This window comes from Crotalus tigris, unplaced genomic scaffold (assembly GCF_016545835.1).
Source record: "Crotalus tigris isolate CLP2741 ecotype Arizona unplaced genomic scaffold, ASM1654583v1 scf7180000023636.1099087, whole genome shotgun sequence".
Lineage (NCBI taxonomy): Eukaryota > Metazoa > Chordata > Lepidosauria > Squamata > Viperidae > Crotalus > Crotalus tigris.
In genome coordinates, this window is record NW_024100093.1 from 417,137 (window position 1) to 561,315 (window position 144,179).

The following is a 144,179-nucleotide window of genomic DNA, read 5'->3' on the forward strand; positions in this document are numbered from 1 at the left end:
TATTGAACTATTGTTTTTTAACCTCTTATTGGCTTACATTTACATAAAATATTTACATAAAATGTTCAAACAAAAAAAAAGCAAAAATAGATATAGAGAACATTTTGATAGCCTTACTTCTGCCCTTCCTTCCCAAAGTATCACATTCTTCAAATTGTCTGTCCCTTAGCACCCTTAAAATGACATTTTTCTGTCTTTTTATAGCAGTTATGCAGTGATCCACTCTGATTTATAATATGTAGTTAGAATACTTGGTAATTTTCTGTTGCTCATTTTCAATGAGAATTAAAAAATAATTGCAGTGAAGTGGCTTTTCCTCACTTTTAGAAGCACAATATATTGAAATAACACTAGACAACCTATGACTATTAGATCATTGTTTCGGTTGTGTCATCATTTCAGAGATATGGTTACCTAAACAGTTCAACAGAATGATCACAGGCAGACGAAATAGCAATAGGAGTGGAAGAAATTTCTGATTTCCTGTTGGCTTCCCCACTGACTTTGCTTGTGTGAATCTTGAAGGGAGAGTGTCAATGGGAGAGCCAGCAGGAAAGTTCACAAGTTGTTTGGGTAAATATCACTTATCTATGAATCCTACCCTAGTCCCTCAGTGGTTGTGCTATGCTGGTCACTCATACACCCTTGTGCACTCTCCCTGACTTGCACTGACTTCACCCTCTCTGATCTTCACCATACTTTCAGGTATACCCTTGCACCTTTGTGTATCCTCCCTGATTCTCGCACAACCCTGTGAACTCTCCCCAACCCTCACTGCCTTATGCACACCTTCTTGTTCTCTCCCTCAGAAGCTACCACTTGTCTGCCTGCTACTTTTCCTGCTCGCTTCCTCACTGACTTTGGTTATGTGAAGCTGGCAGGGAGTTTCAGCAATCACAATCAAGTTTAGACTTCTTGCTGACTTCCCCATTGACTTGTGAGAAACCGTTAGTGAGCACTAGAAATGTTGATGGTGTGACCGCAGGAGTGAGGCTGAAGTGGTCAACTTCAATGCCATGGGAATGATTGATTCCAGATGTTGGATACATTTTGTAAATTAGCTCATGTTGGTTTAAAAATTGTTGCCCTATGAGGCACCATTTCTCCCAGTTGAAACTTAGAAATATACAAACCGATATAAGAGTTTTAGTAGTATATAGATTACCTGTACAATCTCATCCTTTGATGGGAAATCAAAATAAAATCTCCTTTGAGTCAAGCATAACTATTGATCATTACATGGATGCGTACTTTGGAAATGATAACGCATAATACATTTTTACTGCCTTCTGTTCCTCTTTTTTCTTCTTACTTACCATTCTAAGATTTTTTTAAACATATTTTCCCCTCAAAATATTCATTAATTCTAAAAATTAATTCTAAATCACTTAGCTTTTAGATTAATCAAGACTGATTTGATGCTGCCACCTAGCTGGGCGGGGTGGGAAAGCTACCCCTTTTTTCAAATGCACATGTTTCATAACAGAGTTGACAATTCTGTGTCCAGCCAATCAAGTATATTTAATCAATGTCAGATACTGCCCTGAGTCAGAGGGCAGAGAAAGTGCCTTAGGGAAAAAAGCACTCTATTATTTTATCTCCATTTCTGCTGCTGCTGCCGCCTCCTTTCTGTCCCCCTCCTCCCGCTCACAGTTCGTCTCCCCTCTGATTATGTATTTATTTTATCTAGCTGCCCATTACTTTGCATATGACTCTGGACTGTATATAGCAGGGCTTTTCAATCGGTGGTACACGTACCACTTGTGGTACATTAACAAGTGGCAGGTGGTACGCAGCCCTGCCTAGCCAAGTGTAGTGGGGGAGGGAAAGAGCCAGTGGAGGCAAGGACTTACTGTGAGAGAATCCTCTGGAGATGCAGAATGGCTGGGGCAAGGCAAAGGCCCCAGGCTCACTTCTTGCTCACCCTCCCCCATAAGAGGGGAGGAGGAGGGGGACAGAGACAGGAGAGGCTATAAAAGGAGGCAGTTTGAGTGGGAGAGGGAGAGGAAAAAAAGCAGCAGCCTTGGGAGAAGGCAGAGTCAGCTCTAGCTGCACTGAAGGGAAAGAAGAAGGAGGAGGAGGAGGGTGGGGGGAGAGGAGAGGAGATCAAGCAGGCTGGCCATGAGCTGATCTACAACTGCTGTGGCAGCCACCTGTGCTGGCAGCAGCAAACAGGTAAGAAATGCAGCGGGGGAGGGGTCAAGAGGAGTGAAAAAAGGCAGCAATGGCTGGAGGTGAGGCAGGGAGATGGAGAGTGGAAGGATTCTTATGTGCTTTTCTGACTTTGAAGTCCTGGGATTTGTGCAATGTGGGCTTTCTGTTCTTAAGGAGTGTTTGGCAATTTCTATTTGGCTGATGGCTCCTGTTAGCTTCTATTGCTCTGCTATTGTTAGCTGTAAATTCTGTTGCAAGGGATTTTGAAGTATTTTTCTCCTGAATGGATTTTGCCTGTAGCATTCCTTTACTTAAGAATGGAGCCATTTGGCAAGGCTGCCTTAGCCTGCAACCACTACTTACTACATTTTTGTTTCTTCCTTAAGTGCAGGCTGCTTAACTTTCCTTTCTAGCCAGTAGCTAATCCTTAAAGGGGAATGTGCCTTTTAAAGCTAGTTCACTCAGCAGCTTGTCTTTTCTGTCTCTGGAGGCTTTTCCTTGTTTGATGAATATATGGAAGAGAGAAAATATGGGGGGGGGGGTTTCAAATTCTTCCTTCAGAAGGAGATGGGAATGAGAAAGAGGGAGGGAGGGAAGTCCCGCCTTAGCACTTGGCCACCAGCAGCCCTGCCATTGACTTTGCTTTTCAAAAGGTTGCAAAAGGGGATCACATGACCCTGGAACACTGTGACCATCATAAATATGAATTAGTTGCCAAACATCCGAATATAAACCACATGACCCTGGGCATGCTGCAATGGTCGTAAATGTGAAAAATGGTCATAAGTCATTTCAGTGCAATTGCAACTTTCAACAGATTTTTTTTTTTTTTGGTCATCAAGTTTTTGACACCATGCTAGGTGGTACTCGAATATTGCCATATCCTAAAAGTGGTACAATTGGTGAAAAGGTTGAAAAGCCCTGGTATATAGGACCCAATTAAAAGAGAACCTAAACAATCAGCAGTATCTATCCATTAAAAATTACAACTAAAAAAGGGAGGGAAGAATACAATAGAAACATATACCAGCCATTTAATGGGCTCCCTGCTTCCACGGGATCCTGAGATCTGATGGCAAAACCACGTTTTGAAGGCTTTCTGTAAGGCCAACAAGGTTGGGGCTAACTTCATTTTGGAGGAAGGACGTTGCAAAGGGCAGATGCCATAGCAAAAGTGACTCTCCTTCTGGGCCCCGTGGAACAAAGCACTTTGGCCAATGAGACCCACAACATGCTCCTCCTGCCAGACCTGATTGGACAGGTGGATGTAACTGGGGTCCTTCATGCAGTCAGTCACCACTTCCTCCTCTGCCTGAACTTCTAGAACAGTGCTTCTCAATGTTTGTGTGACGGCGACCCCCGTCACACAAACGTTCTGCGCATGCACAGCGCGCATGTGTGGCACTGGCCCCATGCGTGATGCGCATGTGCGACACCCCCATGCGCGGCGCACATGCATGGCGCCGCCCCCATGCGCGATGCGCATGTGCGACGGCCCCCACATGCGGCACGCATGCGCGGCGTCGCCCCATGCGCGGCGTGCGTGCGCGGCGGCGGCCCCCATGCGCGGCGCACGTGCACGGCACCGCGAAAAATGGCGGATCGCCGCCTTTGGCGACTCCCGAAAAATGGTCAATCGACCCCAAATGGGGTCGCGACCCATAGGTTGAGAACCGCTGCTCTAGAATGTGCTCAGCCAACTGCAGCCAAGCTATTTTAAATATGGAGATCTAATGAGATCACTGGTGCAATTAAAGGAGCCCCCCCCTTTTTATTTTTCCGGTGTCTGTCCAAGGCATGATCTGCTTGAGCCCAGCTCAATTCTAGAACCTTTTTTTTAAAAAACAAAACAAGTTGTTTCTTAAAAGATGCAATAATATGTGATGGAACCCCAGCAGACTGAATCCCAGCAGAGAAGGAGAGACAGGGGATGTTATAAGTCCCCTCTCTTAAGGACGCTCATCGGGTTGGACCAAGAAGAAGGGACTTTTCCATGGTGGATCCCTCCCTGAGGACCATCATCCCTGCAGAAATACGATTGACCCCACCTTGACACTCTTTCAACAGGCCACGAAGATTTTACCAGCAGGCCTGGGGATCCCAGGATGATATGAAACCCATCAAGGGCTGGTTTGATTGTGGTCGCCACAGAGATAGGGATTTATTTGGTTTTGTGTTAGGGTTTTATTTCTGTAAACTGCCCAGAAATCACCATGAGTGAGTTGGGAAGCCATATAAATGTTCTAAGTAAGTAAGTAAGTACATAAGTAAGTAAGTAAGTAAGTAAAATAAACAAATAAAATAAATAAATAAGAAGAGGCAGCCATGATGGTATACTTCTGGAAGGCATTTGAGAGCCCACAAGTTTTGCAACTGTATCTTACTTCTCCTAACACTGTAATCCTGGGCCTATCCGAATCAAACTGACGGTAAGGAACCCAGCTGAGTTGCTATTCTCTTTGCTATAGAACAGCTTCATGCAATGGAGTGGATGGGATTTATTCCAAAATAAACTAGAATAGGATTGTACTGCAGGCAATGTATGTTGAAACGGCTAAACTGTACAGCAAATGTTTTTAGCAAACAGGAAAGCCATCAAGAAATGACACCCTGAACATTAAGTTGGTTCCTCTTATGTTAAATAAATGCAAATGTGTGCCTTTGAGTCAGTCTTGATTCCTGGTGATTGCACAGACAAGTCGGTGCAATTTTCTTGGCAGCATTTTCGAAACCAGTTTGCCCTTGTTTTTTTCCTAGGGTTGAGAGAGAATGACTGGCCCAAAGTCACCCATATGACTTTGCGCCTCAGGCCCAAGTAAACGCAGACTATTCCATTTCTAATCTAGCATCTTTAACCGCTACACCAAACTGGCTTTCAGCCCTTACTTTGCTTTGTGTTAATTAGAGGCCTAAATATAATATTAATACAACATTGCTGTGAGCCACACAACACAAAATGGAATAATTCACCTAAGTGCTTGCAATATGAATTTTACATTTAATAACTTCTATGAGGAATGTTAACGCATCTTGATGGAGTCGATGGGGGGGAAGAGAACCAAACCAATTTAAATTCTTTTTTTGGGTGTGAAACAGAAGATAGAAATATATTTTTTGACTTTTTGAATGACACTTCTTTTAGAGGAATTGTTGAATGAGTGTCTTAAAGGGAATAGCGAGTAATATGAAAACAGTAGGTTGAATTAGCCTTAACTAACCTACATTCCTCTGCTTGCAGCACAAGCCTAAACATGTGTTCTTGGAAATGTCTTTAACAGCAAGTCTTGAACAAAAGGCACGATCAGCTTAAGGTCTGGAGTGGAGCCATTAGAGAATAACACACCTGAAAACATATGAAATCCTGATGATCTGGGAAACCATGCCTTATAGTACAGGTAGTCCTTGATTTGCAACCATTCATTTAGTAACCATTCAGAGTTACAACAGCACTGAAAAAAGTGACGTAGGACCGTTTTTCACAGCACCCCCATGGTCATTTGATCAAACGTCCAATGCTTGGCAACTGGCACTTATGTATGGCGGTGGCAATGTTCCAGGGTTTGGTGTCCTTCTGACAAGCAAAGTCAATGTCACTTCATGACAGTCTTTCTAACTTAACAACTGCAGTGATTCATTTAGCAACTGTGATAAGAAAGATTGTAAAATGGGGCAAAATTCACTTAACTGTCTCGCTTGGCAATGGAAATTTTGGGCTCAATTGTGGCCGTAAGTCAAGGACTACCTGGAATTGGGGGAAATAGTATTAGGTATTAGATACTAAAACTGGGAGGGCATCTTAGAAGAATTTATGTGCTTTAATCCAGAAAATCTCTAAGTCTATAAAATACTAGGGTTTCTTCTAATGCTTCTTCACAAAGCACCTTCAGGATCGCTATCACTCATTCAGGCAAGCCCTATGTCAGTATTCTCAATTGCTTTCTGAGCAAGCAATCCATTTCCTTCATACAATGACATGCCCCAAAGATGCATTTGATTGTGGAATAGTAAGCTGCTTGCCACACTGCCTGCAAGTGGGCATAGTCAGGATAAAGAATTAGGTCCAGGGGGGGGGAAGGTAATTTCAATTTACCTTATTACAGTAATTATGTACCTTACATTAATTACATTAATATGATTGTGCCTGATATATTTAAAAAACATCTTCCTTGCAAAACATTCAAAATTGTACATTAGAAGCAACTTTACAACCGCAGTCCAAATCCTTATCTGAGGGAGCCAAACCAGGGATATCTGCAGGAGATCAAGAACATCAATTTGGCAGGTGTGATGGGGTGACTTATTCTTTTGAAGTCTGTGTCATACATGTTGCATATATGTAAAACTGGACTGGGGGTTGGTTACCTAATTATGCCCCCGTTTTGATGTTGACACTCACCAATCCAAAATACAGTCACCTGATTTGATTCTTTGCAAATGCACGACAGCGTTCAAAAGGCGACTCAACCACTTTCTTCCAGCCTGTAAGGGCAATTATCATTGTTGGAAAGTTTTGCATAGTATTTGGTTACTATAATTTCCATTTAGAACAATTGCTTCAGGCTGCTGGTTCTCTATCAGCAGAGGCCAGTTAAGGAAAGGGGGTCATAGTGTAAGCTGTAAATCATGGTAAGAGTCACTGTGCTCTTTGCCAAAATAGGATCTGAGCTGAAAAGGTACATTAATATCTCTTTATGCATAAGTAAATGAGAGGTCTCCCACAGGAACAAGGTGGAAAGGCCCTTATAAAAGGGAGAATTCACTTTATACACAGTTCAAACTTATTGGGCTTGTGTTCTCTCATTGGCCAGCATCATTTGAGTCATCCAGCATCTAGACAGTATGCCCAGCAACAATACATGTACCATATAACAGTTCATAGCAGCCCATAATATTCTTAGCGTGAACTTCTTAATGACCAATTGAATATTCAGGAGGCGTGTTTCCCACATTATAATGAGCTTTCGGGTTATTAAAATTGAGCTTTTGGGACACTTCCTCGTCTGTTGCTGGTCTGAACCAGGTTTTATCAGAATTTCACATTCTTGTTTGTTACTTCAAGAAACTAAGAACATTAAACAAAGGTGCTCCTTGTAACTGGGCCCCCTTGATATGCAAAGCCTTTCTTGCTCCCATCAATGGTCCTCAGTCCCCCCCCCCCACACTACTACAGAAAGCTGAGTTTCCAGGTATCCTTTCGAAAGCCTGAATGGCAGGTGCCTCTGCTTTCTTTGGGCTGGATTTTGTGCAAACGGCAATGGGATGTTTGAACTTTTGCCACGTCACTTTGCTTTGCTGGTTGCTCATGTCGAGTGTGACTCAGAGCTGAATTTAAATCCGTGGAATTTCTGTCATGATGCAAATGAAGGCCAACAGTACTTGAAAAAAGGCCTTGAACCATGGTAGGTGTATCAGCACAAAGATAAAAAGCAGACCGAGAAGGATTAGAATCCTTGGATAACTTGTGGCGAGTCAAACATCTTATTCATACATTTATTTTTCCAAGGGAATTATCCTTTCTCTTACTCTTCCGGCTGGGCTTTATTTCTGTCTTCAAAGGAAAATTGTAAAAGACAGTCCAAAATCAGCAAGGCATTTAGGTTCATCTAGTACAGGTAGTCCTTGACTTACGTCCACAATTGAGTCCAGAATTTATGTCGCTAAGGGAGAAATCTGTTAACTGGGTTTTGCCCCACTTTATGATTATTCTTGCCACATTTGTTAAGTGAATCACTGCAGTTATTAAACCTGGTTGTGAAGTGAATCTGGCTTCCCCATTGACTTTGCTTGTCAGAAGGTCGCAATAGATGATAGCGTGACTCCAGGGTACTGCAGCCGTCATACGTATGAACCAGTTGAATTTTGATCATGTGACCATGGGGGAACCATTATGACCAATGGTTGTAATGGTAACAGTGGTCATAATTCCCTTTTTTCAGTGCCGTTGTTACTTCAAACGATTACTAAATGAACTGTTATAAGTCGAGGACTACCTGTATAGACATAGGAAACATCTGGCCAATGGGCTACCTTAGATCTCTGCCTTGTGAAGGAATCTCTTTGTCTCCTCTCTTCTCTCCCAGCATATAAAACTGCTTGTGCTAAAATGGGGAAGCTCTACCCATCAGATGTAACAGCTTTTCTTGGCAAAGTTTTAAAATAATCTCATACATTTATTTCTTAGATTTTTATTCCACCTTTATAACTTTATAAGTAACCCAAGGCAACAGAGATACTCCCCCCCCCATACTCCTTCCTCCTCCTGTTTTCCTTGCAGCAAGAATCCTGTGAGGTAGGTTGGGCTGAGAGAGAGTGACTGGCCCAAAATCACTCACTTGGCTTTCATGCCTAAGGCGGGACTAGAACCAACAGTCTCTTGGTTTCTAGACCAGCTTCTTAACCACTATACCCAATGCACGGTCTACAATGCACAGAATGGTCTTCAATACACTGAAGTAGGCTGGAGGTCATGTTTGAAAAGATTCATTCCCTGCCCTAGTGTTGCAGCTTTGCTCTGAATACTTCTGTTTTTCAACAAAACAAGAGAGATTTCCACCAGGCAGTTGGAAAAATTTCTCTGTGTGTCACTGCTGAGTGAAGAGCAATGGCCTTGCCCTGCCATTCTTGATGCTCTGATACTACTTATCAACTTATCAAGGAGAGTTTCAAGTAGCCTCTTAAACGCTCTTTTGAAATCAAGTTTTAACTAGCAGGAGTAAATGTAAGAGGCTATGTATTTTAAAACTGGGTTCGTGTGTCTATGTTTGTATGCCCACAACTGTATCTGTGTGACTTCAGAAAGCGTGTAGCACAGCATGTGTTCCCTCACATGTAACCCAGCCAAGCCTGCCTAGAGCTGGGTCAGAGTAAGGTTAAAAATTGCTTTCCCTTCTCTGGAGTAATTTCATGCCAGTATTTGATTTACAGTCGTTGCATTAACCACTTCAGAATTTCTTTTATTGGGTATCTTTGTGGATTTAAATGATAAAGAAACTATTTTGATGTTGAATTTATTAACTGCCGCAAGGTTATTAATAGGTTTATATTGGAAGAAAGATTCTTTGCCTACTTTAGAAGAATGGGTATTTAAAGTATCTAGTTTTGCAGAGATGGCAAAAATTTCTGCCTATTTAAAGGATCATACACAAGAAAGATATATTACTGTATGGAGAAGATGGATAGATTATATTCAGAAAAAATATGGAACTAAAAAGTTTCACTTATTTTATGAATGAATATTATAGTAAATATTACAGAGAATTGTCTTATAGGCTATTGGAGTTAAAGGTTAAGTATGATATTTTTTTTTCCTTTTTTATTATTATTTTTTCTTTTTTCTTTTTCTTTTCTTTTTTCTTCTTATTATAAATTCTTTTAATTATTAACCCTGTATTCTGCTCTGGGAAGTGAAGGGAGAGGGGCTGGGGGTGGGAGGGAGGAAATGTGGGGGGGTAAGTGTAATATAGATAATGGTTGCTTATAGGGCTGCGGCCTGGGCACTCCCCTTATGCTGCGTTCATGGGTTTGATAGGGGTGAGAGGTGGGCAACTGTAGAGAGGAAGTAGGGTAGTGATAGGATAAGGGGAGGGGAAGAGAGTAGGATGGGAGGTGAGAAAGAGGAGGGAAGTAGGGAATGTTTTAAGAGAGGGTGGACGCGGCCTGAGGAGAGTGCGCAGGTCGTAATAATGTTTATTTTATCTTAAAATTGTATTGTATACTGTTTTTTTATAATGTTTATATGGAAAAAATAAAAAACTTTCATTAAAAAAAAAAGAATTTCTTTGAGTGGGAATGAGAAGGAGGACAGATATTACTCGACTTACAGCTGTAATGGAACCTGCCCATTACAGTAAGTCAGTGTTTCCCAAACTTGACAATTTTAAGGCATGTGGACTTCAACTCCCAGAATTCCACAGCCAGCGTTGCTGGCTGTGGAATTCTGGGAGTTGAAGTCCTCATGCCTTAAAATTGTCAAGTTTGGGGAACACTGCAGTAAGTCATGACAGTTGTAAAGGAGGGGGTCATGTGAGCAGACCCAGTTTTACGACTTTTTTTGTGGTAGTCATAAAGCAAACCTATCGTTCACTATGGGCTGCTTTTGCCAAAATCCAGAAGTAAATTCCTTTTTTTTGGTAAAAACATTGCAAATCAGGGACACATGACCTGTGGGAACCTGCAAGCGGCTGTAAATGCGGGCTGGTTGCTTAGCAACCAACATGAGGTCATGTGACTGGGGGGCAGCCATTGGAAGTCTGGAATCAGTTCATAAATTTCTTTGGGGGAATCCATTGTAACTTTCAAATATTTATACTAAAACAATAATCCTCTAAGTAATTGATCTGGTTTACACTCTGTTTACACAGAGTGCTTAACCATGATTTATTGTATTAATTAAAATTCAACTGGGATCAACTCAAGCTTCTATCAAAACAGGTAATCCTCAATTTACAACCATTCGTTAGTGACGTTCAAAGTTACAACAGTACTGAAAACGATGACTTATGACCATTTTTCACACTTAAGACCATTGCAGCATCCCCATGGTCATGTGATCAAAATTCGGACGCTTGGCAACTGGTTCATATTTATGACGGTTGTATTGTCCCGAGACCATGTGATCCTTTTGCCATCTTCTGACAAACAAAGTCAATGGGGAAGCCAGCTTCACTTAACAACCATGATAACCATGTTACCAACTTAACAACTTCAGTGATTCATTTAACATCTATGGCAAGAGAGGTAAAAAAAAAATGGGGCAAAATTCACTTAACAATTGTCTCGCTTAGCAACGGAAATTTGGGGGTCAATTGTGATAGTAAGTCAAGGACTAACTGTAATTGGGGGATATAGTATTAAATACTAGATTAGATTAGATTAGATTAGATTAGATTAGATAATCTTTATTGTCATTTTTTTCCTGTGGGCACATCGGCACACATTAAAAATGAAATTTAGTTGCTTGCTCTCAAAGTGTACACATACATAACACACATTTAAACATACTATATACAACATATGTATAGACCTACAGCCTTATATATAAGTAACATATAAATATTAATCACTCTCCATCTTGAATACATAATGGAAGGAGGAAGCTTTAGAGTTCACAAGGTTAATACTGTATGCAACAAAGCTGTGACTGAATCTGGATGTTCTGCTTTGGATACCACGGAGCATCCCCCCAGAAGGTAACAAGGAAAACAGGTTGTGAAGAGGGTGTGTAGCGTCCTAGACAATCTTGTGGACTCTGCTCAAGCTTATATGCTATGTTGTGGAGGGAAAGGGAGGGAACTGCCAATGATCTTTTCAGCCATCTTCACCACTCTCTGCACCACCTTCCTGTCTGAAGCAGTGAAGCTTCCAGACCAGACTGTGATGCTGTATGACAGGATGCTCTCGATTGTCCCTCTGTAGAAAGTGGTAAGGACAGGGGAAGGAAGATTTGCTTTTCTCATGCGACGTAGAAAATGCAGGCGCTGCTGTGCCCGCTTCACCTGTGTCTCACTGTTGAGCAACCAAGCCAGCCTGCTTGTTAACTGCACACCCAAGAATTTGATGCTGGTAACCATCTCCATAGGTAAATCATTAACGCACAGAGGAGTGTGGCTGTGCCTGCCTTTTCTGAAATCGACAATGATCCCTTTGGTTTTTCCAATGTTTAAAACTAGGCTGTTTTTCCTTACACCAGTTCACCAAACGCTCAACCTCCTTGCGGTAAGCACCCTCATTGTCGTCATGAATAAGGCCCACTACTAGATATTGGACGGGGTAAAGGGCATCTAGAAGAACATGATACAATTACTTACGTTTTCTCTACTCTCTGTCTATGAACATGAGGCATTCTTGGTCAAAAATGTTTGATACCATCTTCTACCACCTCTGATGATAGGATGTGAGACCTCACCAAAGTCAGTGCTGTTTTGTGTGAGACCAAGTACACTACAAATGTAGTTAGAGATAACTTAAGAAATGTGGACAAAGGTGTTATGGGATGCTTTGGCCCTATCATATTGTACTTCAAACTCACTCTCCATGTAACCTTAGCTGTGGCTTTTTTTTTTTGTTAAACCCAGCATAAATGAAACATAAATGGAGAGCCTACAATAAACCATTATCAGCAACTATTTGTTTCTGGAGCAGAAACTGTTAGCTGGGGTGAGCTGAGTAAGGGAATGCAAACAGCCTGAAAATATCAAATTTATAACCTCTCTGTATGGGCACAAGAGGTCACTAATGCTGTAAATTGAATTCATTGACCATAAAGAGAATAATTGCATTCTGGAGCCATGGAATTATTCAAAGCAAAGCGATAAACCTTCTTTTATAAGGTGCATGGTTTTGCACACACAAAATCACATCTGTATCAAAGGAAAGCATACAAACAGGAGGCAAATGCGTTTGCTATCATCACACACATTTGCATTGTTTTACTTTCCTTCTTTAAGAAGTGGTTATAGGCGGAAAGTTGTGTTCAGCTATGGAAGCCCAAAATTAGGAATCTGCCCTCCCACCTCTGTAACCCTGTCCATATAATTGCCTTTCCTTCTCCTGTCTTTTCACCCTGTCTCATCCCAGCTTAAATCTTAGTAGCTACTCCATGCACCTCAAGTGAGCTTGTGATTTTTAATCAAAATCATTGGTCTTCAGCTTTTTGATTCTAACAAAAGTTGGAAAAGATGCATCAAGCTCATGCAGTAGGTATGAAAATATGTAAGCCAAAATATTTTAATTTTCAGCAGTGCAATTGTGAACTTTGCTTTGCATGTAAACTTCAGAGAGTACACTAGTAGCAATTTACTGAGATGTTGCAATTATACAATATAATTGAACTGGATTTTTTCCGGTGTGTGCAGGTCTAAGCTGAAACTCTTCCTTTTGTAAACAAACTCACATTGCTAAATGGCTGGTTTTGAATTTAGAGAATAGGCTTTTTGGAAAGTTTATGAGCTGTTTTCTTCTGTCTTTCAGATTTAATGTGATTTATTGCAAACATTATATTGGTATATTTAGGCAAGTACAAAAACTCATTTATTTGTAGAATGTTAAAAGAAACTGTAGTTCATTAACCAAATGGCAGGCTCATTTCATTGTAAAGAATATGGCTTTCACTTTGGTTTATCTGTGCATTATGTTTTTAAAATATGGTTTATTGAATAAAACACAATTGGCTTGGTTACACAGCACTCTAAACCAAGCCTAGAGAAGCCACCTTATGGTTTAGCATGATGTATGAACCTTGTCGTACATAAAATATATGCATTTGCAAAAAGCAATTTAAAACATGTTCTGCCACTATAACCTTTAACAGCTTTTAATAATACTGCTACATGTTGTGTGTTAATTGCTCTTAGGGGCTGTGGTTACATTTTGAGAATGCCAAGTCAATAATACATTTACATTTTAATACTTTGTTGTTATAAAGCACCTTTGGTTGAATATAAGCAGAAACCATGATATGTTTCTCCTGCTATAGGCAAAAAAATCTTGTGAAGAAAGCACATAGTTGTCTTTGTTAAAATTCACATTCCAGATAGAAGGCAATATTCACAGTGAGGATTAAGTGATAAATCATCCCCATGCACTAAAACTTGCAATGTGTAACTTTTCTGTTTCTTAGCTCATTCTCTGGACCGACATTGTATGTTGCCTAGTCTTCTGTCTCCTGAAGCAGTGGTTGTCTGTCTTTTACCAATCAGGTTTTTTCACTAGTCTCCATCCTTTATGTCCCAAGCTGATTCTAATAATCTGCAGAAAGTGTTGCCTTGTGGATAGTATGACCATCATGACCTCTGTTCCCTAGAGGCGCTACTTATTTCTGATAGGAAAGGCCTACTTCATTTATAAACTTCATTTTTGCCTGATTCCCACTTTAGCCATATTGGGACTTTCTTGTGTGAATTTATTCAGCCCTTGCTTATTACTCATTATTATATGGTTTATAGCATAATACAATGGTTCTCAAGCTTTTGGTATCTTTCAAGGAAGTTTTCCAAATCCTCACATTTGTTCCCTAAATGTGTCTGCATTTGGTGCCTTTTTTCATTCCTTTTAATATTATTCATTGGGGAACTTTTACAGACCTCTCTGAAAACCCCTTAAAGACTGGGTATTAAACTTGTTCGCACCACATGACGTATCGCAATGTTTTTTGCCTTTGAGGAGCCAGGGTGGGCGTGGTCTGCATGTGATGCATCCGGCCCATGGGCTGCCAGTTTGACACCCCTGCCTTAAAGCCTCATTTTGCACTCTGGGTGTGTTGTCACCCCGATTAGAAACATCTAGCTAAGTAGACTGTGCAGTTTCCAACAATGATTTAATGAACAATGTCTAAACAAATCCTCTCTGAAACGTGACTGTATGACATTGTCAACTCCTGCATTGTCCAGAGTTCCTGAAACAGTGTGGTTCTAACATATGAAAATTATCATAGTAGAAAGAATCCTCTGATTTGGAACTGTTCCGCTACAATGGAATTGATCATGACATTGTAGTTTCTTTGAGTTGCATTAAGAGAATTGCATTTACAACACCCAGGGGGGGGGTTCTTTAATAAACAAATTTTTTAATTGGCGTGTTTAGAACTATGCACATGACAAAATAACCACAATCATGTTCATTCTACCAGTTTGTTTGGTTTGAAATGAACATTGCTAAGTAAGGGTCTTTAAACTCAAATTAGCGGGCCATGGTTACACAGCATTTGATTTTACTCCATCTATGTTCAGAACATTGGATTGGGTTTAATAAATTATTACTGCAATAGCACTTTAGCTCTGAAGTTTCAAAATGATCCATTTTCTCCAAATGCCATTTAAAAATATATCAAGCTGTTAGGAGTCATCTCAGGCAACACTTCATGTAAAGGACACAAAGAATGGCCTTGAAGGCCAGTGGCAAGATCTGTTACCAAGGCAATGATCCGATAAGTGCAGCTTCAGGCCATTCCCCAAACCTAACTTAACCTAAATACCTCAGACAGGCCCTCCTTAATTCACCTGAAGATAAAGTGAAGGAGGAGGGGATCACATTAAGGCTTTCAGGATTCTATTAAGAGAGCTATTCTAATAAAAGTGGTTTTACACCTATTTGGTATTGATTTATTAGTTTAGTCTACTTTACAGGGTGATTTGTAATTTGTATGCTGATGAAATATTTTTCTATATTATCTGAGTCAGGAAAGGTTATGCAAACCCTGGACTGGAATCTGAACATTGTAATGGATTGGAGGAACATCATAAACTGAGACTGGATCCCAGTAAGATAGAGAGAAAGGCAATTCCCTGGTGCAGGGATCTGGACGTTTCAGATGAAGTTTCATTTGAAGGAACAGATGCAAGACCAAAGATGTTCCTATATCCAACATTACTTATGGAAGTACAAACAGTTACTTTTTCTGCCTCTAGTTGGTTTTCCACCTGGAGATATGGTATAGCCAATGTAGTACAGCAGTTAAGGTATTTGCCTTTAAGGATTTCACATATCCAGTGAGAGATTATTCCATGAGGGCTTTCCCAAGACCAAAATCCTTCGATTCTTCTTCATTTCAGATAAAAGATATGGCATCACTTTATTTGTATCTGTTTACTTAAGTATTTAGCTCATTTCCTTTTCTGGTATAGTGCTGGATTTGAGTTGGAGGGGGTTAAAAAAATTTTTTTATTAAAATTGTCCAGTTCAGTTCAGTTGTATATTACTCTTCATTGTTCTCTCACCTTTAAGAGATTTTTTTTTCTGATATTAGAGGTATTTTGAATTAATAAAAATAAGTGAATTGTAAACCATAGTAGAAATTGTCCCTAAATTATTCTGAGCTTACCTCTTTCAGAGCCCTAGTGACGCAGTGATCAAAATGCAGTATTGCAGGCAAACTCTGCCCACAGCCTGGAATTCGATCCTGATGGGGCTCAAGTTTGACTCAGCATTCCATCTTTCCAAGGTTGGTAAAATGAGGTCCCAGATTGTTGGGGGCAATATGCAAGTAATGCTTCTTCATTGTAAACTGCCCAGAGAATGCTATAAAGTGCTATAGGGTGATATATAAGTCTAACTGCTATTGCTATTGTTATATAGAATCAACATTTCCAATTTTTCCTAAACAATTATTGCTTTGGATCTAAAACCTTTGTTTTTTTTAATATTGCTTAATATAAAGAGAATCATGTTTTGAGATGGGCAGCTATAGAAATCAAATAAAAAGTACAGTATTAATGTAATACTCTCCTTAATCGTTCAGAAAAAAGTCAGCATATAAAATACCTACTTATGAGGAACACAAATGTCATAATGATATAAACTGTTAATCATATACTAATACTAATAATAATAATAAAGTTGGAAAGCACCTTGGAGGTCATTGAGTCCAACCCCCCATAAATTTGATGAGTTCCCCATCTATCCCCTCGTCCAAATCATTGATGAAGATGTTGAAGAGCACCGGGCCCAGAACAGAGCCCTGGGGCACCCCACTACACACTTCCCTCCATGTAGATACGGTTCCATTGAGGACCACATGCTGAGTACAGCCGGTCAGCCAGCTACGAATCCATTTGGTAATGATGCTGTCTAACCCACATTTTTCTATCTTATCGAGTAGTAGGTTGTGATCTACTTTATCAAATGCCTTACTGAAGTCCAAGTAAATTATATCCACGACATTCCTCTGATCCACTAATTTTGTCACTTGGTCAAAGAATGCAATAAGGTTTGTCTGGCATGATCTGTTTTTGACAAACCCATGTTGGCTTTTAGTAGTGATTTTGTTTGCCTCTAGGTGTTCGCTGATTCGTTGTTTGATTATCTTTTCCAGAATCTTCCCAGGTATTGAGGTCAGGCTGATAGGTCTGTAATTTCCTGGATCCATTTTTTCCCCCTTTTTTGAAGATGGGAACTACATCAGCTCTTTTCCAGTCTGTAGTTCCCCAGTGCTCCAGGATCTTTGAAAAATATAGTTCAGTGGTTCCGAGATCACATCTGCCAGTTCCTTGAGAACCTTGGAGTGTAATCCATCTGGTCCTGGTGATTTGAACTCGTCTAGGCTGGACAGGTGCTCACTTACCATTTTGTTGTGTTTCTACTCTGTTTTTTATGGCACTATTTTTGATAGGTTGGTCTGTTTTTTCCCTTTGTGTAAAGACAAATGAAAAAAACGAGTTAAATAGTTCTGCTTTCTCCCTGTTGCTTGTCACCTTCTTGCCACTTTCACCCACTAATGGACCAATCATTTATTTAAGATTCCCTGATACTTTTCAATACATCTAATATAAGCAGAGAAAAGCGCCCTTCTTTACGTCAGAGCTTCTTTAGCATAGCAGTTATTATGCTTTGGAATGGAAGAGAAAACAAATAATCATGAAAGGGCTATTGCTTCCTTTAAATACAAATGATTGCCCCAAATCTGTAAACCTTCCTCAACTTATTATAGAAAGTTTTGTTTTTGTTTTTTTTAAATCTAAGCCAGGGTATCAATTAGCTCCATTTTCCTTTCACTGACAATGCTTGAAAAATGCAAATTCAATTGGAAACTGCCAAAATTCACTAAGCAGATGGTGATAAATTACATTGCTAACCTCCTCCTTGCTCCCAATAATGTAAAATGCATCACTGCTTCTTGTGAAAGAAGGATGTTTTGTTTTTAGTAAAGCAGAGGGCACCTGCAATAAAGCAACATAAACTTCACAGTTTCACATTGCTATCTTTCTGATGGCATCTACCCAAGGGTTTTTAAAGAACTCAGATGTCAAACTGTCCCATATTATGAAACCCAAACCGATTTTTCAAAATGAGATCTGGGGGGAAATTATAGGCTAGTAAATTTTACATTTTTCCAGGGAAATTGGCGGAAACAAACCAAGACAAATAAGCACATTAGAGGAACATGTCTTTTGAAAAAAATCAACAAGGATTCTGCAAAAGTAAATCATGCCATCCTGCTAGAGGTGTGTTTTTTTAAGAATCTAAAAGAAAATGGATTGAAGCAATCCTGCTAATACCATAAACCTGGACATTCGAACAACAACAACATGAAAAAAGCCCTAGATAAAGTTCAAAGTTTCTTGTGTAAAACTGAACACTTATGTCACGAGAAGACCTAGTCCTTTATGAATAACCATGCTGTAAGCACTTTCTGTTTAACTTTGGTTTAATCTGGTGCTGTGGCTGGCAATCATTTTTGTGGGGAAAAAACTTGTTTTGATCTTAGGTAGTTTTCTTGTCAGGTTGTTTCTCTTGTTTTTTTTTTTTAAATGAGGAGAATTTTATTTCTTAAAAAAATTCTGTATGTTTTGCACTGTACTCCCACCTAGAAAAGGTATTCATTCAATTGATCAGATACGAGCATTTATATTTATTTACATCAGGCCAGACTCCAGTCTCACTTTCATGAAAAAATACATTAGCAAGATTACATTCAATAACCTCTCTCTAACTCATGTCTCTAACATTGTACTTAGTAGTGTTCAAATGCTGTTTCCTTCCATCCCCCCACCCCAGACACTTCTATAATCACAGACTTTTCTTCTGGCTTTGATCTATTTAACTTCAGCAGCTCCTTGAAAATTCTGAAGATATTTGTGGCAAGAAAATCATGTTCATATTCCCCTCCAGGTTTCAGCTTCTGATCTGCAGCATTTTGGAAGCACAGCCATTATAATCGTGGTCGACCTCTCTGGCTTTTGCTGGCAGACATGTTACTTTTTGCAGGCAGAGGCACAGCAAATCCAGCTCAAGTTAATTCATGGCCTACAAAAGTCTCTAGTTATTTTATTAATAAGTTAAATTAACCTTAATAAGTGTTGAGGTTAGGCAAATTTCCACTTATTTTACAGGGTTATTGTCTTATCTACCTACAATTTATTTTTTACAATTTAGAAACCGCCAACTCCAGATGAGTCTGAGAAATGTAACAATGTTTAAGACTTGCTGGAGGGAGGATGCCTTAAAGGAGGTCTTGATTCTTGACAAGATTTGAGGGAGGCAAGGTTGAGGGGAGCAATCCCAAAACAATTTTCTTGGCAAGATTTTCAGAAGTGTTTTGCCCTTGTGTTCTTCCTAGGGCTGAGAGAGAACGACTGGACCAAGGCTACTAGATCAAAAATTACCAGGCTGGTCTCTATGTCTAAGGCAGGACTAGAACTCACGATCTCCTAGTTTCTAGACTGATGCCTTAACCATACCAAATGTACAATTTAAAAAAACCCCTCCAGATCATAAGCATCCAGAAGCAAACTAACTATAAAATGCTCTACAGGGGATCAACCATCACTTTGTCCCAATGCCTGGAAGATCGGCCAAATTTCCAGTGATTTTCAAATCCGTATCTGGGTGGCGAGTCATATGGAACTTAGGCAACAGAAATAGTGATCCAGAGAGTGCAAGATGGAATTACTATTTTTCCTGCATTTCCTGCCAAATTCATTACCAACATGTATTCCACAATTAGGGATATAAAAGAAATGCACTAAGTGATTTCTGTGGGAGCAGATTTGGGGGGATCCAGTGTAGTGTGGCCCAGACAGCACAGTTGAATTGAGTCTGCTAGGTCTATCCAATTAGCATCCTATTTGTGTATAAAAGATTTTACAAATAATAATAATAATAAAGTTGGAAGGGACCTTGGAGGTCATCTAGTCCAACCCCCTGCTCAGGCAGGAAACCCTAGACCATTTCAGACAAACGGCTGTCCAGTCTCTTCTTAAAAACTTCCAGTGTTGGTTTTCCTACAAAGAAGGACAATTGTTATTGCAACACTTTGCAATTTTCTGTTCAGAATAGGAACTCCTAAGCATAAAAAAGATTTCAAAATATTTAAGGCTTACATTTCGGCAGTATAGATTGACTCACCAATAGGGATACGAAACACTCTGGCTTTCTTAGCCCTTATACTTGCTTGCTTGATCAAGGCTAATCCTGCAACATATAATAAAACTGTTCGCTGAAGAAGCATTAAAATCCAGCACTGGGAAGGGGGTTGTGTGTGCCTGAATTAAATCCCTGAGCAAACCTCCTAATAAAACGTTGTCTTGGCTTGCAGTTCAGGAGGAATGTCTAAAAACAAATTGGAATGGGTAAGGAATGCCCCGAGCATTCCTCTTCCACCCAGCCTCATTGATTGATGGGAAAAGCAAGCACCAGTTGATCTCCTTAATACCTTGTGGGGTGGAATTTGTCAAGGGTAGGCGGGTGCTGTGAGGGCCGGATTCAGCCACCTCTAAGTCTGCTTCAGCATCAAAACCTCAGTATATGTCTTTTCTTACACATCAGCCTAAAATCTATTGCATTTTCCTAATTAAATGTTATCATTCACTTTGTAGGGGAAAATAATCTTTTAAATATTTCATTGGTTGACTACTGTAGTAATAGAAAAGTAGAATAAAATTTAATTGTTAAGGCATCAGTCTAGAAAGCAGGAGCCCATCAGTTCTGCTCCACTTTAGGCATGAAAGCTGGCTGGGTGACTCTGGGCCAATCACCAGCAGATGGTGAGTTCTAACCCCGCCTTAGGCATGAAAGTCGTCTTAGTGACTCTTGACCAGTCCTTCTCTCTCAACCCAACCTGCCTGACAGGGTGGTTGTGGAGGGGAAAATAGGAGGGAGAAGGAGTATTAGGTATGTTTGCCACTTTGACTTACTTATAAAGTAATGAAACTGGATTTAAAATATAAATAAATAAACGCTAAGCAAGCCTCTCCTTAATTTGGTGCAAACACAAAAATATCCTTCTTGAATAAAATGGCCTTCTGGTGATCAATCAAATAAAAGTTCTAATTGATTAATCTTCTAGTTAAATCATTGATGTTTTACTTGAGATTTCCAGGTATGATTCCCCAGCCTTATTCAAGAAATAAAGTTCATCAGACTTTGGCTACGAGAGAAATAATTATAGTGTGAATTTTGTCCATGTAGTTAACCCACGATGCTAATAAAACAGTGTCTGCATTAGTTTTCAGGACTTGGTCAAAAAGATAATCGAAGTATAATAAGTGTATTCTATGTGGCCTGTTCATGGCTGTGTACACACAAACCAGATGCTTTATAGCACTTGGCTGCAGCCATAAAATAGCCCACGCAATCTGCAGTCATGCAACAAAGCTGTTATCAGATAACCTTGTATATCTGGAAAAAGTGAAGAGAAAAGCCAGAAGGCAAAGATCACATCCAGTCTCAGCAAGAGGCACGAAAACAAACTCTTTTGTTTTCTCAAAGACAAAGGACTTTACTTGGATTTTCCGTGACCAAGAGGCTATCAACAATAACCAATGTTCAAGGGAAATAAACAATAACCATGAGAGTTAAGGAGTCATCCAGTAGTCTGGCAGGCAGTTTGAAAGACAAAAAAATCCTTAATTTTATGTTGTATTTCTTGAACTGGTATATTAGCTGATCTAGTAATTCTTGTCAATGTAGTCAAATGATTGTGGGATGCTGCAAACAGTTGTAAATGCATCTGTGTTGCTAAGCGCCCAAATTTTGGTCAAATGACTCAGAGAGACTACTTTCATTGGAACTTCGAGTTAGGGTGATAAGTCCCCTTTTTCAGGATGCTCATAATTTTGAACATTCACTATGTCAGCAGTCCCCGTGGGGGGAGGGGGAAGAGGGGAAACAGGCCACTCAAGTGGCAGGCCAGAGCGTCTGTGCAGCTCAACCTGTGCGAGTGGCAGGGTGGCACACATCCATGCGTGTTCAACTTGCACAAGCTGAGCTAGGTGCGTATGTGCATGTGTGCCAGGCCACCGCTCATGCAAGTTGAGCTGTGCACATGCGTGTGCTGGGCCGCCACTCGCGTGGCCTGGTTGTGAATAAGCCATGGCCCGGGGGTTGGACTATGTGATCATAAATCAAGAACTACCTGTAGGCTACAGTAACAGAAACTTGAAATGCCGACATTATACCTCCCTCTCTTATACCAGTAACGATATACAATTAGTCCTTGACTTACAACCACAACTGAGCCCCAAATTTCTGTTAATAAGCAAGACAGTTGTTAAGAGAGTTTTGTTGCTTTCTTGCCATAGTTGTTAAGTAAATCACTGTGGCTGTTAAGCTAGTAACACGGTTGTGAAGTGAATCTGGTTTCCCATTGACTTTGCTTGTGGAAAGGGTGCAAAAATTGGTCACATGACCCCGGGACACTGCATCTGTCCTGAGCATCCAAATTTTTATCACATGACCATGTGATAAAGCATCCAAATTTTTATCACATGACCATGGGGACACTGCAACAGCCCTAAGTGTGAAAAATGGTCATGAGCCACTTTTTTCAGTGCCATTGTAACTTCAAACGCTCATTAAATGAATTGTTATAAGTTGAGGGTTACATGTTTAACATGTTAGAATTTCTTTCTAAATTCTTTTCTTTTGGTAACTACTGCATTCTTTCCCAAAGATAATCTCTGGGGTTCTCTACAGTTGCATATTAAAGCAGAGTCACCAGAATCATATGACACCTACAATTAAATTTTTATTTTATTTATGTTTTTAGTGTGTTCTACCGGTCTGATTTTATGATGGAAAACACCGAGAGTCACTTGAAATTGTGGCAGTGTAAAAATGCAATCCATCCATCCATCAGGCAGCAGGCAGGCAGGCAGGCAAGCAAGCGCTTTCTGTAATTATCAGTCAGCATGGCCAGCTGTAGTAGTGAGAAAATGTCTTTAAGATGAAAAGGGATTAACTTCCCTTCAGGCCTGATAGCATCATTCAGCTCCATTAGATCTGAGATTAGAGAAGATCAAGGGTCAAACCTCCAGGTTTTACTCCCCACTGAGCAATTATGAATTCTGAGGCTTTCACAGAAATTGCTCTCAAATATTTGTATTTCTCTCTACAGTCTTTAGATGTTGAAAGTGCCAAGGCCAGGCATGGTAAGCTTTGCACTGACACGCAGCCGGTTCTCCGGCGTTGTCTAAGTTGGCTGCCCAGACAGAGCGGTAACTTTCCAGCAGTTTTCAATAAATACAGATGTTTATGGTATAATGGGAGGATTTTGGGAAGCTGGTATAACATTCTTGTGACTGAAGCACCCTCTTGAACTGTGCAAGTTGCAGCTTTGATGACTCAGCAGGGAGTTTCCTTAGCTATAGTCATGCCATAAACAGGTTTACCACTGTCTTGGGTGGGTGTGGCATTACAAAAGATTTTCTTGGCTTGGAACAGGGTGGAGAACTTGTAGTTGCAAGGAAAGCGGTTTTCTATATTTCTCTTGTTTGGTGCGAGAGAGACTTGCTGGAATGTTTTGCAAAAATACCTTCTACTTTTGAAGCACAAACATTGAATTACATCTGGGTGTCTTTTAACAATGCCTATTTCACCCCTGGTCATACCAAATGAGGATACAAATGGATTTTATTTGTAAGTTTATGGCTGTCCTCTATTTACCAGAAAACAATCTATATTTATTCCTGACTACCATAAAAGTAAGGAGGAGGAGGGAGGGATTGAAACTCTGGACAATGATGATCTTCCCTGTATCACCAACCCAAAATTGTCAATTCTCTTCCCAATACACGTCTCCTATTTGAGTGTCTCTATATGCATGTTTGCATATACACTTCCTAGAAGCCATATTTCAAACATCAGGAAGAGGAAGTAACACTTCCTCTTTCAGACTGAAATATAGATACCATAAAATAAGTTGTTCATTTATAAACGTGGCCCCTCCTGTACATAAATGATTCTGTTATGCACTAGTTAACGCTCTATATATGTTATATAGAGATACACGCCATTGCACACACACATAACTGTAGTTCCTTTGCTTCTTGTGAAAATAACTGACAAGGAAAACTGCAACCATAACAAAAAAACTCATCCGGATTCCTCTGCCTTTCTCTGACTGGAATTTCTCAGTCTATAATTGCTGCTAACTATGCAGAACATAGTGTAGAATAGTGTAACACTAAATATATGGATTGCACTCCTATTGTTTTATATGGGAAGCCCATTTATTCAGGGTGGCATATCCATCAGAATTGGGTGGCCAATAAATTTTAAACAGATAAATGTAGAGATCTTATTGTTTTGTGGGCTCATGTCATTTCCTAGATGTTTCTTTGCAACAGGCATATTTTCACATCAGAAGCATTTCAGAAAAACAAAACATTCTGCCATTCTTTTATTTACTATGTTTGTTTCAAGTAGATGTTCAGGTGAATCTCACAAGAGACAAGTGCTCCTTGGTACAATCCCTGCAAAATCTCTACATAGGTATTTGCAGCGTCGAGCAGGATCAGGCATTATTCCACTGATAAGAGGCATTATTTCAGTGGAATAAGCAATGCCCTGGGCACTCCACTGCCTTCCTTTAGAGGGGGAGGTTTTAGTGTCATTTTCATTATGAAGTTAGGCTGAAGCAAATAATATTCCTGTAATCGTGAAAAACGGTTGTAAGTCACTGTTTTCAGTGCCCTTGTAACTTTCAATGGTCGCTAAACAAACTGTTGTAAGTCGAAGACTACCTGTAAAGAGATTTCTGGGAAGACAGGTGTCAAGAACACAGAACGTTCATGCGTGTATCTATTTTTTCCTAAGAGAATTTCTGACTTGGAGGTTGAATGTAAAGCCTGACTCACTCAAGAAGCTGATATTTGGCCTTACACTCTACACACCATGGTTTCTGAAGCTAGCAGGCATATTCTTAACTTTCCCTGAGCCTGTGAGTCAGGAAAGATGCTGAATCAGATGAAAAGCAACTGGTTTTATTAACCTTTTATCCTTGCCTAAGGAGTTCTGACAATGGAATAATAAAACAGAGCTGTGTGTGCATGCAATTAAGTTATGCCTGCAAATACTTGTGCCTTGGTGAAAAATGTTTCTTAGGCAGCAATAAATTGGCAGAATGGTCTAATCTCGGAATATCAAGCATCTGTGGAAGCCAGTAGATACAACTGATATAAGGCATAAACAACTGGCTAACTATGCGACCAACCATAATAGCAGCATTATTAATACTCCTGGCGGGGAACTCCAAATCATTGTCATAAATCAAACAAATTCATTCACAGAATATCCTTATTCTCTCCTTCATAAAACAGTATAATTTGTGGGGAAGGGAATAACTTCTGCTCCCAAATCCCAGTACTTTAACTTATTTATCTATTTATTATGATCTATTAATATGTCTAGAGCCTTCTAGAAATCTAATGGACTCTAGGTACTTGCAGAACTTAGTGTAAACATATAATATAAAAACCAGTATTGCTTGAAATTAGGTAATTACTTAAAATAATAAAATGCAAACATTATTTTCCAAATATTCAAAACAGTGAACTAAAATTACTTAGTATGGTGACACTGGCTATATTTAAGAGCCCAAAGTTTTCTGGAAGTCATGATTTCACTTGCCAGGAGTATGGGACCCAAAATCAGCATAACACCATGTCCCCCAACTCCTAACCTTTGCAAAGGGTCCATAAGGTATTATGGTCTGCATCATCAAAAGCCACTGAAAGATCTAGGCCAGGGGTATCAAACTGCCGGCCGGTTGCATCATGCAGAAGCCGCGCCCACCCCAGCTCCGGCAATGCAAAAAAAGTCACGATACGCCGTGACACGTCACGTGACACGGCAAGTTTGATACCCGTGATCTAGGATAAAAAGGGTTACACCTTTGCATCTTCTTCCTTCTCATCACAAAACAGCTGTAATTTGACTTCTGCTTTTTTGCATTCTTTTTTTTTTTTTTTTCAAAGAAGGTAATGAAGCATTTTCACTTGGATTTCTTGGCATTTCATTTGTGGTTCTTTAACAGCTTTCCTACTCCTGTCCACTAAAATGATATGCTCTAATGGTATCCCAAATGAGGTAATTCAATCTGGTTTGGTTCTTGTTTTAGAAACAGAAAAGTCTCTTTTGGTATTTGAATCATTGTAAAATGAAAAACAATCTTTTAAATGAATATAAAATTTATTAGGGGAATTTTGAATATAATGCAATCCCATGGGACACTGGCCCAGAAGATCAACAAGGAAATGGCTGGCAGCATACCATTTATTAAAAGAACTCTGGCTCTTTTTATCAGAAACTTATATGACCATTTTTCTCCCATGTGTTTTTGAACTTCAGAGGAACTGTATCAATATTGGCATAGTACTGGATTAAATAAAATACTTTAATTACAAAATATTTTAATATAAATGTGTAAGTTGTTAATCAATATGTAAATTGTTAAAAGCTCTGAGGTATTGAAGACCCTGTTTTTAATGCCTCAGTGCAAAAATGCAACATGCCATTTTAAAAATTAAGATTTTTTTATGTTTCAATTAACTCATCAGTGGACTTTGTGATTACAATCTCTGCTATAACTCATCCATCTGCAAACAAGTGTAAGATTTACTCAGATTTGAATACCACTGAACTTTACACTCATATTCATGGACACAGGAACATATAAAAGCCTCAGGGGAGTTGAGATTATTATAGTAAAAACCAATCCTGTCCCACTTATGTTGCCAAAGCATCCAGCATTCTGGCTTATCTTCTATCCTTAGAAGACTCTATAGTCACCCACTTTAAATTAAAAGAATCATTTTCTAAAATACCTTATTTTTGCCAAGCCCAGTGATCATAAAATTGTGTCATTATAAAAGCAGAAAAAATTCTATGCTCGCAAGACCTTCTAAAATCAGGACTTTTTAAGAAGCCGATAGCAGCAATAGCATCACTAGTTCATTAAGACAGAGATCTTGGGTCATCCATTACAAGTGGCATACCTGTCTTATCACTATGGGGCTGTAGAAGATAAAACAACTCTGCCTTTCATTACATAAAATACATAAATAGGAAAAGGCAACGAGAATAATTAAATAAGTTGCACCATATCCAGATTTAATGAAACAATTGTGTAAGCCTAAGAATCTTGTTTGGAGATGAGTTGGAAGTTACTTCCTCTTTGCATGTGGATTTCTTTCCTAACTTCCTATTTTCTTAACACTAGTTTAGTAGTGATTTGTAAAATGACCAATTGTGCTTAACTTGTTTGAAACTTGAAAGCCATATTTTGAGGCATTAGAACAGACATGTCAAACTCGCAACGTCACGTGATGTCGTGCAATGTATCGAAGCTTTTTCACCATTGCTGGCAATGGGGTGGGTGTGGTTTCCCAATGACACGTCTGGCCCATGGGCCGGCAGTTTGATACCCCTGCATCAGAAATTATTAGTTCCCAAAGTGGCAACTATGGTTAGAGAACATCAGGAAATAGGGAATATACATGAAAGAAGAGATAAAATGGCAAGGCCATGACAATTTCCTGAGCACCCATCAGTATTTACATAAGATATTAAGGCACATTTTTAATGATTTATGGAAAAAGTCAAGGTGGCTTGATTTATAAGATAAAACTAATCCATAATTGGTGAGTTTGCATGTGATGTACATGTGGTTGCTACTGAAAATCTGAGCTAAGAGAGAATAATTCTGCATTTCCAATACAAAAAATAATATATTATGTACAATGTTACACATTACCTTTCGAGAAGGAAAAACTGAAAAGCAAATAGCCTGTGTGATGAGTAACAAATGAGGATTTATTATGAAAAAGGGAGAGATATTGTGAAATAAGTGGTCTTGTTATGATTGGAGTTCAAATATTTTCTTTGGCTTGTTACATCATTTTTTTTAATTTTTAAAATACGCAGTATCGAAATGAATTTGAGCAAATCTCAAATTTAATGTACAAATACATAAAAACCCAATTCCAAAACTTCCATCCAGCCAATGTTTTGGAATGGTTATTATATACATATATGGCAGTGCTCTGCAATATTACCGTTAAGCTTTATGAAAGCTGCCCATCAGTCTAATTTGTTAGATATTTATAACAATGAAGGGTTTTTAAAAGACCCCCTAGCCAAGTTTCACTTGTTTTTATACAAAAAATTCCCAAACTTTTGCATAATTCCTCGAAACTTATTTTCGTTTGGATGCAATGGGTGATATAAACCAGGATTGTAACTAAGCACCTGATTTCTCCTTCCATAATTATTATGGGTGATCTTGCTATTTCCTTCTGGCAAATGACCGCTGGCTTTGGTTGCGTTGCTCATTGGCTGAGCTGAGTTTTCCATTTTGCAGAATGGTTCAAAGCGACTGTAAACCCGCCTTTCACTGAAGCGAGGCCTTATTAGCTCCTCGTGAGGCTTTGGGCTGGGCAGGTGAGAACTTGGGCCACCCATCCTTTGCGGAGGGATTGCTGGAGAAGCAGGCACGGCTACTCGTTCACGAATTGCATTTGCATGCAACTCTCTGACATCTTGGTACTGAATTTGTTCTGTGTTAAATCTGGGGGCAGATGGGTCGCCAGGAGGCACTTCTAACAGGATGCTTTCCAAGGGTTTCCCAGTAGGACCCCTTTTAGCATTTTCATCAGATGGCGCTTTCGGAGGTTTGGGAGACTTTGGGGCCTTGGGAGATTTGGGAGGCTTAGGAGGCTTGGGAGATTTAGGCCTGATGGCAATATCTTCTTTACTCTTATGTAGGCTTCCTTGTGAATTGGAGGAGGAGGTTCTTTTTCTTCTTGGAGAACAATCCGTCTTTGTTTCAGAGGTTTTGGGCTTTTGATTTTCGTCACATTCTGATGTCAAAGTGTCAGAACTGCTACACATTCTATAAAAAGCAGGACTTTTGTTTTTGGACAAATTTTCCTTCTTTTCTGGTGTAAGATTCAACAAAGATCTTAGTTTCTGTGATCCCTTTTTCAGGAAATTTGGGGAATTCTTGTTTTCTTTCTTTGATGAGACATCTTTATTAGGTTCTTCTTTGCTAGATTCAACTAGTGCAGCTACAGAAACAGCCTTGGCAGTAGGTGAGCCTTTTGGTTCGACTCCATGGTTTTTATCCTTATCTGACACATGATTTTCCATATTGTGTAAGCTTTTCAAGTTTTTACAGATATCCTCTGCAGGTGGCTTTGGATGCTTAAATCTATTCCTATTTAATGTACTGTAGACATAACTGGATGCCTCTTTGCTGTCTCCCTGACCCATAATAGAATTTGAATGATCAAACATAGGAAAACTTCGCCTTTTCAATATATTTTCATTTTGATGATTCTTTTGAAATTCTCCTGGCTTGCTTCTGTTTAGAGATGAATACAGATAAGGAGGTTTCTCCTTAGCAACAGGTAGTGCTGCACTTGGTTTTATATCTTCTGAAATCTGCAAGTTACGATTTTTTACTATATCAGGCTCCAGTGGAATGCAAGGGCTTGGTTCAGCTTTAGGGTCATCATTTTCATCTTTCTGTTTAAGGTTATGATTGGGGGTTGCTTTAGGTGTTTCACTGCCTTCTGAACCAATGATCGTTGAATTGGAAGAACTTGCACAGCTGTTTACTTCTTTCTGTTCTGGCAGTGTGGGCTTGAAAACAAATGAGGAGCGAAGCCGAGAATGGGCATAAAGGGCATGCGCCTTGATATTATCTGCTGCATCATAACTCTCAGGCCTATCTCCTACCCCTGAACCGTTTGAATCCACAGGGAAATCTGACTGATCGTTTAAATATGATTCAATGCGCCAATTACGTAGAAAAGATTTTGTGGTGCGCTCAAGGGTTGGCATTCTCTGCTGGAGAAAACGGATATGACTGTCAGTGCCATTGAAAGATCTCCGTACAATTGAGTTCCTGTCTGCAATATTGAGCTTTGGCTGTGGAAATCGGTCAGCTAAGCTCTGTTGTGGCACCTTGTGATTGGTATGGCTTCCGTGCAACGAAGACACAATACTGAGACTATCAGATGGTACTCTCCAAAGGTTTGATGGATTATTTGCTCGATTAGTTGTTCTATTGAGCATCAAATAAGGAGTCCTTTCTGGCTTCTCCCCTGCATAACTGTGCCTTTTCCAATTTTCATTTACTTCATTGGGCTGATATTGCTGTATCCTATTCTGCATATGGAAACCTGGTGCAAATTGAGGTTTGTGAAGTAGATGATTTCTAGGATTGAACTGGTCATTTTCATTTATTCCATATCTAGCAGTACCTCGTGTCTTCAGAACGGTGGGATCAAAATTATGAACTTTGTCTTGCCACCTGGAAAGGTTATGCCGACTAGAAATGGAAGCTAAAGAAGAACGTGAGTGCTGGTAGGCTTCATTTTCCCAGAGGGCTCGGCAGTTATTGATTCTAACTAATTCTGGAGCAAATGAACTGGGAACAGAAGAACGGGCATACAGTGTCCTAAATTCTTCATCAAAGGATTCAACAAGCTGTCCTGTGATTATCTGGACCATACTGAGATTGGCTTTTTCAAATGACCACATAAAGCTGAAAGTAAAAAAAAAAAAAGATAATTAACCATTTAAATCAGGAATAGATAAAAACTTTTATGATATATTTCTGACACGGTTTTGTTTTGTAACTACTACATTCAGAAGTCAAAATCTCCAAAGGAAAGTTATGAAAGAACCCAAAAGAGCAATCTGAAAATCTCCCTGGGAAAATGATATTCCTGATAAAACAAGAGGCTAAAATATAGTTCAGATGTTAACATGAAAATATGGAATGTACAATGGATATAATGATCATTCAGAGATAATATATTTCAAGTACTGTAAAGCAGGGCTTTTCAACCTTTTCACAGATTGTACCACTTTTAGGACATGACAATATTTGAGTACCACCAGTGCTTAGCAAGGTGTCAAAAACTTGATGACTAAAAAAAAAAAGGGGGGGGGAGATTTTGGGTTTTACTGATTAGATTCATTTGTTGTTATAGAAATAGCTATTTTATAATATTATGGAAAAGTAAAAAGTTGAGGTTCAATGTTAATGCTTCCTTCTACTGCAACAGAGGAAGTCTGTTCTTTTTCCCTTGCCCCCCTCCCCACTGTGTCCTACTATTTGCTTTTGTATTTTTGTATTTTATTCTATAATCTAATAAAATATTACAAACTGTAGAAAAAAAGGAAAAAAAGTACCACTTTTAATTTCTTCAGTGGCTGTTCCTTTGCTGAATCACTTTCGCTTTGCACTGACAAATGTATGATGAATTTATCCATGCTTATTAATATACACCACTACCAGCTAGCTCAGGGGTCTTCAAACTTGGCACTTTTAAGACTTGTGGACTTCAACTCCCAGAATTCCACAGCCATCATGGCTGTTTGAGGAATTCTGGGAGTTGAAGTCCACAGGTTTAAAGTTGCTATGTTTGTAGACCTCTGAGCTAACCGGCAGGCCCTTCTTCCTCTCTGACTTCTGAGCTCTTTCCACAGTGTAGTAAGAATGCACCCCCCCCAATCCCTTTCCTGTGACAGCTATATTGACTTTTAAATCCCCCAGATTCAGCAAATTAAGAATGACAGATCTGAAAAAATACATGGCTCCCCATCTCTACCCAGAGTCTCTGGGTGGTTAACAACATATGAAAATACATTAAGAGCACAAAAACTACTATATATATAATGAATACCAAGATAAAAAAACAATCTATAACAAATCAAACAACAACCTCACAACCCTCCTACTCAGGAACACATCTAGTTCTTCAATGCTTTTGAAAAGGCCAGCAATGTTGGGACTAATCTAAACGTGGGGGCATGATATTGATAGGATAATTATATAACACTGACATAAACTTATTTCTCCTTTTAATGTTTTAATTATTCCCATTTGCACAAAGTATTATCAAAGGATCCTTGTATGATATTACAAAAATAATAAATTCCTTTGAGGTGCATTATAGATGGAATAAATGTGTCTTTGGCCTTGAGCTAAGGCAATGGAAGGGATATAAAAGCAGCCTTGAAATACCTGGAACAATATTACATAGAAAGTTAAAACCTGTTCAATTTCAGAATGTGGGACATGGGACAATGGAATTAAATAACAAGAAAGTTTTTTTTTTTACTGTTTTTCTTTTATCTTTTTATTCCTTTTCCTCATTAGACTAGGACAGTGATGACAAACCTTTTAGAGGCTGAGTGTCCAAACTGCAACCTAAAAACCCGCTTATTTATCGCAAAGTGCCAGGGCTGCATCATCATTGTGGTGCCCTCAGGGGGGGGGGTGGCCCACTGGATGGGTGTGGCTGCTGTGGTCACAGTAGACTGGGTAAGCGTGGCCAGAGCCAGTCCCTCACCATCTCTGGGGCATCCCCGGGGGGCCAACGCCGCTTGCTTGCTCACTTCCTGCCCTGTCGCTTCTAAATGCCACATGCCCGCTACTCCGGCCAACTCTGCTGGGGCAACGGCGTACGTGCCCAAAGAGAGGGCTCTAAGTGCCGCCTCTGGCACGTGTGCCATAGGTTTGCCACCACTGGACTAGGATCCTTAGGGGGAAGGGACAGTTTCTTTTTGATTAATCTGTACAATCTTCTGGGAATCACTCTAAAGACCAGACTATAGTGAAAACACACACTCCTACCCCAGCAGGATGACTTTGGGCCAGTCCTTTCTCTCAGCCCTAGGAATAAGATAATGGCAAACTGCCTCCAAAAATGTTGCTAAAATAACTACGTCCAAGCAGTTGTCAGAGGTCAAGGCCAACTGAAAGGTACTATATATATTATTCATTTATAGTTTGCTCCTTATGTATATTAATTTCCTTCTTCCAAATAGTTCCAGATGACAAGTACAGGATTAAACAAATAAACTGCGGACATTAAATGCTGAGCCACCATTAAAGAAAAATAGATAATGCACTTGATCAGTTCTGCCACTGGAAAGTAGAATATCTCAGGACAGCCACTCTGAACTTTCTAAACAATGCCTGCTAATTAGATTCACAGATATTGTTATCATTTACCATCTATGAATTATCACCTATTAAACAGAAATATTACATTAGGCAAAAAGGCTACTTGCCTTAAAATACACAGTAAACTTCATAGCTGTGTAAAAAATTGAAATATGTGTGGAAAAACATGTCAGAATTTGATTTTAATTCTTCAGTCTCACACATACCCCCAACTGCCCTACCTCTTAAGGACAGAGTGGATATAGGCATATGGATGATACTACTAGATTGGGGTGAGAGGGTAAAAAGGGTAGGGTTTGTGTTGTGACACTGCACTGCTAATTTCATCAATCTGACCTCCAACAGAAGAAGATATTTGTAGCTCAGAGTTGAACTGTGGGCCCTTGGTACTCTCTGAGTTTGGCTGTTTTCTTGCATTTCATTACCCAACTAGGTAACTTCCTCACTACTACTTCATCACCAACACTGACAGGGCAAGCTATCTGTATATAAACAGAGAGCAACATCCATTCCCTTCTAGCTCTGATGGTACTTGTTGGGTAATGAAACTTCTGCAAGAAAACAACCCAGTTCAGAGAGCACCAAGGAATTCACAATCTGACTTCCCTTCCCTCCCCAAAGAAAAGCCAACGGTTCACTCATTACAGTCTTTAAGCCCTGAAACTTACATCCCAAATAAATCTTGTCCTTATCCTCAACATGCTACACTATCGCTTGGGTAGCTTTTAACTGACAGAAGCGGTATTATCCTCAAGCAGAATAACAGAAAGAAATATAGTATTTTCATTTATACTGAAAAGAGATAAGTGTATAGATGCTTACCTATAGGTACCATACATAACTTTCTTACAGTCAACAAGAAGAAACTTTTGCTCCATTTTTCCATGAAATTTTGCCCCTGACTTGGAGAAATAATCTTGCCCTTTTACAGTACGTACTCTCATGTTCTGCAAAAGAAGGCAAAACATAACATAAAAAACTCGAATGTTGTATTACTGAAGTTGCATCCCAATGCAAAATGTATTTACTTAGAAGTAACTCCCCAGAGGCTTAATACTAAGCAGGTATACATAAAATTGCATTTTAGGAATCCATTACACACCACACACTTAGACGTGTATTTTCTTTTCCTAAGACATCTTTAAATGAGTTCAGTAAAATGTATTGCCTAGTGAGCGAGTTTAGGAATACAGATTATTTTAAGTTCTTATTACAAGTACAAATTATTTTAATACTTATTTAACCAGCAGTGTGTGCATGCAGAAAATGGTTTCCATATATAATCTTTTAGACAGATGTGAGAAAGCTAGCAGCCACGGCGTTACACAGTAATGCTGGTAGCATAGATCAACTATGATTCCTTCTAACCCTAACTTTTATTTAATTTTCCGTCTTCGAGGAATGATGCTTATTCAGTTAAGATGGATATAAAGATATAAATGATCCCCATTCCAAGGCCAGCATAGGTCATCAAAAAGTACGATCAATGCCATCTCAGTACTATAATCCATCTTGAAACCTGACTGAAAAGAATCTAAATAATCTGCTTCTTTCGGGCTCCTCCAGGGCCCCGACCTGCACAGCCTCCAGGCATGGGGACAAGATTTAGATAGCACCACTTGGGTAGCCCAGAACCAAGATGCCTAATTGGGTTTCATGCTGATACTTGACCCCAAACTGACAGATGACCTCATATAGTGGTTTCATGTAGATGTGAAACAGAAGGTGAGAGCATCAAGCCTTGTAATACCCCATAATTGAGGAACTGTTAGCTCAATCTCACTTATACCCTGTTAACACCAACTGAAATTGGCCACAAAGATGACAAAAATTCTTGAAAGGGCAAATATTATGGACATTCTTCAAAGCAGGTGGAATGTCCCCTCACTCAAAGAAGCATTCACCATCACATGCATCTACCTACATGTCATCTTCTGGGAGGCCCTAGTCAATCTAGAGAAATAAAAGTCTAGAACATAGGTGGCAGAACTCCGAGCCACAAGTTCTCTGTCCCAAGAACTGACAGGCTCAAGTTCTTCCCAGCTAACCAAGCAAGATCGTATCTCAGGCAACTCCATGGGTTCTGAACAGCCAGAGCCAACTCTGAGTGACTTTATCCAACAATTCAATTCTCATAGTGACCTTGCAAAGGTTGCCCTGGCTCCTCCTTACCTAGGAGGGATCAAGTCGCCTTAAAGAAGGCTGATGATCTGCAGATGCAGTAAGAATGGAAATATAAATACACGCTGCTGCTTTTATTGTCACAATATACTCTTTAATAAAGGCTCCTATGCGTGCTTGATTGAATTTACTCTTTGTTTTCCTCCAGGGACACTTTGAACATCTCTTGTGCTGTTTTATCTCTAGGACTTCCTTCAAAAACCACAAAGCCCTACACAATCTACACAAACACAGTATCTGTACGGGAGCATTCAATCCAAAGTTGCCATCACCTGCTCCATCCCAGCACGAATCAGTCAAGCCATGAAGTAAAGCTTCAGGACTAACTTCAAGTTCTCTCTCTGAAACTGATCTGGGTCCATCAAGTGCCTGAGTAGACTGATTTAATAACCCCTGAATAGCCATAGAGAACTCCAAGGAAACTCTCTCCCGTCAAAACTTGGACTGCATTCTGGAAACTCAGAAATCAAACATGCCCAATGATCTCAATTGCAGCTTCCATTAAGATCTTGCATCACAGATTCAACGGCCACCACATAGGAGTTTATCCTGTAGATATCCTAGAATGCAATGGCTATAGAATGGCAACACCAGTGGATATTTTTGTTTACCATTCCATAAAAATATTGGTTTCTGCCACTCCTTCCCCATATATGATGATAAAGCAATAACTGGTAGCCCAGAGAGAGGACATTTTATCACTGTTTCTACTTCTCTACCAATTTAATATATTCACTCTGACTCACTAAGGCAGTGTGGTATAATCCTTTGACTATTGGACAATTCACACATACGAAACTAGCATAATTATTCCAGCTATAGCTATTTTGTGAAGGTTTTCAGACATTGTTGGTCCTTTTAGTGCATTTTTGGTATTTGTTATAATATGTATGTATGTATGTATGTATGTATGTATGTATATAAAGTGTTGTTATAATTTATTTTAATAGTTCTCAAACTCCTTTGTGATACCTTGAATAAAAATAACCATAATAATATAAAAATGAACAACCACAACAAAGACAACAAAAGTCAAACAACAAAACTAATTGTATGTTTTGTGGGAGAAATGTATATTTGCTCCTTTCAAATGGCAGTTTAGAAAAAAATGAACTTATACCTCCTCAGGAAATTGATTCCCTAACTTTCTGGGCATTTCATTAAAGCCTTCCATCAGCCAGTGAAAACTCTTAACTCTGAATAGCAAAGCAACAAAACTGACTTGCAATAGAGTATAAATGATGGAAGAACTCATAGTAGAAGAAGAATTTACATTTCAATATATGATGGACTTTTTAAAAAGTTCCATAATCTAATAGGTTTGCTCAGCCATCACTCACCACATGTGAGACTACCCGTCCACTGAAGGAATACTCCAAATAGAATATAAATTATCTTCTGTGTATCATTTTTAATCATCTTACCATACTTCGGAAAACAACAACTGAGACCACTACACATTTGATATGTAACATGAACTGGAATATTTCCTTTTGGAATGTTTTACAGATAGCGTTGTTAAATAATATAATTATTAGAATATGTGTTATCAACTTTACGTTGGCATAAAATAATGAGCTGTAACTGAAAATGCAAAATATTAACATTGGTACCCTACGCAACCTCACTGACATCAATAAAATGTACTTTAGAAATGTGATTATTTTTATTACTACTAAAAGTAATATTAGCAGCAGTAGTGTACACAGTACTACTCTTCCTTTCTAGTGGCGCATAGAATCAGAGTGTAATCTTGTCACTGGGAAAAAAATGCTAGAAATTAATAATAGTACAGTAATGTAAAAGCACATAGTTTCCAGTAGTAATTATCTCACCGTTATAATCTATAATCAATAATAAAACATCTCATTTGTTTGAAACTTCATTATCTCTGTATGAACCATTTATTATTCAGCAACTAGTGCACAGTTAAAGCTAGCATGTCAGTACTTGCCAAAATATTTGGATTGTCAGATTCATCAGCTTAATTGGAAAACATTTTGAAAATGAACTGTTTTAGAACTTTTTTTTTTGAGAAAAACAATCCTATTGAAGCACACCCCCCCCCCCAAAAAAAACCTCTTAGTCCCATGGTAGTTGTTAGCAAACTTTGTTCCCATTATTTCTTTCCCACCACTCTTCTCTTTGTTACATGGCTTTGGTTTTTCATTGTTTTCTAATTCACAGCAGACCACAATTTGTAGTATCTTGAGGGCAAGGAAAGATTTCCTTTTTTTCAGTAAGCAAACTTTTACCCAAAATTTTAAGGCTGTCCAGCATTTCAGATTCAATCTTGCACCAGAGTGTGCAGGAACGAAACATTACACTTATCCACATTGCCTTTAAGTAACAAGTTTGTGATATCATGGAACAATGCCATGCTTTATGATATTGCAGAAAGGTGCTATGCATGTCCTCCCACATGCCCTAAAGCATCTTTTAGAGATCAAAATAAACTCATGCAACCTACCAAACAGTACACATTAAGGCATATACCGTTCAGCTGAAAATAAGTGAGAAAACTGGACCAGGAGTGGAAGAAAGAAAAGATGGGAGAAGAAAATAGTTACTGGTTTAGAAAACAAAAACTAAAGAAACTACTTCACAAGTGTTTTGAGCTAGAGTTTGTAATTACAGTATAAACATGAAATATGCATCTTTAACATTCTAATAATCTGTACATTATAAAGCAACAGAATATAAACTTTTCATTCATTTGTTTGAATTCCCAATATATTAAACATTACATTTCTAGACTTACCCTGAGCCTTTGAACTTGGCAACCTTGTTTCTCTGTCATTTTAAGAAAATGGCTGAAGTTTGATTCATCTAGTAGGAGATAGACTGAAATTCCTCTGGTGGATGCTTCTACAATTTCTTTGAAAATATCTACATCTGTAAATATATCCATAACTATGGCAATAACCTAGATAAGGGAAGAAAGAGAAAGTTGTATCATTTTACATGTTAACCATAACTAATATTAAATATTACAATTTCTTGTAATACAGCACTCTGATACTGCACACAGGGCATTACTATTTATAATGCACATAGGATGATACTATTTATTTATTAATATGAGGCTTAACATATATGCCTGTAAATATTTCTTAGATGCTTCACACAAAAATAAGCAATAAACTACAATAAAATTTAAATTGCATTTAAATCACAGAGCATCATAAAATAATCAATTTTATATATGGTTAAAAGTCCAAAAGCATAAACATTATTTAAAGTTGGCACTGGATAAAACGGTTTATCAAGTAAAATATTTAATAGATATTATATAATAGATTTAAACCTGAGCTCATTGATTTGTTACTAAAAGCCTTGTTTTATGGTTAAAATCTGTCTGTTGCCACTGTAATCTTAGGATTAACATCTGCAAGTACATTTTTTACATACTTAGAAGTATCTCTTCATAGTTTAGATTTTAAAATAAGTCAGATAACTTTCACAAATGAAAGTGAATATATATGTCCCAGGATAATGTTCCAGGATCCAATCTGGGTCAGTCACCGGGATCAGAGTTTTAGTCTTCCGAGCTTTCAGATTCATGCTTTTGGACTAAGCCAGCCATTAATACACCCGATCAACATCTAAAAAACCACATACAACAGGCACTGCAAATACCACATAGAGAACACCACACACTCTGCTAGGGACCTTCCCTCAGGATGGGGCCCCAGCAGAAGTCCAAAAGCTCGGAAGACAAAATCTCTGGTCACAGTGATCAACCCAGATTGGATCCTGCAGATAACTTTCTACCGATGAATCTTATAAAATTCACAATACAATAAAACATGATCCATTGTTTCAGGACCAGTACCATTATAGGACAAAAACTGAGAAGTGGAATTTTTTGATATCAATTACATAGCATATTTAATGTGGTTTTGAAAAGGCTGTTCTGCATTTACTTAAACATAAGCTATTCACATATTTACAGAGTTGAAAATATATCTATGATTAATTACAGATGTTGCAGGTGAACACAATACTTTGGCTTTGTCCATTAATTCTTGTACTGAATTATCCCATAGTCTTTGTCTGATACCATGAATTGCTGATGACATATTCCTATAGAATAAATAATCAGGAACAATGCCAATCTGACTAATCGTTTCAGTCACCTGTTTAAGCCACATACCTACAAAGGATTTGTGTGGGATTTCCTGAAGCAATCCTTCTTTGTTCTTAGAAACATATTATTTGTAACCAAAACTTAATAGTGCTTAACCAAACTTTTGTTATCAGAGGGCACTGCCCAGTTCCCAAGAGATTAACTGAACTTGGACTACGGCTTAGGGCACTTCAAAAACATCTTTAAAAATTCACCTGCAAGTGTAAATGTGATCCAAATGGGAACTCCATATCAAATTTGAGATGTAATTCTGGCATTAAAAACTATTATTGCTGCAGGAGCATTTTCCTTCTTTTGAGTAAAAATACTGAAGTGAGGCCATCATAGTAGATTTTGCTTTCAAAAGTTTTGCCTTACAATGTTGCCAAGTTAGAGCATGGTTAAATAAAATGCCAAATAACTAAAATTCCCAAGTTGTGTGATTATATGATCTTGGATTTTCCAAACAGACTTTTTCATTTTTTCCCCAAAAACCAAAATCTTATTTTTATCATAATTAATTTGCAATAGATTTTCTTGACAATACAATATTTCAAGTCCAATTTAATAGATTAAAGAACAGCATCATCCATAAATAATAATGCATACATTTTCCTTTTAGCTAATAATGGACAATGGCCCTCAACCTGACTTAGTGTGATCTTCAGTTCATCAAGGCAAAGGTTAAATAATGTAGAGGCCAGGATGCAACTCTGTTATTTCATTGAAATGTCAGCTCTAAGGGAACCTTTTATGTTTTATCTAAATTGTATTATACTATCTTAATATGGTACTCTCATTAGATATGTAAAATGCCTGTCAGGAACCAAATTCTTTAATTTAGTCCAAAGTTTGCTTCTGTTAACAAATCAAATAATCTGAAGTTTAAAGCAGTTAAAACACGCATAAATAAACTACCAACTGTTTCTATGCCTCACACATTTTAAAAGTGCAAACATAAAAGTATCTAATTAATGAAAGGTGGAATTGAAATAGGTTTTTAAAACCCGCTTAAATATCTGCCACAACCAACTTTAAATTGGCCTATTATTAAATAATCACTTTCTTCTTTATGCAGGAGAGCTATGAGTTAATTTCTGAATTCTTGCATCAAAACATCAAGTGTATTTTTTAAAATCACTGAGAACTAATTCTTGCAAGCACTTGACTTCATTATCATTAATTTGGCACCCAAACTGATGTTCATGTACATGGACGGTAGTGTAAGCTAGCCACCTGACAAGGACAATATACTTAGTAACTAAGACTAACGTTACTATAATTGTTCATTTTGAAGTATCAGAAGGCTCTTTAGATTAACAATTAAGACAAACTATCTTGATGAAGTCATGCAATTCCATGATTTTTGTTATGTGGTTGATAAGAGTAACTGAATGAAACATTTTATGAAAGCAGGAAATTGCTGCGATTCCATGATTTTTGTTATGTGGTTGATAAGAGTAACTGAATGAAACATTTTATGAAAGCAGGAAATTGCTGCAAAAATAGCATTATTTTAAATTATGGAATCATAGAATGCTAGGATTCAAAGGGTCTCTGAAAATCTTCCAGTTCAACTTCATATCTATTACAGAAATCCTGGATCACAGTTTCCCAAACAAATAGCTATCAAATTTCCGTCAAGAAAAGCCTACTATTTCCTGAATAAGTCTGTTCTACCGTAGAATAGCAGTTTATATTATAGGTTTTACCTTGATATTCACCCAAAATTTGCATCCTTCTTATTTGAGCCTATATTTTTAACATGTCTGCCCTATGTTTCATATGATAGCCCTCCAGGTACTTGAAGAGAACAATCATATCTCCTTGCAATCTTCTCACTTTCAGCCCTCTAATTGTATCTTGCATATTTTTCCTTCCAGGTCCCTACCATGTGGTTAAGAAACTACAGCATGTTCAGAGGAGAGAAAGCAGAAAGCAACGTTTTTTTATTTGTGGAACTCGAATGTTTTAGGTGTAGCCTGATCAACACAAAACAGACAGGAATGTTGATATGTACATTACTCTTTAACTGAAACCACTCCTTATCCTACATCCTGAGATTACAAAATTCAAGTAGATGACACAACATTGCAAATTACAGCACAAAACATTATTGAGAATCAGTTATGCTTGAAAAAGAGGAACAAAAGTGCTGATCAGGTGCATTTTTAGAGATGAGTGAGTAAAAAGGGTTGGCAAATAATAGCTGTCCAAATATTTCAATATTACCTGGACAACCACACACTGCTCATCTCTCATCGAAGAAAGTGATTATATATTTAATGTCCAACATGAAAGAAAATATATTAATGAGCAAATCATAGGCAAAATGTCTGTCCATAAACATCTGAATTAAATGGAATGATAGACCTAAGGAACCTGGAAGCTGAAAAAGAACTCAAAACCAAGTGACAATTAATTACAGTATACAATTCTAGAGACTGACTTCTGGAGGAAGAAATAGTAGACTGAAGACATCTCCACAAAAAGCAGAGTCAGTGACCATGGTAAAGAATAAAGAGCTGGAGAGCAGAACAATTTTTCAAAATTCTCCAGACAAAGTGATGATGGGCAATTGGCCACAAGTGTTCTGGACAGTTCTTCCTTGTGAGGAGACTGCAAGGTAGCAGTCTCTGGTGGGTTCAGAGTAGGGAATAGTCATCTTGCTCAAACCATATTAAACTTGCTCTTTTAAAAGGGCACCAAGCTTGCCTACTTTTCTAATCACATTCAGAAATTGCTTGTTAACTATTTTTCAGCTATTAGAGACTTGAAACTCTGAAAAGTCTGGGTGATTCTGCCTTCAGTCATTAATAAAAGAAACATTTAACTAAAGCTTAAAGAACTTTTAAAAAATGAAATGAACCGCAAAAAGCTAATTAATAATGATTTTAGAAAGTTATTATAAATTCCATAAAGGAACAATTGCTAGAATTGGGTATGTCTAGTTTGATGAAGAGAAGGACGAGAGAGGACATGATAGTAGTGTTCCAATATCTCAGGATTTGTCACAAAGAAGAGAGAGTCAGGCTATTCTCCAAGACGCCTGAAGGCAGGTCAAGAAGCAACGGATAGAAACTAACCAAAGAGAGAAGCAACCTAGAACTAAGGAGAAACTTCCTGACAGTTAGAACAATTAACCAGTGGAACAACCTGCCTCCAGAAGCAGTGAATGCTCCAACACTGGAAGTTTTTAGGAAGAGACTGGACAGCCATTTGTCCGAAATGGTATACAGCAGTGATGGCGGACCTATGGCATTGGTGCCAGAGGCGGCACTCAGAGCCCTCTCTGTGGGCACGCACATCGTCGCCCCAGTCCTAGGCCTTCAGCTGGGTTTTATAAAACCTTTTCACTTTAGGCCTCTGCCGCCATATGCAAAAAAAAAAAAAAAAAGGTTCAGTCAATTTCTCGTGGGAAAAAGAAGTTCTTGCTAAGTTGGAATTGATTGATTGAACTTTTTAGTCCCACCCAGTCTGCCATTACCACTGCAGACCACCCAATGCCCACCCAATCGGTCATGCCCACCCAATTGGCCGCACCCAGCCAATGGGCCACACCCACCCGGCACTCGATGATGCATAAGTGGGTTTTAGGTTGCAGTTTGGGCACTCAGTCTCTAAAAGGTTCGCCATCACTGATATAGGGTCTCCTGCCTGAGCAGGGGGTTGGACTAGATGACCTCCAAGGTCCCTTCCATCATCATCATCATCATTATTATTATTATTATTATTACTATTATTATTGTTAGCCTCCTTGATTGCCAATGGGAAGGCGCGGTGTGAATTCTGCACATGAGCCACGGAAATACAGACACACCCACAAAGCAGCTTTGCAGCTTCCTCGCTCAGGGCGCACCATTGCTTTGCAGGCGTGTTCAACTTCCCATTGGCGATCAAGGAGGCTAATCGTGATAAATACAAATCATTTTTTTGAAAAATAAAGGGACGGATTACAATATTGATGATGAATGTAAATGAAAAGGCAGTTTCCAAAGCCTTTCTCCCCCACTGAGGGAAACCTGAGTCTCCTGGTGGGAAGGAGCGCAAGCCTGGCTGGGCCTTTTGGTGAAAAAAATAAGACATCCTCCAAAAATAAGCCCTAATGGGTCTTTTGGACCAAAAATAAATATAAAGCCCAGGCTTATTTTTGGGGAAACATGGTACAGGGAATATTAGGGTTTTTTAAAAAAAAAAAAAAAAAAGCAATTCCCATTCTTCTAAAATGCTAAGCACATTTAAAATGATACTTTGCGTAGATATTAGTTCAACATCTCAAAAAATGTGGCCTCACAAACTAGACATAAGAATAAGAGAAAATCAGAGAAAGATTAGAATTTTTTTTTTGATAAGCATTAAATAATCTCTAATTGAAGAAAGCATCAACAGAATTATATATTTTGCCAGTTCAGGGGTCTCCAAACTTGGCAACTTTAAGACTTGGTAGACTTCAACTCCCAGAATTCTCCAGCCAGCATTTTTGGAGACCCCTATGCTAGTTTTGGTGATTTGATTTTTATTCTGTATTTTCAATAGAAAAGCACTGTGCCCTCAAGGTGAGATTCACACCCCTCTCTCCCCATCTGCATTTTGCTCCCTACCTCTCCATTTTGACCAATTTTTAATTTAATTTTAATGTTTCTGTTGTTTTAATGTTTTTATACTGAGTGACTGCAAACTGCCCAGAATTGCCTTTGGCAAGATGGGCAGCATATAAGTTAAATAAATGAATGAATAAATAAATAACTAAGAATATACATAGGTCAGGAGTTACTATTCTATTTTGTTGCTGTTGTTATTTTAATCCAAATGTTGGGAGGTATATCAGTTATCTGTGATTAGATCAGATATCTTTAATAAGTTGATTAATAAATAGCATTGCATGCTGATGATAATTAATGGAATCCAGAAAAAGAAATAGAACCCAAAAAGGAAATTATTTGAATAGAAAATACATTAAAAAAATGATGGGAAATGAATCTGCTGCCTCACAGGTTTAATTTTGAATCAAAATAGCAGGCTCTAAATCATATATTTTATGAAGGTTCTTCAAGTGTAAATTTTCTATTAGCACAAACAACTGTACAATTTGTCAGAAAAAAGGTAATGGAAATAGAATTATTGAGTTACGTTTTTAAAATATGGTGGCAGAATAATATTCTGGTGTTTAGAGTTCTACTTAAATGTATGTAAGAAATCTGTTTTATTCATAAATTTGACAACATTTATAAGTGAATATAGTGCATTAATGCAATTATCATAGAATGTATTTTAAAGCTTCAAAGAAACTTGAAAAGAATTATTATATATGAGAGATCTGGGAAAGATGCATTTTTTAATCACACAATCACCATAATCAAACAGCACATTAATCAAGAAGCTTTCAAATATGGTAGTTTTTTTTTATTTGCTCCATTATATGCTAGCAATAGCTGTCCTTGGGGAGTTGTATGCTTTGTATCAAGTCAGAAAGCCAGTTTGGTATAGTGGTTAAAGATGCTAGGCTAGAAACCAGGAGACCTTACGTTCTAATTCTACCTTATGCATGAAGCCATCAGGCTAATTTTGGGCCAGTCAGTCGCACTCTCTAAGTCAAGAAAATTACAGGGGCTTGTCCAGACAGTTGCCAGGAATCAAGATTGACTCGAAGGCACATACACTCACACAAAAGATGAGCAATAAGAAAATTAGAGTGCTAATAAGACAAACCCAAGTAATTCACAGGGATTGAATCAGTATTTGCTGATCACTCAATATCAGCCATGAGTCAAACTGTTAAGCTGCTAACTTGGTGCTTTTAACTATCCATAAGAAACAAGATAATACTTGAAATTATGCAGAAACAAAACCAGCATCTGGCTTTTCAGTATGAGGATTAACTTGTAAATGCATTGTGGAACATTTGTTTGGTTGTTATTGTCCTATCCTATCCTATCCGCGACTCCACAGTGTTTCATTAGGAATCCCATAGTAAAAGTTCCTCAGACAATGGAAAAATGGGAGGAAGAAAAAAAAACTAAAAGTGAATGTGCTGTATGACATCTTGGCTGTAGTTCTTTGTAAGAAATTTCACCATCCTATGCTAAATATCAAAAATTGAAGATATTTCTCTTTCAAGTAAAGATTAAGCTGCACTTTGTCTGCAGAAAAATACTGAAGAGAAGGCTAATATCTCTTGCTTTGAAAATAAAATGGTTAAAGCCAACTAAAGATGTTGCATTTCACTTCACCTTGTCTATAAGACATTATAGAATAATATCTTCTATAAATTTGTAGTCCATTTTCCTTTACACATGGTTTGAAAAGTAGATGGAGAGTGGTGATGTGAAATCATATTACCTTTATGATTCTCCAAAGTATGTCATTGGCCAAGCCAACTGATCAGAATCCTCATTTCATTGTGGATAGCATTGGGCAACATATAAATTTAATAATTTAATTATTAATTAATAAATACATTTTCCGCATGTGTATCTATCTTGATTCTCTATCAATGAAGAAGTGAAGGAAAGTATACTTCTCTAGCCTTGGCTTAGTGCTATCAGTTCCAGATTTGTCCTTTATACCATGATGTGACTACACACACACACACACACACACACACACACACACACACACACGTATGTATGTTATTTCTACTTAAATTACTAAATATAATTGTTTTATTTAGCCTAAGTGAGAATGATATCTAAAAGTTAAAAAGGAGGTCTAGGATTGCTCGGAAAATGTAAAAGTACGCCTTACTTTTAAAAAGTATTAGTACTGTATAAGAATCTTGAACCTCAGCATATTTAAACTAGAAAGAATCACATCACTGTAAAACAAATGCCTCTTAAATCTACATGGCATCAATATTTAATTTTTTGTCATTGACTGACTATCACAAATATTTTACTATTATTTCATTTTCACACAATTTTCATTGCCTTACTTTCTGGTATTCGGGTTCTAACTATTTAAAAAAGCTGAGGATAAGCTAGAATAAGGCATGGATCTCTATTAAAACAATAATTAGCATTGAGCACTGAAAGCTCTGATAAAAGTATAGGTTTATTACAAAAAACCCTCTGTAACAAATGCAGCAACCCAACTGGGGAGAATTCTTCAGGTTGCTGCAACTCAAAATACCACCTCCCTTTTCCTCTAGAAGCAAAAAGTACTACATCTTCAGATGAATTTCTGGAGCTGTGGTATTTTCATAGAGTAGAAAGTGGCTTTTTAGATGCCAAGCTGTTAAAGCCTGAAAACAAATAAAAAGCTAATCTGCTTGCAGTTTGCAAACTGTTTGAAGAGCAAAGCAAGAACATATTGTATTACAATAATCTTGGTATAATTTCTACTTCATCCTGACAGGAGATGATCCATTTTCCTAAAAAATCAGAGAATTGGCACAGAAGCTGAAAATCAGCAATGGAATTCTTGGCCACCACTGCCATCTGATCATCCAGGAACAATGTTAGATTGGAGAATCCCATAATATGGCACAGAGATGCAAGACCATCTACTGCCATTCTGTCTCACCATATAGTTTATATTGGAAGACAATGTTGTTGCAAACACTGCTGCTTTCAAAATCTCTTATCCTGAGCAACATGTTCTCTATCTGAGTGGAGAAGGAGATATAATATTCCCTTAACAAAGTATTTTGTATTGTTAAACAAGATGTGTCATTACTCTTAGAGCAAATAGTTTTGGGGAGAAATACTGAATCATTTCCAGTTTCTCCTTATTCATTCTCTACGGGAACTTAACTGGCCCATAAAATCGACCCACAAAAAAAGAAAAGAGGAAATCCTACGTCTTTTGAAAATGAACACATGCAATGTGCATAAAAGCTTTTAATATCATTCACTTCATTTACAAGACACAATATTATGTATATAAAGAAAAAGGGATTATAGTAAAGGTAAGCTACCGTATTTATCAAAAGTAAAAAAGAAAACCACTAAGAGAAAATAGAATTTTGCAACTTAGAAGCATAATATTTTTAAGTATAACTCAGCATTAATACATGTCTTTATACAGGTAATCTCGAGTCACAAATGTAATGGAGCCTGCCAATTACATTCATAACCTGAGGATTTGTAGGAGTGAATCACATAACTTGAATGTGCTCACTCCCTGCTTTTGCCCACGCATCTGAAAATCAAATGTGCAGGCCGTTAAGTACACGAGATATCTCAGGGTAAGGAAGGCCATGGGGGGGGGGGCTAGTGCTTCTGACCACCCAAGGCTCCCCTGAACACTATTTCATGCTTCTCGCTCCCACCCATCCATGATCAAGGGAGCTGTCTCTTCTCCAGCCTCTCTGCCACAGTTTGGCCTTGAGGAAAGGATTGCCGAGGCCTGCAGGGATGGGAGATTGCGTCCCTATAGGTTCCGGTCGTCTTTGCAAAAAGCCTTTATTGCTGAGAACAGAGGGCAGAAAGGGCATGTGTGTCCCTCAGGGCCATCGTTTTTGGTGGCAAAGGCCAGCCTTTGTCACTGAGAACGGAGTCTGGGGCTGCAAAGGCCGGACTTTGCCACCATAAACAGAGGCCTGGAGGGACCCGCGCACCCCTCCCGGCCTCCATTCTCAGCGGCAAAGGCTTTTTGCAAAGATGGCAAAAGGCTTTGCAAATGAAGGTAAGGCTTTAGTGCTTCAGGCCTTCTCTTTGTTTGCCAAGCCTTTTGCTGCAGATCTCGTTCAGGCATCTGTATGCAGAGAACAGAGATCTAAGGTACCATGACATCACACAAGATCAGTAGCATGAGATCTCTCGCGATCTTGCAGTACTTTAGTCCTCCATTCTCTGCAGATGCACCAAAGGCCTGAAGCATTGAAGTTGGCCAAGAAACCGAAGGCTCGCTAGATCTTTGCAAAGTGAATATGCACAGGTCCAGTGGAGACCCAGCCAGGGGTGGGGTGGAAATAGGCAGGATAAATGTTGCAGTGCCTCTGCGGTCGTTCGTAAGGGTGAATGACTGCCGTGGTGCTGCAACATTTGTAACTTCAGGACTGTGTCGTAAGTACTTGGGGGGGGTTATGTTGTAACTTCAAATGGTTGCTAAGTGAACTGTCATAACTCGAGGATTACCTGTACAGCTTTCAGAATGCATTCAATGTCAGAGGCCCAAGTTATCTTTAAAAAAGAAAACTGTGATTTAAAATTCCAAGGTACCATTAAATGTTATATAGAATTATTCCATATATAAAACAAAAGATTGAGGTTCCAGAACTAACAAATGAAAAGAATGTTCATTTCTGAATTCATTTAAATCATCATTGACTTTCTTCCCAAGGACTCCAGCAATTTCAATTTCATAATCAGTATCTCCCAAAGGTTAATTAAAACTCTTTTTCACTTTAGACTGCATTTCATTGTTCCATCTGTAGGCTTTGAAATTTATTACAAGGTGAACTTTCCAAAACTGTAGACAAAATTAATTTACTTTCAAAGGAACCCTTAAGAACACCATTATGCTTTATAAAACATTAGACATATCATAAAATACCATAATAATAATAATAATAATAATAATAATAATAATAATAATAATAATAATGTTGGAAGGGACCTTGGAGGTCATCTAGTCCAACCCCCTGCTCAGGCAGGAAACCCTATACCATTTCGGACAAATGGCTGTCCAGTTTCTTCTTAAAAACTTCCACTGTTGGCGCATTCACCACTTCTGGAGGCAAGTTGTTCCACTGGTTAATTGTTCTAACTGTCAGGAAGTTTCTCCTTAGTTCTAGATTGCTTCTCTCTTTGGTTAGTTTTCACCCATTGCTCCTTATCCTGCCTTCAGGCGCTTTGGAAAATAGCTTGACTCCCTCTTCTTTGTGGCAGCCCCTGAGATATTGGAACACTGCTATCACGTCCCCCCTCGTCCTTCTCTTTGTTAAACTAGACATACCCAATTCCAGCAACCGTTCCTTATATGTTTTAGCCTCCAGTCCCCTAATCATCTTTGTTGCTTTTCTCTGTACTCTTTCTAGAGTCTCAACATCTTTTTTACATCGTGGTGACTAAAACTAGATACAGTATTCCAAGTGTGGCCTTACCAAGGCATTGTAAAGTGGTATTAATACTTCATGTGATCTTGATTCTATCCCTGTTAATGCAGCCTAGCACTGTGTTGGCTTTTTTGGCAGCTGCAGCACACTGCTGGCTCATATTTAAATGATTGTCCACTAGGACTCTGAGGTCCCTCTCACAGTTACTACTATTGAGCAAGGTAGCCCTGTACATTTGTTTTTCTTGCCTAAATGTAGAACCTTACTTTTTTCACCATTGAATTTCATTTTGTTAGATAGCGCCCAGTGTTCAAGTCTGTCCAGATCCTCCTGTATCCTAAGCCTGTCTTCTGGAGTGTTGGCTATTCCTGCCAGCTTGGTGTCGTCTGCAAATTTGATGAGTTCCCCATCTATCCCCTCGTCCAAATCGTTGATATAGATGTTGAAGAGCACTGGGCCCAGAACAGAGCCCTGAGACAACCCACTACAACTTCCCTCCATGTAGATGCAGTTCCATTGAGGGCCACACGCTGAGTATGGCCGGTCAGCCAGCTATGGATCCATCTGATGGTGATGCTGTCTAACCCGCATTTTTCTATCATCTCAAGTAGTAGGCTGTGGTCTACTTTGTCAAATGCCTTACTGATATCCAAGTAAATTATATCCACAGCATTCCTCTGGTCCACTAATTTTGTCACTTGGTCAAAGAATGCAATAAGATTTGTCTGGCATGATCTGTTTTTGACAAACCCATGCTGGCTTTTAGTAATGACTTTGTTTGCCTGTAGGTGTTCACTGATTCATTGTTTGATTATCTTTTCCAGAATCTTCCCAGGTATTGAGGTCAGGCTGATAGGTCTGTAATTTCCTGGGTTCTTTTTTCCGCTTTTTTGAAGATGGGAACTACATCAGCTCTTTTCCAGTCCTCTAGTAGTTCCCCGGTGCTCTAGGATCTCTGAAAAATATAGTTCAGTGGTTCTGAGATCACATCTGCCAGTTTCTTAAAACCTTGGGATGTAATCCATCTGGTCCTGGTGATTTGAACTCGTCTAGGCTGGACAGGTCTTCACTTACCATTTTCTTGCCTATCTTAACTTGTATTTCTATTTTGTTTTTTATGGCACTATGTTTGATAGTTGGTCTGTTTTTTCCCTTTGTATATAGACAGATGCGAAAAATGAGTTAAATAGTTCTGCTTTCTCCCTGTTACTTGTCACCTTCTTGCCACTTTTACCCACTAATGGACCAATCGTTTCCTTCACTTTTTTCTTGTTTTTTACATGTTGAAAGAAGCTTTTTTTGTTATTTTTGACTTTGGTTGCAAGCCTTAGTTCATTCTGAGCCTTGGCTTTTCTCACTTCATCTTTGGAGGCTCGGGCTATTTGCTGATATTCTGACTTAGTTATGTGCCCCTCTTTCCACTTTCTATACTTGTCCTTTTTATCTTTCAATTGATCAGAGAGTTCTTTATGCAGCCATGCTGGTTTATTTTGAGAGCTGTTATTTTTCTTCTTTGTTAGTATTGTGCTAGACTGGGCCTTTATTATCTCACTTTTCAAAATTTCCCAAGCCTCTTGAGTTGTTTTCCCCTGGAGGATTCTCATCCATGGAATCCTTCCCAAACCTTCTCTAAGTTTACTGAAATTAGCTCCTTTGAAGTCCAAGACTCTAGTTTAACTGTGTTCTATTTCTTGTGCTTCCATAATATTGAATTCCAATATTGCATGATCACTTCCTCCCAAGGTTCCTATGGCTTCAACACCTTCTATCATTTTATCTCCAAAATGGCTAATCCCCTAGTTCCCTTCTCTACTTTTTGGGAGACAAAGTTGTCTGCTAGGTTTGTCAGGAATCTGTTTGATCTTCCACTTGGTGCAGAGTTTGTCTCCCAGTTGACAATCCATTCATAGGCACAATCCTCCCTCATATATACACACTCACACTTCCTTGCACTTTGAGAAACTCATTCAACTGGAGATTTAAAAAAAAGTATTAGAAATCCTGACTTAAAGAAGTAAGAAGAAGAAAGAAGAAAGAAAGGGTTAGGAAATTCAGAAACAGAAAGAGAGAAAGGGAGCTAATTATTTCATCACAGGGGAGAAATGAGTGGGAAATAACTTTAGAAGGCATTGGGAAGAAAACAGTATGTAGTTTGAGAAAAGAGCTTTGTGGGTCTGAGATAAAATTATTTGGATGTGTTATTTCTATTTGGAAGAAATACATTTAGAGGAATTATTTCCAGAATCCAATAATTTTAGAATAATGTATTTAGAACTGGTAAAAATAGACTTGTGTCTTCATGGCAAGAAATGATAGACTTAAAGAAATGTATTTCTAGCTTTACTGACACATTTTTCTTTTAAAAAATGGGATTTTGTTGCAATTATAAATATTTTGTTTGCTTGTGCCCCAAAACTGGTATTGTGTGTCAGTGCTTCCATGCTTAAAAATCCACATATAGCCACAAACTACCAAAACATAGAAAATCCATTAAAAAATTTCTCAAATCTAAACACTCTAAAAACAAGACCAAAATATTATTCAACATTAAACTGAAGCATAGATGCCTCTAATCTGTGAGCTTAGTGACAGAAGTACTTCATGGGAGCCATGACATATGACCAGTTTAATTAAAACATTTAATATATCTTTGAATATATCATGCACTGCTTCAAATAAAAATATATAGCATCCTAGCAACAGTATGACAATTCTTCCTAACACAGCATTAGATTAGCATTCACATTAATTCTCCCAATCAGCTCTTTTGTGCTTTTGAAAATTTTAAGAGTGGGAATGGAACATTTTATTATGACATCTTATATTTCCTTTCCTGCCTTATTTTAATATTTTTCTACTAAAAATCACCACCAAATTTAGCCAAATTTCATTGTATGATTTCAAGATGTTGGGGATTGCCTTTAATCTGTGATTCCAGGTTGGTCATTCCTGTCTAATACAAAGAACAATGACTTTTTTTAGAACTGTCAGAATTGCAACTATAGAATTAAAAACTCTCAATTATACATTGCATTTCAAAAAAAAGGCATGTGTGTTAAACGTAAACACAAATTTAATGTCACATGTAGAATGGGCATCAGTTGTGCCAGTGGTTACAAATCTTTAACCAGTCAGGTGATGGCCAAAAGCAAACATTGCTGAACCTGGATTAAATTTAGTTTCCTTCTAATTAGTACCTAAGTGATTTTGTCATATAATTGTTCAGTTCAATAGCAAGTATCTTAATCCCTGTAACCACAGAGCTAATTTACTTGCCTGTTTTATACAAATACGGGATGTAACATAAATATCTCATTTGTAAACTTCTAGAAAAGTAAAGTTGGCAGTGATTCCATTTCACTGCCAATTTTATTTTTCCAGGTTTTCTGACTTACATCACCTGATGATGGATTGAACTATGAAATATTAGAAAAGCATATAAGCATGAATAAGCTAAAATTCTAGCAAAGGGAAGAGTGTCATATTACATAGTATCAGAAGTACTGGTCTATAATCATGTTCCGGTTATTTAAAATAAGGAAAACGTGTTTAAAGCAAGGCTCTCATAGTGGTCAACATTGACCCCCAAGGGTCAATGGGTCTATTCAGGGAGTTTGCTGCATTCAGTCAGATATTCAAACTGGATTTGGCATTTTCTGCCCACCTATCGAGCTCTTCCCAAGGATTTGGATAAGGTGTGGATGTTTGATGGTGTTACAGGTATCATTGCAGGATGTAAGACAGTGGATTTTGTCAATGCCAATTAAGTGTAAGTGGTGCTCCTGTTTTGGGATTGCACCCAAGGTGCCTATCACTATTAGTACTACCTTTGCCTTTTTTTGCCACAGTTGTCAAATATCCTCTTTTTGTTGGGCTTAATTTTTAATAACAGATCATTATATCTTTGTTTTCTATCTGCAATATTTGCAATGGACAGACACCTTTCTGCAATATTTGCAATGGACAGACACCTTTCCTTCCCGTAGTTCTGTAGCTGCTGGCCCTGGCTGTCCCATTTTACACCAGATGTCCAGGAATTCCAACACTTTAGCGTGGTCCTTAGTAGATTTGTTGATCTGGGCAATGACCAAATATATTTCTGTAATTTACATCTCACCATATTTTTTGTGGGAGACACACTCTTCATCTGGCTCCTCTGTTGAGATCTGTCCAGTATGGCTGAATCTCTGGTATAGCTCTCATCTTCCTCAGAGTGCACAAGCTCCACACACATTATTATTATGGTTCTTCACAGTCAGTCAGACGTTTAGACTGGCTTGGGCATTTTTGTCCGCCTATCATGTCCTTCCCAAGGACCTGGGATGATGATGATGATGATGATTAGAGTTAAACAATTTTTTTAGATCTGTTCTAAATATACAAAATAATTACTGAATTGGCAGACATCCAACAACTTTTTATCTTGCACCTGACTGGTTTTAAGAAAATACAGAATACATTTCTCAAATACCCTTTCAATAATGACCTGTTACCAAACTTAAGAAGCTACTACAAAGGTTTCACTTCTTTAATAAATATGAATATAGCTAGTTTCCTTTCTTTAATAAATATGAATATAGAAACCTCATATAGCCAGAAGGAAGAGGAGATTGAATACTCAAAATGAAAAACATTTTGTGTTCTACCATTTTGTGAACATAACTCACAAAATGGTAGACGCTGGCTTAGAAAAACAGAAGTATAAAATTGCATTTGCTGAAAATGCAGCTACCAAGACTGGTGATGCCTGTAATTAAATGTTAGAAGGGGCGTTGTCTTACCTGAACGCCTTTTCTCAGTACAGAGATGGAGAATCCACCAATGGGTTTTCTCTGCCTGCTCTTGAGACCAAGTAGCCAAACTTGATACGCCCCCTCTTACTAGGAGATCCAGTGTTGACGAGGGCGAAAGTGGTTGATGCAAGGACGAGGCGTTGGCTCTCAATTCCCTACTAACGGCCTAACTGACCATAGGGTGGGTGTTGATTCTCTATCTCCTTACTGAGAAAAGGCGTTCAGTTAAGGCAACGCCCCTTCTCCAGTACAGGAGATGGAGAATCCACCAATGGGACATACCAAAGGCTCACTGTCCTGATGGGTGGGAAAAAGATAAGGCCCAATCTACGTCCCCGGAGATCACTTGCTGGGGGAACCACTGACCCAAGGAGGCGTCCGCTGAAGCAAAGCAGTCAATCCTATAATGACGTCTAAAATGGGAGGGTGATGACCATGTCGAAGCCCTGCAAATCATTTCGATGGATGCCTGAGTGGCCCATGCCGCAGATGTCGCAGCGCTGCGAGTGGAATGGGCCGTAATATGACTCGGAGTCGGTAAGGAGGAAGACTGGTATGCCTCCGCGATACAGGACCTGATCCACCTGCCGATAGTGCCAGCAGATACCTTCTGTCCCAGGTAAGCTGGACGGAAGGAAACAAAATGGGCCCCAGATCTGCGAAAAGATTCCGTGCGGTTAATGTAATGCTGCTGGGCCCTGCAGATGTCCAACATGTGGCAGCGCCGCTCCAAGTCACGGGAGGGATCAGGACAAAAGTCAGGCAAGATGACTTCCTATGTTCTATAGAAAGGTGAATTGACCTTGGGCACGAAGGTGGGATCCAACTGAAGGACCACCCAGTCTCGGTGGAAGATGCAAAGGCCATTCCTGACCGAGAGAGCAGCCAGTTCTGGGATACGCCTGGCTGATGTGATAGTGATCAAGAAGGTAACCTTAAGAGATAAAGCCCACAATGGTATAGGAGCTATGGGCTCAAAGGGTGTTTTTGGTAGTGCGCGAAGCACAGGAGGCAGCTCCCAAGAAGGGTACCTGTGTACCACAGGAGGGCTAGTGCTGTAAGCCCCCTTGATGAAAGCGCGTATCCTGGGATGATGAGCTAGAGGAACTGAGTTCGAACAAGTGAGCAATGTCGATAGGGCTGCTACCTGCCTACGAAGGGTCGCAGGGGCCAGGCCTCTGTCCAGACCGTCAAGAAGATAATCTACGATCTGGGGATAGTTAAATTGTACACAACTAGTTGCCGCTTTCTGCACCAATGGTAAAAATTGTTCCATGTGGAATCATAAATGCGATTGGTCGCTGGTCCACAAGAGGCCTGAAACATGGTTATTGCCCGTGGAGGGAAGAATTCTTGTGTCATGATGTTGCGCTCAAGCGCCAGGCGGCTAACCGTAACCTGTTGGAGGACCCCCTCGGGCAAGGACATGCGATGTGGAGGAATCCTCCAGGGAGGAGAGCGGGAGAGATTCATGAGATCGCAAGCCATGGTCTCTGCAGCCAGTATGGGGCCACAAGGATCACTTCCGCCTGCTCCTGAAGCAGTTTGCGGATGGTCACCAGAATGAGTGGAAGGGTAGGGAAGGCATAAAGAAGGCCCCGCGGCCATGGAGTCCGTAGGGCACCTGTCCCCTCCGGCCCCGGAAGATACTAACAGGAGAAGTACCTGGGGAGTCGGGCATTGCTCGACGAAGTAAACAGGTTGATGACCGGATGGCCGAACCTGCTGAATATTCCAGAAAAAAGATCCGGATGTAGTCCCCATTCCGAGGGGTCTATCGTGGAGCGACCAGGAAAGTCTGCCTGCCGGTTCTTGACCCCCAGGATGTGTTCGGCCTTGAGAGGACCCAGGTTGGGCTCTGCCCAGGATCCTAGTAACCGGGTCTTGGACCCAAGGGACTTGGACCTGGAGCCCCCCTGCCGATTCACATGGACCTTGGGCGCCATGTTGTCCGTGAGGATTAATATGTGACGTTCCTGATCCATTGTCGGAACTGACGGAGAGTCAAGTGAATGGCCCTGAATTCTAGCCAAAAGATGTGTTTCAAGTCTGCGTGGGACCAAAGCCCTGTGCAAACTGAGACTGAAGGTGGGCTCCCCAACTGAAGAAGCTGGCATCCGTCATAATGGTGAAGCGATCCGGTTCCTTGAAGGAGACCCCTTGGCTACCGCTGTGAGAACCACCAGCGTAGAGACCTGATGGTACTGACCGGGAGCCTCACCTGCTGGCTGGATGCGCTGACATTCAACCGCTGGAATGGAAGAAGTAACCATTGGCGCTCCCGCCGATGGAATCTAGCCCAGGGAACAATGGCTATGCAGTTTGTGGCGTCTATGATGGCTCCCAGGTGCAGGAGCCTGGATGAGGGAACCATCTAGCTTATTTGGAAGTTCACCTAGAACTCATGCTGCTGGAGGACCCGAATAGTTAGTTGCAGGTCTGACTGGGCCGCATGGAAGGAAGACATTTGGACCAGAATAGCATCCAGATAACATTGGACGCGTACCGGTACCTTCCGTGAGTGGGCGGCCAGAACAGCCAGGATCTTGGTGAACACCCTGGGTGCTGAGGAAAAGCCGAATGGAAGGGCCTTGTACTGAAAGTGGAGGCCCCTGTGAAAGAGCCTAAGGAACCGCCGATGTTCTGAATGGATGGGGATGTGGAGATATGCTTCCATGAGGTCTATCGATGCCAGGAAATCTCCTGGTCTGATGCCTCCCCGAATGGACTGGAGGGATTGCTTTTTGAACTTTTTGTAAGTAAAGTAATAGTTCAGACCCTTAATGGCTAGAATTGCCCTCCATTCCTCCGAGGTCTTGAGAACCACAAAGAGGAAGGAGTAGAATCCCCTGCCTACATGTTCCGGCGGAACCGAGTCTATGGCCTAAATCTCTAGATGTTGAATGGCCTCCTGTGTAAGTCCCTTTTCAATAAGATCCTGAGAGGTGGAACAGGAGGTGACACGACCCGGGGGACTGGCCAGAAATTCCAGGGACAGTCCAAACTGGATTGTTTGTAAGACCCAGGCATCTGTGGATGTGAGTTCCCACCGATGGAAGAAGTGGACAAGTTTTCCCCCTATGGGGAGTGTGGAGTGAGAGTCCTTTGGACTTCCTGAAGGGACGTCCTGCTTCTTGAACTGGCCTCTTAGATTGGTTCTGCTGCCTGGGGCAAAAGTCCGGTCTATCGTACGGATGGTCATATGGCCTGTCCTGCTGGGGTGTGTATGACTTGGAGGGCTGGGTGGTTGCTGAGCCTACTGCTGTTCGAAGGAACTGCCTGCGGAAATATGGAGTGGCACTTTTGTCGGATTGTCTAGTAAGGCGTGCCATGACCTTCCGTTTATCCTTGTTCTCGACAAGGTATGGATTCAGTACCTCCCCAAAGAGATTGTTGCCCAGATATGAGGCAAGATGCCATGTGACTTTGGCGTCAGCCTGCCAGTGTTTCAGCCATAGCATCCTTCTGGCTGTGATGTTGGAGGCTAGGGACCTGGAAGTAAAGTTGGCCGACTGAAGAGCCACAGCCGCGGCATGCTCAGTTGCAGCCACCATTGTACTTAGGTCCTGGTGAGTCTGAATGTCCTCAGGAAGGACTCTGGTCTGTAGTTAGCGCAGCCATAAGAGGGTGATCCGGACAAAAAAGGATGCCCAGTTGGCCGTTTTAATAGCCCATGCCGCTGATTGATGAGTCTTATGGAAAGTCTGTTCCCACTTCTTGTTGTCCATTTTAAGCACCTCAGACATATCCCCAGCAACCGCAGTCTGGGATACCAGTGGGGTCCAGGCCTCATCCACCTTGGGGACCTCAAGGGCCTCACTTAAGTCTGTAGAGGTACCAAGGATCCTTTTTATCTAACTCGCTTACAGAAGGAAATGAGGAAGGGGAGACCCATTGTTTTTTGATCCCCTTGAAAAATATAGAGGGAGAGGGAGTGAGGTGCTGGGCTGCCACCATTTCAAGGAATATCGGATTTGGACTGAAATCCGATGTGGCCTGCGATTGAGGGGACTGATCCGACCCAATATTTGCAGTTGAGGTGGCCTTGCGAAGCAAGGGAAGAAAAACAGGGCTGGATTGAATAGACCTCCGGATGGGGAGGGTTCGGGGGGAGTTCCTCCTCCTCTGAAAAATGGAAGTCCGGTTGGTTCTCACCCCTGCGGAGATGAGTATCTGCTCACTGAGGAGTGTACAGGAGATGTGGGCTCCTGAAATAAAGGAATCCCTGCAGGAGGAACCTAAGGTGGCGCAGCTGATGTGGATGCCCCCTATTCAAGTGGATGGAGAGATCGTTCTGCTAGAGTGCGGTCCACCACCTTGGATAACAGGGCCTCCATTTGGCCATTGGAGAAAATATCTCCGAGGTCAGTACCCCTGAGCCCTGCTGCAATTGGAGTAAAGGTAGTCTCAGGGGCTGAACCCGAATGAAGTGAGGGATTAGTAACTGTATGCTGAGGTGGTACAGAAGGTGGGGGTGGGAGCTTCTGTTAGAGACCACACGCCCTGAGCTGAGGTCGAAGGACCTAAAGGAAGTTCAAACTCAGGGGCCACCACTTGGTCCATCTCTAATCCTGCCTGTCTCTGCGCTCTGGAGAGCTCCTTCTCCAGAGCCTGGTGCTTACGGCTGGCATGCTTTTCTGCCAACTTGGAAGTTTTCCTGAGAGTGCCCGTAGCCTTGGTTGTGGGCTTGCCTGCTCCCTCTGGACTGGAGGTGGTCTGTCAGCCGTAACAAGAGGATGGAGAAGCTGTGCACATGGGTTGAGGCTCAGTGGAGTCCTCCATCCTAGGTTGAGCTGTCTCAGGGAAACTGAGGCGAAGCTTTGGCAGGCAAGCAGTTGGCGAAAGTGAAATTGGAGTAAGTAATGAGGACTGCTCCCCTGACCACCTGACCAAAAAGGCAACTCTATCTGGGCTTGGTCATGGCAATGGCAGCTGATGCTGAAGGCACGTTTGGAGACCCACTCTGGGCTCCGCCCGGAGGCCTTAGGTGGCCAGTCAAAGTGCACCAGATGGCCCAATGAAGGGCGCAGAGGGCCTGAATAGAGGCCAAGCAAGGAAAGATGAGGATCAATAGAAGCTTGATTAATTTAGCGTATAATATTATGAAACAAAACTTTCCTCAAAAATCACTCAGGCCTTTGTGACTATAAGGTTCTGGCCTGATGAAGTCTAAATTTCATTCTATTTTATTTTATTTTATTTTTTATTTTATTTATGATGTGGCATTCAAAATGGCGGCCGTCAGAATTTGGGTGGAAATTAGGGACTCCAGGGCTGTGTGACCTGACCAGGGACCAAAGGTCCAGAAGTCAGAAAACAATTAAAGCACAGGAGGAAGATTAAATAGTCTAGGTATACCAGGAAATTTTTTACTCTTCATTGTTTTAGTGGTAACAAAATGGCGGCCGCCACTTGCTCTGCTGCCCAAAAAAAATACTCTGACCACACAGGGGAAGTTTCCCCAACGTTGGAAAGGTCCTGGCAGGAGCTAGTGCACTAGCTGTGGGAAATTGCTCCAATTTGTCTCCGATCGTGAGAAAGGAAAAAACGGAGCCTTGGGAGTCATTTTAAATTTTGCTGCCTCAAACGGCAGCCAAAATGGCGCCTGCAGCGTCCCAAACGGCTCCGGAGGTCTGGGAAGTAAATAGAATCAATCTAAAATGGGAACTCTGTTCCCTGTCTCCTAAGAGGGGAGGTGACAATCTCACCTAAGACAATTTGCGAGCTGCTCACAAGAAAACAACAAATTCCTTTCCCCCAGAGCCCTGAGGAAAATGAAAGGAATCAAAGGCAATTGTCTTCCCCCCCCACACACACACACCCTGCAGTTCAAAAGCCTCCAATTTCAGGCAACGCTGAGCCCAGCACCGCAGGGAACTGTAGGAAATGATTCCCAGACTGTGAGGATTATTAAATTATATTGAGGGATATTACTATTAAAGGGAGAATTCACCAATGGGTTACTACCTGCTAATCTGCTGAGAGAGCCAACCCTGATGAGTCTTCAAAACTTGAGACCAAGTCAAGACTGGATCTCCTAGCAAGAGGGGGCATGTCAAGTTTGGCTACTTGGTCTCAAGAGCAGGCAGACAGAGAAAACCCATTGGTGGATTCTCATCTCCTGTACTGGAGAATACTTGTTCCAAACTCTTCAAGTTCAGTAACTCATAGCTTTAACTTCCACATAGCATAAACTCTCTTTGTATGATTTCTCTGCAACTGAGATTTCATTCTCACTTTCTAGAGAACTGAAATGGCTGAGGCTGCAATTAGCAATCAGTATACAAAAGCTAAGATTCCAAAGTAGGAATCATACTTTTTTGGCATACAGATAGTCCTTGGTTTATAATCAAAATTGGGACCAGAATTACCATTGCTAAGCAAAGTGGTTGTTAAGTGAGTCATGCCTGATTTTATGACCTTTTTGCCACAGTGGTTAAATGAGCCACTGCAACTGTTAAGTTAATCACGCAGTCCTAAAGCATAGCTGGCTTCCCCCTTGACTTTGCTTATTGGAAGCCTGCTGGGAAGGTAACAAATGACAATCACATGATCCTGGGACTCTGAAATCATCATAAATGTTGGTTGCCAAGCACCAGAATTTTAATCATATGACAGTGGAATGCTGCAATAGTCATAAATGCAAGGACCACTTTTATCAGTGCTGTTGTAACTTCAAACGGTTAGTAAACAAACGGATTAAGACTACTTTTATAACAACAAATGTGTAAGAGCTGGCAAATAAGTATAATAAAGACATTTACAATTCTCAAAAGATTTTTTTACTGCTGACTTGTTACTATAGTCAGAATAGTTAGTTATTTCAATGAAATTAAATTTCCCCCAGAATAAAATGTACCATTCACAAGATGACTATTAGATGGCAATGCTTATTATTAAACACCAATTTACAGAACGTTATCTTGCAGAATTCTCCCTATTTTTCTTGCTTACCTTTTTTTTTTCTAGACAGAAAAGGACTGGGTTATAACCACGCTATATTTTTATTTTCTAAAAAGTGTATGGGAGTTGTTCAGGCTACAAGTACTCTTAGAAATAGAGGCTGACACTTTGTAATTCATTTTCTACTTTTTAGATTAAAAGCATGTCTTAAAATGCAAGACGTCAGATATGAAAATGCCCATGACAGAATCAAGGAAGAAGTCTTTAGCAATACACTGGGATATAGGAGCCATTGGTAGAAAACAGAAAACTTCAAATAAACAACAAGGCAGAAAATACAAATTAAAAATCTGCTAAAAAAAATCAAATCAATAACATATCCAATTTTCATTGCTTCTGAATTTTATTTGAAATGACTGGGTGGAGGGGCATTAGTTTAACACTAAATGAACAAGAGGCATTTCTGTCCATATCAACACTATATTTTCATGTCAGAGAAGTTTGGACTCCAAAAGCACAGATATGTTATTTATTTTATTTTATTTTAGTTGCTTGCTTGCATGCTTGCTTGCAGTGGAATCAGCTTACTTTATATCCTTAGTGATAAAAATCTAATTCTTATTTGTAATTAATGGGATTACCAATTAGCTAGGAAGAAAAAAAAGACTTAGTCCAGCCTGCTTTTCTAACTTGCAGCCTGAAGTGCAGAAGACAAAAATCACCAGAAACAGCTTTCCACAGAGCTGATACTAATATTACTTGTCTATGAAGTAATTGAAGGTCCAGTTAAAGGGAACAGTGAAGCAATTTTAGTACCACGTACTTTCATCATGAACAATGCATCTGAAACAAATTGTTTCAGATACTGTTTCATTAGTTATATCTATTTAAATACAAGAAGCTTAAATTTTCATAATAATATTCTTATATTATTTTGGATTTCAAAGATAACATATGAGGAATGTGTGATGATGACACCTACTTTATCACTTTCATGTGGGCAGAACTCCAAGACAAAGGCTGAAAAATAGACTTTATAATCAATACAAATATTACCTATAAGCAGCACTGTATTTTTCTCTTTACATGCATGGTAACTCACAAGCAATTCTTCTTTTATAAATATTTTGATATTCTGATAGATAGATAGATAGATAGATAGATAGATAGGTAGGTAGGTAGGTAGGTAGGTAGGTAGGTAGGTAGGTAGGTAGATAGACAGACAGACAGACAGACAGACAGTGCTTTTTAGTCTGAAGGACTACTTATGTGATAGTATATGAGGTCATCTTTTCCTAAATGCATGTGTGCCTGTCTGTGTGTGCATGTGCGACCTCATATACTACCACATAAGTAGCCCTTCAGATTAAAAAGCACAAAACTTCTGTCAGAATTAAAATTGCCTAGATTAAATCATGGTAAGGTGAATTTCACCATTCCCATCCTATTTACATGTAACTTGGGAAAATTAGATCAATTAGGAATTTGCTGTTAGAAAAATGAAGCAGCCTTTTCCCACCACCAATAAACCTTTTCTTGCTATTCTATTATCATTATTATTATCAATCTTCAATTAGGATAAAAACAAATGGCAGTCCCTGTATTTTTAATCCATTCATGAGAAGTCACAGCATGTTCAACTGAGGGCTAAATCAGTCTACAGGCCATTTGACTTTAGTTCTGAAATTTCAAGCCATTATGTACTGCACTATTGGTTACAAAAATTGCTATGGATAATCAAATATGTACCAAGCCATCTATCTCAGGGGCTGCCACAAAGAAGAGGGCGTCAAGCTGTTTTCCAAGGTGCCTGAAGGCAGGACAAGAAGCAATGGGTGGAAACTAAGCAAGGAGAGAAATAGCCTAGAACTACGGAGAAACTTCCTGACAGAACAATTAACGAGTGGAACAACCTGCCTCCAGAAGCTGTGAATGCTCCAACACTGGAGGTTTTTAAGAAGAGACTGGACAGCCATTTGTCCGAAATGGTATAGGGTTTCCTGCCTGAGCAGGGGGTTGGACTAGATGACCTCCAAGGTCCCTTCCAACTTTACTACTACTACTACTACTACTACTACTACTACTACTACTACTACTACTACTACTATTATATAGTGTAATGTTTTCAAATTCTCCTTAAAGGTATTTTCAACACAACTACCCAATGGAACACATATCTCCTAAAATTCAGAGTTCTACTACGTCCTTCATTACAAATAATAACACTATCCTATGAGGAAGTTTTAAATGTTTTAAATAAAATAAACAATGTACATATACAGTATTAACTTTATAAATATTAATTATAAATGTCAGACAATTATTAAGTCCTCTAAATTCTGGAAGAAAGTCAGAATGAAGAATATAGAGTAAAATTATTGAACAAGATTAACAATTGTACAGCATTGTCCTAATTCTATTAACTTGGTTACACCAATGAAATTTCACTCATTTATAAACTCTCTGACAATAAAAGATCTGAAAAAGCACAGATTTTATTTATACAGCATTCACTAACTTGGAACTCCAAAGAGCTGTAAATCAGAATATATGATAATTGGTTAAGTCTTGTAAATATCATACTCACACAAATGTCTGAAACCTGATAAATAAAATTTCAAATTAGCTCAATTTATCAATTGATCAACGATAATACCATATCAAGTTATTTCTACCACTCTCTGTTGTAATGTCTGGAACATACTGAGCAAACTTTTGAACTGTGCCACATCTATCCTTTACTAACAATTATTAAAAATAATTGCACTGATACAACTGTTCTTTTAAATTATATGGCACTAAATAATATTAATGATTTAACTAAGAGTTCCAAGTGAGAAAAAAGTGCTCATAAAATTCCATTTATTTTCCATGAAAAATCTATGTATCATATGCAAATCCCTGTAAATTCAATTACCTTCATTGAGACAAATGGAGATATTTTGCCAGGTAAATTAAAGTAAATACATATGTATAAAACAATATAGAAGAAAGGCATGTACCCCAATTTCTAAAATATTACATGTGGGACAAATGGGGGAAGCAACAGTTGTGGTTAAAACCTGGGTCACCTAAAGAAACTGAATCACTTCAAAGATATAACATAATTTTATTGGGCATATAAACAATACAGTGTACATTGGACACCCAGCAATGTAGTGGCAACTTGTTGGCAGTCCTAAGCAAAGCAGAATCATTTTTATATACCCTTGGCCTATTACACTGCAAACACAAGACCAAAAAATGGTAGCAAGATCTGAATTACAGCATGCGGTTGGAATGCTTTGATAAACTCATCTGGGTGACCTTGTTATTTATCCCTTCCTACTAGGTCAACATGTCAACTATATTGTCTCTGAGTCAGAGAATATAAACAATTTGATTTATTAGGTCTGTTGTCAAGCTATAGCTATTTCTCCATACTGTGGACTTTATCTAGTTTGTACCAATAGCTATAATCAGTCACATAATGAAACAAAGGTTAGATCTTTCCCCCTTATTTCAACCACATTCCCATTTCTACAGTTACTTTAAAAAAAAGAAAATGTGGGTTTGACTCAAAATATTTTTTCTTTTATTTCTATTTTTTCCAGCTATTTCTTTAACTTTACCTTTCAAAGAAATATATTGATATTCTCAATATTTTGGAGACATTTGTAAGTTGCTTGAAAGGGGCGTTGTCTTACCTGAACGCCTTTTCTCAGCACGGAGATGGAGAATCCACCAATGGATTTAGACTGTGTTCCTGCCCAATCAGATCAAGTCAGCCAAAACTGCCACGCCTCTCCTGGGCTAGAAGATCCCAGTCTTGACAAAGGCGAAGCCATGACTGACAGCAAGACGTGTTGGCTCATAAATATAAAGCTAGACCTAATAACCTGCTAGGGTGGAAGTGGATTCTCCATCTCCGTGCTGAGAAAAAGCGTTCAGGTAAGACAATGCCCCTTCTCCAGCACTGGAGATGGAGAATCCACCAATGGGACATACCAAAGCTTATTGTCCCTAAGGGAGGGAATCAGGCCTGCCCAGTGTGGCACTTTGAGATAGTACCTGTTGCAGAACCCTCCTGTCAAAGGATGCCTCCACCAAGGCGAAGTTGTCGATTTTGTAATGCCTAATGAAGGGTGACGGAGAGGACCATGTGGCCACTCTGCAAACATCTTCAATGGACGCTTGAGTGTCCCAGGCTGCGGACGTAGGCGCGCTACGGGTGGAATGGGCCGTGATGCGCCCTGGAATAGGCACTGAATCCACCCTATATGCCTCCGCAATACAAGCCCTAATCCACCTGCCAATCGTGGAGGACGACACTTTCCTGCCCCTGGAAGGAGGATGATATGAAACAAAAGGGGCTTCGGTAGAGCAGAAGGCAGCTGTCCGCGAGATATAATAACAGAGTGCTCTGTGGACATCCAGCAGATGCCACTGCCGTTCCAGATCATGTGAGGGATTAGCACAGAAATCTGGTAACACAATTTCCTCAGTCTTGTGAAATAAGGAATTTACCTTTGAAACAAAAGTCGGATCAAGACGAAGGACCACTCGGTCCCATTGAAAGATACACAAATCATCTCTGGTGGAGAGAGCAGCTAATTCGGAAATCCGCCGCACGGAGGTGATAGCCACCAAAAATGCTACTTTGAGTGATAAGAATCGCAAATCATGTTTTGAGAGATTCAAAGGGCAGATTGGTAAGAGCCCGCAAGAAACCTTGGTAATTCCCAGGAGGGATATCTATGGACTACAGGGGGTTGGTGTTGGTAGCACCCTTGATGTATGATCGGATTAAGGGATGGTGACCCAGGGAAGTTGCAGATTCACATGTAAGGATGGTGGAAAGAGCAGCAATCTGTCTGCGTAGTGTGCTGGGAGCCAAACCCCTCTCCAGACTCTCCAGTAGATAGTCCAATACGTGAGGAATTGTCAGATCCGGTAATGTCAAGTGGTGTCTTGAGCACCATGAACAGAAATTTCTCCACGTGGCCTCATAAATACAGTTGGTAGAGGCCCGACGGGAAGCCTGGATTATAGAAATGACTCGTGGCGAGCAGTGCTCCCGAGCTAAAACTGAGTGCTCAAGTGCCATACGGCTAACTGGAGCCATTAAGGGTTTGGGTGAAGTAGTGTCCCCTGACTGAGCGAGACCCTGTCTGGAGGAATCCTCCACGGTTCCGCTAGTGAGAGGTTCACTAAGTCGGCGAACCACGGTCTCTGAGGCCAGTACGGTGCCACTGGGAGAACTTCCGCTCTTTCCCTAAGGATGTTGCGTATGACCGCCAGGAGGGAGAGGAGGGAAGGCGTAGAGCAGACCCTCCGGCCACAGACTCCATAGAGCGTCCGCGCACTCTGCCCCTGAGCATGGGAAACGGGAGAAGAACCTCGGTACCTGAGCGTTTGTCGGGGAGGCAAATAGGTCTAGAATCGGAAGACCGAATCTGTGGGATATTTCCCTGAAAATCCTCGGGTGCAGGCGCCACTGAGTGGTTCACCGTCGTCTTGCTGAGGAGATCCACTTGCGTGTTTGCCTTCCCTGATATGTAATCTGCCTTGATGGAGGCCAGATGTCACTCCGCCCAAGAACCCAGAAGAAGAGCCTCGGCCAGGAGGGCACGGGATCGAGTTCCCCCTTGCCGATTCACATGGACCTTGGCAGCAACGTTGTCCATGAGGACCAGTACGTGACGTTTCGCTACCGAGTTGCGGAAGTGTCGAAGGGCCAGGTGTATGGCTCTGAGCTCCAACCAGTTTATATTGTGTTGTAGGTCGGATCGGGACCAACAGCCTTGGGCCCACTGTGACTGTAGCTGCGCACCCCAACCATACAGACTGGCATCGGTCGTCAGAGTAATTCGGTCCGGCTCCTTGAAGGAGGACCCCCTGAGCATGGCCGATAAGAGCCATCACCTGAGGGAGCGCAACACTCTGAGTGGGATCCACACTTTCTGAATGGATGAGCTGAGGTTCCGTCTCTGGAAAGGGAGCAGAAACCACTGAAGTGTCCTGGAATGGAGCCTGGCCCAAGGCACGATGGCAATGGCCGATATCAATTTGCCCAGTAATTGGGAGAGACTTGCTAGTGTTGCCATGCCGCTCCCGCAGATTTGTAGAACCAACTGTCGTATGCTGTCCTGACATTCTTGGGATAGAAAAACCCAGCAGTCGACCGTGTCTATGATGGCCCCTAGGTGTAATAGCCTTGTTGTGGGGGACAAGTGACTCTTGGAAAAATTTACCAAAAACCCGTTGTTTTGAAGAAGGTGGATCACCCGTTTTAGATCCGCCAGAGCGGCTTGTCCTGATGATGACTGAATAAGAATGTCGTCCAGGTAACACTGGACTCTGACTGGCAACATCCAGAGGTGAGCTGCTAGCATCGCAAGGACCTTGGTAAAAACTCTTGGGGCCGAGGATAGACCGAAAGGTAACACCCTGTATTGATAGTGCCTGCCCCTGTAAGCAAACCTTAGAAACCGGTGGTGGCTGAGAGAGATGGGGATGTGAAGATAAGCTTCCGTGAGGTCTACGGACGTCAGGAAGTCTCCTCTTCTTACGCTTCCGAGAATTGACTGGAGTGTTTGCATCTTGAATTTGCGATAAACAAGATGCCGGTTTAGTCTTTTTAGATCTAGGATTGCTCTCCATCCCTCCGAGGCTTTGGGGACAATGAAGAGGATGGAGTAGAATCCCCGACCTCTCTGATCCAATGGTACCGGTTCTATGGCCCTTATGCTTACGAGGTGCTGAATGGCCTGTTGCATCAACCTTTTCTTTGTGAGATTTCTTGATTGGGGACAAGAGATAAAGTGATTCGGAGGGTAGGTGAGGAATTCTAGGGAGAGCCTGTAGTGAACATGTTCAGTACCCATGCGTCTGTGGCGGTGACCTCCCACTGGCTGGCAAAGAGAGAAAGTCTGCCACCTATGGGAGGGACCGCTGGAGTCATCTGGAACGACGGAAGAGCCGACCGTTCCCACGAAAGGGCTGTTTGCCCTGAAATTGTTGTCTGGGCTTAGAGCCCATTCTGTCTGATTGTCTGTCCTGTCTGAAAGGAAAGGAACGGGGCGGATAGGAATAACTGGGCCTGGTCCCTGTACGAAAGGATTGCCTCCGTGAGTATGGCATGTGTTGAATCTTTTTTCCGGACACTTAATAAGGTTATTGAGGACCTTACGCTTATCCTTATTCTCCATAAAGTGAGGATCTAAAGCTTCCCCAAAAAGCTTCTCCCCCCCCCGGTAAGGGGCTGCAGACAGGCGCCATTTGGACCTGGCGTCCGCATGCCAGTGTTTCAGCCAAAGCATACGTCCAGTAACATTGGAAGCCATTGCCCTGGATGAAAATCTGGCCTCCTGTAACGTTGCATCAGAAACATATTCCGTTGCCGCCACCATCTTGCTCAAATCCTGGTGGGTTCAGATATCTTCCACCGGAATTCTGGCCTGAAGCTGTCTGAGCCAGCAGAGAGCAGACCTATTAAAGAAAGAGGCTGATGTAGCTGCCCTAATAGCCCAAGCTGTAGCTTGGTGTGTCTTGTGAAAAGTTAGCTCCTTTTTACGGTCTTCTGCCTTTAGGGCATCAGACATGTCCCCAGGAGTGGCAGTGGGAAATACCGGGGTTCCCAAGGGTTTATCCACCTTGGGGACCTCCAGGGCATCTGCCATGTCCTGGGCCACGTTATAAAGTCTTTTCTCACTGCCACTCGGAATGGGGAGGGTACCCAGGGAAACATAGATGGACATGGTATGCGGTGTTGTGTGGTTACCGGTTCTGTGAAGTTTGGATCCACTTCCGAGTCCGGAGCAGCAGTTGATGTTGATGTGGAAGGCTCGGGACCATCCTCCTCATCTGACATCGGAATCCCCACTTCTGCATCATATTCACGAAAGGATGAACCCTCAGAGTAAGAAGACTGTGAAGGTGAATTAGGTGCCCCATATGCCTCCGTAGTTGGCTGGTGGATCGGTAGGGGGGAAACCGAGGTAGACCTAGGCACCTGAGATCCAGCCTGAAGGGCGCGTGCTACCGGCTGTGCAATCAATTTGTTTAGGCAGTTCTCCATGGGAAGAGGAACTGGCTCTGTTGGTCTGAGTCCAACCACAGTAGGAGTAAATGTGGCTTCCGGGGCCGACTGTTGAGCCTGCTGAGCCACAGGCTGCACGATGTGTTCCTGATGAGATTAATCTCCCGGTAGAGGGGTAGAGACAGTATCCCCTGTGGACCAGATCCCCAGAGGGGAAATGGAGGGTCCCAGTGGTAAATCAAATGAAGGAACTTCAGCCTGAGTGGCTTCAGTCCCGGCCTATCTTTGAGCTTTAGAGAATACCCTAATGCCTGGTGTCTCCTACTGGCCTGTTTTTCCTCCTTTTTTGATGTTTTGCCTGCAGACCTAGCCTTGGCTTTGGCCTTGGCTGAAATCTTTCCTGCCGCCTCTTGATTAGAAGACTTTTGTCGTTTAGAGGCTGATGAGAGTGGTGAAGCTCCCTTCTTGGAAGAGCCAGACTCCTCCATCCTCGTGGATTATCACAGAAGCATGATTGGGTACTCCTGATATCCAGAGGCAGCTGTTATTGTCTACTTGGATAATCACAGATGCACGATAGGGTATACCTGGTAAACAAGGACAGCTAATTTGTGGATAACACAGGTGCACGATAGGGTACACCTGGTATCCAAGGACAGCCAATTTGTGAATAACACAGGTGCACGATGGGGTACACCTGGTATCCAAGGACTGCTAATTTATGGCTAACACAGGTGCACGATGGGGTACACCTGGTATCCAAGAACTGCTAATTTATAGATAACACAGGTGCACAATAGGGTATACCTGGTATCCAAGGGCTACTAATTTGTGGATAACACAGGTGCATGAGAGGATTTATGGATAACACAAGTGCACAAAAGTGGATAACACAAGTGCACAAAAGTGTACACCTGGAATCTAATACTGCTATACAGGGAGAGTCAAGGACCTACTGTGTATGTAAATAATGTTAAGTGTAGATGAGGAGACACCAATTCAAATTCTGCCAGTAGGAGTAGTGTTATCAACTGAAAAACTGTTTTGGATAAGAGGATTAGTGCAGGCTCCAAACAAACAAACCAGGACTGGAAGATAGAGTATGAAGAGAACTGTTAGTTTTCAAAATGGCAGTTTCAAAATGGCAGCTGTTGTGAAAATGAAACTCACTGAGGCTATTAAAACAATAGAGAATGGTGCCCAGCATCCACAAAATGGCGGGCGCAATTCTGAAAGAGCTATTTGGCCACTACGATGTGGTCTGAACGTCCCTATAGATCCAGAGGACCTTCCCAACAAATCAATAAATAGCTTTGGCGGCATGGTCACAGCCTCCGAAAAAACAAACGGAGCTCGCCTGTGTCTTCGCCCTTTTAGCCGCCTAAAGGAGCCGCCAGCCAGCTGATTTAATGAAAAAAAACCCGGTTCGGAGCGGCGTGCGCTCAGCCGGTAACGAGGACTGCAGCTGGAAAAGAACGAGCCTTCAGACTGTTAGAACTGCAAAGGCAGCCCCGGAAATCAAGAAAACAGCATTTTAAAATGCTGGGAAGCCTTCCTGCTTCACTCTAATTCAATTGCGTCCTTGGGCCTACGCACCCAAAATGAAACGAAAATAATCCTCAGGGAAGCCTCCCTGACTGATTAGTACTTCCACTCCTCCCCTCCTGAATCGTAGCCTTGGAGCTGTGGTTGCCACCCCCAACCAGGGAAGAAAAGCAGAGCAAAATAGAGAAAAACAACTATTGATGTTTGTAAAGAATTAATAAAAGGTATTGAACTTAATAGAAAACCAACGAAGGTTAGGGAGGAATGGAAAAAAACAAAACCAAAAGCCAACCAAATGCAGAAAGAGAAGCTGAACTAAGCCTCACTTTAAAGCTAAGAGGGAAAGGGGGTTGGAAATAAACAGCAATCCGACCCCAGTGCTGAGCCCAGCACTGAGCAGAAAACTGTTTAAAGTCAAAGAAAGATGGAAAATCCACCAATGGAGACTATACCTGCCTAAGAGCCAAACTTGCACGTCTGTCAATGGGCAAGATCAAGTCAAGACTGGGATCTTCTAGCCCAGGAGAGGGGTGGCAACTTTGGCTGACTTGATCTGATTGGGCAGGAACACAGTCTAAACCCATTGGTGGATTCTCCATCTCCAGTGCTGGAGAAGAATATGAGGCAACTGAGTAGACTACAAAAAATAATTTTCAATTTTGATAAACTTTGGTTGAATAATAGATACTGATTTGAATCAAAATCAAAGTCATATACTCATGATCAACATATATTTCATTTTTTAATAGAAAGAAGAAATAATTTACCTTTCTTGCTTCTTTGATCATCTTTCTAATGGTTTCTTTTATTGTAAAGGGTTGTATTCGTGGTGGGTGGAAAAGAAGCTCAATATTTGTAACACCAGAAATTCCAGGCATTACGTAAGGCCAGCCCAAGTCAAGATTAGGTGCTTCCACATCTGATTCCATAGGCCAGTATGTTCCTGAGGAAGAGGCATCATCTACACTGTTGTCAATAGCATAAACTGTGTTTGGGGGGATTTTCTGAACAGTGTTTAATATATAATTAATCTCATTTTCTGCCAGGAACTCAGAACATCTTTCCTTAGCAAGAAATTCTTGGTAAGCCTCTGAACCACTTTCAATTAACACATCAATGGCAAGTCTGTAACATTCCTTGTAGTGTGGCTCAAGGTAGTTGTCGGATCTGCATTCATCCTGTAAAGATGACAGCAAAGATGAGGTTTCCATTTTTAGAGTTATTTTGGATCAAAGACTTCTTAAAACTCCATGCATACACTATGGAATATATCTAAAAGAAAAAGAGAAATTCAGAACGGTTAAAATTTGTGTAAGCAAATGCAAAGCAAATTCAATATTATTCAAACTAGAATGTATATTTCATGTAGGTTGGGATTTATCACTATTTTTAACAAATAAAAAGATATTTTATTAAGTATATTTTAAAGAGATTAGAAATTAAATTAGCTTGGCAAACACTAATGCAGAAAAAATATTTTCAGTACAATGACCAATCATATATTATGCAACAGCCTATTTGCATTTTTCAATATTTTTTAACATATGCATTTGGTACAGTAAACTCAGCAATCTAAATATCTATTTTTTTACTTACTTATTTATATCTTTCCTGTATTATTCTTGTAAATAACTCAGGGCAGCAAATACTTAATACACCTAAGTGCTTTAATCACTAGACCAAACTGGTTGTCATGTCAGACAAAGTATACACTCTCTCAATGGTGATTCAGAAATCTTATGTATTTATTTCTAGCTATCCAGTCCAAGTGGCTCTCACCCTAGGTACCAGTCTCTTAGATTAAGCTGAAGGAGCAGAAAGGTTAGCATTGGCTACAAAAAGCAGGTGTCAACTCTGAGATAGACTAGACAAGCACAATTCATGAGTACTATCACTAACTTTAGTACAGATTTTTAGTAACAGAATTTTGCAAGCTTGAAAGCATTTATCTCCTCACTTACTTATACTTTTCAGAAAACTAAGGAGGGTCCCTCTGATGTTCCCCACACCCACGTTCCTTCTGTGGGCTGAGATATCTTTTGCATGTCTAGGCTGCAGCTTTTCCTCCTGTCTCCCAAGGTCATTCTCATATCTCAATACAGCAGGTTTCTAAATGTATAGGCCATAAAAAGATTTGTTTAGCTTTGACTAAGCACCTAATAATTTATATTAAATGAACTATGGCTTACCTAAGTATATAGACCCAAACAATTATTGTTTAACAAATAATAATTATGCTAGCTATGGCTTTGCACTATGTCTGATTCCAACCAGTAGCCAATAGTAGTAGCACTGTTATTAGACACAGATGAGCTCTGAGTCAGGTCAACTTTAAATAATGATGCAGACTCAATGATTACCAAATAATGTACACTAAATACTTCTGAGTAACCTTGAGTCATGTCTTCCATTTCAAAAACAGACCTACATGTTGGTAGAGCTTAATTGATTGGTCATTAATAGAACAGAAAAGTCTCAAGCTTCCTTTTTTAGATAGCCCATTTGTTTCAGTGACACAATCCAAAGTCAAATCCTGTTTTAAAAGGGATTGTTACTGAAGTTCAGACAATTTTGAAGGATCTGACATATCCTGAGAATTTACTTTTCCTAACAAAGGTATCCTACATTTGTATCATGATCCTTGTGGGCTGTTCTTTGTTATAGAATCACATTTATGTTGTTGTTGTTGTTAATTGCGAAGTCGTATCCGACCCATCACGACCTCATGGACAACGTTCCTCCAGGTCTTCCTGTCCTCTACCATCTTCTGGAGTCCATTTAAGTTCACGCCTACTGCTTCAGTGACTCCATCCAGCCACCTCATTCTCTGTCATCCCCTTCTTCTATTGCTCTCAATCTTTCCCAGCATTAGGCCCTTCTCCAGTGAGTCCTTCCTTCTCATTAGGTGGCCAAAGTATTTGAGTTTTAACTTCAGGATCTGGCCTTCTAAAGAGCGGTCGGGGTTGATCTCTTCTAGGACTGACCAGTTTGAACGCCTTGCAGTCCAAGGGACTCGCAGGAGTCTTCTCCAGCACCATAGTTCAAAGGCTTCAATTCTTTGTCGCTCAACCTTTCTTATGGTCCAACTTTCACATCCATACATTGCAACTGGAAAAGCACATTGGACACCTTCCGACCTGAGGGGCTCATCTTCCAGCATCATATCTTTTTGCCTTTTGGTATTGTCCATAGGGTTTTCATAGCAACGATACTGGAGTGGTTTGCCATTTCCTTCTCCAGTGGATCACATTTTGTCAGAACTCTCTGCTATGACCTGTCTTGGGTGGCCCTGCACGGCATAACTCATAGCTTCATTGAATTACGCAAGCCCCTTCGCCACGACAAGGCAGTAATCCATGAAAGAGAATCACATTTATAAATAGATGAATTGCAATTATAGAAATGTTACCTGATGTCTGTAACTGCAGCAATACTTTAACACTGCCAAAAATCCTGTGATTATGAAAGAATGTGTCTGTATCATAAAGACAGTCAGTTTGAGCTTGACTCTTGGTGATTGTGTCCTGAGAAGTGGTCTGGGCCTGCCTTCTTCAAGAATGCTTTTTCAACTTAATAGACTAGTAGTCCTGAAATTTTTTGTGATTCCCTCACACAAGTATTAGACAGGCCTGATTTAGCTTAGCTTCCAAATCCATCTTGGAATTTCTATGTGGTTCCCTCATCCAAGTGTTAAACAAGCCTTCCAAGTCCAGACAGGTTCTGCTAGGTGTTGTAACTGGTTGCAAAAGTTTAACCTGGTAGCTTCTTGACATTACGTCTATTGAAATGTATATATGAAATTCCACCCATGCCTTTCCCTCTTCAAACTCTTTTCTTTCTGAAACCTTTTATATGGAAATATTATAAATATTATATCAGTATGTTCAAACCTGCACCCTCCAAATGTCTTTGGACTTCAACTCACAGATCCCAAATTCCTCAGCTAGCATGCTCCTCATAGATATTGTAGTCCCAAACTCGGAGAAAACTGGGCTTTAAAAAGCCATGCAACTTATCTCCAGTATACAGAATCTGAGTGCTCATCTTATTAGCTGATTTAATCCATTTTCTGCTTGCATACCCCATCAACCTATATCACTTCCATGACCAATTAAAAGACCAACCCTTGGGAATTACTCCTCTCCCTCACATTGGAAGAGACATTAAATCAGTAAGCTGTTAATAGGTTTAGACCCTTGGAAGCAACACCCCTTTAAAATCTACAGGTTTATTTTTAATCAAAATGTGTTCGTTATGAAAGAGTTCTATGACTGAAAAACAGTTTTGCTATTAAAAAAAAAACCCTAAAAGTATTTAGTCAAAGAATAAGTAACCTCACCAGGTATTTCAAATTTCAACTGGCCTCAGTCCAATCAGTTCATCCAAAAGCAAGGGATTATGGTAATATTTGACATCTGGATGGTGCTAGATCAAGGTGGTAATAAATATGGAGCTTCTGCATGCACAAGCTGGTTTGCTGGGTATTGGAAACTGCTATTTTCACTATATGTTTCCACGTAGGAAAATAATCTTAAGTGCAAAGTTTCCAAAAGATAATGCTTTGTTGAAAACAGATTTATCAAACACAGTTGTCTATTTGCAGACCTAAATTTTTATTATAGTAACTTCACTAACTTTGAATTTGAATTCCATAAATGATGGAATGTTCTATTTATCCTTGTCAAAACCAACAGCAGCATGACAAGTATATACTATTACTATTGCATCTCTACAATTGAAAGCAATACCTGTCATCTTTTATTTCAAACTAGCACAAAATATTATAAAAAGGAAACAGTGAATATTTGATAGCTTTGATAAACTATATTCCCAGTTAGAAAAGTCAATAAGAAATAAAAAAAAATCTTATTAATTAAATGTGTGTAAATAGTTACTGACAGAGCTGCATATTTATCTTTTAACAGATTCTCCAAAATTCAAATGTTGAATGACAAAAGTATTAAAGGTATACAAGTAAAAACATGAATTAACAGATTTCAGATAGTTTGTGCTAAATCTTTTAATTCATGTTTTTACTTGTATACACAATTAACAGTTCTTACCTTTTGTCCCTCAGTTTTTACATTCTGTTTCCACATTATTGATATTGTTATTTTATATTATTGTGATGTGGTGGTGGGGAAATTGTTCTACAGGGCAGGCAAGAGAAGGCATTTCTCTAAGGAACCATTATATGACACAACTTTAACGAGGAGACTCCCCTCACCACATGCAACTTTGTGGGATGAGCAGCGCTAACCAGAGAGAGGAAGTCCTATAAACAACCTATCTCTATGTCATGTAGGGCTTTGTAGGTGATAACCAACACTGTGAATTGTACCCAAAAGCCAATACAGCTCACAGAGTGGTGGTATTATATAGATGTATGAAAATGCCCCCATTACTACCTGCACCTTCTGGATGATTTTAACTACATCTTCTGGATGATTTTAAAAGGTAGCTGCAAAACACCAACTGGGAAGGGACTATGGAATGATTGACCACAAGTAAAGTGTCCCAAGATGGATTTGTGCAAAGATTCATCTGCCTATAAATGTCAAGCAGTAGGACCTCCAAATGGTACACCAGCTCCAAGCAGGCAAGGGCAGCCCCACCTACAATCACATGGGGAGAATCCCCTGATCCATATCCTTGGGGGGTATCAAAAACCCATAGCTACTTGATCTTACTAGAGTTAAGTCAACATCTGTTCTTTGTCATCCAGATTCCCGTTTAGACAATGGGAAAGAACCAAGATAGCATCAGGAGCAGAGATGTACAACTGTATACATTCCATAGTGATGGTATTTAACCCACTGCTGACAAATTACTCACCCAAGAGCTTCATTAACAAAAGTTGTAAGAATCGGAGACATTTGGCAAAGCAGGAACCTAATGCCAAAAAACACTGACAGAAAGTGGCCCAGTAGAAAGAGGAACCATTGCAGCACTGGGCTTTCCACTTCCAATCCCTTGAGCTAGTCCAGAGAAATACCTTGGTTGGCGGCACAGAGGTAACTGAGCAACTGAAGGCCAAATAATATGTACTTCCTCCACTCCTGTATCTACTATACATCATCAAAAAGGGCAACTAATGTAGTTTCAGTGGTACATCCTGGTCTGAAACCTGGGGTCCTGATTTCCTCCAAAGCTCCTTAAAGCTGCAACTAATTTTTTTCTCAACAATTTTCCCTAAAAAAGGAAGGTTAGAGACCAGACGGATATTGTCCCATTGTACTGTATTCAGCAATGATCTCTTAAAAAGAGATTGGATCAATTGTTTCTTACATACTTGTAATATATACTTCCCTTCATAAGCTGCATTAGAGGTTTGAACAATAAAATTGGCTTTAACTGATTTTCTTTAATGCTTGATTACCTTCTTTTATACAGTATGTTGAATGAAAATTTTTCGCATTCCATAACAGAATTGTCCTTTTCAAAAATCCTCAAAAATTTAATTTCAAGTAAACTATGAATAGTTTGATAAATTGGTTACAAACAGTCAATATTTGAATCTTAAATTAGGCTTTCAAATCTGGAGTTCAAAATCAAGATGTCAGCAATTATACATGGAAAACCCTAATATTTTGCCATTATCCAAGGTTTATCCATATTTTTGTAGTCAACATCTACTACCCTTAACTTAAAATCTCATTTTTTTAGCAAATATAATTTTGATTTCTTTAACAATCTTGTTCTAGCACACCCATGTTTAATATACTTTAAAATTAAGTTATTTCAAAGTATAAAACCCAATCAAGGTAATGAGTTTAAAATATGCTCTCCTATTGTCTCCCTACAAATCCTAAAAATATTCACTTTTCAGCTAACCATGGGTTGTGTCTGTCAAGCTAGAAGATATGATTTATCATTATGGGTAGATCCAAATTAAATTAATTTCAAATGATATGATAGCCAACAGGAATACTGAAATGTCAATTAACACAGTATAGATAGTCTTCGACTTACGACAATTGAACAATTGTCCAGGAGGATTCTACAATGGTTATAAGTGTGGAAAAACGGTCATAAATCACTTTTTTGAGTGCCGTTGTAACTTTAAACAATCACTAAATGAACTCTTGTAATTCAAAGACTACCTGACAGTGAGGAAGAATTTGAAACTAAATTTAACTAGTGCAAAAAGAAGCGGCAGAAAGGAACATGACCCCCAAAAGGGGAAACAGATAGCCCATTAGGTGGAAGCAAGAAAGGGGAACAGAAATGTTTGCTTTCTATAGGTGCTAGAATTATTTCACATAGTTTCATAACTTTTCTTCAGTAAAAAAAGGCTTACTGAAAGTTTTTGGATTTATTGTCTGCTTGGCACCAATTCTACTTGCCAGGTGGAACCTAACTGCCTTCTTATCTACTGAACAACACTGAGCTATAAGGTATAGTGACTGTTGTCCTTTCTTGGTGCCTGGAGGCTGAGGGAGTCAGGATAGGGAACAGGTTTCAGCTGAACCCTAGCAAGACTGAGTAGCTTTGGATTTTGAGCCTTCTGTATACAAGGTGTCCCAAACAGACATGGTGCAAACTCCGGGAGTCTTCTGTTGTGGCCTTTGTACAGCTTTATGCTGTATAAACAATATATCTCTTTCTGGACCTGGAGGCTCTACTCTCAGTCACACATGCCCTAGTCACCTACCAAATGGATACAGCAATGCACTCTAAATGCACTCTTCAATGCACTCTTGAAGATATTCAGAAGATTCAACTGGTACAAAACATGGTGGTTCAGAAGGCAATTATTTGTGCCCCAAGGATTATTAACTGAGTTTTTATATCTGCCCATCTCACATGTATGCAACTATGGGCAGCATGGATAATTAAAATAAACAGTATAGCTTATACATTAAAACAGAAAAAAGCTATAATAGTAAGACAGGGAAGAATGCAATCAAACTTATACCAGCTATTTAATGGGCCACTATCTGCTTTCTCAGCTACAATGGTTACCAGTTATTTCGACTCCAAAACAAGGTACTGTATTTGATGTTTAAAGACCTACATGGATGGAATCAGATTATTTGAGGGACCACCTCACCCCAATTATATTGAACCATCCTGTCAGATCTAGCAGGCAGGACATGTTGAGGGTCCCATAAGCCACGGAATTTCATTTGTCAGGATCAGGAAGAGAATCTTTTCTTTTACTGCATTCTTTTGGAACACCATTCCCCCCCCCCAGGTGAAGATGGTCTCAGCCCTGTTAGCCTTGCCAAAGACCCTCAAAATGTGGCTTTGTCATGATGTCTGGGGATCCCATGGAAGCGTGGAGCCCATTAAATAGCTAGGATAAGTTTGATTGCATTCTTCCCTGTCTTTTGTTATTATAGTTTTTCTTTTTCAGTTTTAATATATAAGTTATACTGTTTAGTTTTGTTTTAATTGTCCATATTCCCCCTAGTCACATGCATGTGAGATGGGCAGATATAAAAACTCAATATTTTTTTCTAAAGCAAAATGATCAATAATAAAGTTCTGAAATGCTTCAGATTTGATCCCAAACAAGTGCTTAATACCATGCAAGAGTATGAATAGTTCACAGCTTTTTAAAGCAAAGGCATATTTTTCCTGGATTACTTGGCAGCTGCCTAATCATAAGAAAAGAGAAGTAATCCTAAGAAAAGAGAAAAAGTTTTGAGAAAAAGATTTACTTTAAAAGATTGCAGCAAACAGTTGCTGTGTTCTCATTCCCATACTCTTGATTACCTTTTGGGAATTGAACCTAAACTAATGAACAGACCTAATTACTACTAGGTATTGTTTTTATAACTGTGGCATTTAAGCACAATGATAATATATACTTTATTATTTTAAATTTATATCTTTAGCATGCTTAAGGCAGCTAACAGATATCACTGTCATTATGATTCAGGGCAATTAAAATTCAATTAGACTAATCACTAGAATTAGTGATTTGTCACTTCAAGACCTTTAAGTATAGGTAGTCCTCAACTAATGACTGTAATGGAGCGTGGAATTTCCATTGTAATTCATGCCAGTCAAAAGATATGGCACTCATATGACTGACCCAATTTTACCAACTTTTTTTGCGATTGTTGTTAAGCAAATGTGGTGGTCATTAAGAGAGTCAGTGTATTTCTATGGGCATTTTTTGTTGGAAACTGCTGGAAAGGTCTGTTTCTGGCAAAAAAAAGTTGTAAATTGCATCATATGCAGAATGCTGCAGATGGCTGTAGAAATGCAGTAATATAACCACAGGTGGGGTGTACTGCCATCAGAACTCTGGATCCAGGTCGTAAGTACCTTTCAGGGGTGTCTATTGTAACTTCGAACAGTCGCTAAGCAACTGGTCCTTAAGCAAGGACTACACATACAGGAGTAAGTGGTAGATTTGGTAAAAGAGATTCCAATGAATCTCAACAAGGGCTTTCAAGATTTCCTTTAACCTAAACCTTAATTCATATATAGAAAAGTTACTTAAAGATAATCTGTAATAGCTCTCATATTATGATTTTAAGATTTTCTGCTTATCATTCAAATATTATTACAAGTGAATAAACTGAAATTGAATTTTAAAAAGTGTGTGATAATGCACATCACATTGCTTTCATGTAACAATAGTTTGAAGTGTAGTTTTTGTGAATTACTTGAAAAGCAAAACTCTATACTTTTATATCTCAGAATATCAGTATATTATTAGTGTAACATGCTGCATGTTGGGCTCTCCATGAAGATCACTGAGAGTTCCAGCTACTATCGAATCCAGTTAAGGGTCTTTTTTCTCATACAACACTAAGGCACTGTATAAATTAGTTTAGTTTAGCCTCAATTTTGTACCAACCTATTCTGCCTTAACATAGGGTAATCAAGCTACTATGGTTTGCTAAATTAAAAGTGTTTTAAAAATAACCTATTTTAGAATTTATGTGTGAAGTCAGCAATAATATTAATCAGTGATAGAATCACTAATTTGCAGTAAGAAATACTATAATTCCCCATAACGATATATATGTGTGTGTGTGTGTGTGTGTGTGTGTGTGTGTGTGTGTGTATATGTATATATATAAATAATACTAGTTCACCAAGGACATAAAATCACTTGATAGTGAGATGTGCACAAAATATTTGGCTTGGTCTACAAACAACAGCTGCTATACAGGATGATTTAAAACTGATCTCAAACCTTCTGAGATAACACTACATTGTAAATGACCAAAACGTTACAAAAAGATTTGTAACGTAATTACAAAGATGTACACTGGGGAGTAAAATAAATTCATCTAAACTTGAACAATAAAATAATCCATATCTTTCACATTACCCAAACTGAATTTTGTTAGAATAATGGCTAATTAAAAACTTTATATCCCACCTGTGACAAAACTTTTTTTGGGCAGTTTTAGGCAATTTAAAATACAATTTCTCATCCTTTACATTGAACCGTTACCTATACTTCAATCATTGTTTGTGGATGACATGAATGCAAATATTAAACAGCCTGTTGAAACACTGTGTTCCCCAGAAATCCCTTTCTCTTTCATGATTCATTACAATTAAAGATTTCTATTCTATAAAGAACTACTATGTATGGCCTTGGCTGGTGATTACTGTATCTTGCTTTGAAATGTGCAATAATTAATCCTGTCATTTATTTTCATCACCCCCACCCTTCATGAATAAACTACTTCAATTAATGGGTGTGAAGCTGGGAGTTTGGCAAAGCAGTTCCACATACACACATATACACAAATGCATATAGCTATATAGGCCCTTGTATCCGTTACATTAAATAGTTACAACAGAAAGAAAAAAAATTCTCTAATTTCTCATAATTTTAGCTATGTAATAGAAATATATTAATCTTTTGCTAGGGTGTATTTTATCTTTTGATATTTTTCCAATGAACCCCAAGAAAAGCTTTCAATAAAACATATTAAAATTTCTGTCTCAAACTTTTGCTAAAATAAGCAAATTGTAAACAGCCTGAATTGCAGTCCACTAACAGATCTCGTCTAGTTTCCTGTAACTTTTGTGCTATATACAGTACAAGTATGTGTTTAGATCAATGGTTCTCAACCTGTGGGTCGGGACCCCATTTGGGGTCGAACGACCATTTCACGGGGGTCGCCAAACAATGCAGTCCGCCATTTTTCCCCCCTTTTCCTTAGCTGTGCTACTCCCTTTTATTCTATTGGCTTTTGAAAGCCAATAGAATAGACTCTCTTGAATAGAGTCTAATTCTATTGGCTTTCAAAAGCCAATAGGAATTGTCCAGGCTGTCTCTGCCCTGCTGAGCCCGCCAAAAGTCCCATTCTGCAAACGGTGCTGCACCAGTTGAGTAATCCTCAACTTACGACCGGTTGAGTAGTCCTCAACTTACGACCAGTTGGGGGTCGCGGCATTAAAAAGGTTGAGAACCACTGGTTTAGATGATTACTACCACATACAACTCTTACAGATGAATAAAATAGAATTTTAATAAGAATATTATTATTACTTGGCTCCAAGAGAGGATATTTGAGATACAGTAAAAAGTTCTTGTCTAGTTTCCTCATTGGTATACAATATTCTAAACTGTGAAGGCCTCAATGAAGGAAGACATCTTTTTTTTTGATCCTGAGTTTTCTTCCCTAAGTAGTAAATATGCTGCTTGAGAGAAAAAGTACCTTGATCCGTTTATTTCTTTCATAATCTTTAAGGAATGTTTCAGCTTCTCATAATATAAATATCTAGGTTATGTCATTTAAAAATATATAAATAAAACAGTTACAAAAGACACAAGAATAAAATGGAGCAATTTCTAGAAGTGTTAATTCAAGATGGCCAAAATGTATAAAAGATAGAAAATGTAATTACCATCTTGTACAGCCCAATTTGTCAGGGTTCTATACTCACCACCAGAAGTCATCAATTTAACTAATTTGCAATCTTTCCTAGTACACCCAAAAAGTAAAATAATGTTGATCATAAATTGAAATACCTCATCCTATCATGAAATGATTTTAAAATAAAGATTTTAAATGACAAGTATTTTGGAAATAGTGCTGTATTGGGAGTATATTCAATGCTTAGATTTCTATTCCATTTAATATTAATTTTCATGTTTTAACTTTAATGTCTGAGGTTTTAATGTTTAAATCCTGTAATTGTTTTATTCTATTATTTATGTTATTGTAAGCCGCCCAGAATTGCTTGAGATGGGCAGCATATAAATTTAATAAATAAAATCCTTCCTTTCATATATTAAGCTCAGTGGCAGATGCATGACTCAAAACCTTACTGTGCTATCACGTGATGAGTCTAATTTTGAAAGCAAAAAGGAAGCCTAGTTGAAAAGCGCTATACCGTCTCATTTAGGTATTTCCCTTATCTTTTCATTAGATGGTATGAATTTTCCTTAGTCACACTTGGGGGGGGGGGGAAGGAGAGAACTCTAGTAGGGCAAAAGAGCTGCAAGGAGAGAAAAGGAGCTTTAAAAACCCTCCCTTCCCAATATGAAATTGGAGGCAAAACCAACTGCTGTCTTAGAAGGTAAATAAACCTGCACAGAATTTCAACCCGAAACGGCCTTCATTCCTTCAAGTTTCATCTTCGGATATGGCACAAGAAGAATTCGAAACACAGCCAATTTTTTTTTTTTTTTAAATTCAAATATCACAAAGCGGTCCGAAAATCTCCTTAGGAAAAGTAATAGAAATCTGTGGAAACGACTATCCTCATAGCTTTTATCTGCTTTTTCCTCAACCGTCCGTGGGAGGCGAAGAAAGAGGTGGCCAGATTCTGTCTAAAGTTAACACTCGCGGTTGCCTTCGCTGAGGGAACCTTCCAGTCACGCAAAAGTTTTGGCCAGTTTATTTGGCCTCTTAAGGCCTCCGCGTCGTCTTCCTTCTTTCCTTTTGTTTACCTACCAATAATTCGAACCTGCGGAACCATTTCCCCTTCCCCTCTCGCCTAATTTGCCACATTATGACGTGACTTTGAAGGATACCATCCCGCGTTTCCCGCCAGCAAAGCTCCCCCTCTCAGGACAGCCTCAAATAACCCTCACATGATTCATTCTTTGCCTCTTCTTCATTCCAAACTAGAACAACCCCCCCTTATTTCCCCCCCTCCGCACACTTTTCTCCTTTTTTAACCCCAAACTCCAGCTACACGCATTCTCCCCCCCCCCCCGCAACCCTGGCTTGGCATCCCAAGCCTGGCAATCGGAGTCGTCCACCTTTCCGCCCTTAGAAGAGAGAGAGGGAGGGAGAGAGGGGAGGGCGGCGAAAGAAGCCTCCCTCCAGCCCTTCTCCGCGACACAGAGCGTAGAAACGAAGCCACCCACAATAACAACATCACAGCAGGGTGTCGGCTGGGGCTAATGCAAAGCGGGAATTTCCGCCGGCCGGCCTGCCGAAAGCCTCCCCCCTCGCAGTGCGATGGAAAGCCGACGGGACGCACCGCATCTCCCCACCCCCACCCCAACTTACTTAACGCGAGGATCCCCCGAGCTCTTCCCGCCGCCCGGCTGCTAAAACCACCCGGGTCTGTTGGAAAAAGTGCTGAGAGCTTCAAGTCGGGACACTTTTCCGTCTTCCTCCCAGGTATTTCCCGCCCTTCCCTCTCTCGGGAGCATTGTGGGCAGGGACGGGCGTGGAAACGAGTTCCAGCACGTTGGGAAAAGTGTTACACACCAAACCCTGCCCTGACGGCTGCCGCCAAAAGAACAGGAGCAGGAACCTGTTTGAAGTTTGAACCCGGGGGACCCAGCCCTTCCCCTTCCTCGGACGAAATACAACATGTCCCGCTGCCGCTGGAAACGCCGCAGCTCCTGCTGCTGCTGCTTCGGAGTTTCAGCCGCGGGATGACCTCGCCTGGGCGACGGAAAAGTTAGAAGCGGAGAGAGAGCGAGTAAGTTAACTGCAGAACCGCGCGCAGCAAGTTCTCCGTTACTCACAAGAAAGTATGATTAACTGCTGGGTGAATAAGGAAATAGAAAGACAAACCTCGATTTAAATGAAGAGTATAGGATTGAGCTCCGTAACGGCAGACGTTAAATAAGAGATTGGGGGGGGGAGGCAGAAGAATGTCTAGGTATTATTTTTTTTTTAAGATTACCTTACTTTTGCATGAATAGGATGAATGAGGAGTAACATCACAAATCTGGCTCTTTTTGATAGCATAGGTAATCCTCGACTTACAACAATTGGTTTAGTGCCTGTTTGAAGTTACAGTGGCACTGAAAAAAAGGTACTTATGGCTCTTTTTTGCATTTAACAACCGTTGCAGTCTCCTCATGATCACATGATCAAAATTCAAACTTGGCAACTGACTCTTATTTATGATCATTGCAGTGTTCAGGGGTCATGTGAACATCTTTTACAGCCTTCTGGTAAGCAAAGTCAATGGGGAAGCCAGATTCACAGCTGTGTTACCAACTTAAAACTGCCACGGTAAGGGAGGCAAGAAAGGTTGTAAAATGGGGCAAAACTCACTTAACAAATGTCTCACTTAGCAACAGAAATGTTGGGCTAAATTGTGGTTGTAAGTCGAGGACTACCTGTAACCTGAATATCATAATTAAATTTAGGAATTTAAACAGGGCCATCAGTTGTCCCTACAATGCCACAGAATACAGTAATAGCATTGATTCAAGACTTAGATTCACTAGGATTATCTAGCAAAGACTCCAATACCATGGGGAGGGAGGAGTAACAGACTAATGCATAGATAGTGAGTAAGCCATAATTGGATAAGTTCACATTACATTCTAATCTAAATAACCCAAACTATCAGGATTTAGCATTAGCTGTGAACCTGTATAGATTATTATGCCCACAATTTGTTTCAAAAATAACATGCTTTCAATCTTTCATATATAATAACTTGGGATCTGTGTAAATTAATGAGGATCCACATAGATCTGATCCTCAGATTGTAATGGTATCCTCCCCAATCATGTTTACAGTTTTATCTACGGCCCACAAATGTGATCAGTGATTTGTTTGTGGTTTTAGGTGGATCTCTAATTCAGAGACTGAAAAAAGGAAGGAGGAGGAAAGCTCCTGCCTTCTCTTGTTCACCTGCACCTGACCTTAGAGAAGAGAAAGGGATACTAAGGGATCCATTCTCCCTTACTCCTTTACGCCTGTACTGAGAGGAAAATGAGACAAGGCTGATGTCTAGTTGTAATGTTTGGTCTCTTTTTGCCCATCCTATAAAATAAAAAAGAAAGACGGGGCTCAAACTTCTTCTGAAGCCATTATTTGTTTTAACCTTGATTAACTGAATAAGTCATAAGCTGATGTTCGCAATTCATGCTTAGCTGAAACCAAGCAAAGCACTTACAGTTTATGATGTATAATTCCAATTATTTTCTCTTTTGGCAGATTAGAATTAACCACACTTCTCAGTACTACTCAGACTAGAGGTGAATGCTGTAGAGCAGTGTTTCTCAACCTTGACAATTTTAAGGCATGTGGACTTCAACTCCCAGAATTCCACAGCCAGCATTGCTGGCTGTGGAATTCTGGGAGTTGAAGTCCACATGCCTTAAAATTGTCAAGGTTGAGAAACACTGCTGTAGAGGCTAATCTACTCCAGAGAATTAAACAAGAACTGGTTAGCAGCAAAGATCTGGTTGTGACGCTGAACTCAGTCTAAACTGCCACCCTGTTCATAGGAAGAAGCAGACAAGCTACTTTCTTGTGGCTAAGAAACCTTTGGGATGGAGAGGTTGTGAATGATGACATGAGCATATTATTAGTGTCAAAAAGGTAATTTTTCATTCCATGTTTTGCCATTAGGATAGGATTAATGGAAAAATGGGTGTTTTAAGTCTCAGAAATATATAAGACATGTGTCCCTTGTTTACATGAATGCCATGTAATATAATGTTGCTCAATTTTGGTAAATATTGTAATGATAGTTATTCTTCTGGGGGAGAATAATTGGGTGCCTGACCTTCCTCTCAGGGATCACCTTTTTGGTTTATTTTTTTGTTTCCTGCTTCCAAGAAACATAGCAGATATTGGAATAATACAATAATGTCAACATAATTGACAGAGCCAATTTTTTCCTGGAAGATCTGTGGTGTTACATTTCCTAGAGCAGGGGTAGGCAACCTTGGCTCTTTTATGACTCGTGGACTTCAACTCCCAGAATTCCTGAGCCAGCATGGCTGGCTCAGGAATTCTGGGAGTTGAAGTCCACGAATCATAAAAGAGCCAAGGTTGCCTACCCCTCTCCTCGAGGTTTATATTCGTTGGTTTTGTATTTTTTTTAAATTTATACGGTTGTCATAAATTTATCTCATCAGATTGTGTTATGGTATATTAGAGAATTTAATTTTAAAACTATTGCCTGTTGGGTCATCATTTTAGAGGTTATTTTTTTACCAGAGTCCTCAGTGCTTTCAATAATGGCAGAGCTTCTAATATACCTGAAAAATTTCTAAAAATTCAGTGACATATTCAAAGATGGATTTGCCTTGAAAGTAGTCTGTGTTGAACTGTATAGCAAGTCGAACATCAGGAGTTGACCACAGGAAACATTTTATGGCATTTGGTATTATGTCATACAATGTTTTATGATAACTTTTGTTTCATAAAATGTTTTATAAAATTTGCCAAATCTCAGTTCCACAGGAGACATGGGTCCCAGATTTTGGATGTATTCTAAATGTTAGCCCATTTGATGTACTTTGGTTGAAAAAATTCTGCGCTAGAAGACACCATTTCACCCAGTTAAGGTTAAGACACAGGAGATTTAATAGCATGTGGATAATAGATGTTTTTTTAAAATATAAAAACAATAATTTATTTATTTATAAATAAAACAATATTTTGCATTGTTTTTGTTTTGTTGAATCCAGTGTGATTCTTGTTGATTACATGGACAAATTCATGCTGTTTTCTTGTTACAGGACAGAAATGACTTGCTGCTGTCTTCTGGAAGATACTTTTTCTTTACTTCCCAGTGTAGGCTTATAGCTTTGGGAAAACAAAGACAATCTATCTCATACATGCATGGTGTAAGTTATTTATTTAGTTTACAGTTCTTATAATCTACTCAAGCAAAACTGGATGGGGCTACAAAATGTTAAACTAGCAATAAATTATAACATAATTCAAGTAGTATTAAATTAGTTATTTCAATCAATCTTCCTTCAAAATGGATGCCAATGAACCTATGTAAAACTGAAGATCCTGTGAAATAAAATGATCTTTAAAGTTGTAAAAGCCATGGAGGAGGGAGCTTCAAATGTGTAAACTAGGGCAACACTGACAATTGCTGCTATAAGTTAAAAATTAACTTGACACAGAGAGGACAAACATTATTAAATGTCAAAAGATGCCTTCAGAAATAGATAAAAAGGAGATAAGTTGTTAAGACACAAAAAAAACCATGAAAAAAAATCCATCAAAAGACAACAAAGGAAAGCTGGGTACAAAGTCCAAGGAAACCTTAATGTCATTGACAGTTGCCAAATTTACAAATCAATAAATCAAGGATATAGGGATAAAAAGGGGCACCCCAGTTTTTTGAGTAGTTGAGTATGGATTTAGTGGCTCCTATTTCTCTGGTTAGTCCCTGGCCAGCCTAGCTGGATGACAGTTGGGTAAGTGGAATGTGAACAAGAAAGAGTGAATGTAACAATGATTGTATGCCACACATTAAATCAATAAAGTTTTACTGTAGCTTTAAATTCAGAGCGTCTTTGTGTATTCCAATAACACTGATTGCCTCAATGCTTGGTTGAAAGTGGTTTGTGAGAATTACCAATTCTTTTCTCTGATCTGCACATGTAATTATGTCCTAGGATGAGCATGAGTTCTTTTTTAAAGGAGAAATGTATTGATTCCAGTCATCAAAATAATGTTATGGATATGTGGCTATGGAGATAAATGGATAATGAAGATACAAGGGAAATGGAATTACTGCAAATATTTAGTTCCTTTTTTTAAAAAAAATTGATCTGCTGGAAAAGTTCTGTTGAAGACATGGATATCCATGTGACAGAAATGGAGTTAAATGCTAAAAAGTGCCTCCTAATGTTACAAGGTAAAATATGACCTTTTATACGTGCATCACAATATGTAAGTGAAGTATGTAAGGTATGTATGTGAACTATGAAGTATGCATAATACAAAGCTTGCATTCTAACATAATGCATGTTCAATCATTTTGATGAAATCTTAGTTTTCTATAGACACTGCTAATTGATTACAGTATGTTCTGATGAATGATTTTCTAAGGACCAACCTGATTTTTATGGAAAGAAGAGTATTTGATCTATGATAATCAAATCAAGTCATCTCTTAGATTAATTAATTAAAATTAAGTTTTAGCATATTAGTGGTAATTACAGGAAGTGATGGCAGTGGTTAAGAGTGGTTAAGTAGTGGTTAAGCAGAATACATTCTCATTACTGATTCTCTAGGAAACTTTCAGTAAATTCATTGAATATGTTTAATACACATAAAAGTTACAGTAAGAATTTGTACTATGGAGGTAGATATTGAAGTGCAGAAATTGTTCTCAAGTATTTCCATTTTGAAATTGGTTTCTGAAACATCTGTCAACAAGATTGCAACTTCTTAAATACTGAGCCCTAGCAAACTGGTTTATAAATTATTATGTAAATTTAGCCAATTGTAATTTATTCCATAACTTTGATTAAACTAATCATTTATTGCATTGGGCACATAAGGGCAACCTAAGACCCTTAATGAGTTGGTGTATAGTAAAGTGTTTTGATTCAATTGTTTAATTAGTTTATCAGAATATAAAATAGGGAAAATGAAAATAATGGAAAACTAGAGGAAAAAAAGGAAAAAGTATAAGGTAAAAGGAGAAAAGAAAAGCATTGACTTCCAACTTTTTTTAGCACAAGTAGGAGATAATAGCATTAAAGTCTCAATTTTTGCTTTTACACAGTAATATATACTAGCTATTTCTATAACAACAAACCTATTTAATCCACAAAATTGAAAATCAATGTTTCGTTCTTCCACCTCAAGCATGAAACCCAGAAGTGGTTTCCAAGTGGAAACAAAATTAGAAGTTGTTTTCTTTGAATAAAGCAGTCAATTTAATCATCTCTACATTTTTTTCCTTATGGGAAGTAATATATATTTAGCAGAGTAACTCTAGATAAAAGACTTTAGTAGGCTATAATTTAGAAAGAAAAACAGTTGCCTAGAACTTTTCAATAGGAGAATAAAAAGGAATAAAGCAGTGTTTCTCAACCTTGACAATTTTAAGGCATGTGGACTTCAACTCCCAGAATTCCACAGCCAGCAATGCTGGCTGTGGAATTCTGGGAGTTGAAGTCCACATGCCTTAAAATTGTCAAGGTTGAGAAACACTGGAATAAAGGGAAAAAAAGCAATCAGTAATTGTAGCTACAACTGTCTTCTTAGGAATAAAATCTGAAGAACAAGTAATAGTAATTTAAATAATTGGATGTACTGACAGATGAAAAGTAAAAAGATGATAGCCAACCAAAAATGTATAAAGAACTCAATTGGAGAATTACTGATACTTTAATAAAAATAGGTAGCACATCCTTTGCCTTACCTTGGGTTAAGAAGTAGCCAGTATATTAATCTAAAAATTAAAATTGGGGAACTGTGAAATTATAGTTGGATTGGTTTAATGCCTGTAAATAAGATGAGCTTGATGAAAAGCAACATACATAGCATAAGTAAATACTTCCTCATTGAAACAATCTTTGAGACTTTATTGGTTAGTTAATTGGCTTCGGTAGTAAATATAGTTTACTTGTTTTTCAAAATTTAAAGCCTGAGAAAATGTTTCAGTTATCAGTAAAGAACAAAGCAACACAGAAGGAATGTTTTATTTCATCTGTTTTCTTTTCTTTTCAGTGTTGCCATTTGGTCACATTTTAAAGATCTTCATTTAGGCAACTTTTCTTATGTAAGTTATATTAAAGAGTGTTTTATATGCTTTAGATTGCAACCATAATAAAAGCCTGAAATTATTTGTGCCATAGACCGTTTCTGTATGCCTTCGAGTAAATCTCAACTCCTGATGACAGCCTGAGAGTCTTGGTCAGGGGTCTTCAAACTTGGCCCTTTTATGACTTGTGGACTTCAACTCCCAGAATTCCTGGCTGAGGAATTCTGGGAGTTGAAGTCCACAAGTCATAAAAGGGCCAAGTTTGAAGACCCCTGGTCTTGGTCAATATATTTACAGCTGCTGGCGGTGCCTAGTTAACCTTGATAAAAATGAAAAAAACTAAGCATGACTTCTCTGGGTGAGTTCTTGGATGGAAGACAAGCATGAAATACCAGTTCTGTACACTAAACTGGACAATTGAAATTAAAAAAAATACAGGGAGTCCTTGACTTACAAGTTCATTTAGTGACCATTCAAAGTTACAACGGCACTGAAAAAAGTGACCTGACCGTTTTTCACACTTATGACCTTTATAGCATCCCTATTATCATGGGACCAAAATTCAGATGCTTGGCAACTGACTCATGACGATTGCTGTGTCCCAAGGTCATTTTGCAACGTTTTGACAAGCAAAATAAATGGGGAAGCCAGATTCATTTAACAACCGTGTTACTAACTTATTAACTGCTGATTCACTTAATAACTGTGGCAAGAAAAGTTGTAAAATGGGGCAAGCTCACTTAACAAATGTCTTCCTTAACAACAGAAAGTTTGGGCTTGATTGTGGTCATTAACTGAGGACTACCTGTAATGTCATCCTAGAAGGCAAGTGACAAACATTTATTATTGCATAAGGAAATTGCATGAGGCCCAAGTGTAGTGTCTGTGTAGTCGCTAGACAAAGAGTGTAATATACATGTAGCCAGCAGAAGCCCATTTGTTATCTTTTCCTTTGTTTATGTTTTAGTTTTAATGCTGTGCAGTCTCTTGCATGACTGAAAATTGTGCTTGTTTCCCAGAAGTTAGTGTTTGTTTTAGTTGTTTACAAGATTCCTTGGGAACTAATTTAAATTGCAAACTGGAGAAAGAAACACAATTCATTAATGAACAGACTGCCTGATTAGTTAAACAAATAAACAAATTTGCCCTTTATGTGCCAAAATGGGATTTTATAACATTGCCTCAAACAGAAGACAACATATATATATCTTTTTGTTTGGGCAGCAGAGACATTACAGCAAAAGGAATGCACAGAGAGAAAAAGTTAAAAGAATAGTTTTACAAAAATCTGAGACTGATGCTTGCGTGAAAAAAAACACTATTAAGTTTTATTTAGGAAATACTGCACCATGGTTACTGGAAAGTCTGGATTACTCAGGTCTGTTTACAGCTAAGAGCTTGGGTTCTCTCAGGGCTTTTTTTTTTTTTTTGGTCATAGAATGCCCAGAACGGAGTTCCGGCACCTTTTTTGGATGGAACCTTGTAGGGTAGGCAAGGGTTGTATGACGTGTGTGAGTTCTGGCACCTTTTTTTTTTTTTTTTAACAAAAAAAGCACTGGGTTCTCTGATATGGAGAGCAAACAAATCAGGAAAGTACTTGGCCTACATAGATCAGAGAAGAAGAAGAAAAAAGACAGAAGTGAGAAAGAATGGTGAAAGCCATTCTAACCAAGTTACATAGAGATATACAAAGAAAGTCTGTTAGACAAGGAAAGGAAATAATAGTGCATTGCTAGTCAGTTCTTGTGATCAGCAAGTTTATAGATGCAGAGAGCCAGTGCATGTAAAGTTCAATTCCAGAATTATATGAAAACCTCAACTGATTAAAGCTATGATAGATAGTGGGGATCTATATTGATGCTCCTTTCTGGTCATAATCATGGCATATAGAAGTTTACAATTTGGAATTTCAGAGAAATAAATGCGAGAGATTGATATATGATGTATTTGGAAAAGGGAAATGGTGGCATAGTTATGAGCGAAGGTGGTTTAATCTGGTGGAGTATAAAATTATTCAGCTAGGAGTTTTGTGAAGAACTACAACATTCTGAATTAATGAAATCCATAGAGGAAAAATGTTCTGTAAAGCAACAGAAATGAATAATTGAGAATGAGAGCGTACAAAACAAATAATTGATCCAAAAATAAATTAGAATGGTATTTATTTAGAAAAAGGTGTTTTCTTCAGATACTTGACTTAAGCACAGTTCAGTTCCTATGTACACATTACAAGAAAATTAATTGAAAAGAATGATTGATTTGACCACCTATAAGGAAATACTGTGAGAATTAGTGATGGGGAAAAAAGGCATAAAATAACCTACATTTGTATCAGCATTACAGATAGTCCTTGGCTTGCGACCGGTCATTTAGTGACTATTTAAAGTTATGGTGGAACACCCCCCCCCCGGGACTTACAACCCTATTTTAAAGTTATGACCTCCTCTCCACAGTCATGTGACTGCACTCAGCATTTATTGCCATTTGCATCACCCCACACATTGTCCAGTTTATAACATAGCATTTACTTCCAATTTCCAGCAAAAAAAGAGTCCCTAATGGGTTTGCTTAATGATCACAGCACTCGCTTAACAACCACTGCATTTGCTTAATGACCTGCCCTCCAAAAAGGATCTGGTCCTGGGGTGACTCGCGGTATAATAAACATGACCTATGATTGTAATTGCGATGCTCAATTACAGTTGTATGTTGAGGGCTACCTGTATATGGAAGTGTCAGGATAAACCTTAGGTGAAAATGGGCATTAAAGAAATTGAGAGAAACTAGACTAAAAGGCACCCAATCAAGAATAAACAGAAAATTGATGTAAATAAAGAGGATTTGGAAACTTTGGAATAGAACGATAAGAATTATCTTATAAAGGACTCAGTTGCTTTAGCCATACAATTTCCTCCTGCCCTGAAGCCAGGGAAGACTTCTGTCATCCTAAATCTGTTGTCTCTCCAGCTTACCCTCTATCACACATTAGGACTGGAGGGTGCTATGCTGTTCTTTGTATAGCTGTATTCTGCAGGTAGCTTGGAGGCAAATTTCACCTTTGTACGGGTGACGTTTGAATATCACCAACAACAGGAGAGGCCATTACCAATTTTTATATGGAAATGGTGCCCTTTTGAGTTCCCTCTTGCATTTGCCTGAAGCTGAGATGCAAATTGTAGAAACCAGTTATTCTGTTTTGAGATTGGATTTATTATTGAACAATGCATTTCCTTTCCTTTTGATCAAGTGCAGACGTTAAGAGATAAAACAGCTGCAAAATAAATTGGTATAAAACTACAACTAAATATATCACAGACATAGAGATTCATTTCTTAATTCATTAACTTTAGCTTTATAGGGTCACCCAATTTGCTAGTAGGACTTGTGGTTAATATTGGGTAAAACAAAAGATATCATAGAAAAAAACTAAATATATTTACTTAGCTAAATAAAATTCTACCTGGTGTGAATTTCAGTCATTAAGCGTCCAAAAGTAATGCAATCAGGATTAAAAATAGGAATAATACAGACAGATCCTCCTACACAAATTAATTGGTGCAATCCCAAAGCCACTTCCAGCAGTAATGTTCAAATAATGACAACTTGTTGTTGGTACCAATTTTTTGTTTGACACCAAAATATCAGAATATATACCAAAGGTAGAGGAAGTTTGTGAAACCATTTTACCCATGGAAATGATTCAGCTGCAATTAGGTTTCTTCAGAAAGTTGATTAGCACTATCATCTGCTGGAAAATTCCTGTGGGAACTTTCCTATTCAGTTTGCACCCAGCACACTCCCAGCCAACCTCGTTATCCAGAACAGAGCAAGCACACACAACCCTCAGTGCAGCTAGCAAAAATACAATGTTTATTGATTAAATGGACACAAAGATCAAAAACAGTTAATTGGCAGATTGGATCCAACTGGCCTGCAAAAGCAAAGCCAAAAAAGACAAAAGGCCAAAGATAAAAAGGTCTGAGGTCTTAATATCATTGATCAGTGTTATCTATATCTGTAACACAAAAAACACAGAGATTTCAGACCTGTTGAAAAAAATACCGTGTGTAAATAGCAAGGAGAATCTCCAAGGGAGAGGTCTTTAATTATTCCAGCTTTAACCCTTTTATATACACAAAGACAGCAACATAAAAATGGAATATAGGACACTAGGTGACCTCTCCTCTATTGTCTACCATGAAAAAATTTAGTGAACCAGGATGTCATTTCCAATCTTATCCTATGCTTATTTTTCTGCAGAGAAAAAACCATTTGGTTAGCCATGAAATGTGCAGAGGATGCAATGTGAAAGAAATATCAAGGCCGTTTATCAATCTATTTCATATATATCATTACATTGAACATCTGCCTTATGTGACGTAATAGTAGTGTTCCAATATCTCAGGGGCTGCCACAAAGTCAAGCTATTCTCCAAAGCGCCTGAAGGCAGGACAAGAAGCAACAGATGGAAACTAATCAAGGAGAGAAGCAATTTAGAACTAAGGAGAAACTTCCTGACAGTTAGAACAATTAACCAGTGGAACAACCTGCCTCCAGATGCAGTGAATGCTCCAACACTGGAAGTTTTTAAGAAGAGACTGGACAGCTATTTGTCTGAAGTGCTTCCTGCCTGAGCAGGAGGGTGGACTAAATGACCTCCAAAGTCCCTTCCAACTTTATTATTATTACTAAGTACATCAGCTCATTTTTTAAAATTATTTTTATGCCAGTCTTTGCTGATACCAGAAGAAAGATGTTGGGACCTCAATCTCTAGAATACAGTCAATTATATAACCAATTTGATGATTTCAAGAGATTTGAAGTGCCCACAAACTGCAGCTTTTAATGAGGTAGAATGTTCAAATTAAATATATGAAGAGCAATCATCTCAAATTATTATATTAAATTTTATCCTGGCTTGATCTAGTTCTTCAACTCAGGTCAGACCACAGTTTAACAATTAATACATGGCATACTATTTCCAAACCAAGAAAGCCTTCAGCTTCAAAAGTTTGTTATTTCTGCCCCAAGGCAACCAGAATTGAATTTGGATTGTCTCAATCCTTTGTGGCTTAATTAGGGCTTGGAAGAGCTGCACCAAGACAGTTGAGTGTCTACAGAAAATCTTTTTTTTTTTCATAGTTGTAAAAGATCAAGATGGAAAAAGGAGTCCGGCATTGTGTCTATCTAATCTCAGGGAGCAGTTTATGGATGCTGTTCAGTCCCTGTGTTTTAAGAGAGTGAAAACTGAATCAAATATATTATTTAGGAAAGAATAGAGCATATTTATATTATTCAAATTTAAAAGTGTTCTGGAATGACATTTCCGGTTTATTTTAATCTTTACTTGCAGCAGCTCTTACTCCCAGGCAAATAATGAAGATGTTTGATGGCATTGTCTTGCTTATTTGCCAATTTTTGATTATATCTTTTTCTCATCCCCTTTGAACCATGAGAGGCCATTTCATTTCTTGCTGTCTGTAGGTCTCAGTAGTTACCTAGTCATGGCAGGATGTCAGCCCACTACATTGATCAAGCCAATAAATTCATTCCACAAGAGGGCTCAAACTACTCATGTTTATACTGGCTACAGTAATAGAACCTTGGAAGTCTGACTTTGTTTAGTTTCCACCCCCTCTTAAATTCATGTAAATTAGGAGGTATCTAAGTCAGACTTGTCAAACACAAGGCCCACGAGCCAAATCCAGCCTGCAATTGGCTGATATTTTGGTCCCTGGGGATGCCCCGGAGATGGCGAGGGACTGGCCCCCTCCGCCCTAGTCCGGGCCAGCTCGGCGGCCCCCAAGGTGCACGCACAGGAGGTGGTGAGTGCACGGGGGCTGACAGCATCTGGCAGCAGGCCTGCATAGCCCATTGTGAATATTGGGCCAGCCCTCCAGAAGCAGCGCTGCGGTGGCACTGGCAACATGCGAAGTCGGGGTGAGCAGCACATGATACAGACCGCCGGACATGCCTATTCCAACTCATCTTTTTTTGGTTGGAGAGCAGGTTTCCACTGGTTATCTCCTCAGCCCCCTCGTGGGTCTTCCCGGTGGTCCACAGGTAGCGCACATTCCCCTCACACACCTCGAGACCTGTCGCAGCCATGGCTACCAGCCACTCATGTAGGTCCATTAGGCCATCGCCCAGAGCTGCAGGCCCACCCAGCATGAAGGGAGGTGAAGCGGTCAACTAGGAAACCCCGAGTAGAGATGGTAGAGCATACCCAGGGCCAGCAAGCAAAAAGCCACCCCGATGGGGGAAACCAGATCCCCATTGATGCCATGGCCTCCCAAGCCCAGCAGAGACGGGGAGGAGGCACGCAATCCTGGCTGGGATTGGACGGTCATGGCGCTGACGGGGATATGGCTTTCCCCACTTGGGGTGGCCTTTTGCTTGGTGGGCATACTCTATCACCTCTACTCGCTTCCTAGCCAGCTGCTTCATCTCCTTTGTGCTGGGCGGGCCTACCACTCTGGGCAACCTAATGAACTTGCGCAAGCTGCTGGTGGTGGCGGCCCAAGGTGGGCCCAAAATGTGTCAGGTGTATGAGGGAAACACGTGTGGGCCAAGAGCAAAATATCCGAGGGGGCTAAGGAGATGACCAGCAGTGACCTGCTCTCCAACCGCAAGCAAAAACAGATGGGATGGAGTAGGCACATCCAGTAGTCTGCATCACATGCCTCCCCCATCCCCTACTCTGCCTGCTGCTGGAGGGCTGGCCTGGTATTTGCAGCGGGCTGTTGAATCCCAGAGTGTGCCAGTCGAGGGGCTGGCAGTCTGTGACTGCTGACAGACACCGTTGGCCCCTGTGCACTCGCTGGCCTCTATATGGGGATCAATGGTGTCAGGCAGAGGACGAGCCACCAGAGACCTCCTGGATCTCCCCCAACCTGCTCTGCCCCCACAGGCGTCCTCCCCCACGAGCAACATCAAGGTGGCCACACCCACCCAGTCAGCCGTGAGCACTGCAGCCACCCACCTGGACCTCCTGAGGGCACCACAATGCTGATGTGGTCCTCAATGATGTGGTACAAGTCGGTCAGTAGAGTTATAGCCCCCAAAATCATTCCCATGTTAAATTCTATGTCAAATTTATTTTTAAATATAAGATTATTTTAGATATAGAGGCAAAAGCTCACACCTTTTAATTTGCCATTCTGAAAATGAAGAAATTGTATGTACTTTCCAGTGAGAAAATCATTTTTCAAAACTGATGGGTTTTACAATGTAAGCACTCAGCATGAAAGAATGATCCAATCTGAAAGTTACATTGTTGGATTTTCACTGGTGTGTGATTATTTATTTATTTTATATGCCACCCATCTCACTCTGCAAAATAATTTTGGGCAGGTATTCTAGACTACACTATTATATTGGACATTCCATTCCATTATCTTTCATTACCTCTGTTCCAGAGAAATACAAAATAGCTTCTATATACTCAGATAACATCTAATTAGTTTAATATTGACTAATGTATTGATCAAGTCAAGCTTTTTAAATAGAAGCAAAATATTGACACAGATAAAAATCCATTAAGGAAAAGGAAATATTAACTGTTCTATTTGTTTATACCATTGTTAAAAAATTAACTGTTCTAAAAATATTTGCTGTTGTGTGTTCACCTCTTGTTATGTTCTGATGGAATTTAACATTGCTTCTTAGTACAATATTTTTTTCTAGAAATAATTATATTTCATGTTGTACCTCATTGTCGGATGAAAGTGCACTGTGTGTTTTTCTTGGATTCCTATAATATTATTTAGTATTCCTGTCTACTTTTTTACCACTGGAGTTTTTTCAAATAGAATGAATTCATAATCCTCTAATGTAACTCTTCACTCCTGATTTCACTGGAAGCCCAAGTTGCAGCTCCTCATGCTTGACTTCATAAAATATTAAAAAGAATAATTCTCAGTAGCAGCTTTTGTTATTATCTTAGAAGAAGCAACCTGCCAGGGAGATTTTAAATTATCTTTCTCCTTCCAAGTTATTTTTTTTCCTAAAAATTGCTAATTCCCAGTCCTCTGATTCTTGAGTCTAATTTAAGGAACAATACGATAATTTCAGATTTTATCTATCTTTAAATATATGTCTATTTTTTTAAAAAACTAGATTACGTGATCCAATCTGGTTGGTCACTGGGACCAAAGGTTTTGTCTTGCGAGTGAAGATGGGCTCCAGCATGAGTCTGAAAGTTCGGAAGACAAAATTTCTGGTCCCAGTGACCAACCCAGATTGGATCCTGCAACGTTATCCTGGGACATGTACATTCACCTTCATTCACACTAGATTACACACAAAAGAAAGTTGGGGGTTGATTGGACTCTCACTGGATGTTTCAAAAGGTTGGCTATCATCCTATTTATCTAAAGCTCTGATACATGTGAAAGAATGCTAGTGTACATTCATTGGTCTCTTGTCCATCTTTAGTTTTTGGAGTATACTGTGGTGAACCAGATCAGAGAGAAGAAATTAAGACTCAAAGATAATTGTTGTTGAATTAGGTTCCCAAAATTGAAAGTTATCTATTTGTGAAGACCTTTGGGTGTAACATGCTTCGATTGTTGCAAAAAAAAAAAAAGGGGGGGGGGTAATTGTATGTTCCTATACATGCTTTACAACCATGCCTCACTAAAAGGGAATATTGATTGGCCAGCAGGCATAACATTTCTGTGATGATTGGGTAATCATCAAGGCAAAAGAAGGCAATGCTGGGCATCTTCTCCCAGGCCAGGCCCCCTTTCACCAGAAGGAGGAGACTAAGAAGGATTTGGGAGAATCCATGAAAGAATAGGTATGAGAGAATCCAGAGCCCAAATCTGGGAATATCCCAGAAGGCAGACTTGGGAATTATTTCAGGGCTGCTGGTGTGAGCTAGTATTGATAGGAGGGAGGGATGATACATTCACACTAAAATGGAATAAACCTGTTTGAAAATGTCTATTATTTTTTTTATCTTCTTCATGTTCTATCCCAGTGGTGGCAAACCTATGGCACGCGTGCCAGAGGTGGCACTTGGAGCCCTCTCTGTGGACACACGTGCCGTTGCCCCAGCCTTGTCTCCTCCCGTGACCCCCTCCTCACCAGCAGCCCCCCCGGAGGAGAGTCACCCCCCGAGCGTGGCCCACGCGGAGCAGCACAGCCAAGGACATGGCAGCTATGCAGCATAGACAAGACTCTGCCCTCACATCCCATCGCGCACAGTTGATGCTGTGGGACGCGGGCAGAGGGCATGGCCACAATGGTGCTGCTGGGCTGCCTGGGCGATCTGCGGCGGGCCCTGGAGGTGGTGAGTGGCCCTGCGGGCAGACAGGGTGGGGGCCGGGCAAGGGGTGGAGCAGAGGCGGGACCAGTTTTTGGGCACTCGGTCTCTAAAAGGTTCGCCATCACTGTTCTATTCTCTTGGAGACTTACACAATTTCAAAACCATCCAAGGGATTTAGTATTGGCTGTAGAAAAAAAAGTAATAAAGGAAAAGACCTCTCTCTCTCCCCCCCCCCCTCTCTCTCTCTCTCTCTCTCTCTTACACACACACACACAGAACAAGAATTATAAACGATAGACTGAAAATATTGTGAACAACCATATTTATTTATGAAGGAAAATTGATCATAATACTACCTAGCAGCAGCAAAAATAGGATCTGTTGTTCTTATCTTTATAGGAAAATATTTGATATTCCTGTTCTAGAATAAAAGCTGCATGGAATTTGCAGTGTACACCTCTGAGGGCCATGTACTACAGAAGAAAACAAGTAGATATAGAAACAGTTTATTTCAAAGTATTATATTCAGCAAGACATCTATCTATATAGACATCAGGATCGGCCTTATATAATACAGTATGTAGTGTTTTGTAAGCTTACTGTAACTCATAAAAATAGACAAAACTTTTAACAGCGGGTGACTGAGAGATGCTTGATTCTTTTGAGGATCTTGATAAGCCAAATCGAAATTCAGAAAATGTCAGAGTAAACACCTATGAATAATAATAATAATAATAATAATAATAATAATAATAATAATAATAATAATAATAATAATAATAATAAGCACTAGCTTGACGTGGTTGTGGGGCTTGTGTACTCTAAGGAAGATGAGAGCTATGTCAGCGGTTCAACCATACTGGACAGGTCTCATCAGAGGAGTCAGACAAAGAGTGTCTCTCCCATAAAAAATATGGTGAGACGTAAAATTCAGAATGCCATACCGGCTCGGATGTCGCCCGGGTTAACAAGGTCCGCACTAGATATTGGAGTTCCTGGATATCTGGTGAAAAATGGGTTACAGAACTCAGGACTGTTGGCTGAGCAACCAGGGCCAGCAGCTGCAGAACTACTGGAAGAAAAGGTGCTTACCTGTCGCAGATACACAGTGATTGAAAACAAAGAAATAATGATCTGTTACTACAAATTCGCTATTAGTCAATTGCAAAAGGCGGCATTATTGGGAACTGCTTCCATTCTGCAATGATATCTGTAATGCCATCAAACATCCACATCTACCTATCCCAGGTCCTGGGTAAGGACTCGATAGGTAGACAAAATGCCAAATCCAGTCTGAACATCTGGCTGACTGTGTGATGATCCATAATAATAATAATAATCCCCCAGTGAGGACTACCTTGACGTGGTTGTGGGGCTTGTGTACTCTGAGGAAGATGAGAGCTATGCCAGAGGTTCAACCCTACTGGACAGGTCTCATCAGAGGAGTCAGACAAAGAGTGTCTCTCCCATAAAAATATGGTGAGACGTAAATTACAGAATGCCATACCGGCTCGGATGTCGCCCGGGTTAACAAGGTCCGCGCTAGATATTGGAGTTCCTGGATATCTGGTGAAAAATGGGTTATAGGACTCAGGACTGTTGGCTGAGAAACCAGGGCCAGCAGCTGCAGAACTACTGTAAGAAAAGGGGTTTACCCGTCGCAGATACACAGTGATGGAAAACAAAGAAATAATGATCTGTTACTACAGATCAAGTCCAACAAGAAGAGGATATCTGAAATGAATGCACCAGTTCTGGAAAGAACAACATCCAGAATCAGAAATAACAGAACAGAGACTAGCAGATCAATGCCGATTTATAATACGAAATAAAGTATTCACAGAAACAGAATTGGACGAACTGCAAAGGTTTACCCAGGGCAAAGAAATTAAAGTCTTACCAGAAGTAATTCAGAATGTAGAGGCAAACCAGGGGGAGTTGGCAGTGAAGGAATCCAGCAGAGATATACAACTGTTCTCATTTGGAAACCAGGCACCTCTTCCTCAGGAAGAACAAAACCCTCTAACTAAAGAAATAAAAGAATTAAAACAAAGAATAACTGAGCATTTAGAACAGCACAAAAACAACAGAATAAGGCTGCCTGCATTGAAGCTTGTTCCAAAGAAACAGCTAGCACAAGCATTAAAAGATGCAAATACTGCAATATCAAGTATAAGCTAATTTCAACTAATGTACAGCACAGCTGCAGTTATAACTGAATACCTGGGATGCAAAATCAACAAAGAAGAAAAACAAAGAAACAGTGCACCAGAAAAATGGAAGGTTAGACTAGAAAATAAGATCAGCAAGTTAAGATCACATGCAAGCAAGCTAGAACAGATGAAAGAAAAGAAGCTGAAGAACAAGAAGACCAAAGAATACCTAATCAAGAAATACCACTAGAAACAAGGAAGATCAAGGAAGCACTGGAAATAATAAAGCAGCAAATAACAGCTATAGCCAGGAAAATCAGTAGATATGAAGCTCGAATTGCAAACTATAGGCAGAACCTCCAATTTCAATCCAATCAGAAACGTTCCTACCAATCCATCAATGGAGAAACTGCAAGGAATCAGTCAGTATCTGACAAGGAAGAAACAGTGCAGTTCTGGAAGCAGATATGGGATAACCCAAAGAAATACAACAAGGATGCGGCTTGGTTAAAAGAGGTGGATGCAAATAAAACAGAAGTTGAAATGAAAGAACTAGTGATAACAACAAAAATGGTAGAAAAAAGAGAAAGGAAATTGGTCATCACCAGGTAAAGATGAACTGCATGGGTTTTGGTTGAAACATCTAACTGTTATACACCCACTCATTGCCAAGCAGTTCAACAATATACTACAAGGAGGAGAAATTGAAAAGTGGCTAACAACTGGGAAAACCTACCTAATAATGAAAAATCCAGCAAAAGGGGCAACACCAGGTAACTACAGGCCAATTACCTGCTTACCAACAACTTTCAAATTACTAACTGGTGTGGTAGCTGATGCAGTACAACAGCATCTAGTTGAAAACAATCTCTTTCCACCTGAGCAGAAAGGAAACCGCCCCAATAGCAGAGGAACAAAAGATCAACTCCTAATAGACAAAATGATCTTGGAAAACTGCAAGAAAGGAAGACCAACCTGAATGTGGCATGGATTGACTACAAAAAGGCATTTGACTCTCTGCCACATGACTGGATAATCAAGTGCCTAGAAATAACAGGAGTCAGTAGAAACATCAGAAAATTTGTGCAAAGATCGATGGCACAATGGAAGACACAGTTGCAGATCAATGGTGAGAGACTGGGAGAGGTTAATATCAAGAGAGGAATATTTCAAGGAGATTCATTGTCACCATTACTATTTGTTATTGCACTGTTTCCTCTGTCAACAATACTGAATAACTCAGGACATGGCTATCAAACATCAAAAACATCTGCCAGACTATCCCACCTCCTTTATATGGATGATCTGAAGCTGTATGGAAAAACATCATCTGAAATAGAATCGCTGCTCAACATTGTTATGGAGTTTGGCTTGGACAAATCTGCCACACTTACTATCAACAAGGAAAAGTAGTGAAAACTGAAGGAATCAAGATGCCCCACGAAAATAACGTTAAGAGTCTGGATGAGGAAGATTGCTACAAATACTTGGGTATCCTTCAAGCTGACATCAAGCACACTGAAGTCAAGAAAAAGATTAGAGGTGAATACATCAAGAGAGTGAAGAAGATCTTAAAGTCCAAACTCAATGGAGGAAATACCATAAAGGCAATCAAAACCTGGGCAATCCCAGTCATTAGGTACACAGCTGGAATAGTGGACTGGACTCAAGCAGAACTAAAAGCAGTGGATAGGAAGACCAGAAAAATAATGACAATGAATCATGCCCTTCATCCACACAGTGACATTGACAGACTTTATCTACCAAGGCAAATAGGTGGGCATGGAATGCTACAAGTACATCAGATGGTTGAAGAAGAAAAAATGGCTTTGGAAGAATATCTGAAGAACAATTATGAAGATGCACTGAAATTAGTATATCAGGAAGGCTTACTAACTACTGGAGAGACCAAACTGGCCTTCAAGAAAGACCAAATGAAGAACAGAATAGAGGCATGGGAAGACAAAGCACTACATGGCCAATACATGAAAAAAATAGCTGGGAAAGCAGATAATAATAAAACCTGGCAATGGCTAAGAGCAGGAAAATTGAAGAAAGAGACCGAGGGACTAATTCTGGATGCACAAGACCAAGCCTTAAGGACAAATGCATACAAAGTCAAAATTGAGAAGACAGCAACAGACAGTAAGTGCCGCCTATGCAAAGAAGCTGAAGAAACAGTGGACCACTTGGTAAGCTGTTGCAAGAAGATTGCACAGACTGACTACAAGCAGCGGCATGACAAAGTAGCAACAATGGTGCATTGGAAGATCTGCAAAAATATCATTTGCCTGTAAGCAAAAACTGGTGGGATCATAAAATAGAGAAAGTCATAGAAAATGATAAAATTAAACTGCTCTGGAACTTCAGAATTCAAACAGACAAGCACCTGCAACATAACACCCCAGACTTAACAATTGTCAATAAGAAAGACAAAAAAGTCTGGATAGTGGATGTGGCAGTGCCTGGAGATAGCAGAATAGAAGAGAAAGAACCGGAGAAGATAACAAAATACAAAGACCTACAAATAGAAATAGAAAGACTGTGGCAAAAGCAAGCAAGGGTAGTACCAATAGTAATAGGCTCCTTGGGTGCAATCCCAAAACAACTGGAGCACCACTTGAACACCATTGGCATTGACAAATTCGCTATTAGTCAATTGCAAAAGGTGGCCTTACTAGGAACTGCGTCCATCCTGCGACGATATCTGTAATACCATCAAACATCCACATCTGCCTATCCCAGGTCCTGGGTAAGGACTCGATAGGTAGACAAAATGCCAAATCCAGTCTGAACATCTGGCTGACTGTGCGATGATCCATAATAATAATAATAAAAATTTTCGGACAAATGGCTGTCCAGTTTCTTCTTAAAAACTTCCAGTGTTGGAGCATTCACTGCATCTGGAGGCAGGTTGTTCCACTGGTTAATTGTTCTAACTGTCAGGAAGTTTCTCCTTAGTTCTAGGTGGCTTCTCTCCTTGATCAGTTTCCATCTGTTGCTTCTTGTCCTGCCTTCAAGCGCCTTGGAGAATAGCTTGACTCCCACCTCTTTGTGGCAGCCCCTGAGATATTGGAACACTGCTATTATGTCACATAAGGCAGATGTTCAATGTAATGATATATATGAAATAGATTGATAAACGGCCTTGATATTTCCTTTACATTGCATCCTCTCTTTGGTTAGTTTCCACCTGTTGCTCCTTGTCCTGCCTTCAGGCCCTTTGGAAAATAGCTTGACTCCCTCTTCTTGGAACACTGCTATCATGTCCCCCTCGTCCTTCTCTTCGTTAAACTATCCTCTTTACATCTTTAATTGCTTATTCAGACGGCCAAGAGAAAACGCAATTCTGAAGAGTCGGGAAATCTCAGATTTTTCTCTGTTAAGATAAAAAAATAGATTCTCAGAATCTCTCAAAAAACCTGCATCTACCTGACTTTATTAATAAGATGGGAAAGGCTGAACATTAATTTTAATAAAACTCTAAACAGTGCAGTTTCTACACACTCAATCTAAAGTAAGTTCCAAAATAAGTGTCACAAACTATGCATAATCACAGCAACTGGAGGTAGGTCTTGCACAATCCAAATGATGCACAATAGTTTGGGCAGAAAAGAAGACAATTTGAGCAAGATAGTGAAACAGAAACAAAAACTATAGGTTGCATAGAATTGGCACAAACTGATTCTGTGGATTTCTTCATAATGTAATTTTCAAAACAATATATTTCTACAAATTCAGCTGAATTGTAGAGGAATTAATTTTGAGATTTCTGGAATGTACTGTAGGTGGGATATATTCAACAGGGATATAACTAATGCGGTATATTTGCAATTGTGATTTTTTTTTTTTTTTAGTCTCATATTGTAATTTGGGAGCTAAACTTGCATCCAAGTTTCTTCTTGATATCAAGTCTCATTCTAGTAGATAAATGCAAACAGTCTGGGAAAGTAAACAGGTTTGACAGGCTTGGCTGTTTCTTCTTTGTCCTAAAGGTAAGGCTAGGTAATGTTGGGCTTGCCCCATTTCAGTTTCATTACACTTTCAAAAGATTGGCTTTTTTGTTTTTGTTTTTTTTTAAAAAGAACCTCCCTATTTCCATTCATTGTCACAGGCCTCCAACAATCCCAGTATAATTGGGACCTCACACTCAACACATGTGTCTGATAAGACGCAAAAAAGAATGAGGGAAATCCTTTCAAAAGTGATGGACATGTGATGGTTTGAAATGAAAGCCTCCAATTATTTCTTTCATTATTTACTTATCTATTTACATATGACCTTCCCATTAACATTCTCAAGATAGTAGACTTCAATGAAAACTTTTTAAAAAGCTTTGAGGGCTATATTGGAAAAGCATAAAACACTTAATCTAGCATTAGAGGTCACAGAAATCCAGATGATCACTAGATGGGAGCAAATACATACTTTTGGTTGCCACCTCGCAAATATGTAGTCTCTCGTAGCCCAGAGCTGATAGTTTTGCCTAATTAGTACATGTAATCAGTGACATAGTATATTGATTATACTATGCTGTTGTTTTCTTCCCTTAGCTTTGCGATAGGTCATTACATACGCCTATTATCTAACTCAATTACTCACAGCTTTGCCCTATGCCAGAGAAGGCCCTTGCCTGTTCAAGGAACTAATCTTTTGAAGATGGTAGTACATGGAATGTAATGAAACAGATGGTCTTCAAGGATACAGGGAATGAAATATTTCTTCAAATATACAGAATCACAGAGTTGGAAGGGACCATGGAGATTTTCTGATCCAACCCCCTGCTCAAGCAGGAGACCCTATACCATTCTGGACACATGGCTGTCCAAACTCTTCTTAAAACCTCCAGTAATGGAGCACCCATAACCTCTGCAGGCATATTTTTCCACTAGTTAATTGTTCTAACTGTCAGGGAATTTCTCCTTAGCTGTAGGTTGGATCTCTCCTTGTTAATTTTCCATCCGTCACTTCTTGTGTTACTCTCAAGTGCTTTAGAGAATAAGTTGACCCTTTCTTTTTTTGTGACAGTCCCTCAAATATTGGAACACTGCTATCATGTCACCTCTAGTCCTTCTGTTTGTTGGACCAGACATATCCAGTTCCTGCAACCATTCATGGTGACCATATATGTGGTAACATCTAATGGAGCTATATAAAAATTATAGACCTAAGCCTAATGCTCATTGAAGTGGAAGCTTGGTTCAGAGATCTTCACTATAAGTCAACTTGCAACCACTTTAAAGATGTAGAAATTTATAAAGTACTGGATAAGACCAATAGTGGTCCATGTAATTTAGACTTGTCTTCTGCCTTAGATCTGCCCTGAATATGGCAGGATTCACTGGAGGTTATTTGAAATGCAAAGCTTGCGCCCTAGTATTGAATTTACTGAGAGACAGGCAGAATTTCAGCTCAGAGAATTGATGCAATCATCAGTCGAATATAATACAGTGGTTGACATGAATTTATGGCATAGTAAATTATAAAGAAGTGTCTTAAAGAACCTTAAATACCGGTAGTTAGAAATGGAAAGAAGTATCTTAAGTAATTAGAAATGGAAAGAAGTATCTTAAATAGTTTGAATGACATATTGAAGCTAATTTGAAAAGTTATTCATTAATAATATTTCTTCTGTTGGAAGTTTTATCAAAAATTAATGTAAAAAAACTACAAGCTTGGCTTGAAACACAAAATACTGTAAATCACATAAAAACTAAGAAACTCTAGTGTTACTTCTATACGTGGAGAGATTAAATTTATAAGGCTGAGTTACCCTTCTAAATTACAATTGACTTTAATTCTGTATTAATTTTTAAACTCAAAACCTTTTCATCAGATATTTTCCTTACTTCCAATATCTGCAAAATTAGGAACAGATTTTCTTCACATTTACCATTTTTGTCAGAATTCTGGGGTGAAAATTAAATGTTAATCACCCTGTAGTTCCCATCTATCTTTTTAAAGCAATACATTAATTGCCTTGTATCTAATTTGACTTCAGTGAGAAAGAGAAATAAATAAATCATGCATTTTGTTTATGTTATGTTTCTTTAATGCACTTACACCGAAGTAAATCCAATTATGTTCAGTATAATGTAGGGAAACGTGTAGTATCACAGAATACGTTAATACATGTTTACTCAGGAGAAAATACCACTGAATTCAGTAGAATTCCACTGTCATAAGATTATAGCCTCAGGTTTAATATTGTTATTTTAAAAAGCAAATAAATAAGGAGAATTTTCTCCTCTCCTTCTTCACAATATTAGAAACTGGGATCATCTCATGAAGCTAGGTGGTAGGAGATTCAGGGTGATAAAAGGAATTTGCTTCGATATGATGCACAGAAAGTCATAAACCTGAATGGGTTTTAAAAAAGATTAGAGATTCAAAGCTGCTAAACCCAGTGATGCCAATATAAATTATTTTCAATACCACAAGCAGCAGCTACTAAGGAACAATATCAGAAGGTTTTTCCTAACATGGGTGAGGGGGCTATTTGTTCTGACTGCATTATGGGAATAGATTATTAGGCTGGACTGGTCTGATCCATGGCAGTGTGTTTGATGGTCGTATCAGTTACTCAAATCTTTTCCCAAAATATAATATCCTAATCTGTGGACCTGAAATTAATGCACCAAACTCACTCAGGAAAATGAGTATTATAAAGAATTTATACATAATACCAAATTTGGAAAAATGTTTTTTTGTTTACTGATGGTGAAAAACACTCTGTTCATTAATTACTTCTCTCTCTAGTTATAGTAGCACTTGAGTCTGGAGAAGTAATGAAGCCATGGAAAAATTCTCAGAAGGGACCCTTGGACTGTAAAGGAGAGGAGGGGGGAGATTGAAGATTTTGCAGATTCCTGTGTTGCAAGATTCTATTAATGTACTGTTACAATAAAGCTAGAGTTTGTACTTCTGGGCATGCTTCTTATCTGGATAAGAATGGATAAGATAGATTGCAAGGTTGACTGATTGAGACAGTAATCCAGTCAGAGCATAAACCTGCACAGCCCTAGAAAGACTGATTGGATCACATATATTTAACCCGTCTATACTGGTGTGATATGCAATTACTATACTGATGTTACCCTCAATTTCTGTGTGCAGGGATTCTGTGAGTAGTCATAGCTCTCTCTCTCTCTCTCTCTCTCTCTCTCTCTCTCTCTCTCCCTCTCTCTCTCTCTCTCTCCTCCAATGAAGCTTTTATTTTCACACCTATCGTGGCAGCATTCAGGTGGAGCTTGCTTTTCAAGTAGCTTTCTGCATGAAGATGTTTATATTTGACTTCAGCCTTCAGGGCAAATATACCTTTGGGATGTCTCTTGTAAACTATGACACCCTCTAGTGAATATAAGATGACTTACTTCTTATACTCAACAGAATTACTCCTGCTTTGCTGACTGTAAGGATGTGGGTGAGTTTGAATGCTGACAATTCCAAATAAATGTCATTACTTAATTGGAAAATGTGCACATTTGCCACAATGGAAGAATTGCTGGGAAAATTGATGGAGCTAGCAGAGATGGCCAAATTAACTGCTCTAATCAAAGAAAAGAAAAGAATGCATCCAATTTAATTTCTTCTTGGAAACCACTTCTAGATTTTGTGCTTGAAATAGAAAAAAAAAGGACATTCTGCTGTTGGGATTTGCTGGTTAGATAAGTTTGGTATTACAGAAATGGCTAATATATACTAAATATGTAAAAGTAAATCTGCTGTAATGTTACTAATTTTTTTTCTACTATGCTGGAAAGACTTCAAAGTTGATACTTCTCCCCCTCCCCTTTTTTATCTTACACTTCTCTGTTTCCCTTTTACCACCTCACCCACTTCCCCGCTATCATTATTTTCACTTGTATTTATTTTTCAATAAGTTTAATAAAAATTGTTTTTACAAAAGGAAAATTAACAGGTATTTCCCCAGGTTTCTCTTTTATAAGTCAATGAATGTAAGTAGAAACATAAACCTGGGCACTCCATAGTAAAAAAAACTCAGTTCACTAGGGCTGGCCTTGAGCACTGATTTAATGCTCCACTGATTTTTTTTAATGCAATAGCAACATGTCAAAAAGTCAATTTTACACTGTACTTTGATTAAAGTAACCTGTAATTTATGAGTACAGTACCAAAAATACTGGCTACTTGTTTGTGCTGTATTGGAAGAGAAGTTTGAAAATTGAAAAATAAAGGATGACAGGGCACTGACACTCAGGTATCAGCTGGCAAACTAATCACATACTTTGCAAAATGAACAGCCAGGAGAAATGTGGACTGGAGAACTTGCAAAGCATGCCTGTTCTCAATATTCAGTAATCTCAATGTAGCAATTCCCAGAAGATTTGACGTGCCTGACTTTCTCTGCCTGATCTACTTTTTCATTTATATCTTGACATTGCAGGGAAACATTTTCATAATTAACTGATTACACCATATGTCAAGAAAGAAGTCCTAATAAATGTGAAAGGGTGCAAGAAAAATAAACACTCACCATACTGTTTTAGCTAAACTTTCAGCAATCATCTCATGCAAATTAGTAGAAGTTCCTAAAATTACCCATTGTTTTTCTTTATACACTTATAGCTTAAATTTCTAATTTTGCTCTCACAGTTTCTCACAGGCCAGGCAAAATTTTCAAGTCAATAAGACTGCATGTTGCACAAGCTTTTCATAATTAGTCTAATATTCCAAAGTCATATTTAATGCTAAAAATAACCCCAGACTGCAGTCTTGTGCATCACTGGGATTATATACCATTGGGTTTAATTATTGGTAGATTAGTATACAATTGCAGCATCCTGCAAAGCCTACATGGTCTTAGATTTCTACCTAGGTTGGCAACATAGGTATTGTACCTATTTATCTGCAAGTGTCTCCCTTGGTGCTGACCAGATTCAGGTACCTGATCTGAGGTATTCTTCGTCTTTAGAATATTTTTTTAAGTGGTAGAGAAGCTAGCATTCTGCAAAGCACCTATCAAGCATTATTTTCATTACCTAGAACTCTAGGATCTATATATTCTTTAATGCAGAGGTCCCCAACCTTTTAAGAACCAGGGACCAGTTCCGTGGAGAGAGGTTTTTCCACGGATTGGAGGTATGTGGTTTTGTGTGCTGCCTACATCTTGCGGATGGAGCTTTGCTTGTTTGTGTAGACCGGTTGTTGGCATGCCATGGCCCGGTACTGGTCCACGGACCGGGGATTGTGGACCCCTGCTTTAACGGTCTAGACTAAAAGCAGGAAGATGAGTTGGGACAAAACATTTTGAAAGACCAAAGTATGAATGGTGGTGAAGAACCTCATCAGACTGTCTTCTGATAGATTATGTTTTGAGTTGTCATGCCCACAATTAGCACACATTTTGTGAGAGTGCCCAGGTTATCTCAAGAACCACCTCAACCTGGTGGACTTAACCTGCCCCACTGTCACTTGCAGAAAGGGTGTGCTGCGGATCCCATTAGTCAAGAAATTTCAATTGGCAGAGTCCAGGAGAAGATCTTCTTTTGCTTTGCTCCCAATTGGCCTGGGGCCCCAATGGCAGTAAGTCATTCTAGAAGTGGTTAAAAGACTAAAGCAAGACCCCACCTTCTCCCCGTGTACATTTTTGTCTTTTCTTCTCTGTCAATTTTAATTTAATTTCAATGTTAACTATTGTTTGATATCAATGTTTTATTGATTGATTGTAAGCCACCTAGAGTAGCTTTGGTGAAATGGGTGGCATATAAGTTTAATAAATAAGTAAAAATAAAATGAATCTTCCCAGTAATCCAAAAAGACCAAGGAATCCTATTATATAAAAGGGTGTGGCACATAAAGCATTCCACCTGGCTTTCATCCTATGCTTTTTGGTGTCCTGCTACACTTTGGTTTGAAAATAGATTCTGCCAGGCTCATTTTCAGATCAATCTATTAGGCAACTTTATGCTGCAATTAGACAGTCTAAATTTGATCCAATGGATAAGATAATGGCAACCCAATCCTGCATTCTGCCAAGAACACCAATTAGGTATTAATACCCAAGACAATGTAAATATGTACACAAGGGCAAAGAGAAGTTGTTTAATACTGCAAAGATATGTGTATCATTTGAACATGGAATATAAGAACTGTGAATTACAACAAATTTGTTGTCAGAACACAAGCAACAAGGTTTAACACTGACATTACTGCATCCAATAACCTGAAATGGGCTGGAATAGACTACTTAATTTCAGAAAAGCATCAGAATTATAGTAGATAAGAAAGTAATAGAATAAATAGACTAGCCATCATTATGAACAAAAAGATATCAAATCAGTGTTCAGAGACAACCCCCCACATTTAAGAATGATTTTGGTTGAAAGTCCAAGCCAAATTAATTAATCCATGTTTATGCTCCAGCTACAGAAGCAAAGAAAGCCGGAAGATGAACAGTTCGTGATAACCTGCAGCACCTTGTCAGTGCAACACATTCTCTAACATGTTGTTGAGAATATCTTGAACTACAAGAAAAACAAATCATTCAATACTAGTTGAACTAAAATGACTCAGCTCACTAGAAGCACTAAGAGAAAATCTTTTCAGTTTTTGGCAATCCCTGGAAAAGATTCTGCAGCTTAGAAAAAATCAGGGCAATTGAAAAGGTTGCTGACAAAATGAAAAAGTGTGGGTAATAGTTAACTTGCATGGTGCTATCCTTTTACAATTGTCCTGGAGACATGCAGTGCAAAATTAGAGATTGCATATCATATTTTTATTTAAAGAATAAAGAAAGACTTCCCAGGAAAGCAGATTAAATTAATATAGAAGCCTCAGAGCTGGTCTTTTGCTTCAGCACAGAACAAGACGGATCAAAGACAGCTTAATTCTATTGTCGTAATTATCTCAGGTGTTAATTTTGTTACTTAAATAAGACGTATGCTTGTAAAATTAGACTGGGACAGGATATTTTGGTAAGTGCTACTTTCATATGGTATATCATTTGATCACCATCCTGCAATTTAAATCAGATCTTACAAAGCTAAATTCCAATTTCCAGCTTCATGCATAAAAGCTGTTTTTATTTCGAAGAGGAAAACAGCACAAAACTCAGTGATGTTGATACACATATTAGACATATTTTTCTGTTCAGGTAAATAGTACTGCAATTATCATTTTCTGCATTGCTCCAAGCAAACCTTATCATTGTTTATTTGTAGAATGCCTTTTAAATATTAATTTTAAAAAAACCTGTTTCAAGGAGAAGCTGTTAATAGCCAGAAAACTATGGACATCCCTATAGGAATACAATTATTTCAAAGACAGTATTGGGGCATTTAATGGCTGTATGGGAGCAAACATAACTAAATCATAACTATAGGTAGTCCTCTACTTACAATCATTTTATATAGTGACCTTTCAAAATTACAACAGCACTGAGAAAAGTGACATATGGCCATTTTTCACACTTATGACCATTGCAGCATCCCTATGGTCGTGTGATCAAAATTAAGGCATTTGGCAACTGGGATGTATTTATGACACTTGCACTGCTCCAGGGTCATGTGGTCACTTATTCAACCTTTCCAGCTGGTTTCCAACAAGCTAAGTCAATGGAGGAAGGCAGTTTTGCTTGATAACTGCACGATTCACTTAACAACTGCAGTGATTTGTTTAACAGCTGTAGCAAAAATATCATAAAATGGGGCACAACTCACTTAACAAATGTCTTGCTTAGAAATGGAATTTTGGGCTCAATTGTGGTCATAAGTCCAGGACTACTTTGATGAACTAGGATATAGCCTCCCATTCTCATCCTAATTGTGCCGTCTTCCAAGTACTGACATAATCACAACTTTTGTCTTTCAAGTTCCAGATAAGAAGCAGAAAGAAGTTTATAGAGTCTCTAGTGGGCTGTACTTCACTGGACAAGGTTGCAAAATGTGTAGAACAGAGGTTTCCAAACTTTCCAGGCTTGAAGGCCGGAGGGAAGGAGAGCAGCTTCAAAATTGGTGTGCGTGCATACACGTGCATGCATGGGGCCACACACACTGGAGCAGCACTAACAGCCCCATTCACGCATGTGGCATGCGTTGGCACCGTGCACATGCGCGAATGGCCATGCACCCTTATGGTGGATAGTGGCCCGTTTGTGCATGAATAAATGGACCGTGCACCCCACCCAGGCTAGCAACGCATGCATAAATGGGCTGCGGACACCTGCCCCGCGCTAGCATCCTTGTTCGCCCCCGCGTGCATGTGCAAATGGGGCCACAGGTGCTAGCGCGAGTGGGGGGGATGCGTGCCCACACATGTACGTACCAGCCAGATATTGATTTTCAGTTTTACTTTTTCATATTTGCAGCTTATGAGCTTGGTCACATAGGAAAATAATGAACATGAAATTCATTGTGAACTTTGTTAATGACAATCTATGAAGCCTCTACTCCCTGGAGACACAGCTATGAGAATGTCAGATTTCATTTAAAAAAAACAAGCTGTGTGTTTTAGCCTTTCATAATTGGAAAGTATTGTTTGAAAATACACAGTAAGACAGCATGGAGCTAACGGCAAGGAGCTAACGGCAATGAGATCATGCTGCAAATTTTAGATATTAATACTTTTCAGACAATTTAGCTCAGATTTCCCTTTGCCCAGAATTTCCTAGAAGGCATGCTGTCTTGGGAATTCTAGGAAATGAAGTCCACACATTTTTAAATTTATGTGGTTGAGAAAAACTGATTTGGAAGACTGACACTTCAGAAACTTTCCTTGATAAATGCCTTTTCTGGCATAGAAAATGATCAGTGGAAAGTTAGGATGTGGGCATACTTTCGTTTCGGCTAAGACATCTCTTAAAATTAGAGAATGTCCCCACATCCATAGATGACTCAGTCTTTTTAAAATACCCTAAGCAGCTCTAGATCAGCGGTTCTCAACCTGTGGGTCACGACCCCATTTGGGGTTGAACGACCATTTCACGGGGGTCGCCAAACAACGCAGTCCGCCATTTTTTTCTCCTTTTCCTTAGCTGTGCTACTCCCTTTTATTCTATTGGCTTTTGAAAGCCAATAGAATAGACTCTCTTGAATAGAGTCTAATTCTATTGGCTTTCAAAAGCCAATAGGAATTGGCCAGGCTGTCTCTGCCCTGCTGAGCCCATCAAAAGTTCCATTCTGCAAACGATGCTGCAAGTTGTCTGCAGCGAAGGCGAGCTGTCTGGAAGTTTTCACCCCTCCCTGCTGAGCAACTACTAAAAATGTAAGTAAAAGAGGGCCAGGGGTGGGAGGTGGGAGGCCGGTGGGCGCAGGGAGGGTTGCTGGCGTGCATGAGGCCCAGCCAGTGCCTTACCTCCCTTGGGCTGGGCCAGCTGGTAGTCCAACCGGTGGTCTCCCTGCGGCCTTGCTGCCCCTTGCCAGCTATGCCTCGGCCGGCGCAGGGGGCAGCACCACGCATGCGCGGCACTCCCGGGCAGGGAAAGTCCTCGACTTACGACCGGTTGGATAGTCCTCGACTTACGATTGGTTGGGTAGTCCTCGACTTACGACCGGTTGGGTAGTCCTCGACTTACGACTGGTTGGGGGTCGCGGCATTAAAAAGGTTGAGAACCACTGCTCTAGATATTCTAGTTGAATTGGGCTCTTTCCTCTGAAGTCAATAAAAGTCTCTGTAGACATTCAGAAACTTTCTAAGGTTTCCTTTTTCTTTTTTTCTTTGCTTTCTGTCCTTAGTGCAAAGCACCTCATTGTGACAGGGGGAAAAAAAGTCTCATTCCCATTTCAAATGATAACGGACTGAAACGCTTCCTGATTCTCATTAAAGAAGAAACGCAGAAGGTAATCATTACAAAAACAGATAGAAGGGCTGAGCGAAAGGTAGCTTTGCCAGCTTTTCGTTGGACCTTATAATTCTTTTCAATTCACTGCGTTGGGTGTTCAACTTTTTAGGATCTATTTTGACAAAATAATTGCTCGCAATACCGAAGATTCACATCTTGTGGCTTGTTTGTCGTATTTGGAAGGGGTTGCAGTGATGCCAGATGCTGTATGCAAATTTCACAGAGCAGCTACTTATGGCATCTCTATAATTACCCTTTCTAACGGTACCTATCTCCCTGACACACATCACACAGATACATACACTAATTGCTATGTGGTATTTTAATATCTAATGGCACACATTTTTCATTGTATGGCAATCAAAGGCCCTCCCAAAACAATAGCATGAAGAGATCAGCTTGTCTATTTTTTTCCCTTGGGGAAAGTTTCCCACTATTTAGCATTTGCCCAGAAAGCAGGGTGGGGGGAGGGGTGGGGGGCATGCTTCCCTACCATGGCTTGGCAGCCAAGTTTTTAAAAGGAAAAGGCTCTTCTTGTCCAAGATGAAGATATTTCTACGTGTTCATTGAATAGTTCCATTCAACTCCATGTACAGATAGTCCTCAAGTTACGATGATTCGTTCAGTGACTCTCCAAAGTTACGATGGCACCAAATGAATGGTGGTTACAACCGGTCCTCTGAAGGATGTCAATAATCCAACCTGGGCTTCTATGACATAAGGATGTCTATGAATGGCACCTTCAAAGTGCTATTTGAAGGGGAAAAAATTGTCTGGCATTCCCTCTTGAGGAGTCCAGCAGAGGCAATTTAAAAATGAAAGTGGCAGAGCAAGATCTCTTTGCTTCTGCTACCTTGCATGGATTACAGGTAATCCTCATCTTATGACTGCAGTTGGGACCAGAATTGCCGTCCCTAAGCATAGTGACTGCAAAGCACGACTGCATCACTTAGTGTTGTCCATCACTGCGGTCCCAGTTGTCAATGGTGACGCCTGCAGGAAATCACAAATTGCAAATAAGTGGCTACTGTCAGGTGGGGGTTTGGGGGAGAGGGGATGCATGAGGGTACAGGAAAGGGTCCGGGGGGAGGGATCCACCTCGGTGCATAAGGGTGTGAGGGAGGGTCAGGGAGGAATATCATGGGTTGGAAAGGGTGCAAGAAAGTGCAGGGGTACATGCGGAAGTATAAGAAGTGCGCAAAAGGTGCAGTGCAGTTTAGGGAGGGTGTGTGAGGGTGCAAGGGGGTGTGTGAGGGTATGCAAGGGGCTGGTGGGGCACAAGTGGAGACAGGCTAGGTGAAGGTGCTTACCTCAGCAGCATGTGACCTTCCATGCTGGCTTCCCCATTGACTTCGCTTGTCGAAAGCCAGCTGGGAAGGTTAGAAATGGTGATCACATGATCCTGGGGTACTGCAACCTTTCTAAATACGTGCCAGTTGCCAAGTGTCTGAATTTGATCACATGAATGTGGCAATGCTGCGATGATCATCAGTGTGAGGCGTCACCTTTTTCAGTGCTTTCAAAGTCACTGTTGAATCATTGCTAAAGAAATGATTAGGATCATACACTAGTCGTGTTTAAATGAAGGACTGCATAACGGTTTACTCATGATGACACTTTGATACAGTTGTTCTCTTTACATTAATCTTTTTGAATCCTCTAGGCCAGGGGTAGGCAACCTTGGCTCTTTTATGACTATGCTATGCTGGCTCAGGAATTCTGGGAGTTGAAGTCCACGAGTCATAAAAGAGCCAAGGTTGCCTACCCCTGGTCTAGGCCCTTGCAGTATGTAACCATACTAATTTAGTGAAATTGACTCTCTCTGGGTTTACAAATTGACTTTTTTTTTTTACAGCAGTGATGACTGCGGAATCTTTTTTACATGCTTTATTATGGGTAGATAAAAGTAGAACATTATCAGCTACAAGGAAGTCACAACAGAAAAGATATGCCTGTTAGACATGCACAGTGTGAAAATGTGTTTTCTTTCAGGCCCAGACCAAGCCATCACACAGTAGAAGTTCTGCCATGGGGAACTTCTAAAAGACATCTGCACGTGTGTCCAGCATCTGATCGATGGGTTAGGGTGAGGGATAGGTGAAAAGGGAAGGGAAAAAAGAAGGGAAGGGGGAGGGGGAGGGAAAGGGAAAGGGAAAGGAGAAGGGGAGGGAAGGAGAGGGGATAGAAGAGAAAAGGGAAGAGAAGGGAAGGAGAAGGGGAGGGAAAGGAAAGGGCTACTGTAAAGAGAAAGGGGAAGAAAATGGCTCTCTGAGATTGGAAAATGGGGCAATAATCTGCTCCCCCAATTCCCTTCCTATTGCTTCTTGGGTGGAAACATCTGATTTTGTTTTACTAGGCAAAATGTGCCACAGTCCCAACCCCTACAAACATAGGTGAACAGTGATCGTGTTACAAGGCCTGATCCACATGGAAACAAGCTGGGTTCTACCAATTGAAGCTGAGAATCATTTCCTGCTTTACTGGGCAAAATCCCACATGCGCTAGCCCAGGACCAGGTTTTAACAACTGCTGTCTCACTTAGAGAGAAGAGTGGGTGATGGTGTTAGAATATTTTATATAATGTAGTATTAACATATTTTATTTGAGCACTTACACTTTTATCAAGGCACACAAACCATGCCTCCTTTGATTTTACTTTAAGGTTTGTTAGCTGACTTAAACTTGATTGTTCGCAGAACTTCAAAGTAGTTTACCCACAGAAGAGAGATAAAATTTTTCCTTAGTTAAGTACAAGTAGTCCTCAACTTACAACCCTTTGTTTAGTGACCAAGATTATAATAGTTGTGAAAAAAGTGACTTATGACCCGTTTTCACATTTAGGATCATTGCATTGTCCCCAGGGTCACGTGATCAAAATCTGGGCGCTTGGCAACTGGCATGTATTTATGACAGTTGCATTGTCCTGGGGTCATGTGATCCCCATTTGTAACCTTCCCAGCTGGCTTCTGACAAGCAAGGTCAAGTGGGTAAGCCAGATTTGCTTAATGACCGCATGATTCGCTTAACAGCTGTAGTGGTTCACTTAAGAACTGTGGCAAAAAGATCATAAAATGGGGCACAACTCACTTAACAACTGCCTTGCTTAACAACAGAAATGTTGGGCTCAATTGTGGTCATAAGCTGAGGACTACTGCATTCACAGAAATCTTAGAGGCCCTGGAAGGAAGGAAGGAAGGAAGGAAGGAAGGAAGGAAGGAAGGAAGGAAGGAAGGAAGGAAGGAAGGAAGGAAGGAATGGTGTGAGATAGGACATGAGTGACCAATAAAGGGGTAGTATTCTATAAGGAACTGATTGTAATATCATATATATATATATATATATATATATATATATATATATATATATATATATATAGTTTTCTGAGGTTTTCGCGGGTATTTGTATATAGGTCTTTGGTTGTTCGGGTTTTCTCCCGCGTAAAATTGGAAGTGTCTTGGCAACGTTTCGACGAAGTCACATTCGTCATCTTCAGGCTGGTGTTTTTAGCTTCTGCTTTGAGCAGCAATGTGTGGTTTAGCTGTTTCTTCCTTTTAACTGCCAGTGAGGGTATGAACTGATTGGATGGGAGCTTGGCTGTGTTCTGATTGGGTGGAGGTGTGTTCTGAATGGTTAGGGGCTTGGCTGTGCTCTGATTGGCTGGGGGAGTGTTCTGTTTGGTTGTGCTCAGGTTAGTCTGAGTTGCAGAGGGGTTTAAGATTTTGGGGTTAGGGAGTCGTTTGTCAATAAGGGCAGGTTTCCAAATGGCTGGTAGGCGGGAGGTATCATCTCGCTTGTTCATGCTGTGTGGGCGTTTTTCTATCTCGATGGCTTCTCTGATTATTCTGTTATTAAAATGTTCACTTTTGGCAATGGTTCTGGTATTTTTAAAGTCAATTTCATGTCCTGTGGCTTTAAGGTGTTGGACCAGGGAAGATGTTGGTTCCTCTTTTTTGACTGAGTTCTTATGTTCTTCAATGCGTTGAAGAACATAAGAACTCAGTCAAAAAAGAGGAACCAACATCTTCCCTGGTCCAACACCTTAAAGCCACAGGACACGAAATTGACTTTAAAAATACCAGAACCATTGCCAAAAGTGAACATTTTAATAACAGAATAATCAGAGAAGCCATCGAGATAGAAAAACGCCCACACAGCATGAACAAGCGAGATGATACCTCCCGCCTACCAGCCATTTGGAAACCTGCCCTTATTGACAAACGACTCCCTAACCCCAAAATCTTAAACCCCTCTGCAACTCAGACTAACCTGAGCACAACCAAACAGAACACTCCCCCAGCCAATCAGAGCACAGCCAAGCCCCTAACCATTCAGAACACACCTCCACCCAATCAGAACACAGCCAAGCTCCCATCCAATCAGTTCATACCCTCACTGGCAGTTAAAAGGAAGAAACAGCTAAAACCACACATTGCTGCTCAAAGCAAGAAGCTAAAAACACCAGCCTGAAGATGACGAATGTGACTTCGTCGAAACGTTGCCAAGACACTTCCAATTTTACGCGGGAGAAAACCCGAACAACCAAAGACCTATATATATATATATATATATATATATATATATATATAAACTGGGATGGAGGGTCCTTTGTGGCCACCCATCTAATGCTGTCGTTGTTACTGAGTGAAATATAAAGAATTTAATTTCACGCAACTCTATGGATTTTTTTGAATCCAGCTAGAAATGAACCCAGTAAGGAATTCCAACAACAGTTTTTCCTGCCTGTTGAGTCCTCAGCTAATGGCAATAACTCACGAAGCATCTCGTAGTTTCAGGAGCCTCTTTATTGTTGTTTTGTAGCCCCGTTACAACTCTGAGGCATGCAAGCCTCTCAGCCTCTCTTAAAAACAATCCCCGGGCCAAAAGGCAACATTTAGGCGCGCTGCGTGCCTCGCACATGTGCGCGAGCACCGGCGCCAGCCAGTCTGGTCCCGGGCAGCTTGCAATTGCCCGGAACCGTTGCAACGTCCCGAGCCTGCCTTTGCGGGCTCAGGACTCAACACCCCTTCCCCCTTGGCTAAGACTACAACTACATAAATAATTACATGCGACCTCAACACGAGTGTGGTGTGCCAACCCCTGCTCCAATGGTGCCAGGCTATTATTCTGGGGATTAATTCCCCAATGTCCCTATTTCCAATTTTCCACAGAACACCCTCTTACTGTTTCTGCTTTGCCAGCAGAGTTACAAAATCTTCAAGATACTTAGGAGATCTCTTCACTCTCTGTGATCTTCTTAGGCCCTGATAATCTCCAAGTACATCTTGCCCAGCGGAGGATATGGGTTCGCCCCCTTTCTCGGACCCTGGTGGTCCCCATGGACCGTGCCCCGTTGCCTGGCCTGCTTGCTTGCCCACCGGGCTCGTCAGACCAGGACTTTGTTCTCTCCATAACCTGGTTGATCTGCCTAGTTGCAGGCTCTCTGGCCCCTCTAGAAGACTGCCACTGTTGGGCAACTCTGTAGAGCCTCCCAGGCCCATACTGGACCTATCGTGAGGCTGCCTTCCTCCACTCCCCAGTTCCATAGTAGGACTGTCTGGGTTTTCAGTACTGCCCCAAAACTCAGTTGCCCCCTCCGCTATGCCAGAGATGCCAGAATTGGGATTTGCCCCTCCGACCACCTCCCTGTATGAATGCCCCCTTCTGGGAACAGTAGCAGTGTTGGGCCAACTAGACTGATTGTGTGCCAACTCTCTTGCAATGTTTGAGTTATTAGGATGCTCCTGGTTATTCTCCCTGAGTGGAGTGCAGAATGGTGTTAGTGGATAATGATTATGCCCCGGGGTGACTCCCTGGCTGGAATAGGCACTGGCGCCTGTGTGCTAGCTAGTTCCCACGAATTCCTGTTTGAAACACTCGCGGGATCTTGTTATAGGCCGTCTGTGGCCTCTCTGTTGGTGTCTGGCTGCTGCCAACACCCATCCCTTTGCCCATAGAGGTCCCCCTCCCCCCGGAAAAGAACCAGGAGTCTCTGAAGGTAAGTCAGCTGGTCGATATGCCGTTGCAGGATATGACCGTCATCCAACGAGACCTCGTATGACAAGGGACCTGTAACCTTGCATACTACAGCAGGAACCCACAAGTGACCTGGCCCGTAGTTATGGGTCCATACCGGGGCACACACTTGCAATTGCCTCGGTGCCCTGGGTTGTGTAACCTTAGGAGGCAGTCTGTCCGGATGCAACCGGTCAAGTTTAGTAATCAGTTTGTGCTCCCAGCGAAGTTCAGCTGGGCTTCTCCCCGTAGAAGTTGAAGGTGTGGTGTGGTAAGCGAGAAGAAAATCAGCCAACCTGTGGTGCCAGTCCCCATAGGTCAGTTTCTTTAAAGCATCCTTGGTGATGCGGACCATCCGTTCAGCCATACCGTTGGTGGAAGGGTAGAAAGGCGCAGAGGTGGCATGACGAATCATGTTGGCCTGTAAGAAAGCTTGGAATTTGGAAGAAGTGAATTGAGGGCCATTGTCAGACACCAAAACATCCGGAAGCCCATGTGCAGCAAAAATCCCCCTCAGTACTTGAATGGTCTTTGCAGTGGTGGTTGAAGAGACAGGTACAACCTCAAGCCATTTTGAATAGCTATCAACCAGGACCAAGAAGAATTGACCCTGAAAGGGCCCAGCGTAATCGATGTGCACCCTAGACCATGGAGACTGTGTTTCCTCCCATCTATGCACAGGAATCTGGGGCATTTCTGGGCGTGAGCGCTGACAAAGGTGGCATGCGTGCACCTTAGCCTCAATTTCCTTGTCTAACCCAGGCCACCACAAATGGCTGCGCGCAAGCACCTTCATTCGTACAATGCCAGGATGACCCTCGTGAAGGGACCCTAAGACCCTAGACCTCACTGAGGTAGGAATGACAACTCTGCTGCCCCACAGCAGACAACCCTGAAAAGTGGATAACTCGTTCCTCTTAAGCCAGAAACTCTGAAACTCAGTGCCTGGACAACTCTCTGGCCATCCAGACAAAACCCAAGATAAGACACAAGAGAATGTGAGATTTGTGGCTGATTCAGCAGCCACATCCCTGGCATTTAAAGGTGACTCAGGCAGCGCCTGAATGGAAAGGATGTTGATTGCAGGGGCAGGATCAGCCTCTACTACTTGCAAAGGTAATCTACTGAGGCCATCAGCATGGCCCATTTCTTTGCCAGGTTTGTGAATTAAAGAAAAATCATAGGCTGACAGAAAGATTGACCATCTCAGCATCCTGGGGGAGATGATATGGGGAGTTTGTTTGTTTGTTGTAAACAACCCCAACAAAGGCTTATGGTCAGTGTAGACCGTGAGATGTCTGACATATAAAAAATTATGGAATTTTTTAATTCCCTGTCTATGTGGGCGTAGTTTCGTTCAGCAGAAGACAAGGTTCTGGAATACTTCTGATAGGCCTCATATTCTTGATTGCCCCCCCTGCTGCCTCTTCTGCAGTAACCCCTCTCAAGGCATCTTGGAACGATATGTCTTCTTTAGCAAAAAGTCTCTGCTGCAAGTCTCTGTTTCTCAGCCCACATACAAATCTGTCTTTCAGCCTTTCTTCTAAGTCTTTAAACTCACAAGGCTTAGCTGCTTTTCTCAATGCAGCAATGTACTCTTTAGCTGATTCACCAGCCCGTTGATCCCTCTGTTCAAAAGTATGTCTCCATGCAATAACAGCCAACTTGGGCTGAAAATGTTCTTTTAGTAATTTCTTTAAATCTGTGTAGGTAACAGATTCAAGAGGTGCTGGGGCTACTAAATTTTCAGCAATTTCAAATGCATCTTGACCACAAACACACAGCAGGGTGGCGGCCTTTAAGCCATCTTCTCTCACTTGATTTACTCTGAAATAATTTTCTGCTCTGGCCACATAAGACTCCCATCTTTCTGGATGCATAACATCAAATTCAGAAAGTTTTCCTATCTTTGCCATTTTTTTGCAGTAGTACAGGAAGGGTCTATCAGCCAGCTTACCTCCAACGATGCTGTATTGGCAGGCAGTTGCTGAGTTTAACGCCGTTTCCTTGCTGCTTCAGGACTGCAGGGTAAGCTTACAATTTCTTCAATTAATTGTAAGGCATCCCACCTTCGTCACCAGTGTTGAGTCCTCAGCTAATGGCAATAATGCACGAAGCATCTTGTAGTTTCAGGAGCCTCTTTATTGTTGTTTTGTAGCCCCGTTACAACTCTGAGGCATGCAAGCCTCTCAGCCTCTCTTAAAAACAATCCCCGGGCCAAAAGGCAACATTTAGGCGCGCTGCGCACCTCGCGCATGCGTGCGAGCGCCGGCGCCAGGCAGTCTGGTCCTGGGCAGCTTGCAACTGCCCGGGACTGTTGCAACGTCCCGAGCCTGCCTTTGCAGGCTCAGGACACAACACTGCCTTCATCTGATGCCCATGGAATCTATCTTCCAGCAATCGGTATGTCCTGACGGAACCAGTTGTTCACCTCCAGAAAGAGCTCAACAACAACGTCAGGGTGAAGTATGGCGAGACACACTATGGATTAAAGAGAAGAGCAGTAGTGCAACTTTCAGGAAAGGCCCTGATCTGGAATCAGCAGTGCAATACCAAAAGTTGTCCGCCTGCCCTTAACTTCTCCTGGTCCGCTTTAAATGAAAGTGCTGCCCTTTAAACCTCCAACCTCTATGTCACTTGTGGGGAGGTAGAAGGGTGTCTAAGGCCCATTGTCTGTGGAGATTCTGACTGGGCCTTAGCTATCCCAAGGTGTTTTTCCGAAAGGCAACTGGACTTTCTGTTTTTTTCTTTGAAAATGCTTCACTTCTCGTCAAAGAAGTTTCTTCAGTTCTGAGATGAGAACTGGGATGAGAAGGGAAATATTTTCATAGAAAAAAAAAAAAACAAGAAAGTCCAGTTGCCTTTTGGAAAAACAACTTTGGGACATCTAAGGCCCATTTTCCCTAGCTTTAGTACTTCAATGCCTGCCAGATGGAGTAATTTGGCTTCCTTCCTCTGGGGATAAACCAGCTTCATAATTGCCCGTTAGCTTCTGGCAATAATGCTTAAAACTGTTCCCTATTCACAGGATGAGTCTAAAATAGGAGAATTCTAAACCCTCAAGGAAAAGCTACTTTGCATGTGTTCCTGTGAAGGCCTGGCTGGGGGATATATGTATAAGTTGGAAGAGCGGGGTGACATTTTTATGTCCAGAAAATATATGCTTGTGTATGATCCTGTCCGTGCAAACTTGATGGAAAAAATATCTTTGAATCTTTTGGTTAACCAAAGTGTCTTGAATTAATTTAAGGGAAAATTTATTACAGGGTTTGTTTAGAAATCACTTCAGTGCAGTTGGTAATATTGCCATAAAGCGAAATGGGTTTTTAGAGAAAAGGAATGCATGCTGATATATATATATATATATATATATATATATATATATATATATATATATATATATATATATATATATATATATAAATAATTTTGCCTCTGGATGCAATCTAATCTTAATACATGTATTGTTTCTCTCAATTGAATGTACTTTATTTTGTGAATGGACAGGCTGCCGTTCCAGATTAAGTGCATCCTGGGACAGCCATTCAGAGATGGAATCCCAGACACTTTATTAGAAACAGTAAATGTAGTGTAATTCTGAATCAAAAACACCTTTGTGGGCTCCCTCGTGACTCCCTGACGCCAGTAGGACCTAAAATTACATTGTTGGAGATGCAATAAAATTGTTTCATTTAATGAAGTGCCCAGCAATTGTTCTGTTTGGGAAATAAGGGATTACTTCAGTTTTGAGAGTCAGTATTTTCAGATGTTCATATACTTCTGAAGTTTATTCCTACCACATGGACGCTGACATCTCGGCAGAGAAAGTTTTCCAATATCCTTCTTACTGCATTGGAAAGAGAAACATATGACCCTATAGACATATGGGGCTATCCAACAGACAGCCGAATTGATGTCACTACCAATTTATGAACCACTAAGTTATCAGTATAGATTAGCTGTGGATGACTGTAATAAATTGTAGTTGCCATTTATTGAAACATTTACTGTGCAATTTTAATGCATGTATACATATTCATGAATATATGCCCTGTATTTTTTTGTTTCTTTTCTTTAGCTTTCTTTTTTATTCTTTTATAGCAGGGGTTCCCAACCAGGGGTGCTCACACCCCCTGGGAGTGTGAGACGATATTCCAGGGAGTGCAAAAACTTGGGTTTAGAAGTTCCAAAATTATAGTGTATATGCATAATTCGTTTCAAACTTTTGTAAGGGGTACGAGAATATATCAGAAGTGTGAGTGGGGGGGAAATGCGTGCCCATGCATGAGTGCACCAGCCAGCCATTTCCAGGGCCCACTGCGGGATGCAGGGTATAGAAAAGGTTGGGAACCGCTGTTTTATAGTTTTCTTTTTCTTTGCTTTATACCTGGGACGGACAATTATGACCCCTTTACAACCTGTGGACTTCAACTTCCAGAATTCCTGAACCAGCTCACGAATTCTGGGAGTTGAAGTCCACTGATGATAAAGAGGCCATGGTTGCCCATCCCTGTTTTCTACAGTTAATAAAAAATATTTCTGGGAGGAAAAGAAAAAAGGCATGAATGTATTCCTGCACCACTGTACTCTAGCAACCAGAGGCAGGAATGAAACAGCCAATCATGATTACACTTAGCTATCAATAGGCCTCTCTTTCTTAATTCCTTTGAAAGATATAGTCAGACGAGATACAAAGCCATATGAATATAAATATAGTTGATGTCCATCTGTACTTTTTGAAGCAAGCCAGTTCTGATTACACACACACACACACACACACACACACACACACACACACACACACAGACAGACATATTTCTCCCAGGGATGCTAGTGGTTAAAAATATACAATCTCACAAGACTGAGATTGATCACGGTTCAGAAGAAAAGAAAGAGACCTGCCCAATTGTTTTCATTCCTTGTTTACTGCATTTGGACTGTTCCAGTTATGAATTAGGTCATCTAAATACCAATAGAAGTGAAATTAAAACAGGTAATATTTTTCACCATGCTGGACTCACAGTTAAATATTCACCCACAGTCTTAACATCTGACATAGAAATGCAGTATATTTAGTGAAGAGAAAATAACAAATGTTAAGAATGCACATATTGAGGTTAGAGGCTATATATTCCATTTATATAAAATATATGTAGAACAAAATAGCGGCCATAATGAAAATCTTTTAAAGGTGACATTTGGCAGCTATGATCAGTTTTTCAATATCACACTCATTTTGTCCTCGTAAAATTCTGAAATAACCGTTTTCTCCCCAGGAAATTCCCCAGGAATTCGCAGCAATCTAGGGGTGAAGAAGAGAAGATATTTTATTATAGCAAATACAATCAAATTATGATAAAGGAGAAGAAAAAGAAAGCAAAAGAGGAGCTGTGGTATTCATTGCCTTGTCTTCATCCAGTTATTCAGTGTTTCTCAACCTTGACCATTTTAAGGCATGTGGACTTCAACTCCCAGAATTCTGGGAGTTGAAGTCCACATGCCTTAAAATGGTCAAGGGTGAGAAACACTGAGTTAGATTGTCACTTCCAATATTTCTTCTAAAGAATTACTTGAAGACCTAATAAAACTATATCTCAGGCTAATGAATAATTAGCAATTAGAAGGTAAATGCAGTAAACGGAGTGAAGAGACAATTTAAAATTTCCCTCCTCAACTGAAATCCTAATAAAAATAGACTTCATCTTGTGATACTTTCCAGACCTTATGAGGCTAGACAAGGTGTTTTTAAGACACAACCTTCTCCCAAGGGTGCACTTTCATACCATCTGTGTGCTGATTTGGGGTGGCCACTACATGTCCCATGTTATACTCTGTTTCTTTTAGAGCTAAGATGGTGCAAAAGGAAATGCATCTAGATAGCTCCATAGCAATGTTTTTCTAACTAGGCAACTGCTTTCTGGTTGGGGAATTCTGGGAGTTGAAGACCACACATCTTAAAGATGCCAACTTTGAAAAACACTGCTCTAGGCAAACTTGGCAAATTTAAGGCCTGTAGACTTCAACTCCCAGAATTCCCAAAGCAGCATAATACTGGTTAGAACCTTGGAGTTGATTAAATGGGAAAGTCAGAGACTACTAAAATTATACCCCTAAAGTGAACCTCCCTGAAGAGGTTAACAGAATAACAGAGGTTAGCTGCTATTTGACACAACTCTGATCAGTTCCTGATATCTTTTTTTAAAGTTTTAGAGCCGTGGTTCTCAACCTGTGGGTCGGGACCCCATTTGGGGTCGAACGACCATTTCACGGGGGTCGCCAAACAATGCAGTCTGCCATTTTTTCCCCTTTTCCTTAGCTGTGCTACTCCCTTTTATTCTATTGGCTTTTGAAAGCCAATAGAATAGACTCTCTTGAATAGAGTCTAATTCTATTGGCTTTCAAAAGCCAATAGGAATTGTCCAGGCTGTCTCTGCTCTGCTGAGCCTGCCAAAAGTCCCATTCTGCAAACGGTGCTGCAAGTTGTCTGCAGCGAAGGCAAGCTGTCTGGAAGTTTCCACCTCTCCCTGCTGAGCAACTACTAAAAATGTAAGTAAAAGAGGGCCAGGGGTAGGAGGTGGGAGGCTGACGGGCGCAGGGAGGGTTGCTGGCGCGCGTGGGGCCCGGCAGGTGCCTTACCTCCCTTGGGCTGGGCGAGCGGGTGGCCCAGCCAGTGGTCGGCCTGCGCCATCTCTGCCACTTGCCAGCTACGCCTCGACCGGCGCAGGGGGCGGCACTACGCATGCGCTGCGCTCCCGGGCAGGGAAAGTCCTCGACTTACAACCAGTTGGGTAGTCCTCGACTTATGACTGATTGGGTAGTCCTCGACTTACGACCAGTTGGGGGTCGCAGCATTAAAAAGGTTGAGAACCACTGTTTTAGAGTCACCTGACCATTTTTTTTCTTTTGTGCTTGTTTCCCCCCCCGCTCTGTGTTAAGGCATAAAAATAATAAATAACTTTTAAAAAGTTATTTTTAAAAAGCTTATGAGCAACCAAGCAAGACAATAGCACGGATTAGGGTTGACACATGTGCTTTTTTTAGGATATGTAATCTGCTTTAACTCCTTAGAATAAAAAGTTTGAGCAACAACTATTGAAAAAGTCTGATGCTTATTGACCCTGATACTTAGCTTTTATCCTAACAGTGCTATTAAGACAGGGTAGAGAGGCTCACTCTGGAAAATTAATGCAGGGGGAAATTTAGGCTAATAAGGATTCTTCCCCTGGTGGTCCAGTTCCATCACAAGCTACTTTAGTTGTAGGAGCTAAACTAAAAAAGGATTAACAAAATGGATCCTCTGAGGGAAAAAAAACCCTTTAAGGATGTCAGTAATATGCCCCTTTTGGTTAAAATCAATCAAGAAAAACCATGAATCAGGGCACAAAAAAAGTGAGCACTTAACACTTAATTCTGGGTTGTTGGTTTTTTTTTTTTTTTTTTGAAAGTTCAGAATCAGAGTTGTTGATGCTTTTTTGACCCTCAACCTTTCCTGCGGGGGTAAGAAAAAAAACGTGCAAGGAGTATTTTGACCAGAAAATGAATAAAGGGGAAGCTTAAATAGCTTCTCTCCATCTGTCTTCCATAGCTGATTTAGAATAATTAAAAACGCAGAGCTGCATGTGATAGGTATTTTGAGCTATAAACTGGGATGGGATGTACAATACATTCTGTGGACTTTTCACTTATTTAATTGAACTGCAGTCATTGAACAATGATTATTATTATTATCTAGTGAGAAAGAAAGAACTAACATGGCTTTGGTATGTACTGCAAGCTCAATACAAATTAATCAAATTACAAATATACTGTAAATAAATAAAATATAAACAGACCATTGAGGTTAAATCAAAATGGGATTTACATGACTGTGTCCTCACTACAAAGTAGCTTTGGGTATGTATGTTTGGCTGAAAATTGTGCTTATTAATTACAAACACCTTTTCTATTGATTCCAAAAGCAAACAAGCACAAATATCTTTTTCTGGATTAGTCCTCTGTTTCTAAGCACTTACCCAATATTTTTGCCATTGTCCTTCTGCATCTTCTAGCATACCCCACCTATTCAAAGAGAAAGCGTTAGTAATACATATTTTTCCCCTGGACATCTTGGAAGCATCTTTAATCTTGCTATTCAAATTCCATGTTTATTATGTTCCCAAGAGTGAGTATGTTGCCATCATTCTGTGAGCACATAGTGACTCTCTTTTTCCAATTACTTGCTTTTCATTTTAGAATATACTCATTATTGAACGGCATGTTATAAAGCATTTGTTTCCAGGTGTTCAGTTTATGGGCAAATAACACTTCATACTTCACTTCTTCAGTAATTTCATTTGATCTATTAGGCTGGAAGGATTTCTGCTCCATGTGAGTGCAGCCGTGGTTTCCAAGGGTTTATTTCATATTGCTCTACCTGTACAGAAATCAGAATGAATAACCTGGGCCTTATTTGTATTCTCAGTCAACCTCACAACTGCATCTATTCAGCTAGAATTACCAACAATAAAGCACAACAACAAAATAAATCATAGAGCATCTTGATTTTTGCTGAAGCTAGTTCATTACAAAACTTAATAACTAATATTTTATCTTATTATTAAAAGAGATACAGGCCAGATCATAAGGACACTATTTTTTTTAAAACAGACAAGCTACTCCAAGGACTAACTCCAGAGGCAGAACAGGACATTCTAGTCTAGTGAAAAGAAGGACTAGTGGGGGACATAATAGCAGTGTTTCAATGTTTGAGGAGCTGCCATGAAGAAGAGGGGGGCAATCTATTCTCCAAAACATCAAAAGGTAAGACAAGAATTAACGAATGGAAATTAATCAAGGAGAGAAGCAACCTAGAACTAAGGAGGTTCTGACAGTGAGAACAATTAAACAGTGGAAGAGTTGCCTTCAGGAGTTATGGGTGCTTCATCACTGAAAGCCATTTGTCTGGAATGGTATAGGGTCTCCTGCTCAAGCAGGGGGTTGGACTAGAACAGTGGTTCTCAAGCTGTGGGTCACGACCCCATTTGGAGTCAAACGACCATTTCACGGGGGTCGCCAAACAACGCAGTCTGCCATTTTTTCCCCCTTTTCCTTAGCTATGCTACTCCCTTTTATTCTATTGGCTTTTGAAAGCCAATAGAATAGACTCTCTTGAATAGAGCCTAATTCTATTGGCTTTCAAAAGCCAATAGGAATTGTCTAGGCTGTCTCTGCCCTGCTGAGCTCGCCAAAAGTCCCATTCTGCAAACAGTGCTGCACCAGTTGAGTAGTCCTCGACTTACGACCAGTTGAGTAGTCCTTGACTTACAATCGGTTGGGGGTCACGGCATTAAAAAGGTTGAGAACCACTGGACTAGAAGATCTTCAAGGTCCATTCCAACTGTGTTATTCTTTATTCTGAGATGAAATTAGTAATTACCCTTGTCAGCACTGACAGTATTAAACTCAATAAACCAAGAACTTGATAGAATAAAAATATATTTCCCTTTCTATAGTCATGTCTCAAATGTAGGAAAATGCAAAAACAACATGGAATTTGAAATAGAAAATAGGAATAGAGATGTCCAACAGAATAAATAAAACCTGAGCCTCCTGTTTGAAGAGTGTCCTACAAACCCCTCTTGGCAGCTACCTCTTCTCCCTCATTATCTCCATTCTCAACATTCACACAAGACAGACAGACATATAAAGAGACAGACAATTTCACAACAGGATGGGATGGGAATTTGTGGCCTCCAGTAGTCTTTCTTCGTGGTACACTAGAATGGCTGCCTCTCCAAACTGCTAGAACCATTTTCTACAAGAGGAAAGATCAAGCTATTTCAAAAGAAGTTGTGTTGTTGCTCTTACACACAAAAACTGTCCAATTTATAGGGAAGAATAAGTGGGGTGGAATCTTCAGCTACATTGGAGGGTGGGGCCTGAATGTAAAATCCTTGCACTGCAGAAAGCAGCACTAGCTGGACCTCCCCCAGAATCCTTGAAGCCTAATCTGATCATTCCCAAGGGAATATAGTCAGCCTGGTGAGATTCTTATAACATAGGTGACTAATAATAAAGCTTCTGCTTGGGAACTATTGCTTGAGTCTGATAATAAGGCAATGGCTGTCTTAAACAGCAGAAAAGGCAGTCTTTTGTGAGTTATTTAATATTATCGACATTGTACTTTTTGTACAAGAAGAGAAATATCTCTGGAGGTTCCCACCTCAGATAACAGAATAACTTAGGTAATTCTTTGTGTAACTCAAATCAAGGAATGACCACTTTTGCTTCATCTCAGGCAGACCAGAGATGACAGAATATGTATTATGAGCTATCTCTAATTTTGTAATATATTGTGTGTTTGTGTATTCATGTCTTTGTTTGTCTTATCTGTGTATAATACGGGATATGAAGTAAAATTTCTGCCTTGCTTCAGGCCAGAAAAGACTTTGCCATATGGGTAAGGTCTATTAGCATTTGAACTGCTACAGAAGATAGAGAACATTAACTTTGCTATTGATATCTCCTCCTTACACGAGGGATGAAACATTCTTGCATTTTTAAAAGCCCCACAGTGAAGAAATACATTGAAAATGTCTTTTAAATATGTGTATAAAATTTAAACGTTATTTTTAATGATCCATAGAGTTCTCTTTCTTCTGAAAATCATTAAAGAGAACAATTACTTCTACACTAGTACTATTTCCCATTTTTTTCCTGTATCCATTAGAAGAATCTCAAATCCTAAGAATAAGAATAAAATAGTACAGAACAAAGTGATAAAAAGTAAATACCATAATGTTTCACTACATCATATAAATTATAATATCAACTTTGGGAAATTTGAATATTGTTTTGGCATCCCCAGCTGAAGTTGATGTGAAATTCGTCTGTTATGTCTATGGATTTGTCCTTAAATTTCAGAGTAGCAAATTTCTGCAATAACAGCTTTTTATAGAAAGCAATACAGGTAGCCCTCGAATTATGACCATGACTGAACCCAAAATTTCTGTTGTTAAGAGACACATTTGTTAAGTGAATTTTGTCCCATTTTACGACCTTTCTTTCCACAGTTCTTAAGTGAATCACCACAGTTGCTAAATTAGTAACATGGTTGTTAAGTTAATCTGACTTCCCCATTGACTTTGCTTGTCAGAAGGTTGCAAAAGCTGATCACATGACCCCAGGACACTGCAACCATGATAAATATGAACCAGTTGCCAAGCATCCGAATTTTGATCACGTGACCATGGGGATACTGCAATAGTTGTAAATGTGAAAAATGGTCATAAGTCATGGTGTCATGGTTCCGACAGATGAAACCCTTCAAAAGAACTTTGAGTCATTATTTTCCTTAAAGAATCTTTTATTCGGGAAAGAAAGTATCGGCACTACATAGCTGAACCCAAAAACTAAATTCCCCTCCCCTGGATACAAAGTAACAAAGTATAATTCCCACCCCCAATAAACAATCATAAATCACATTCCCCAATTAGCTTGAAGCACAGGCTTTCTCCCCAGCTCTCCAGCCCGCCAAACGTTATCAGCTCTGGACCCAGTTTGTCCTTGGATTTCCATGGCAGAGTTATTATTATTATGACTAACTGAACTCTCATTCCAATCCCCGCTCCGAGCACCAACTAATTCTAAAAGTATAGAGAAAATGGCTGCATTTTCATCTGTTGTCAAAGCAAGAACATTCGATGTTAGCAGCATTGACACATGGTTTTCAGTGCCGTTTTAACTTTGAATGGTCACTAAACAAACTATTATAAGCCGAGGACACCTGTACAGAAAATACAAATATTAAAGTAGCCTGATTAATCAGAGGATGTCCAGAGAATGTGTACAGCAACCTGAAGCTGCCTATGCAAAAGCAGAGTCAAGGATTGCTGCACAGACCAAGGAACTGTTGAGGGGACAAATTCCTTGGAAACTCTCTGGATAAGTTTTAAAAATTAAATGGGAAATACAAATACTAAATCAAGGGAATGGCCTGGAAAATGTTTTTTTTAAAATTGGTTCTACAAAAGATGCTTGTTAAAGCTTTGAAGAAATCTGTGCAGTGGGATAAAGAAGAATTGAAGAGAGATCAAATTCTATAACAATATTTGACTGTATTGAAAATTAAGACTAAAAGGAAGAAATATATAGTTGGCTTATTTGATTTTGCAATGTTCTTGTTATGTCCCGAGCCTTGCAAACGGCTCGGGCGTTTGCAGGCAGTCCCGGGCAGGTGCAAAGCTGCCCGGGACCAGACAGGCTGTCGCCAGCGCCGTGCGCATGCGCGGGTGCTGGCGCGGGAAAAGTAACCCATTTACCCGGGAGTTGCCTATATAAGAGGCCGCGAGGCGTTTGGGCGAGGCTGAAGCCATCTTCCTGTAAGCTGAACGCTGAATAAAAGAAACTGAGAACTCCAGCTGCTTCTCGTGTCTGTTTCCCGCCACGGACTCAACAGTTCTGGCAAACCTTTATGGCACCATGATTAAAAAAAAATCAATATATTGCTTATAGATAAAGAATAAGATATGGAACAAAGAGATATCTGTTTAAACTTATAAGAGGTGACGAGTTCTTAAATTAGTTTATACTTGTTGTGATGAAGGTTAGAAATGACTTCATATATTTTCATTTTCTCTATTCTTTTTTTCTTTTTGTTTTTTTCTTCTTCACCTTTTCTTCTTTGTTCCATTTCTAAGTTTGAATTAGCTTTTACTACTATAATTAAAATGTTTGATAAAATTATATTCAAAAACACAGGATAGTAAACTGGAGTATCATGGGCTGCAAGAAGAATAAACCAGAAAGTCCTGGACCAGCTGAAAGCTGGCTGCTCCTTTGAGGAGATGATCAGCAAGCCGAAAGCAATATATTTTGGGCAGGTAATGTGAGTATCTAATGGATCTGTAACATAATTATACTTAACAACGGAGGAACATCAAGGTTCTTACTGACTTAACATCTGCAACAATTCACTTAACAACTGTGGCAAGAAAGGATGTAAAATGGAGCAAAATTCACTTAATAACTGTCTTGCTTAGTCAGTATGGGCTCTTATTTATAGATGGTCTCTGGATTTCATATAATAATAATAATAATAATAATAATAATAATAATAATAATAAAGTTGGAAGGGACCTTGGAGGTCATCTAGTCCAACCCCCTGCTCAGGCAGGAAACCCTATACCATTACAGATAAATGGCTGTCCAGTCTCTTCTTAAAAACTTCCAGTGTTGGAGCATTCACCGCTTCTGGAGGAAGGTTGTTCCACTGGTTAATTGTTCTGTCAAGAAGTTTCTCCTTAGTTCTAGGTTGCTTCTCTCTTTGGTTAGTTTCCACCCGTTGCTTCTTGTCCTGCCTTCAGGCGCTTTGGAAAATAGCTTGACTCCCTCTTCTTTGTGGCAGCCCCTGAGATATTGGAACACTGCTATCATGTCCCCCCTCGTCCTTTTCTTTATTAAACTAGACATACCCTATTCCAGCAGCCGTTCCTTATATGCTTTAGCCTCCAGCTCCCTAATCACCTTTGTTGCTCTCCTCTGTACTCTTTCTAGAGTCTCAACATCTTTTTTACATCGCTGTGACCAAAACTGGATGTAGTATTCCAGGTGTGGCCTTACCAAGGCATTGTAAAGTGGTATTAACACTTCACGTGATCTTGATTCTATCCCTCTGTTAATGCAGCCCAGTACTGTGTTGGCTTTTTTGGCAGCTGCAGCACACTGCTGGCTCATATTTAGGTGATTATCCACTTGGACTCTGAGGTCCCTCTCACAGTTACTACTATTGAGCAAGGTACCTCCTATACTATACCTGTGCATTTGGTTTTTCTTGCCTAAATGTAGAACCTTGATTTTTTCACCACTGAATTTCATTTTGTTAGATAGTGCCCAGTGTTCACGTCTATCCAGATCCTTCTGTATCTTAAGCCTGTCTTCTGGAGTGTTAGCTATTCCTGCCAGCTTGGTGTCATCTGCAAATTTGATGAGTTTCCCATTTTTTCCCTCATCCAAATCATTGATGAAGATGTTGAAGAGCACTGGGCCCAGAACAGAGCCCTGGGGCACCCTCCGTGTAGATGCAGTTCCATTGAGGACTACATGCTGAGTACGGCCGGTCAGCCAGCTACGGATCCATCTGGTGGTGATGTTTTCTACCCCACATTTTTCTATCTTGTCAAATAGTAAGTTGTGATCTACTTTATCAAATGTCTTACTGAAGTCCAAGTAAATTATGTCCACAGCATTCCTCTGATCCACTAATTTATCATCACAATGTTTTTTAAAATCAGGCTTAGCTTTATGTTTCTTCTCTGATTCTGCAAATTCTCTCTCTCCCCCTCTCCCTTTCTTTCTCTCTCTCTCTCCTCTCCTAGTATTTGAGTAGAAGCCCCTTTTACTGTAGTTATTTTAATTGTCTTGTTTGGTTTTCGATTTTTTATATTAAAAATATACTATATTTTTAATGTTGTACAATTTTTATTATTTACTTTATTAATATTTATTTTTGTTGTGCATTACTCAGAGTCCCATTATTTGAGTTTAGATGGGCATATAAATTCCCAAATTAAATCCATCAATAAATAACCTGTTTTCAAAATCAGTGTCATTGGATTTTGCTGAAAATATTACTCTGAATAAATGTTCAGATTAAGAGATAATTTAGCTCTGCTTCTGAAGGATAGTAATGTTGCCTCCCTTTCAAATTATTTTATTTATGCTGGGCTATAGGAAGCACTCCAGCATAAATAGCTCTGTGAGAGGTAAAACTAAATCACTTTTCTTATGCTGGGGAGAATGGGAATTCTAGTCCCAGCATGGGAACAAACCCAGTTGGTTGACCTTGGTTTGGTCATTCTCTTTCAGCCCTGGGAATGAGACAAGGCAAACCACTTCCAAAATCTTGTCAAGAAAACAGTAGGGACTAGTCTTTCAGTCACCATCTAGTGGGGCTTTGAACAAGTCTGTCACTTTGGTTTGTCATCTCCAGGATGAAATTCATTTCAAGGCTTCTGATTCTTCGTACTGAGCCCCTCCTTCTCATGCAATCACCACACCAGAAGTCCAGCATTCCAGCTGAAATAGGTCTTTTCTTAAGTGTTTTCCAATTCTGGTTAAAGCACCAGCACAGATGAGGTTAACCAGTTTGCAGACAAACCTCATACATATCCTGAGGGACAACATCATGACATTCTCATGCATTTCATTTTTTAAATTGTATTGATAAGCTCGTAAGACTAATCAATATTTTATTTTGTTCTTAGATGTTGGCTGAAATTTATCACTGACAGATAGTTAGCAACATAACCCCTAGTCCCCAGCTTTAAAAGTGTTGTTTCAAGTCTGTCTCATGTGTTTGGAATCAGCATGATTCAGAATGATTCACCATCATTCAGCCTGTTTAAATGAATGTTCTCTGATCTAGATCAGGGCTTTTCAACCAGTGGTACGGGTACCACCTGTGGTACATTGGCACCTGGCAGGTGGTACGTGACCATCCTAGAAAAGTGGTAGCAGGGGAGGGGAATGAGCTGAACCGGTGGCAGCACTGCACCAGCCTGAGCAAGAGATGGCTGGAGCTGCAGGGCTGTCAGGGCTCAGTGGAAGTGCCAGGATCAGCGCTTCTTTGGGGCTGTCAGGGCTCAGCGGAAGCGCCAGGATCAGCACCAGGTTCCAGCTGGAACTCAGCGCTGATCCTGGCACTTCTGCTGGGCCCAGAAGAAGCGCTGATCAGCTGGAATGTTACAGCATCTTCAGGGTCTTGTGATTTACATTCAGATACTTGGCAACCAATTCATATTTATGACAGTTACAGTGTCCCAGGGTCATGTGAAGTGACTCAAACCTGCTGCAACCACCCAGCAGTTGGGGGGGGGGGAATAAAAACCAAACACCCCCCACCCTACCCCCGCTGCCAATCCTCAACAGAAATGCTCACAACAATGAAAACCTCGGACAGGAGGAAGAGCGCCAACGGACAGGCAGGCAGGTGTCTTGCTTGGCTGTGGCTTGGGGGGCACTTTTTTCAGTGCCATTGCAACTTCAAACAGTCACTAAGCAAACTGTTGTAAGTCAAGGACTACCTGTACTTTATCACTTTTTTCCTTTTTTTTTGCTCAAGTTTTTAACACCTTGCTAGGCGACTGGTAGTACTTGGATGTTGCCATATCCTAAAAGTGGTACAATGGGTGAAAAGATAGAAAAGCCCTGATATAGATTCTCCACCATCACTTCGAGATAGAGACAAGAGAGTGTGGGAAGTCAGCCCCCTCCCCCAGAGAAGAAAATATTTAAAAGGGCAGAATATTATATTTCCTCAAAGGATCTTACAAAGGCAGAAAAGCATGCCCAGTTTTTCTTAATAGCCCCATGTCTTCCTCCCCCACGCAGAAACCAGCTCTGTAGAAATGCAGATATCATAATCCTTTCAGAAAGACTGACACTTGGAAGCTTAGAGCTGATGGGATTAGAAAGACAAAGATCCCTAGAATCAACAATCCCTCACACCAAAAAAATCCAACGCAGGACATAGTCATCAGCCACAGCCCCAGGGAAGGAGGATATGACCTTTGGGACATAATAGGATTAACCTACTATAATCAGAATATCAGAAGGCACACTCAGACTCAGGTCAAAGTTCATGCCACAAGAACAACTCCAAACAAAAGCTCAAGAAGGTATAAAAACCCACCACTCCCTACTACATGTGGTCAGCTTTCCCAGAGCCATCTTTCTGTCTGGCTGTCCTCTTCAATAAAGCACTGTCCATTTTGATTATTCCCAGCTTGGACTGGACCCTGATGAAGATTTTTCTTTCAACAAGAGCTTAATACATATCTCTTGCGAAAGAAGCCACTTGAGAGGAATTGCTTTTGAAGCTCTATGGAGGGGGAGAATATGCTCTTAAAACCTGAAGTATCTTCTTTACCAAGTTCCCCCTTAACAATGTGCAGCCTGCTGAGGGTTATTTTTTTTAACAGCAGTGAAAATAACTGCTGTCTTCACCTTATTACTGTTGAGTAAGGAGGAGCTGGATATGGTTAATGCCACAAGACTGGGGAAAAAATGAATTCACCAATTATTGGGTATTATCAGAAATCATAGGGATAAGTAAAATGGCCTAAAATGTCTTGCATGGAACTGGTATCAGCCATTATATATGGCAACACAATTGCCTTCAGGTAAGAAAAGAAGGACCAACTATACAAGACAGGGGAGGTACAAAAACTATCCTCATGGTGCCTAGAGAACAACCTGCACCTGAACATTGGCAAGACGAAGGAGATGGTGCTAGACTTCCAGAGGAAAAGAGAGGAACCTGCCCTGCTTTACATCAGAGGGGACTGGGTAGAGAGAGTTTCCTCCTTTAAATTCCTGGGAGTCTACCTCTGTGAAGATCTTACCTGGAAAACTAATACAGCCCAGGTGGCCAAAAAGGCCCAACAGAGACTCCACTTCCTCACGGTTTTGTGGAAGAACAGGGTAGAACAACGACTCATGACCTTCTTCTACCGGTCTACTATTAAAAGCGTTCTCATATATTGTATTGTGGTTTGGTATGCTTGCCTGACAGCCGCGGACAGGAAGATATTGCAGAGGGTGGTGAGCATGGCACAAGACATCCTGGGCTGTTCCCTGACTCCACTGGATGACATCATCAGGGCCCGTTGCCTTGGCAGAGTGAGGAAAATTCTCAGGGGTGATTCACACCCTGGTTGGTACCTTTTTACTCTTCTACCATCGGGTAGAAGATACAGAAACATAGTCAGCCGTACCAACAGGCTGAAGAACAGCTTTTATCCATGGGCTGTCAGGCTTCTGAATGGGACATAATTTTATAACTTTATGCATGATAGACTCGTGAGGCCGGCATGATGTGCAATTAGTTCACAGGGTGAAATAAGTTGTGGGTTTGTAGTCACCGTGAGTTTGTGATGAGGGGGGGGGGCACAGAGGGAGGCTCAGCCAATTTCTCTGTACACATGTTATACTTTAATAATAAAGGGTTTATTATTATTATTTATTATTATTATACAAGCATATATGCTTGTTGTATGAATCCAATAATATCAATGGCCAATTTGGTCTAATTGAAATGGTACTAGAAAGAAGTATAGAACACAGATTATCAACTAATAGCTGGCTCTGCATGCAAGCAGCCCAATTCTTGATAAAGGGTTCCTCATCTAAGCAATATTTAAGTGGTGAAACTTAGCATGCAGCATCTGTTGGCTTTGTGCCATGCCTTAATGCAGCTCATGAGGTACTTTCCACAATCTGCACACTGTAGCTTCACATATAAAAATCTACCCATCCTATAATGAGATGACAGGGTGTAGATGAAGTTTGACAGCTGGACTGCAATGGGAAGGAAAGTGAGAGAAGACATGTTGCATTGGCTGAAGTCCAGCTATACAGGATGTATCCCATTATATAGACCAATAAATAGTTGTGGTCAATTTTAGCCTCTTAAGAAAGCTTCTCTCCAGTTAACCTTAACCTTCAAGCATCCAGAGAAGGAAAGGTTCCATGTTCCTGTGCAAAGTCCATTGTCTGCCTGTTATATACAGGTAGTCCTTGACTTTTGACCAGAATTTCTGTTGCTAAGTGAGACAGTTGTTAAATAGGTTTCACTGTTAAGTGAATCACTGCAATTGTTAAGTTAGTAACACAGTTGTTAAGTGAATCTGACTTCCCCATTGACTTTGCTTGTCAGAAGGTCACAAAATGTGATACATGACCCTGGGACACTGCAATTGTCATAAATACATGCCAGTTGCCAATTCTGATCACATGACCATGGGAATGCTGCAACAATTGTTAAGTGTGAAAAATGGCCATAAACCACCTTTGTCAGTGCCGTTGCAACTTCAAACAGTCACTAAATGAAAGGTTGTAAGTCAAGGACTACCTGTATTACAGAAAAGAAGGAAAAACAGCTATGGATTCAACTTACCCAACTAACTTGACAGAATGGAATCTCTCCTGGTGCTCAGGCTGTGGTTCTCTAATGGCATGCCTATAAATCCCACTCTTGTAAAGGAAGAAATCATCATATACTTTCATGATGGCTGAAGGGTAGCAGTGAATGGAAAAAGGCAAAAAATATTAGCTGTAATCTTAATTTTAATTAGTGTTGATTACAGAAACATCATTTTAAGATATAGAAATTATTTCACATTCCTCTTAAGACTAAAAGCCTTAAAGATAAACAAATAATTCACAGAAGACCTCGATATTAGTAGAAAATCTACAGTCAGTGTCCCTGGTATACTCCTGCCTGTTTTTCCCAAATGTAAATATTTTATGCAGGAACATGAACCCACCGTTTCATTTGATTTCTTCCACATCTAAAATTCCCTTGTTCAGACTGTTTTGAGGTTTCACTTAAAACACACAGAAACCAGTGAGACTCCTATTCTGACTGGTAGCTAAAAGGATACGTGATAAGCATCTGTTGTGGAAAGAAGGGAAATGATGATATGTCCATCTGATGACATGACACAAATGATGTGATTAGTTCCATCAGACATCATGGCACAAGTAGAGTAAGTTGCATCTTTTGCATGATAATGACACGACACAGGTGTCATAAACTTGACATTGTTGCAATGCTGCTGCCTGTGGATCCTTGTTGTAAACCACAGCCTGATGCATGCATATACTGTATAAGGAAAAGAAAACCTGCACTGTTCTCAGATAGCTAATAAAGCACCATTCCGTCGTTTTGAGAAAACAGATTATCTGTTTCTTTTCCTTTCTTTTCTTCCTTAATTCCTATTCAGTCAAGATGGAGTGTTTCCCCTTTTACTTCGTCTTATTCTTACTTCTTGGCTTTTGCTGCATCCCTTTTGGAAACATCTGCCTCTATCTCATCCAGTCCCTCCCACACCTAAAATTTGTTCTTCTTTACCATTTCCTTGAACCTCTCGTGCTAGAATCTCTTCATTTCTTTCACGTTCAGATTCCTGTTGAGAATCATTAGAATGTAAGAAAGGATCTACTAAACCAGGCCATTGGTCTGTCTAGTCCTGTATTATATGTCATTCAGCTGATAGCATTGAAAAAGCTCCTGTGTGCCTAGACTGCACAGTTATTATCTCTGTCACTTGTAATAGAATCATATCATAAATCATAGAACTGGAAAAAACCTTGGAGGTTCCTTCCAACTGCCTGCTCAAAAGGCAGGAATCCTTATACCATTGAGGGAAGTTAGCCCCCCCCCCAGAAGGAAATATTAAAAAGGAAAATATATTTTTCACCAAAAGGATTTTTTGAAAAGCAGAAACCAAACCTGGCCCCAAATTTCTTTGCTCCAAGCAAGAGCTAGCCTCATAGAAATGCAGATATAAGACCATTAGGAAGGTTGGAGCCAGGGAACTCAAGACAAAGAAACTCTTAAAAGTCATTAGCTCACCCCAGGAAAGCAGGAGATGACTTTTGGGATATAATAGGACTAACCCATTACCATCAAGTATACCATAGAGGCACACCTAGACTCAGGTCAGAATACGTGACACAGGAAATAGCCTCAAAGTTCATGCCACAGGAACAGGAAACTATTCCAAACAAAAGGCTAGAGGGGATATAAAAACCTACAACACCATGTGCTCACCCCTTCTCTCCTCTGTTCTTTCCTGAAGAACCATCTTTCTGCTTCTTCAATAAACTGTAACCTTCTTCCCAAAGCAGTCGCCATGTTTGCTTATTTATTCCCGGCTTGGATGAACCAGGATGAAGACTTTACTTCTAACACCATCCTGGACAAGTGGTTGTCTAATTTTTTCTTGAAAAAGTCCAGTGACGAAGGACCCACAACTCTGGGAGGCAAGCTGTTCCACTGATTGTTGTCACTGTCAGGAAATTCCTTCTTATTTTCAGATTGGATCTCTCTCTGAGGAACTTCCACCCACCGCTTCCTATCCTCACCTCAGGTGCTTTGGAGAAAAAATGGATGCTCCCTTCCCTGTGATAGCTCTTCAGGTATTGGAAAACGGCTATCATGTCTCTCCTGAGCCTTCTCTTCATAAGGTTAAACATACCTAGTTCCCTTCCCATCAATCAGTATGTAAGGCATGCTGCCTATAATCCATATAAACTGTCATTAGCGTTAGACATCATAAATTGCCTCATCCTTCAAGAACTCTTCCAGGCCCATTTTACAATCATCCAACTTGGCTGCCATTATCTGTCCTTCACTGATAGGGAATTCCAGAGTTTAACTGTGGGCTATGTAAAAAAAAAACAACACAACTCTTTGCTGTTTCTGAATCTTCCTTCATTTGAAGAACTTATATGTGAGAGAGGGAGAAAAATATTTGCACAGGTGTCTGTGGGAGGCAAGGAGATGACAACAGCTACATGCAAAATCTATATTTAGTAGATTTCTAAGATTGCCCCCTCATCTAGGAATCTGATCATATAGGCACGCATCAGACATTGTAATGCAAGTACACACTTGGCATTTGCAGGATGACACATGCATAGATGTCATTGTTTGAGCATAATTGTTACGGATGCCCCTTTCTCCACTTTGTTTGCCATGAATGATGTTATATGCCTCCATCGCTCAACCTCTGACTCAACTTCATCCAAGTTAAAGAGCCTCAGCTTCCCTAACATTTTTTTGCAAAGCAGTCTTTCCACCCCAGTAATTCCGAATGCTCTTTTTCTCCTTTTCTCCAAGTCTATAATATCCATCTAAAGATGCAGTGGTCAGAAGTATCCATGATGCTCCAAATGAAGGCTCCTTGTGGATTAGTTAAAACGAAAAGTGTCACTTCTTAAAGCTCCTTTTTTGAAGATCCCTAGCATGAAATGACTTCGGTAGTTTTAAGATTGATTTCTCCCTCCCGTCCTTAGTTTGTTCACCAAACTAAGGTGGCATCCTTCTATGTCTATCCCTCAGCTTCAGAATTTAAAATTCCTCTGAGAAAACTGGTGGGTTTTCTCATGCCCAGTTCAAATAGGACTTCTTAGCTGTTATTTGATGCAATAAATCAACATTTCTATTCAACAAGTCCTCCAGTGCTATTTGAAGCCAACCTGCCTGACATCTTTTGTTAACTCTTGCTGGTCTCAGAATGCTAAAGACATCAAGAACCAATCAGTGCTTTCTCCAGCTGACCAATAGAAGAGGCAAAAACGATCATTCTCTCTTGTGCTGATTGTTTGTTTCCAACACAAATTGAGTTGGAGCTCCTGATTCTTCAAATGTTGCCCACTCTATGCAGTATGAAGGTATTGACGCTTTCCCCTCACATTTAATACCCATAAATATAGATCTAGACATCATAAATCCATGCTCATTGTTTTGGAGTGATATAGTTGTAAACAATCAATTTCACTGACCCCATGGACTAGACCAGCTTCTGAAGGGACATATGGAAGAGTACACCATAAATCAAGCTTTGCTGTTTTGTTGTATAACCTCTTGGTTTAGGATTGTAACAAATCATCTAATTCTAAAGTATACAAATTGAAGCTGAGCCATATAGTAGAATATATTGAATCTTAGGAAGAATGAGGGTTATGTTTGTTATTCTAAAACAATTAACACAGAGACAACTAATATTCTCAAGAATTGTCTGTGATAAGAGTTTGCTTTTATGTATTCCATGCTTAGTAATTAATTTTAAATCAAGCTTTTCTTTACCTTGCACTGGAC

The 144,179-nt window shown here is 39.9% G+C and overlaps 2 protein-coding genes and 2 long non-coding RNA genes across 5 annotated transcripts in view; 2 read left to right on the top strand and 2 right to left on the bottom strand.

Annotated features, from left to right (window-relative positions):
- Window positions 1–26,136: 26,136 nt before the first annotated feature.
- On the bottom strand, window positions 26,137–83,996 carry FAM83B (family with sequence similarity 83 member B). Of its 2 annotated transcripts, none has more exons than XM_039320338.1 (5): window positions 83,865–83,996; window positions 71,184–71,688; window positions 37,791–37,955; window positions 33,671–33,795; window positions 26,137–30,415 (listed from the first exon to the last, which is right to left on the bottom strand). In XM_039320338.1, exons 2-5 carry the CDS (start codon window positions 71,625–71,627, stop codon window positions 28,009–28,011), a joined length of 3,141 nt encoding a protein of 1,046 aa, XP_039176272.1. In that variant the 5' UTR covers window positions 71,628–71,688; window positions 83,865–83,996; the 3' UTR covers window positions 26,137–28,008. The 2 variants fall into 2 exon arrangements, with proteins under 2 accessions (XP_039176272.1, XP_039176274.1); XM_039320340.1 differs by lacking the exon at window positions 83,865–83,996 and adding an exon at window positions 72,378–72,511.
- Window positions 83,997–84,149: 153 nt separating this feature from the next.
- On the top strand, window positions 84,150–89,617 carry LOC120297568. Its single transcript, XR_005553840.1, has 3 exons — window positions 84,150–84,285; window positions 86,057–86,150; window positions 87,299–89,617. It is a non-coding gene; the product is annotated as an uncharacterized LOC120297568 (long non-coding RNA).
- A 36,839-nt stretch (window positions 89,618–126,456) lies between these two features.
- TINAG (tubulointerstitial nephritis antigen) overlaps window positions 126,457–144,179 on the bottom strand; it is a 50,038-nt gene continuing 32,315 nt past the window's right edge. The window contains exons 8-11 of the mRNA XM_039320332.1: window positions 144,168–144,179; window positions 140,469–140,583; window positions 129,547–129,592; window positions 126,457–126,836 (exon numbers count right to left, since the gene is read on the bottom strand). The exon at window positions 144,168–144,179 is cut by the window's right edge and continues 34 nt beyond it. Coding sequence (XP_039176266.1) covers window positions 126,720–126,836; window positions 129,547–129,592; window positions 140,469–140,583; window positions 144,168–144,179 — 290 coding nt within the window. The 3' untranslated portion in view covers window positions 126,457–126,719. The remainder of the gene's footprint in view (window positions 126,837–129,546; window positions 129,593–140,468; window positions 140,584–144,167) is intronic.
- The window catches only part of LOC120297574, a 21,197-nt gene continuing 19,255 nt past the window's right edge, over window positions 142,238–144,179 (top strand). Inside the window, exon 1 of the long non-coding RNA XR_005553841.1 lies at window positions 142,238–142,495. This is a non-coding gene — a long non-coding RNA (uncharacterized LOC120297574). The remainder of the gene's footprint in view (window positions 142,496–144,179) is intronic.

Coding starts and splice junctions, on each gene's coding strand:
- FAM83B (XM_039320338.1), bottom strand. CDS start 71,627: ATGGAAACCTCATCTTTGCTGTCATCTTTACAGGATGAATGCAGATCC. Junction 37,956..71,183: donor TGATCAAAGAAGCAAGAAAG/GTAAATTATTTC, acceptor TCCCTTATCTAG/GTTATTGCCATAGTTATGGA. Junction 30,416..33,670: donor GTTATGTATGGTACCTATAG/GTAAGCATCTAT, acceptor TTTTACTTTCAG/CTTTATGTGGTCATTTGAAA.